This window comes from Trematomus bernacchii, unplaced genomic scaffold (genome assembly GCF_902827165.1).
Source record: "Trematomus bernacchii unplaced genomic scaffold, fTreBer1.1, whole genome shotgun sequence".
Taxonomy (NCBI): domain Eukaryota; kingdom Metazoa; phylum Chordata; class Actinopteri; order Perciformes; family Nototheniidae; genus Trematomus; species Trematomus bernacchii.
Window position 1 is genome coordinate 3,755,726 of NW_022987828.1, and position 144,179 is coordinate 3,899,904.

The following is a 144,179-nucleotide window of genomic DNA, read 5'->3' on the forward strand; positions in this document are numbered from 1 at the left end:
TCTACCCTACTTTTATAATTTTTGAATCATAAATCTATCGATTAGATTTATGATAGACTTTTGAAACTACAAGAAGATAAGGAGGACTTTTACAAATAAGTAATATAATTTTTTGTCCAGAAGGATAGGCAAATGGACTTCATCTTCAAGTCAAGGTAAGACCGCAATTGTATTGAAAATGGGATCTTACTAAGAGAGAACAATTATTTAAATGATCAAATTACATTTTTTGGGTATCCTTTTGTTTTGGTTATATTTTGGTTTAGGTCAAAATATAATATTTGTAAACCTGAAGAGTCAGTGCCAGTACCTCACCAGCCATGAACCTCACTGCACGTCACTGCAGAAGCTTATATATAGACATCTAAGTTTTTTGTGCCCCACCACTTTTGTACATATAAAAACGCCACTGGATACCTTGTTTATCAAACGAAAAGGCACCAACGGATTAATGTGAGATTTGTAATTTAATAGTATTTAGAAGATTTAACACAGAAAGAGCAATACTTAAGAATAGATCTAGGAATGGAATGGAGCATTAAAGGATTCTTAGGGATTGGAAATAAACAACTGCAGCTGCAAAGGGCTTTATTTAAATATTTTAAAAATACAGGTTTAATATCCAGAATATAGTTTTATTTATTTTGTATGTGAGAAAATATGCTCATGATGCTACACACTCCGTTTCATTAGATGGCGGCATTCATCTTAAACGTTGGTTTGTAGCCCGCCATAAAACTAATAGAAGAAGAACCTAACTTTGTTGACGTCAACATTTTTGTGATGATCCTGGCGCGTCTTCAGTCTGCCAAACAGGTAGCTATGTTAAAGTAATTGTAAACAGATGTATTGATGTTTTAAACAATAACCCGCTCTGAGTTTACTTTCAGTGGGACCTTTGTTTGTAAATTACGTATGACGTTTAGCTTCGTTGCTAACACAACTGATTGTACTAGCTAACATCGGCTAATGTTTCCTCAGATCAAAGATGCACAAGATGGTAAACCGTTCAGAACTTCCTTGTTAGTGTTAGCCGCCGATCTGGGAGAAGTTTGCTTCTGGTTTGCATGATAGCCTATCAGAGTTTGGGTTTTTAAACACATTTCAGCATATTTTGTATGTTTGTTAACCACACTGTACTTGATATATAACACAAATGCAATGCTTAGTTAGTGTTTAATACAAAGTTAAGTAGATACTTCTGTCCTTATGCAGAAGCCAACGTTAGCTATGGTTCGTTTCCTTCTAGCATGTATACAGTAAGACACTGGTAAGTTGACTGCACTATATTAATGATGTTGTGTTGACCGACTTATATTTAATATGACACTAGCAACATTTTCATTGTACTATCTTGTAAAGTAGCTAGAGTGGCTGGTTTCTATCTCGTCTTTCCAAACGTCTTTGGCTAAACTTCCAGATTCAAAATCAGATTGTCGTAACGGTTGTTGTCGTCACAAGGTAATTTATTAGTTATAACATTTACAAGCAGAGAGGTAGCCTACTTTGTTTATATTGATCATGTTTTGCGTTTCTCCTCACTAAACAGCTCTTCCACTAAGTGACGCATCATGAAACGTGCCGGTGATGGTGAGGAAGCTCCCGGGCAGAATGCCTCTGCAGGCCAGAGGAAATCTGACCAAAGTGACGGGGACAACAGTGGTTGTGACCTCGGCCAAGCTGACATGCAAGATGAAGACAATAACCCGGGAATCCGGAGGGAAATACGGAGCAAGTACAGAGAACTCATCCAGTCAGTGCAACGTGAGTAAACAGAGGGTCTGGCAAGGCAGTATAGGTAGGATTCTGTTGGCATGTCATTAATGTATTTCGTTATTGTGTCCCCCCTCCAGAGAATAGGGAAGACATGCTGAGTCCCTCCAACAACAAGCTCACAGAAGTTTTAGAAGAGGCAAACAAACTTTTTAAAGATGGTAGGTGTGACACAACCACAATTTATTGCACACCTGTTGCATGACTGGACTGCAGAAAAATGCATTCCAAAAACATTTTTCTCCATCAGAGCAACATCTTTAAACCAGCATCTGCATTGAAATAAAACATGCACGTGAAACACATGTACTGTGATGTTATATTTTAAACAATTGACCCTATATTTGTGCATGTTCCCTGGCAGTGCGGCAGCCGAGAGAAGCTGCTCTGGATGCTCAGCTCCTCGTTGTGACCACAGACCTCGGCAAGGAGAAAGCCAGCCAACTTGCCGCGGAGGGCGCTGCTTTTGATCCCACTGCTTTCACTGAACACCTTGTGAGTTTATTATTTATACACCTTATTACTGCCAAAGTTCAGTTCAGTAGGTTCGGTGATCACAATGGCAGCTGAGGAAAAGCTGTTACTGTACCTTCATACATTGTTGATAGTTTCTTTCTTTGGTTATAGAAAACGTACATCATTGCTCTTATAATATCTATAAAACTGAGAAGTAGGTTTGTTTTCAGATCTTTCAATAAAGCACAGTCAAATACATATATAAGACCATGTGACATAAACAGAAAGATAACATTGCAGCTACATTGTTATAACAACATTCACAGGTGGTATGTTTCAAATCTTGATGTGTCAATGTTATGCGACTCTCTGCTCTAACTAGGACACTTGTGTTATAGACAAATCTCACTTTAAAGTAAATCTGAACGTGTCTTTGTCTGAAACAAGACAGGATGTCATAATTTATTGAAATGGTTTTACTGTACAACAAACAGAGACTTAGCAAAAGAAAGATTCAAGAAAAAAAGGAGGACATAGAAATCAACATGAAAAAAAACAACTATAAAAAATGTCGAAAGTCATAGGGCTGCCCCCAAATAGTCGACTAAACGTTACTCGGCTAACATAAAAATGTTTTCATTAGTCTATTAGTTGAAGTAAAAAAATAAAATAAAACTCCATCTGTGCGCTGTGTGTGCTTTGATGCGTTAGCCCCTCACTCTTCACCCAGAGCCTGGTCATTAAGTAAATTAACTGAAACAATTTTGGGAGAAAAATAAATAAATAGTATTTATAATCATAACATATATTATATACGTGCAACGATTAGTCGACTAATCGCCTGAATAAATCTTTAGTTCAGGGCAGCCATAGAAGGTCAATATGTTTGTAATGTGAGTACCAAGACTGAAAACGTTGCAGTGGTCATGTGGAGATCTTTTTCCCTCTTCTCTGACAGCTGTCCTACATGGGTCTGAACCGACTGAACGACGGGGAGGACGAGCAGCCGATCGGAGCAGCTATTGGCTACCTGCCTCCGGATGCTTGGCACAAAGTGGCCCAGAGAGCAGAGAGCTGTTTCAGGGCAGCCCCCTCCTTCCACTACATGTGAGTGCCTCAGCAGGCTATATGTCAATAACAATTATTAGAAATAACAAAGGGATCACAAAATGTTCGTAAAATTGAAAGCTGCTAATTTGAAGTCTGCGTTGAATGAACATCAAACATTTTCAGAAGATAACCCGATCTCTTTCAGTTTTCAAAAACTCAATACTTGGTTACCTCACTCGTGTTGTTCCACTACCTTTTGTTTAGTAGCCTTTAGGCAAATTGCTCTTAAGTAAGCAGAGATGCAGTGTTTATGTCTAAACAACATTTTTAAAGCAGAGCTCATACAGAACTAATATAGACAATGGTGATGTAACCATTACTTCATCCAAAAGTTGTCTATTGCCACTTTAAAGATGTTTATTATTACTATAATTGTTTATAACTCAAGTATTGCGTCTTTGCTGGGTTTTTATTGTTCCTAGTTCTACTTTCTGTCCCTAAATCTTTCATCATTGTGGATCATTTCATCAGGATGGGCTCGTTCCATGCAGAGCCGCCTCCTCCAAAGCAAAGGATGGAGCGGCAGAGGAAGCCCCCCAGCAAAGAAGTCAAAAGGATAATGCCTACTCAGGTACACACTCCCATGGATTTATTTTGGATAATGATACATCTTTAAAATAGGGCTGTCAAGTTAACGCGTTAATAACGCGTTAACGCAAAAAAAAATTAACGCCACTAATTATTTTAACGCGATTAACGCATGTGTATTTTTTGTCCTCGGCCGCCGTAGTTTCAGAGCGCATCGAGTTTAAAATACCATCTACAAGCTGATGCTGACAGCCCCGCTCCTGCTGCCCGCTTGTGGCAGACCACACTTCCACGCTCACCGGCAGGCCCGGACTGGCCATCGGGAGGACCGGGAGGGTGTGTGTATGTGTGGCGCGAGCGAAGCACACCTTACGTGTTGTTGTTAGCATCTGGTGCTAGCTAGCTGAGCTAACGGATATAAGGAGCTGTTTCAATGAAAACAGAGGAGCGACATTTCGCCGACAGCTGCGCCGAGCACTTGACTTTATGCAGGTAGCCAGACAGCACACTCAGCACGGATAGTGCCGCAACACAGCTCATACACACAGGCATATATGCCTTGAGCTGCACATAGCTCCAACAATCCATCACAGTGTCTCCACATTCATTCATACACACACACACACACACACACACACACACACACACACACACACACACACACACACACACACACAGTATTGTATTATTGTATGAGAGAGGTTCTAGGTTGAATTGAGGCGAATATTTGTAATGTTCAGAGGTTGTTGTGTTTAATATTCATGAGAATATTTGTCATTGTTCAAATGATAATAAACAAACATATAAAGCATATGTGTCCACTCATATGTTGATAAGAGTATTAAAAACTTGAAAAATATCCCTCTAAGGTACATTTAGAACAGATAAAAAATGTGCGATTAATTTGCGATTAATCGCGATTAACTATGGACAATCATGCGATTAATCGCGATTAAATATTTTAATCGACTGACAGCCCTACTTTAAAAGTAACATTTTCAGTCAATAATCTTTCAAAACACAGCGTTTTTGATTGTCATGTTAATGTTGTCTGTCAGCTGAAGAAAATGGAAGGCTCCCATCAAGAAGCGACAGAGAAAGAGGTGGAGAGGATCCTGGGATACCTGAAGACGTATTACCAAGATGATCGTGAGTTTAAAGCCGACCTATATGATATTTCTTCATCGTGTGATTATTATTCGCTCACGTGTCTCTGCTTCTGTCACAGCAACATCACCAATATCCTATTACGAGTTTGTCATCGACCCCAAGTCGTTTTCCCGGACAGTTGAGAACATTTTCCACACGTCCTTTCTCGTCAGGGTGAGCTTCCTTAGCTGATGTTTGGATAAACGGAACTTCTCTGCCCTCTAGTGACCGTTACCAAGTGTGAAAATGTTGTTTGTGTTTCAGGATGGGCTGGCTAGGATGTATTTCGATAATTACAAATTACCTTGTATAGGTAAGAAGATGTCATATTTTGATGTATTATTCTGACCAATACAAATGTCTTTAGGTAAATTATTTAACCAGGGTTCTTTGTCTTTGTTTCTCAGCTCCAGTGGAGGAGGGAGAGGTGGAAGCTGGAGGATCAAGCATCCGTAAACAGTGCATTGTCTCCATCAGCCCAAAACTATGGAAGGTTAGCAAGTTTTAGCCTGAAAACTGAGAATATACATGGCTAAAATAAATGTTAACTCTTTTTGTTATGTCATAATCATGATTTTCATTTTGTCAACTGTTATGTTGTTTTACCCAGGAACTTATAGAGGCCTACGACATCAGGAACACATTGATCCAGCCTTCAAACGCGCAGCCTGAGTGATGGACCCTGCCGCCTTTTTTGTTTGTTGAATTGTTAGAAATTTGCGGCCAAGATCACTCTTGTAAATACACACAGCAGTGACTTATTACTGTTGCACATATCGATTTCATCTGGGCTTTTTACTGTTGTTAAAGTTTGAATAATAAAAGGAAAAAAAGGAGAAAGCTGGTACTGTTTTAATTAATTAATTGGAATATGACCTATATTGCTGTCATTTGAATGGCTTTCAATGAGGGTTGGGAAAACCTGGGTTAAACCTTGTGCATTTAAATATTTGAAATTGTTGTGCACTAGAACAAAGAGGCATGTATGAGCATTTAAAGACCATGACCCACAGACGTGCAACTAGTGATTCACATGTAGAGATTGCTTTATTTTAAGGTCCCACAAGGTTTGAAAAGGCAGGGAACAAGTGGCTTACAGTAACATGAAGCACAACGGTTGGTTGTCCCGATATCTGTGTTAAAACAAAACTACATATTAACTACCGACTTAATGCTTTTCAACCAACCAACATCATCCTTCCAGGTTCAGGTGTTCTCGTACAAGGTTCATCTATTGTCATTGTACAACACAGGTATGTAATAAAATGCAGTTGCAGTCCTTTTATGCTACATACAAAAACAAAACAAGCAAAACTTTTGTGTGGAGGATGAATGCTTCCGCTGGAGGAAGAAGCTGCGCTGTAGTCAGGTGGTACAGTAGCAGGTACTTCCTGTTCTTGACCGATGGCAGCAGGGGAACAGGTTGTGGCTTGGGTGTTTTTATTTATTATCTTATGGATTCTTCTTGGGCATGTTGTGCGGTAGATGGCCACCTATGATGTCCTATGCACATCCTTTGCCAGTTGATGATGTTTTCAAATGTGCGATGATCATGCAAGGTTGTTTGTGATGCTGATTCCCAGGAACTTATTATTTTTTTTAAATAAAAAAAGGATCTCCTTGGCTTTGCGTTAAGCAGTTGGTTGTTATCTGAGCACCACTCTGCTAGACTTGGTCTTTCTCTAAACATTCTCATGGTTGTTATCGTGTACTCTTATGTGCAGACATATTTTATTTCTCTGAACAATAATGATTGCAATTAATTGATACCCTTTTTAATAAAGTCTTTATTCTCTTATTGTTTTATTTAAAAGAAAACCCCATGTGGAACGTTGGGAAAATATCTTGTCAGGATTCATGTTTCTGCTGTCATATGTAGCGGAACCCAAAACGTGGATCAAAACATAAAAAACCCTGCATAAAATATGTTTTCAGTCTCCCCTTGCTCTATTCTGACTGAGTTAACATCACTATGATTCCATTCAGCTAGATGAGCACACTGATATCATTGTGTGTTCTCATCATGATGATGTACGAACATCATCCTTGCATCTCCTGGCACTTAAAGAGACAGGCACTCTTTCTGCTGCCTCCCATCTCTTCCTCTCTCCCTCTGAGCATGTTTTCCCTCCAAAGCAGTGCTTCAGTCACACCCGTGCAGTGATGTGAGGCTAAGCTGCGTATGAGGCAGAGAAGAGCAGCTCCCTTCTTCACACTCCTAATTAGGCTTCTTATGTAATGACGTTTTTTTTTTGTTGCTTTTTTAATATAACAATGACTTGAACATATATGTCACAGGCTCACCAGGGGCAATGCAGTGCAGAGCGTGTATTAGTCACTGAGGCACACACTCGTACAGCCACAGAGGCGTGCACACGCTCACTCCACTGCTCCAGCAGAGACCTGCCAGCCCCGGCGATGCTCAGGCTGAAATAACGATGCAGTTCTGCAGAAAGGTGCTCTGCAAGCCGTGTAGTGCCAGAGTCACTTCACCAGAGGAGGACATGGAATACAAGATGGGGAGCTGCATTGGAATCTCACGCAGACAGGTAAACAGAAGAGGGAGGATGCTGAGCAGAGGCTGCCTGCAGTGCAGCATCCATGCCTGAGAGTGGATGAGGAGAGGGAACAGGCTTTACCAGTCTGGAGTCTTTACTCAGGCAAAGGCAGATAGAGAGAAGGAGCTCTCTAGTGTTGGAGGAGGGGCTGTGGAGAGGCTGAGGAAAGGAGCAGCTGAGTGTAGATGCTGAGAGGAAGATGGAAGGCATGTTGACATGATCATGTACATGTGTACGGTTCATTTACACCAGGGCCTGGATGACAGTTGAGATAGGAGGAACCTCCAAGGGAAGTGTATTTGGAAAGTATGCTGTGATTTAAGAAACTAGAGGCAGTGTTATTTATAGGGATGACAATAAGTCTTGGCACTCTGCTGAAGATGGCCTGTGATGATGGGAGATAAAACAGGATCCAAAATACACTTCAAACCCTCTGTAGTCCAAATATAAATGTGTCTCTTGCTTGCATGTTGCTCTGGCCGGTGGTGGTTATGTCAGAGTGGGTTTGTGATGTTTGACTATGGTCTACAATCACTGCTAAATGTACGGAAGTGAGGTGTTGACAGAGCATCACACTGAGGTTTAAAGGATGAATACATGTGAAAAGGTTTGGAGTTATTTTGAATATTATCATCAGGGAGCTAGGACTCCTCATTCTCCTGTCCATACACTGAAAAAACTGAAATGTTGACTTTATTTAAATGTATTACAGAAACAGATTTCATATAACTGTATTAGGTCAGTTGAAAGCAATACTATTAAGTTGAACCTAATATGTTTTATTTAAACGTATTATTGCTTTCAACTAACCCAGTTATATGACATCTGTTGACATAATACATTTAATTAAAGTAAACGTTTCAGTTTTTTCAGTGTAGCGTGCCTGTTTGTTTACAGTGTGGCCTCAGATCTAGCGTTCCCTCCAGCTGACTGACGGGCCCCCCACCCACACACACAGATACCTCTACCACCCTAAGCAGACATGGCTTCCCCAGCTCCAGTTCGGTCTCCTCCCCTAGGGCCTGTCTCCTCTCCTGTCCCTGTCCTGTGTCCCCCCTCCGTCCTCTCCTCCCACTCTGCGTGTGATATTAAAAATAGCTTCAGAGAGACCGGGGCTCCTCAGAGGAGAGCACAGAAACAAACATTGGCCTTGAGTCTGACAGTAAACAAAGATTGGATTTGGGTTGATAAAAAGCTTGACACTGTGAGGAAAAGTCTGCAGTGGTGAGTAGTTTGTGAGTTGCATCAATGACGCAGATTTTGGATTATTTGTGTGGTTTGCAGTGAAAAATATAAAAAATTGAGGAAAAAGGGTTAAACTTGACAATTTTTAAAGCTGCGATGGAATTTTTGTGACTTTGGTTAACTTTTGTATTGTCATGTTTAATGCCATATGAGATTTAAATGTGTTAAGTAGAGTTGCCTTGCCCCGGTGGCTTCTCTGTCTCTTACCTAGCTGAATTATAATATGTGTATCTATGAAATTCAATATCGGATTGTAATTTTTTTTAAAACAGCATTGTATTTAGCCTTGTTGTGTTCCTGGTAGTTTTACTCTGCCAGTGAGTGGAGGGGTCAGGTGTGGGGCAGGAAGCAGTAACCTGATACTGTAGGTGTCTAAAGGAAGACATACTGCTCATCTAAACCCTAGAGCTTAAACGATGGCGCATGTTGAGTGACTGACAGGCCAAGATGAGGTGAGAAGAGACCTTGCAAATGTCTAATCATATGATTTGTCCCAGTGCTGTCTGTGCTTCCGAAAAGCTCTGAAACACTGCCGCCTGCTAAAGTGCACACACGTCCACGGCTGAAATTACACCCCATTCACACAAATAGCAAGCAGGCAGCGATGGGAAGTGTCGCCACACCAACAAATAATCAGAATTAAGACGTTCAGTAAGGGGAAATCCAGATATTAAATTCCCTGATTGGATAATCATAGGAAATATGTACAACAAAAATGTATTATTTGTATACTTGAGTAGAATATACAGCCTTTGTGATAATAGTTTGGAAATAAAGTGTGCATGACTAATTGTGCACAAGCCTGGAATAAAGTGGATAGGCCAGAACTCTATTTATAAAGTCTTGCATATTCAGGTCAGTGGTTTCTGACTACAGAGCCGTATATTCCCTGCAGTCATATATGAGGAATGCACAAACGCCACGCACGAGTGTTTACTGCGCAGCTGCAATACATACATCAAAGAAGAGGGGAAATAAAGGTGGATGTCATCGGACTATTTGATAAGGTTATGAAAGCGATTTCTTCTGTATTTGATATACAATCAAACCATGGCTTTGATGTGCTTTTCTTCAAATAATTGAAATATCTTTGCAGTTTTTTTCAAATATATGTATGTTTCTGGATGATTTCATTAGCTTTGACTCATGTTCCTTAACAGACTGAACACTGCTGGAAGCCAACAAACACCCCAATCTGTTATGAGGATTACCTAACTGAGCCTAAGTCACTGTGTCATTATGAGACAGTCACTCTGTGTTACACAATGCATGTAAAGAGATGTTGTATTCTTAGAGACAATGCTATTTGTTTAAGGTCATTCAAACCAGAGAAGGGGCTGCTGTTCATAATTTGTCCAATATACTCTTAAAGTATGCTCTAGAATAAACTTTTATGATTACAAGATGCTTGTTAGGGGATCTGTTTCTGCCTCAGCGGAGGGAAAGCCTGCCCTTTGGTCTGAGAAGGAGGTCTTGCTTCAAGTCCATAATCTCCTAAACAACACACACTTAACCATTCTCCCTCCCTGGTACCACAACCTCATGCCAGAGAGCTGTAATGCTGCAGACTCTGTGACTGCTGATCACACTGTGTGTCTCTCTGTGGAATAGTCCTACGCTGATGGTCCCTCTGTGCCATTGTCTTTCAGCCAGCTGATGTGAGAGGCTGTTGGTTTGGGCAGTTGTGGCCCCGCAGCTGGCTGAGCCATGGGAAACGAGAGCAGCACAACTGAGGCGTTGGTAAGGGTAAGCTCGCTGGCATTAGATGGCTAAGATTGCTTTATGATGCTCAATCTCTGACAAAACTAACACTGGCTCGCACGATTACTAACTGTTGGCTTCAGTAAAACACTTGGGATGTAAATGGTGCTTTGTGTACCTTCTCATGCTTAATTCAATCTTTTCTAATAAGCATTTAGATAACATGCATTTTCTCTATTTTGTGGCTTAAAGCATAGGTTAAGATACATGTTAGATGCTTATATGGCTCTAAAAATGTGCTGTATTCTGATTGCTGCACCCTGATGCTTCCAAGCTTGATTTCTTGCAGCTTATAAAATCCATCACGATGTTTTAACACAGTCACATGTGACTGTATCCAGCAGTGGAATTCAGGATTATCTTAATAGGATTAACATACACATTTGTCTCATGAGTTATAGTCTCATGTAGTGGACCTCATTAGATGTGATTGGAGAGTGAGGCTTAACATTGTTGCTTTTGCCTTAAAAAACATGTGATTTGTTTTCAGTGCCTTGGTGCATACCACTGCTGCTTTGCACTATAGTGGCTGTTCCCTTTAAACGACTCTGGTTGAACACTTTCATTTCCTGTTACAGCCAGAAGAGGGCGCTGCGGAAAATGTTGTTCTGTTTCAACCTCAGGAAAATCAAAATGACTCCCGACAGGTACAAAATGTGTGGGTGTATGTGTGTGAGCGAGAGTGTGAAATCCAGAGGGAATATTAACTGATAGGTGAGACATTTTAATGCATCCTTTCACAGTAAACATTAAACATTAAAATGACTCTTTCTGGTTTTGTTATTAAGTGCTTTACAGTGTGCCAAAAATGCAAATGTCGTGCTTGATTGCTGTTGATATTAAGCTAAACAAAAACAGAAAGAGTGTCATTAACCTTATTTTTACAAGATATCCAACAAAGTGTAACTCTGCCTGTTGATTATTAATAATGAATAGCAGGGAAATCATATTTGAGTCCTTACTCTTAAAGTGCCATTTTGTGAATTTGAGCAATTTCAATCATTTTATTTACACTGCCATTTTATTCAATATCTTTTTATAAATGAATACGTATTTGAAAAAAAATAATTATGGTATGATATCTGTAAAATAACCACACACCCCACCCTCATGTGCATATAAAAGATAGGACATTCCATTCAAATCACTGAAATAAATTGAAATTTAAAACATTATTTAAAAATTAAAATATATTTAAAGACTCATTCATGTTTTAATATATAGTTATTGTCACAATTTGTTCTGGCAGTGGCTCAGTCAGTAGGGGCTTGGACTGGGAGCTGTTGGGTCGCCGGTTCAAGTCCCCGACCAGACCTAAAATATGGAGTGTGGACTGCTACTTGGAGAGGTCCCAGTTCACCTCCTGCCCTGCCGTGGTGCCCTTGAGCAAGGCACCGGACACCCCCCCCTTCCCCCCTCACTCCCATTTCTCCCCGGGCACTGTACAATAGCTGCCCACTGCTTCTAGTACTAGACTCCTGGTACTAGGATGGGTTAAAAGCAGAGAACACATTTCACTGTGTGTGCTGTGTGCTCTGCATGTGTGACCATTAAAGAGGGTTTCATCCCTCCCAATTCTAATTCTATTCCATAGGCATATCTATTTATTTTGTAGGAGTATTTTTTTTATTTCATAGGAGTATTTCTTTCTTTATATATTTATTTTAAATTGACTTAAAGGTGGGGTAGGTAAGTTTGAGAAACCGGCTCGAGATACACTTTTTGTTATATTCCATGGAATGCTCTTAACATCCCGATAGCAATGAATATCTGAAGTGCTTTGACAAAAAATCCATAAAAAAATGTCATCTGTGGAAGCCGTAGTACTGTAAAAAGCACGACCAATCATTTTAGCCGGCCCGGCTAAAATAACTGGATGGCCTACCTGCCTGTCAGCCTTCCATCTGTGCACTAACTTATCTCGTGCCCTCATTGGTCATGTGCGCGTTCGTGTGTGTTGGAGGAGGGGCTCTGTAAGGAAGTGGCAGATTTTTTCTCGAGCTGGTTTCTCCAAAATGACCTACCCCACCTTTAAATGGCATTACATACTTATATAATCTTTCATACTTATTTGTCGGTTTGATCTGGTTTATTTGTATTATTTTTGCCATCGTAGCATTGCTTTGGAAAAAGCATCCTCCAGAATGCAACCCTCTTTACCACCCTTGTTTGGTGTCATGATGGTTGTGTATTTTACATATGTTTATGATGATGTATCAGGAAGAGAGAAATAAGAAAGATTCCAAACCTACACCAAAGCTAACACGTGTGATCCCCTTTAATATCCAGTGAAAATTAGCCTGGGAGATGTACTTTATAATGACAGCTGAAAACCTTCAGTGTACTGACAGATGTTATGTTCCTACCCGAGGACCAGAGTGTGTTTTAATGGCCAGAGGGAGAGTGTATTAAGCATCGAGGAGAAGGTGCTGTCATCCTCTGATGATGTCACACCTTAGCAACACTCACAGGTCAGAGTTGGATGAAGGAGGAGCTTTTCTAATGCAGCAGGATGTTGTGTGCCTCTGTGTACATGTGCCCAATGTGCTATGTAACCAAAGCTTCTTGGAATGTAACCTGATCCCCTCTCAGGGGGTCACTGCAGGCCCGACCCTTGGCCTAATTCCCAGCATTCACCTGCAGAGGCACTGTCACTCTGTCAGTAGGCAGCCAGAAGACACAGCAGCAGGGAGAGAAAGGGGAGGAGGCTGGAAGCAGAGGTGGATATAGGGCAGGAAGAAGAAGAGAGGGAAGGAGGAGGGAAAAGAAAAGAGCTGTGTACAGTAGAGGGGGAGGAGAATGCTCAGCACTTCCCTGTGGCCAGCTCAGTCAAGTCTCAGCAGCAAACACTGTGTGTGTCATTGCGTAGTAGTGTCTCTCCACAAACACAATCCTGAGGAGGCGCATGGAAATGTAACAGGGGAGTGTCAGCAGCAGCAGAGAGGACAGGACAGGACTGTGAGGAGAGGAGGAGCTGAGTCAGTACCAGAGAGGAGAGTGTGAGCGTCAGCAGCAGAATGTGTTGCAGCATGTTTGCCCCCTTCTTCAAAACACACAGCCCTGCAGAGAGAAAGGTAGAAGGGTAGCAGAGGAGTCACCTTCAGCAGCACAGAGGAGCAAACACTGCTGGGTAAGTGCAACTCAGGGGATGTAAAGAAGGGTTGTGTTAGAGCTGTGTAATGTCTAGTGAGGGCTTGGCTCTGCTTCAGCCTCCTCCCTGTTTACAACAGTCATGTGTTAGGCATTACAGTTGTGTTAGCACATGGGCACTGACAGATTGAGTTAACAGTAAGTGGGATATAATGAGTGTTGGACAAGTAGTAGTTTCTAGGCAACCTAAGTGTGCTTTCTGTTTTGTTCCTGCTGGTTAATGGATAACAGACAGTGCTTTCTGCGTGGGGGTCACACTAACTGTAACAAGGGCCATGCTTTTCCACCTCACTGAGCTTCCACTTCTTCATACAATGGCCATTAATGTGGGGATGAAGTGTTGGTTGTAAACTCCTGGGGCTGTTTATTGTTACTCTGTTGTAGCTGCTCTGAGTTTGTTTCCACTGTGACATTATCAGGTGAGAAAGTTCAGGCAGGAAACAGGAAGCCAAAGACACGTCAACATACAGACTTTTATCATAAAGCTATGTTCATTTCTGCATGTAGAACTATTAAGGTGTGAATTGTTTGTTAAAAATCCTATGATGATACAGCGAATGACAGTAGTATGGAGATCACAGGCATTCAGAGTGACACCTGCAGCACACTCTTTTAGGTTTACTCTTTCATGTCTTACGTTCTCTAATGTTTTTTTCTGCAGCCTAGCAGGAGTAGTCTAAAATAAACATTTCAAAATAACTCAATCTGGCTTGGAAACACAGATGTGAAGAGAGAGGCTACAATTGGCCAACATTCCTCTAAAGTGAGTTTTAAAGGCGTAGTGCAGTGGAGATTTGATCTTTTTTGTTCTTGTGATCGCGTGAGCAACATCCTCCATGTCAGGCTCTTTGTTGTGGTGACACAGGTGAGGCCAGTGACTCAAGAGCCTCTTAACTACACAAACAGCTTTACTTGTTAGCCTGTCTCTAATATCTGCAAAAGGCACCACTGACATGTGAGGTGACATTTTGTAGTTCATCTTAAAGCAGGACTACATTTTTGATTGTTGCATTTTAAAATCAATGAATGTAAAGCAAATTTGCTACATTACCTTTAAAATAACCTAAATAAGTGAAAATAACAGTGCAAGCAGCTAAAACTAGACTCCTAAAATCATGATTTCTGTTTATTGGTCATGATACGCACCTCCTTTTGTGTGCAGCCATGCTGTCTACTTGTTCATACATAATGAATGAATGGATTCAATTCTGAATCTCAGCTAATCCTTGATGGTTGGCATTAGAACACTGGTTTTTAATCTTTCTGTACTCACATTTATAAATATAATCACATTGTAGTTTGCTAAAATCAGCATCCTCTTTGTAAGAAACAGTTCAAATCGTCCCGACATACGGACTGTTAAAGAGCTGTTTGCACATGTTTATGTGTCTGTGCTTACGTTCACATTTGTTTGCACCTGCACTGAAACAATGGAAACGTTCCCCTATGTAAACTGAGGCGGCCTATGTGGGAGAAATTCCATCATATAGAGCAGTGGTTCTCAACTGGTTAGGCCTCGGGACCCACTTTTTACTTGGTCAATAAATCGCGACCCAACATTTTGAAGCACTCAAATCTATTCAACAAAATATCGTGCTGTAATATACGCTTTTCAGAATACAATATTAATAAAAGTGAAGTACAGTGCATATATCCCTTCACAGAACTAAAGTATGCTTTTAAAAAAGGTTTAATGAGATGATGGAATCAAAGCTGAACTATATAAAAAGGCACACATGCTGAAAACCCAACCCCAGCAGGGGGGTCTGGGGGGATTCTCCCCCAGGAGATTTTTTGAAATACTAACATAAACTACGCATTCTGGTACACTCTGAGAAGAAAATAAATAAATCATACATATTAATAATATTTTATGCCATTGTTTGTTTTTCACTTAGTTCTGACAGCTTGCTGAGAGAAGAGTAAAGAGGAGATAGTCTGTGTGACTTACTTTAAATTGTGGGTAAGGGTAGATAGCTCCCATTGTTCTGTGACCTGTCAATCATCAAACCGGGGGTCATATTTCATTATGTGTTCATTTCTATCTGAAGTTGTACCCATGGATGTATAAAGAATAGTTCTACCGCTAAGTTATCCCCCGTGGGGACTTCCGGCAACAATCTTGATTCTGATTGGCCAGAAGACTCGAAAAAACATCAGCAGAGATGTTTTATTGAGAAGATGATCACTACGTGACAGAAGTTTTCAAAACCGTTTATGGTCTCCGGTACTTCCAGTCCAACGCCTACTGCATGCACAGCGTTAGAAAATCGGTTCTTCAAAATAAAAGTTTGCCTTTTTTCCCAAAAAAAAAAAAAAAAAATTCCAATTTTTTTTTTTCTATTTTTTTTTCTTCACTCACACATCCGCGACCCACTTGAAACGGGTCCGCGACCCACTTTTGGGTCGCGACCCACCAGTTGAGAACCACTGATATAGAGGGTCCACAGTGAAGTGTTGTGTTGTTGCTGCAATATGATGCCACCACAGCCGAGTGTTGTGGTGTGTGCTGTGGTTGGATTCTGTCTGTCTGTCAGTCAACGAGTAGGAAAAACAGCTATGTACTATAAGAGCCCCATGTGTTGGTTTCAGGAGGTCACATTTTAATGCACTACTTACTTTTACGTCTTAATATTTTCTCATGATAAAAGGAAAGACTGAAAATGTCTTCAAAAAGATTATCTCTAGAAAATGTGTCCCATAACAGGTGAGACTGGTGCCCAACTGTGGAAGTGCCTCTTGGTATTAGAATAAAAACTCTGTATTTAAATAACTAAATATTTATTCTCTGTCTTTTAACTTGGAGTACACTTTTGTAGCCTTCATGTTTATGCTTAAAGGGGACCTATCATGCAAAATGCACTTTTGTACGTCTTTTATACATGAATATGTGTCCCCGGTGTTCCAGGGAACTCACCAAGTGTCAGAAAACACAACCCTCTCTATTTTCCTCCATACCCAAATCTCTAAAAAAGGGGCTGCAACGGATCTGATAAAAACTGATCCAGATTTGAATACTGTCCTGACGTCAGGACGGTGGCGCTACGGCTATTGGGCCAACTCCACCAATCAGGAGGAGACAACCACTGCATTGCCGTTCGAAAGCGCTGGAGACGCTGTAGTACATATGCCAGGCCTGTAGATGGTGCTGTTCTCACTGAATCAGCCCTTGCAAAAACAGGGGTAAAAAAGTGCAAATTGAGTGAAATGAGGCATGGCTAAAATGCATAATCTGTTTGGTATTTTGAAAAAAAAAAAGTATAAATATGCCTTATATAGGTATGGTCCTACACTATATTATTATAATATAGCATGATAGGTCCACTTTAAATTGTTGGTGTTTACATAATTTAATCTTGGGCTTTAATAAATCTATTATTCTTTGTCAATTATTTTCTAAGTGAGGCCCTTTATGATGAATGTTCATGTGAAGGTGCTTTATACAAAATAATTAAATCTGAGATGACTTGTTTAACCACATGTGTGATTCTGCCTGTCACATTCCAGCAGGACTGGTTTGTCTTTAATGATTACTCTTTCTGGCTGGCAAAATGTTTTATCATAGCAGACTTCCTTGTGAGGTGTTTCCAAGGTAGAGAACACCCGGCTGTAATGAAACATTTAATTAAACTAGTTCCCTTTTTTCTTTCACAATAATAGTTAGTTGCTGCTGAGAACTGCAGTGTAAGCAAAGCTGCAGAGATTAGCCTGGGGACACTGAGCCTGGGCATTAATTCTAGGCTATAACACTAGAAATAATCCTTTAATCGCAGTAATAGTATAAGAAATGCAAGTTGAGAGACAATGAAAGGAGCTCCAGTCAGTATGACCTACACATTGCCACACAAACAACACTTCACTTAATAGTTAAACATGGGTGGAGTTATTTCTCTGTGAGGTTTGGCTTTGAGTGTTGAATTTGTAGGTGTTCCCATGTTTGTTCACAACCAAGTCACCTATAAATATGGTGCAACATGCTCACACTTGTTTAACTTCACACTCTTATCATGTGCAGCAAAGACTTACTACCATTATATTTCCCTCTTCCACAGCCGGAAGCTAAGAGTTTGACCAAGAGAGAGGACAAAGGTCTTCTGACTGTATCCTCCAGCAGCCAGCAGAGTCTGCTATCCCTACCAGACGTCCCAGTGATCAGCGGGGTGGAGGAGAGCAGGAGTTCAGCTGAAGATGAGGACGAGCTGGAGTTTCCTCATGACCTGCTGCCCAGTCTAGACTTCAGCAGTGAGCTCAACATCTGGGAGTCCTCTCTGGGGTAAGTTAAGGATATAAACACATGCACATAAACACGCATACACACTTATGGAGGTAACTATCACTGTTTATATCATAATGTATTTTTCCCCTCCCTTGTGGGCGGGGCTCAGGAGGGAACATTTGACATCACAATGTTATTACACCACAATTTTAGCAATATTGGGATGATTCTTTGGCAATCTTAGCATCTTTCTATGGCATTCAAACGTCTTAAATGTACTTTGCTGAAACTTGGTGGTCCATCATACTTAATGTATAGACTTCCAAGGTTTTATCTGAAGGTAAAACAATATGTATATGTAAATATATGTTTTCACTTAAGGATGCAGGTTTATGATCAATAGTGTATCATATTATTATTGCATTCTTGTAAAATCATTTATTTGATATACATTTTGCTTGATTTATGGCTGTGATTTATGGAGCACATTTGTACCAACTATCAGGTCAAGGTGAAAGGAAAGCTGATATTGATTTGTTGTGAATGTGTGTCTACATGTGTGTACATGTGGTGTGGGTTTGTTTACGCAGAGCTCAGACTAGCTCAGCAGAGGGGAAATGTGAGCAGGTGAACCCCCTGCTGGTGGGCCTGCAGCAGCACCACGAAGTCAGTCTAGATAAAAGGTACAATGTAGAATCAGCATGATGGGGGATAGGTGGGAGTGTGCTCAGCAGGGATGATCCAAAGTAAAACAGGGAGCATGGAGTGTGCCCAAAGGATGATAGGGTCATTGAACATTTCTCATTTAGGCTGGAGTGTGCTGGACATCTTCTTTCTAAGCAGACTGAGGTGTGTTTGTTTTTAATGCTTGGGTGAATTACCTGCAGACTAACTTTATGCTCTGTGTCTACAGTTGCCTGGTTTTCTTAAGGGTAATTGTACTAATTTGTCTGAGGCATTAAGGTGCTCTGAAAAAGTGACTCATAGCAGAAGTATGTGAATGTAATAACTATGAATTTAAAAATAACAGGAACACACAAATTAGGTAAAAACTGTCAGATGATCATGAAGTTATGAAGGGTGACTTCTTAGTAACTCCTAAGTATGATGTATCACTTTACTGAAGGGTGCACAGAAAGTGTAATTATTAAATAAGCAATAAATGAATTATTACTGGTTTTTGCTGCTGTAGTTAATTCTTAGATAACCTGGAATAAAGAAGGTTATCGTCAATAAGACTCATTCGTGAAGTAATCATTACCAAAAAATCCAAATGTATAAAGGACTGATTAACAATTCATTACTGACCAGAATCTATTAGCAACTACACACTTTTTCATGTACCATAATGTATTCATCCAAAAAAGGTTATTTACAAACATTTACCGGATAGATAAAAGTACTCGAACTGCAAAAATTCAAATGAAGAACGTTGGAGTTCCTGCCTTTTAAGCTAAACACTGCAGGGCAAAGGACATAGGTGGTCTTAAAAACGGCAAGAACCACCTGGTTTATTTAAGCTCAGGTACACATTGCAGGCAACAGCTTGTTGAATAGCAAAACTTTCCATCTACGCCCACTAGTAGGGAGTGCCAACTGAATTAGATGAGGGTCAGTGAGGTGAGTAATAACAAGTTGTCAGGGTAGAGATTGTATTTACAAGGAAATGACAGGGCTTTTTTATAGTGCATTAACCACACACAGGACACTTAGTTACATTAGTTCTTACTTAATTTATTTATATCTGCACAAAGATTCAAGATACCTGATACCAGATATGAATAGGAGTGTAGCTGATCTTATAATTAAAAAATGATGATGGATCTTTCCTCTCAGTTAGGCCTAAAGATAAGATGGCCCCTTAACCTTTTGCTGCAATGCTGGCAAATGACTTAGCAGTGACTCAGCAATTACAACTGAATGGCACAAAGCTAGCCTTAGTGTTACAGGCATTATATTGTAAGAAGTCTAACATTGTGATGCTAGCTGTGTACTTCAGGGAATGCTTTGCAGGGCAATAACACTGCTTTGATAAATGGTTATATATAAATATCATGAGGCAGGAATTGTTTTGGTGCATAAGCATGAGCATGAGGTTGTTTATCTTGTGACTTGATTTATTACCATCCCTCAAGGGAATGCTAATAAGGCTGTAATGTAGCATATAGCATATTCACTTGCAGTTTAATAATCACTATCTTTTACATTAAAAAAACGTTTTTTAGAATAAACATATTAATAATAGTGATCAGCATGATGTGGCAGACAGTATTGATTGTTAGTATATAACCAGAGTACACAAAATCCTGACTATAATACAATCTTTTCATAATACTATTAGGTAGTACTATTGTATAGTATATGGATGCTATTACAATACTCAATCATTTATTGTAACATCATTCTGCTAGTACTTGGTTCTTGCTTTACACAACACCATTACTCATACAAAACGACTTTTTATTCTTAAGCTTTTGTGACATTTTGAAAAATCAGGCAGTCACTTTGAAAAACGGAAATTATATTTAAAGGCTGTTTTTTGTTGTTGTTTTTTTTAAGTTGAAAGCGTATGAACAGACCTGCATGTTCATTAACAACCATAAACATAGAAACAGCTGATATTATTACGATCATCTCAGAACAGGCATCCTGAGTGCAGTTGTGTGTTGTGTGTGCACATGGTGGAGTGCAGTGTCTGAGCATGGCCTTCTGCTGTGGCAATAGCAGCGCTTTGTGGCATCGTGGAATGACCAGCTGTCTGCCTGCCAGACTCTTAACTGTGTCACCCCACCCTCGTCTCAGGCCTCATGACAGCGACCCAGTTCTCACAGATGTCCAGCCTTCACCTCGGCCCTCTGCCACACCTCACCCGGATGTCCGACCCCTGACCCCTCCCCTCTCCATGCTCCTTGATCGGGAACTCCAAGAGGCCTTCCAGGAATGTGAAGAACAAATGGCCTCACTGAGCACACTCAGTCCCTCAGGGCCCCCGGGCACCAAACCTGAGACTGTTCATAATGAAGGGAAGAAAACTGGAGAAGTGATGGTTAAAAAATCCAATGAGTCATCGTCACTGCCTCCACTCGTAGTCCAGCCAGGACATAGCAACGGGGGCCATGGAAACAAGAGTACACACGGAAACAGTGAGGCAGCAAACAGTCGGACGAATACAGTTGTGTTTAGTTTCAGGGATTACATACTGGGCAATGAGAAAAGTGCTGGGGCAGCAGAGACGGAGAGTGAAATAAAAACAACACAGAGACTGGAGAAGTGTTCAGATTTGAAGACAGAAACAGAGATAGATGAGCAAAAGGGAACACCCACGCATACACAATTAGAAACCACAGATTTATTGAAAGAAACCCAAAAAGATGTCACTGAGCAGAGAGGCGATTTTAGAGACAAACATGTTGATTCCAATGCAGCCGTTGAGAAAAAGAGCACTGTCGATTGTAGTATAGAAATAGGGGACAAATGCAAGGAGGCAATAACAGATATTGTAGACATTAAGAAAGAAAAGTGGAATGAATCCAGTATTAACGACACACCAGAGTGCAGTGATGTTCGTTTAAAAGATAAACACACATTATCAGAGAGGCAGCCAGAGACACAGACAGGAGCAACAAATCTAAGTCAGGAGGATCAGGAGTCAAAAACAGACAACTCTCCATGTGACAAACAGACCGAGCTGAACAAAAAGGCAAAGAAGAAAGAAAAAAAGAAACAAAGGAAAAAGAAAAAAATAGAAGAGAAGAACACAGAGACTGGCCAGAAAGCAAAGGCAGTAGAAAAACCTGAAAACAATTCAGAGCCTGTATCTCTCACAAATGTGGACACTCACACAGAATCAACAGAATCAATGTCCCAGGCAGACGCTCTGAGTTTGATTTGCGGGGAGCAGCCGGATTGTGGGTGTGACTTCAAGAGACAGCTGAGTCCTAGGGGAAAGCCCTGCCCCAGCCCCCCACCATCATCCTCTCATAGCAGCCACGATCATCTTTCTGACCTGGGGTGTTCACCTGCATCCAACCAGGCTCTTTCTCAGAGGCCTCTTCAATCAGAAAACCACAAACATGCAGACGCCCCATGTGATATTAATCACTGCTCAGTAGCAAGCCCACAGCGGATGCAACATGCAACCGGAGCCGTCATCGACAAACCAGATATACCCATGACACATGTCCGAACTACAGTTATCAATCCAGCTGCCGATAAGAGATCAGGTGCAGTTTCCTCAGAGGCAGGGATACTCGCATACGAGAATCAGAGTCCATTCTCCAACAGGCAATTTTGTGTGGGAGAGAGCAGTGTGGAGAGTGCCCTTGAAGAGGCTTTAGTGGTGGTTGCTGCGTTGCCACTGGCAACACCCACGATGCCAGAAGTGATAGAAAGCAAGAGAGAGCGAGAACATGATTCACTGAAAAGAGTATCCACTGTAGCGATCGCAGAGAGTGAGAAGGCAGTGGGAGAGAAAGGTTTGGAAGACATAGAAAAGTGCTTCTTCCCTTCAGACGGAGAGGAAAAGGGACTCCCGGACAGCCTTGCATTAATCTGTTCACAGGGAAAAGGTTCCCTTGCATTCTCCGCCAAAGAGGGACAAGCTGTATCTGAGGAAAGCTGTAGCAGCAAAATGCCACACAACTCAGCTGAGGCTGAAACAAAGGGACAGAGAGAGACGGCTGTTCGCAGTGCAGACATCTCACCGGCTGAAGAGGGAGACATAGAAAAGGAGCATCACCATTTAGAAGCCTTTGTCATTACTTCTCCCTTGAGGATACTCAGTGGTCCGGATTGTCAGGCGCACAGAGCTGCAGGATTGGTGGGAGGAGGGGAGGAGGTGGGGGAGGAGGTGGGAGAGAAAGGAGGGCTGGCTATAGAGCACAGTTCATTCAGCCAGCCAGAGAGCTCTGCCGGTGGGGTGTCATCATCTGAGGCTGAGGCGTGTCCGCTCACCAATGTTGCCGAGTCACAGCTAAAGTCACACGGCTGGAGGGAGCCGATTGCTTCCATCTCTGAAGGCGTCTTCACCGAACAGGACCGTCTCCCTCCCCCCGGACACCAGCAGCAGGATGGTGCACTAATTTCATCTAACCGGCAACAAAGCAGCAATGAAAACAGAGGGGTAAGGGCTGATCTCACACAGGACTCATCCATCACAGAGACGGAGAGAAACTGCAGCCAATTCTTCCCGTCTTCCATCTCACCCCAGCCTCTGACTACTAAACATCAAATCACAGCCGAGCGACAAGCGAGCAACGATCAACAGGTCCAGCCTGAAAGTAGCACAGAAGAAACTTTCCAAGCACAGACCCCGAATAATATTAACGCTATGTCGGGAGTGCGTGTGTCCTTATGTGAAGGCAATAAAGGCAACAACAGAGTCCGCTTTGCAGACACTGTGAAACAAGAAGGCAGTTCCTCTGTGAATCTCAGGAGCATGGCTTTGTCGCCTATGGACTGCGCCTCTTTGCCCCCGCTGACTGTTCATGAGAGTTTGTACCATCCCGTGGTTGAGGCCAGCTACATCTTCCCAGAATTCCTGGTTTTGAAGAAGCCAGAAATTCCAACAAATGCAACTCCTGCCAAGGACGATCTTGCAAAAGTGAGCCCGTCCGACTTTCCAAAGCCACAGAAAGATGTACAGTCGGATAAAGGGCAGATGGGGATAAAAGTAAACAAGGAGACCATTAACAGCAACTTCGAGACAAACACAACGGATTCAAAGTCTGAGGCTTGCTCAAAACAACCTTTATGTCCGACCGAGAAGAATGGTGACCTTTCACATGCAGCAGAAAATGCCTTCCCTGAGGCCGATCATCATAAAGCTGAGCTGGTGTCAGCAAATGTGACAAAGCAATTAGAGGCGGAAACACGCAAGGGTGCCTTAAATCTGTGTTTATCAGCTGAGAAAGAAACAGACAAGCTACATGCTGAGTCTAAAAACTCAGTTACGACTGTCCCGCCTCAGGAGTCACCTTTACTAAGTGATGAAGGTAACCAACATCCTCTTATCTCATGTTCTGTGCGTCCAGCTGATGATGTCACCTCTGAGCTTCTTGTTGGGCAGCTCTCTGCAGACCCTGACCCCTATCTTCAGACACAGCCTAGTCACCTCAGTTATCAGCCTCCCATCCAATTAGATCAAACCCCTCCTCGTGGACTACTCACTACTGATCCCATTGAGGCCACTGAGGGGTCCATTATCCCCTCTGCTGTTCAGACAAAGACTGAATCAGCAGCTTCAGTAGTGACAGCCTCTGACCAGTCAATTCCTGTTATCGAGCAATGTGTCGGTAACTCTTTTGTGCTGCGGCCCCGTGGCCCTTTGTTGAGTCACTTGGAGTTAATTTCTGACTGTGATATCTCTCTTCCTGAGCAGACAGATAACAGCGGCGCTTACGGTGACAGCGCCAAAGTCTCTGGAGAGGAAGATGGCAACAAGAGCAGGGAAATAACTAAACTGTCTGTTGCAAAGGATCTGGAGCATAATGATGTCGGTGTTAAAGTAGACGGGGTTTGTCCGAAGCTGGAGGATAAAAATCACATTATGGAGTCTGCAATTATAAATGTAAATATTCCATTTTCACAAGAAAACAATGTGTCTCCTCTTCAGCCTCCTGGTGCAGTGGGTGTGCTGGCAAAGGATGGGTCTGATAATGTCATTTCTCAATCCCACACTGAGCCAATTGGCATTAAACCTGTTATTTGTGAAGCATCTATTAAGGATGACCTCATTTATGTCAGCTCTGACCTGCCTACCAACAAGGCTTGCGATAAAATTAAACAAGAAGACATGAAAGAGAAAATGGGAGATCAGACCTCCATGCTGTTTGCAGAGGAAAAGAAAAAAACTGAAGAGGCAACAATGGATAATCAAAAGGAAACAGCAGACAGGAGCACAGTGCAGATAGGAGAGAGAGGCACAGCACTGCAACAGGGTAATGGGCCAGATACAGAAGCTGTGGAAGAAATTCGAGACCTGCAGCCACCGCATAAACATAAAATACAAAAGACTGAATCGCTAATAGGGGATATAAAGGAGGAAGGAGAAGGGAAGAGCCAGACTTCCTCCTTATCTCCCAACAGACCTGTGGGGTCATCTGCAGACAGATTAAGTGCTGAGGTAGAGTTTGGTAGTGAACCTCAGACTGTTTATGAGCAGAGTTTGCTCCAAACTCCGACAGCAACACCGGAACACAGCTCTGACAGGGACAAGGCACCTGACCAATCGCAGTCCACACTGGAGCTAAACAGTTTTGCTCAGCAACAGCAGCGGCTTCTCGGATCCAGACATCCCACAGAGGATTTGTCAGGTAGCTGTCTAAAGGGGGGAGAACAGACTAACAGTAAGGCCAGGCAGACACTAGCGATGGCTCCCGGGGTGAGAGAGGGAGCAGAGGGAGGACACGGCTCTGTTGTGAGTTTGTGTCAGTCAGGAAGAGGGGATGAGTTGACAGAGGATGACAGCAGTGGCAATGAACGTGGGATAGGTTTGGAGAAAGGAAAGGGGGAGGGTGCAGTAGAGGTTGACAGCGTTTATGTGCCATCTCACCTAGCCAGTGATGTAAATGAGAGTGGAAAGGCTGCTCAGAGAAATGCGTTGACTGACACCACAGCTCTCTCTCATATAGGTGAGACGAGACAGGGGATGGATGAGAATAAAAGCCCTGCGTTAGAGGTACTTGGGTCGGGTACAGACACTGAGGTTGTGAGGGATCTTTATGGTGAAGGTCAGCAGAAAAGCAATCTATCAGCTGCCTGTCAAGACCAACATGAAAAACCAGAGACTTCAAAGGACAATGCTGTATCTGTTGAGTCTTCATCACAGGAACATGAGACTGCACCTTTCCAAATCTGTGTTCCATCAAAGGTCAGCACAGACAGTCAATGCATTCACACAACAGTTGTTCCCAGCGCGAGCAACGCTGAAGAAATTCATACAATAATATCCAGTACTATGGTTGTGCAACCAGAAAGTGTGGGAAATGATTTTAGCCCTGTCCTGGCTGTAAAAATCCACAGTAGTGAAACGGAGGAGTGTGAAATTCAGGATACTGTGTGCAAGCCTCTCGAGCTACAGAGTTCCATAAAAACATCAGCCATACAAAGCAGCTCGGTAGTACAAACAGGCCCTGATGTAGAGGAGATCACAAAGGAAGATGAAGCAGCTTTGGACGAAGAGAAAGTTAACAGCCAGGGAAAGGGACAAAGTGAGATCAAAGCGAGGAACAATGAGGCAGTGAAAGAACACGAGGTCATAAATCAAACTGGAATTGCTAAAGGCAGTGGCTCAATCGGTGTTTCTAAGACAACAGAAAAGGGTATAACAGATACAAATACTCCTGGAGATATCACAGCTTCATCTGTTGTTTCGTCAAAGAGCCCGGAAGCATCAACAGTCACCCAGTCAGAGAAGCCTCGTGATCAGGTGTCAAAGCCCGGAGATCATACTGCGGTAAACCCCATTGTTGCTGCTCCCCACTGTGAAGGAGAAACACTTGTTGAACTTGTGTGTTCGAGCGCAGAGGCTGCAGAGGTTTCAGAGAGACAACCAGAAACAAACTGGATACAAGCTCTAAAAGAAGCTGCATCCCATACTCAGAGTAAACAAGAGACCTTAAGGTAAATACAAGAGCATGTGTGTGTTTCAAAATATCATATGAGAAAAAATGCCGTAAGATTTGGAGGTTAGAAGAGTGTACACAAGACTATACTGATACAACTATGTTAATGGGAAATGAATACTGAGAACTACACATGTCTGAGAGGTCAGTGGGGGTCAACATGGAAAAAGAAGCATGTTAGCATGCCGTCACACGTATCATCTTACATCACAAAGAGAAAAGCACATGTGAAGTCACCAACCACAACTAAAAAAATACAGATTTATTTTGACATTCCCATGGGTAATAATTATTTGACGTCCAGTTGTTTAGAAATCATATATTGCATCAGTTTCTTTCTTTAACTTAGCATTCCATTAACACCATGTCCAGGGCTTGTTTAGAGTGATATTACAGAGAGCAGCTTGACAATGAATATGAATGAGGTGGTAAACACAGAGCTGCTTTCTGTTTTGACTCGAGGCCCGGGTCAGATGACTGTGCCTGTGGAAGTCTAATGGAAGAAATGCAGCCCTTTATATTCAAAGGATGACATCAGCTGGGACATCGTTCGTGCTCTCCAGAGCAAGAATGAGCCTTTTCTCACACTGCTAAACACAATGCAGCAACACAAACACACACATGTACCTACAGTTCTTCTGCGAACACGCACACAAAAAAACACACACACTTCTAGACGGATACAACCCCCTGTATAACCACACAGACACACACATTTGTCAATTGTCAGTCATTTATTGTGCATGTGCTGTAAACTAACAACAAATCCCCAACCCCCTCTTCTCTTGTGTTGTTTTTCCAGACCCTTCTCATCTCTGGAGTCTCCACAACTAGAGTTTCTAACACCAGCTGAAGAGATAGCTGCTCCTCCGAAAGAGGACGAGATCCCACCACCGGCTCAAGCTGTGGAGAAGACAACTGAGATCCCCCCTCTGAACCTTGAGAAGAAGCCAGTGGATCTTCCTGAACCTTTAAAGAAGCCAGTGGATCTTCCTGAACCTTTCAAGAAGCTAGTGGATCTTCCTGAACCTTTCAAGAAGCCAGTGGATCTTCCTGAACCTTTCAAGAAGCCAGTGGATCTTCCTGCACATTTAAAGAAGCCAGTGGATCTTCCTGCACCTTTAAAGAAGCCAGTGGATCTTCCTGAACCTTTAAAGAAGCCAGTGGATCTTCCTGAACCTTTCAAGAAGCCAGTGGATCTTCCTGAACCTTTAAAGAAGCCAGTGGATCTTCCTGCACCTTTAAAGAAGCCAGTGGATCTTCCTGAACCTTTAAAGAAGCCAGTGGATCTTCCTGAACCTTTAAAGAAGCCAGTGGATCTTCCTGAACCTTTAAAGAAGCCAGTGGATCGTCCTGAACCTTTAAAGAAGCCAGTGGATCTTCCTGAACCTTTCAAGAAGCCAGTGGATCTTCCTGCACCTTTAAAGAAGCCAGTGGATCTTCCTGAACCTTTAAAGAAGCTAGTGGATCTTCCTGAACCTTTCAAGAAGCCAGTGGATCTTCCTGAACCTTTAAAGAAGCCAGTGGATCTTCCTGAACCTTTAAAGAAGCCAGTGGATCGTCCTGAACCTTTAAAGAAGCCAGTGGATCTTCCTGAACCTTTCAAGAAGCCAGTGGATCTTCCTGAACCTTTAAAGAAGCCAGTGGATCTTCCCGAACCTTTAAAGAAGCCAGTGGATCTTCCCGAACCTTTCAAGAAGCCAGTGGATCTTCCCGAACCTTTCAAGAAGCCAGTAGAGCTCCCAGAACCAATACAGGGTACAAAAGTAGAGCTCCCAGAACCAATACAGGGTACAAAAGTAGAGGTCCCAGAACCAATACAGGGTACAAAAGTAGAGCTCCAACAAGATGCAAAGAAAGTAGAGCTCTCAGAAGAAACGAGGAAAGTAGAGCTCTCAGAAGAAACGAGGAAAGTAGAGCTCTCAGAACCAACCAAGAAAGAGGAAGAGCCTCCAAAAGAGCTCCCTGAGCCTAAAAGTGAGCCAGTTACTTCAGAAATAGCTAAGGAGCCAGCTGAACTTGAAGAACCAATAAAGCCCATAGAAGAGCTGCCAAAGCCAACGAAATATGAGGACCCAGAACCAACAAAGACTGCAACGGAGCCACCAAAACCAGAAGAGAAGCTGATCACTGAGCTGCCAGCAGAGGAGCTAGTGGAAGATCCGGCCGAGATCCTACCTGAGGAGCCAATAAAAGTGCCAGCTGAAGAAACAACAGCCACAGAGACCGTCCAGGATCCTGCTGAGGAGCCGCAGGACAGTGGGTAAGTGCTTTTGTTAATCATGGGATTAACACATAATGAATTACGATGAGTGTTTCCAAAAGTATTTTAACAGCAAACAAAAGCAACTTCCATTCATTGTCCCACTGCAGAGTTTTCAGTGTAAGCCTACTTTGTGGAGCAATGTTTCCCTACAAGGCTGCTGCCAAGGGACTGTTCTCTTTACTAACTCTGGATTTAAAAAACATGTCCTTGTAATCTTCAATCGACTGAAATCTAAGGATTAATCCCTTTACAACAACATGTTTAAGGGGAGACTGGTCATTTGTGGTTTACTGAGGTCATACAGGAATCCAGACATGAAAATGATTTATAAATGGCTTTTTAGACCCGATAGCTTTCCTAAAACGTATAATAACATTTCCATTACAGTGATTTATCCGAGGCATTTTATTGCAGCAAACCTACTGTATTTGTGAAAAGGAGGACTCTTAGGGGGCCATGTGCTTTACAGCTCAGCAGCTCTGCCTGTCACACATTAAAATGGATTTCCACGCGCTTTCAGAGTACCCTCGGTGGCTTTGTTTGGCTTTCATACACCTCGAGGGCGTCTGGTCGCTTGTTGCTGTCTGCAGCGATTTACCAGTGTCTGCTTGGATGAATGAGACGCAGTATCACTGATTTGTGTGAAAGCTCAGTAAACCCTTAACGTTATTCAAACTGATGACTAGGATAAATATACATACTTAACCAGTGTGGACCTTCATGTGGGCATTCAGTATTTATTCAAGCATTTTAAAAGCTCTGGGTAGACCATCTGAACAAATTGTGCAAGGATGTGTTGTGAAAGTGTTTTTCCACTGTTTTAACTATGTGAGGAATGTCTTTTGGGATACTCTATTGAAGTCAAATCATTGCTGCTGATTTATTTCCACTTGAGCTTCAGCCTTTCTTAGTTATCTGTCTTAATTGTCACTCTCTGTTGCTGTTTGTGGAATGACCAGGAGCCGTCACACATGCCAGAGTAGCACTTGCTGCCTGTCAGTCACAACACTTGCCCCATCACTGCTGTTGGAGACATGAGGCTTGTCCTAGGGAGGAGGAGTGACAGCGCTATTTCCATAGGTTTCATCAATATATAAAGTTACACTTGGTACCAGAGTTAGAATTGTGACTGCCTGGTCAATGATGTGTGTGTGTGAGTGTGTACGTGTGTGAGTGTGTACATATGGTTTTTCCCCGCCCCTAGAGGCTGTCCTAGCTGTCAGTCCTGCTCAGTCTGTGCGGCTTTGTGAACTGAAGCCTGTAGTGGGAGGAATTTCGGGCAGGCACTCAGCCCCACTGAAGTCATTTTCACAGACCAGACAGAGTGGAACAAAAGCCAGAGTAAAGAGAAACACTGGAGCATGTGCTGCGGCGTGAGTGTGTGTGACAGAGTCAGTCAGAAGCACAGGCAGAGGACAGAAGGACTGAGACGTACACCCTTTGGCTCTGCTGTTTCTGAGTTCAGAGAAGTCTTTTCCATCACTTACTTTTAAAACAGCCCTGAAGGCGTGTGTTGGATTCCTCAATGGCTGAACTCTGGGTAAGTTGACAAGAAGTAGGTGCCCTATTTTCTTTGGCGTTCTTGTGTAAGTCCCTCCAGGTGGATGCAACAGATGGTCTGTAGGTAACTAGTGCTAATTACGCTCTGTCTCTGCTGACCTCACCACATGAGAGGAGGGGAGAGAAACATAGAAAGACCAAGAGGCAGAAGGCAGGAAAAGAAGGAAAAAAGTTGCGAAATGTACCCTGTACTTTAAAAACAATGTAACCTGTTAGAGCATGTTGATGATTCACTGTTGGCGAGACATGCTAGTGTCGAGTACTTATCCTCTGTTAGACTACTGTGTGAGTGTTCAAAAAAGTTATCATAGACTTTTAATTTAAAGAGTACAATTATTATGGGCATTGCAGAAAAGGGAGACTGCTGTGTGACATGTTAATGCCCCATAATACTTTTTTTATAGATGTTGCACAACTAGTTCTAATAAAATCTTCTTTAAAGCCATTTTTTTCCATTGAATCACTTTGGGTATGACTGTGACTACTCAGCTTGGTATGTAGGATATTTCTCATCCATGTTTTTAAAGTAAAAGGAAGTAGGATGTGCTATGGCCCACACTGTACTGTAAATAGACTAGTTGCCATGGCAATTGTAGGCTCATGCGGTTCTCCTGCCATAAGTGAAGTAGTAAAATCTGTCATTCAACCACACTCAACTGACTTTATGTAATATTCAATCTATGTTGTGGAAGAAGATAATTTGTTTATTATTTAGGAAATACGCGTTTTTAATATATACAATGTGTTCTTGATTGTGCAGTGTGTGTGTGTGTTTGAGGGGACAGTATGAGTTATCAGATGGCTGCATGACAGAAATGGTCCTCATTGTTGCAGCGCTAGAAAAAGCTGGTTTTATTTACAGCTCTGTTTATACTCTGTTTACCATTAAACACCCTGCCTGGCCCTGGACTTATTGTCTCTTAGGTCCAGCTGTTTCCCGTAGATTTCACTAACTGGTGTGTGTTCAATACAGTACAATCAAAGTCCCTTTTGTTTACTCAATATGGTCATGAAAGATGAGGTTAGAGAACCAGGTTTGTTATCTGGACTGTGACAGAAAATGACGTCTATGTATCGCTGGACTGACCTTCTGAAGAACTGCTCATAAATCTGACTCACCAACAGTACAAAACCCTGTATTGGACAGCTTTCTGGTGTTTATGCCAACAAAACTGCACTGATGTGAAAAAGTGTGTTGCTGAAAACTGCACATGTGCTCCCCCTCACACACTGTTTCAGGAAGAATATAAGTTGGAAAGCTTCTGCTGTTAACCTCAGTGGATCAGCTGTCATTATCCCCACATACAACCCACTGAACCAGTAAATACTATACACTTGTGTCCAGGATAATCTTATTTTCTGCCAATTGTCTCTTCCCCTATGCGCTTGATTTATCTTTCTATGTGCTCCATAGCAGTTCGTGTCCATCTTTGGAGGCAGCAGCGAGTCTTATGACGGTTTGCTCAGACTGTGTTGTGACTTGGTTATTTCTATTTCCAGGGTGCATGTGCCAAGTTGGCCACAGATGCTGACATATGTATAGCTTTGGCCTGCTGGCGTAAGTCACCGACTGCGGATTCGTAATGAGAGGAATGGGACCAAATAAAAATTCATGTATGGATTTGTAGGACGTTTTCTTTTCATGCAACCATCCTGCAGCGTTTAGAAAATGATGTAGTTTTAAGTTGGGATGATGGGAAACAGACTTGTGTAAGATGTAAACTTTACCTTGCTACGCCCTTAAGAAAAGCACACACGCTCATTAAATGTTATTAAGTTCTGACTTTACTGGAGAGAGAGATGGAGGATAACAGAGCTCAATTTCAGTGTGAAATGAGCTGGAGAGACGTTTGGAAAATTGCAGCTCAGCGGCAGCAGCCGACCTGATGCCTCACTCCTGTAAATGTGTTTTAGTTGATGGAGGTTTTGTGAAGCTCTGCAGAAGAGGCTACTGGGGTATTTTTAGAGCTAAACAGGAGGCATGCCCCAAGTGGGGAACAGCTGCATGGGCGTCCATCGCATTGCCTGTCAGATTAGAGAGCCTACCACTCCTGATAAGACCAGCCTGGATCCGGGCCAAATCCACTCCACCAGGTGGCCGATGATGACAGAGGCAGACATCTCCATGCAGGCTACTTCACTGCAGGGCACGTACAGCAAGCAAGGGAAACATGGATTTCCATGTAAAGGGACTAATGACAGGGGTTACATGTCATTTAAACGACAAAGTGTTCTTAGGATGTTTGTGGAGAGCTTTTTATCTTTGAAGATACTTGTTGGGGAAATATTTTCCTAGGCCCATACCTTTGACCCAGTTGATCAGTTTGCACTGCCCTCACTGAGCACCTTCAACCTTGGGCTGCTGTGTTCTCAGCCTTTTGTCTCCCTATTCCTGCCTGTTGGCGTCAGCTGATAGAGGTGTTATAGTGCTTTATCTTGTTATGAACAATGTTGATTATTCTCTCAGAACTAGCTAAATACATGGGTCTGGGGTAGAGATCTTCAGAATTGGTTTGGCAACCGCTGTGTCACCTGGTGGCAGCAGCACATGTCTTGTCAGTTCTCCGGCCGTTACTCCAAATAAACCATCAGTGTTTGCCATCAAAGTTCCAGCTCTCCATGTGTCTCTCTGAGTTTTGTCTCCATTGCTTATGAAGTTTCCAACACATTACTACTAGCTTTAGGTGCATAGTGCTACATGTTTCTCTACTGTCTGCCTTGGTTAATTCCTCTAGAGGGATATGTAGTGTGTTGTCAGCGGGCTTTCCAAATCTCCATACTTGGCCCTCTTGTTTCGGCCTCTCTGTTGATGTTTTGCGTTCCCCTGCAGGTCCTCCCTCACTGAGCAGGCAGAGAGAGGTGACCGTGCCCCTGCGTCTCCCCAACCTCCTGCATCCGAAAACCACTTCCTGCCCGCCCTCCCTCGTCACCTCCAAGACACCACAGAGTTCCCCACTCCTCCTGCCACACCCCCGGAGAGACACTCACCTGAAGGAACCCCACCTGCTTCTCCCTGTTTTCCTCCCCCTCCTCCTCCAGCCCTTGCCTCCCCTCCTGTAGCTCCTGTTTCCCAGAGTGAGGACCCTTGCCCTGCCTCTGAACCCTGCCACCCTCCTTTAAGGTATGAACATGAACTCTGCTTGACTGTCAGCTGACTGCACTTTTCTGTGCTTAAAAATGTGTGTCCAATGTGTTTCTTTTATGACCCTGCTCTGCTTTGTTTGTAATGCCTCACATAAGATTTGTCCCGTGTTCATTATAGTCCCTTTAGCCTGTTTGACGAAAAGTAGCCATGTCCTTATCCTTTCAAGCCCAATTCAGGTCAAATTACAGCATTAAATGGACATCTGGCACACTGAATAACCTTTTTGATGTTCTCAGGGCTTCAGAACAGAGAGAGAGTTTACTGGAAATGCAATCACCCATCAGGTTCCCTTTTTTTTGTTTCTTAAAGAGATAGTTTGACATTCTAGGAGCTTATGTTTATTTTTTGCAGAGATGGTTGATATCATTCTCAAATTCTACATGGGAAATGCTAGGGCTTACAGGTGGTTAGCTTAGTTTAGCATTTGGACACTTTTCTGTGTGGATGATACAAACATGATTTACATTTAAGTGAGTTTAAGGTAGCTGGAAGGTGGATATAATCAGACAGAGCATTGCCATTCATGTCTACTTCAGGACATTTTCTATGTATGAACTCAGTGGTTGAAAACTCACATGTATAATTGTGGCGCGTTATTGGTATAGCAAAAGCATCAGGCTGAAATGTTTACATGTAGATGTTTTTAACATTACAGCATTAAGTATAGCGCACCCACAACCACACATTTTATGGAAGATTTATTGCCATTTAAGCTGCTTGTGTATTACACTAGTGACTCATAACACTGATGCTGATGACATTTAAATGTTCTTATTATTTTGCTATCCACACAGCTTCCCTTCTCATAATAATCAACATTCCGCGAAAATCACACCAGGCTTTGCGATTTATCTCAAATACCTACTTTTAAAGAGGGAATGACTCAGCCACTTTGACAGTGCTTGCACTGTCAGTTACAACCAGCAGAGGGTGTTCTCCCTTCAGAGTGCAGTGTTCATGTTGTACGGCCAGCCTGTGTCTGCACCCTGCTGTATGAATGCTGCAGGTATAAGAAAGCAACACAGGGACACACACCTGCTCTCATGTATCTCCCTTAGCATCAGTGTTGGATGGAAACAACTGTTTGGTTTCTGTGTAGATTATACATATTTTGCTTTTGACTTGATACGCTTTGGCTTTCTATTTGCCTCTGTTTCTAAGAGAACACCAGCATTTTGAGAAGGCAAGGCTAGCACATTTTTGTTATATTATTTATGATATCAGAGAGGACTGTAAGGTAGCGGTTAAAGGGGGGGGGGGGGGGGATGGGGGGGAGCTTTCTGACTGGATTTCACACATTACTCTTGTTGCCTGCAGACACACAGGACCAGCTATGCCAGAACATGTGCAGGTGTTAAGTAAGGTTTCACTCTTGTTTATTTGTTTTAGAACAAAGCTACATGCAAAACAAAGAGCAGTATAACATCACATTTTTACCATTAATAACGTAATGCATTTCCCGTGGAGCTCCTCGATGATTCATGGTATTAGATAATCTTCCTCAAGGGCACTTCAGCTGGGCAAATGCTTGCCAGCCTACGTCCTTGAATGAGTGATTCATTAAGAGTTGCATGAGTAAATTAAATCACTTTTATGAGATAAAAAACAACTCAAGGTTCTCCTCTGATGTTGATAATTATTCTTAATTATTCATCTATTAGTAACTCCCACACATTTTGAACTCATGCTTTCAGTCATGAACAAAGCTAACAATTGAGGAGCACATCAGATCTTTTTTGGCTAGATTCACCAAATCAGCTCAACCCATATCCTTAATTGTGATTATTTATACAGCAATCTCTGTCTTATATTTGACAGTACAGAGAAGGCCATATAAACCAATGCATTTTAAATATTTAACAAACTAACTCTCTTCACTTGTGCTTGTGACAAACATGTTCTCACTATTATCTCATCTACAACACATGTCAGTGATTAAGATAATTTGTTGATGGGTATCATAAGGTTTCCAATGTAAGTTCCCTGATTCCTCCATTGATAGCTATTATCATCGGCTTTGTAGATACAAAGAGAAACAATATCACATGATTTAAAAATGTATTATTAGGATGTACTTTGAATGCACACAGATAACGTTTAAGAGTGAATGTTTTTGAGAAACAGCCTCTGGGAATTCATCCCCTCTCAAATCAAATCAAAGTTTATTTATAAAGCACATTTAAAAACGATTTTTGGTCGGGCCAAAGTGCTGTACATGTAATAACTACAATCACATAAAAAAAACACATTTCTACAATCACAATAAAAGACAATAAATTACAACAGATGGGATTGCTTATGGGAGCGATGCAGCCTTTTCTTGGCAAACAAGGAACAACGCTCCAGGCTCTTACTCTGCCTGATCATCAGATATTCAGAACTGATCACGGCCCAGGGTGTTGTCATAGATATCTATAATACAAATATCTATAATACAGATAACTATAGAAATAACCAGGATTACTCAAAACATGTCTTTAAACAGTATGCAACTTGCAGAGCTTTGTTAACCACCCACAAAGACCTGTGGATAGATCTTGTGATTGCAGTAGCGTGCAATATTTGTCTTGCTTTTGTTGTTTAAATGATCTCGGATATTTGAGTTTAGCAGTGTCGAATTAAGGGGCATACTGTCTGTTTTCCTAGTTTAATTTGAGACTTTACCAGTGATTCAGACTCATCATTTAAATGTCTCGACTATCACCACTCAAGTTTTACTTTAACAGTACTGAATATTGAGGTTATATTATTTTGTCTACGGAAATGCTTTACTAAAGAATGTATTGCCAATCTTTCCACTAAGCTTCAATCCACACCCATTACACCACAAATGGTTCTGCCCCATCACATTCTGCTCAGTAGTATGCACTGTTATATTCAATCCCCCTTGCAGGCTACACATATTTTAAATCTAGTGATTCTGATTCCTTTGGAGCGCTGTTATGAATCTTTCAGAAAGAACTGCCACAGCCATCTCTTCCAGTGCCTGAGTTCGTTGAATTTTTTATTTCTTCCTTTTCTTCAGTCTGCAGTTGGAACAACAGTGCAAGGCCAGACTCTTAAAGTAGCGACACAGAGAGGATGTTATTGTCAGCCATACAATAGGGTAGGAATTTGTACTTCACACTTACATTCTTTGCTGCCCTAGATACATCTTTGGGTTGGTATGGGGGTGGGGATGGCAGAAGAAATCAATATTTTTAGGGGTGTATGTTGGGCGTTGTGAGTGGGCAGCTATTTACTTGTCCCCTTGGGCTGTAAAACATCGACCAACAGGCCCATCCGAGACTAGAACACATCGATATTCTTTGTGAACACAAGTTAATGGACTCCATGTTTACATGAAAACACTGCCCCTTTTTAAACGAGTTGTTAGTCTAGGCATGATCAGTGGGTTTAGTGTTCTACATGTTACAGTGGAAGTGGAGATTCTGTGTCTTTAGGCCACAGGCAGAGACACTTCACCTGAAACCTGTGTACAGCAAGTTTGTGCGACTTCAATTGCTCCAGGCTGGATCTGCTATTGTGGCGAGCCCTCATTCCCTCACTTTCCCATGAGTGTACAATGGATTAATTCTTCTCATATTTCCAATGCCTCTCTTTCCCATCGTTCCTTGACTTAGGATGGGACATTTGAAGAACCTGCTCTTATTTCCATCCCACAGGACGCCCCTGTCCCACACACACAGATGTCTAAATGAAAGGAAAAATTGCACAACATGTCTAGACAGCATATCATTATTGCTCTTCTGGTCTTTGATACAATTCATGGTTTGATGAGAGTGCCAGTAAATTAGATCACCAACCATGCATGCTGTCCAGGGATTTAATCCCAGAGACTGAATTCATTTAGAAATGTAGCATATATTCTTGTCTCTTAAATGCCACGAATGACACCTCTGAATTAAGCTTTTATGCTCAAATGTGTGCTTATGTCTAACATGTTGATGTGTTATCATAATTGTCCTTTAACATGTAATATAGGATTTTAAAGTTGGAGTTATTTTGGTCTAATATTGTCTGTTTTGTGAATGTAGGCTGGTAGAAAGACTTGAATGAAAGAGAACATAATAGGGTCAGATTTGAATAGTACACACCAATACTCGTTTCTCAGAGTCTATTGTTTACCTCAGGCTTCACTCTGGTTGGCCACGCCGAGTGCTGGAAGCTTCCATTGTGTGAAAAGGAGGCACACACATGACATTTTCACTGTGCAAGTCACTGGGTGAGAGATGGGGGAAGACAAGCAGGCTCGCCATGTACTGTTGCCATAGGAGGGTGTCAGAAGGGGGCCGACAACGTGAAAGAGAAAGCCCCTGTTCGTCAGTGGGGTTTTTGGGGGGTCTGCTATTGTTTGGCTCGTGGTAGCGGATGAGAAAAAAGCTGCTTGTCTTTTTAAAGGCACAGGAGGCTGGAGTCAGGGGAGAGAGTGGAGGGGGGAGGAGGCAGTGAGAGCAGCAGCACAGCTCAGCAATATTGGAAGCAAAACACAGAGGAGGTACCTCATGCAAGACGGCAAGAAAGCAGGATTGTTATTTCATCCTTTTTGTTTTGGATTATTCTCTTTTTGGCATTTTTGCTCTTAGGAATTGTATTCCTTCTGGTGTTGCATCATTTTACCACCAAATGAGGAATATTCCGGGAAGCAGCACCGGCTCAGGGATGCTGTGCAGACAGTGAGGAGCCTTTAATCATCCGCTGCTTTGCTCCTGATGCGAGCGGCTCATCCTCTGCACTGCAGCACAGCAACGCTCAGCCGCCCGCTCACCTCCACGGACGCAGGCTGCCTGCCTCCTCGGCAACAACAGCGACAGGAGAGGTTGTTTTGGAGGGAAGGGGGGAGGAGGGTGGATGTGGAGGGTGGCTGGAAAACAGGAGCAGGCAGGGGGGGCAGAGCTAGGTGAGAATGGGAGCCAACGAGTCCATGGATCAAGGAGAGACCCCCTCTCTCTCTCAAGAACACATGTGAGTGTGACTCCACCGTCTCAGTGTTCTGTCGGTAAACATGCAGAGGACAAACAAGAAAATCACTTTATTTAACAAAAGGTCAAAAGGCAGCTCCAAGTGCTTCCTCTTTTCTGTCATGTTTATTTAATCATGGCTTTAAATTGGCCGTCCATGCAACATATTTTTCATTGTGCATGCAGGGTGATTTCTTATGCAGAATGCAGTCACCTGTGAGTAAAAGTCTGCTCGCCATGTTGTTATATACTGTTGCAGGATGAAGCCTGACACACATCTCTTCTTCAGTGTTTAATGCATTTTTTGCGTCCCTATCTTTCCATGCAAACACCCATAAAATCCACTTCATTCCAATTTGACGTACTGAGCACGTCATTGTTGTTGTGTGCTTTTGTGATGTAAATACGGATGAGACAATGTGAGCACGTGCACAGACACATGTGCATGAGTGTGCCTCGGATACAGTACTGTGTGTGTTTGAGAAAGATGGTAGTGCTTCAGCAGAGCCTGTGGGAACCAGAATCAGGCGATGAGTGCAGGAGGTGCCGCTGGGAGGCAGGTGGGGAGATGTTTTGTTCTGTGTGATGGAGGACAGGACTATAGAAGCAAGACATAGTGACGGTGTTGAAATAGAACACGCTGTGTGGGGGGTGGAAGAAGATAACTCAGGAATAACTGCGGATCAGAGAAAGAGTTAGAGAGGGAGTGAGACCGAGCAAGAGTGCTCCACTTTGCTGTTTTATTTATATCTCAGACACACCACTGCACAGGGGAAGAAGAATCAGGGGAACCAGAGGAGAGGGATAAGCGGGAAAGAGGGACTGTATGTGTGTGTGTGCTGTATTGCAGAAATGAATGATTTATAGCATAATACATAAGTCATTTTTCTTCTCCAAGCTCTGATAAATTCAGAACTCAGAGGACGGAGTACTGGTTAAACTCCCTTAGTTGTGCAACAAAGGCAAAAGCAGTTATAGTATATAAAGCATTCACACATCAACATGTTAGGCACCAAATCAAAATAAATGAATACTTAAAGGTGGGGTAGGTAATTTTGGAGAAACCAGCTCGAGTGCGCTAGAATTTGAAAATACACAGCCGGAAAAAATCTGCCACTTCCTTACAGAGCCCCTCCTCCAACACACACGAATGCGCACATGACCAATGAGGGCACGAGATAAGTTTGTGCACAGATGGAAGGCTGACAGGCAGGTAGGCCATCCAGTTATTTTAGCCGGGCCGGCTAAAATGATTGGTCGTGCTTTTTACAGTATTACGGCTTCCACAGATGACATTTTTTAATGGATTTGTTGTCAAAGCACTTAAGATATTCATTGCTATCGGGATGTTAAGAGCATTCCATGGAATATAACAAAAAGTGTATCTCGAGCCGGTTTCTCAAACTTACCTACCCCACCTTTAAGCAAATTAATTTCCATTATATTCTGGAATCTTAAACTAGTGAGCACTTTGTTTGTGTCTGCATTGGTGAGGGTTGGGATATTACTGAATGAACCAAGCATCTGATCTCATCTTCAAAATGGATATTTTAACCCCCTCCTTGCTGGTGCTCTGTCTCACAGACCTGGCCTGTTGTTGGTTAGTGAGCCATCTGCTTGTGAAGTCTCAGATTAGGCTCACTGAGGTATTACACATGGACATAATCTTAGTCTGACACTATTTTCTCTCAGTTGCTTCTTTGTTTTGAGACTGATTGGATTTTAAAGGGACACCAGACTTGAGAGCTGACATCAGTCTGGGTGGAGCTGAGAGACACGTGGCTCTGTTTATATGACCTGCAGAAGGTGCAGAATGATTCTCCATAAGATTTCATTTCCTGAAGTTGAAGAACACAAGAGCCACTATGTGCTCTTTTTCCATTACAACGTTTTTCCCCTGCATGCTGGCTCACCACATCACATGTGTGGAGAAACTGGACAGGCTCTTGTAAAATTAAAATAGGTTGTTATGATGTTTAACTATGATGTCATGCTTTAGATTCAGACACTCCACGGGATTGAAGCACAGGAGCTCCCTCTGTTGGTGTCTTCAGTTCATACACTGTTTATGGTGTTATGAGGGACAGACTCTTGGTATAACTGCCTGTTATATATAATATGATTTTACTCTCTTCCTTATTTAAAAAAAGAATATATATATATACATTTACAGTTACATTTTTGGTGTAAAATGTTTACTTCCAGGTATTTTCATGTTTATACTGCAAAACAACGTTTCTTTCTAGGATAGAAAACTTGTATTTATACACTAAAATAGGGGTTAAAACTCCCACCTAAAACCCCTTAAATCAGCAGTTATTTTATAATTTCAACCCCAACAGTAGTAAAAGTGTTACTTTATTTATTAAGTGGAAATTATGTTGGTTAATTTATAAATCCTAGTTCAGTCAGTGACATACATGTATGATAAGGCTAAGCATGTGAACAATTAATAGTGCATTGAATTGCTTCATAGACCATTTTACTTAACTGCTTTTTCTTTTCCTTTTTGTCTGACAGACAATCAGTAGATCCTTTAATGCCCAAAATGATATCATAAGATCACAAATCAACATGATATAGAAAGCTCCCAAAAAATGAAGAGATATCATGTTGATTCTTGGATGATTGTAGAAATGGAACAAAAAAGAGGGTGCCAGGCAATTAAAGGGACAGTAGCATTGGAACGGAAAAAAAGATAGATGATTGGAGTGCAGATGGAGAGAGTTTTGATGAAGATGGTGCAGCTAATCCATTGAGGCTAATCACACAGCTGCTTAGAGCTAATCACATTTAGTCCCTCCTAAATTCTGTAATCAAATCTTTAAAAAGAGCAGATAAGTGCTTGCTTTGCATATCCAACACCTTATTTTTGGGAAGAATGTATATAGATATATCTATATATATATATATAGCAGGTGGTGTTAGGTTTTCTTGTCAGTGTAGCCCAGTTCCACCTCTTCCCCGGGGATGGCGCTGGCTCTCCCTCCAGCACAGTGAAAGCTGTTTAGACAGGCCGAGTTATATTTTAGACACGTCTGGCTGTCTGAAGTGCAGCGTCTCCCTGCCCCGCTCACGCTGCAGAGATCCTGTCTCCAGGCAGTCATCTCCGCCTGTGAGAGGATGCTACTCACTGCTGCTCTCTTTGTTTCTATTCGCCCCCATACCCTGACTCCTCACCCACTCAGCGCTGCTTTTCCTCTTTCTATTTATTGTCTGCATCCAGAACAGACAAAAGCTGCTGAAAAAACACAGGAGATATTCCAAGATTGATTTTATTCAACCTTTTTATTTATTTAATTACATCACTCATTTCATTGTATGATTTGTTTTGAATAAATACCAAATATCAAGCATTGTGAGAGGAACAAGAAAGGTAGAATAAACACATAATTATGTATTTTTTCTTGCTTTCACCAAAATGATTCATGAATAATGCTTATGCAGCAGCGACTTGCGTCATTTTCAATGTGCATTTATTTGTTTTCAATATCATATAACACGTCACTGTACCACGTGAGGCAAGCCTCAGTGTGTGTGTTAGACTGTGAGCCTCCAACGTGTTTCCTGCCAGCGTGGAACATATGGCGGCGGGAGCAACCTTCTGTTACCATAGCAACACAGTGTTGCAGTCACGTGAAAGATATCCTCTGCAAGGACATGGACGGAACGTTGAAATTAGACCCAATTTCCTTATTATATCACTGTATTAAGTTCTATTTACAATCATCCTATGACAAAATGATATATATATATTTAAATGTTAATGCCACACATTAAAACTAAATCTCCAGAGAGCTGAATTTCTTATAGCTCTTTTGATTCTCTGTAAGTGGGTCCTGTCCTTGGAGCTGTCTGTGTCACTGCCTGTCAGACCATGTGACACTATGGTCCTGGTTTCCAGTGAAGGATCCAGATGGATCTCCAGGCAGACCAGTCTGATCCTGCTGGGACACACTGGGCCCTCACAGAGATTACAGCTCTGGCTCCCTTCTTTACTATGTGCTCTAATTTCTGCATCACACTACCCAAAGTATTGCTAGTGCTTTTGCTTCATTTGGGTGAGGGATAGGGTTAGGGTTAGCTTATTGCACTTTGTATAGAAAAATGTAATTAACAGGCTTCTCATATCATTTAGACCCTGTTGGAGCTTGTGTAGTCTATATAATTTCACAGTAAATTACATTGGTGCTTAAGTAAACGTGTTACTCCTGCCATAGTGTTGACTTAGATACACCTCCATCTCTGCTGTGATATGACCCCAGGGAAAGTCGACATATTGACCATGACAGCAAAAGACAATTATTACAAGCCACCTCAATCAAATAAGTGGGTGAGACCGGAATTGTATTGCATCGGCAGAATTGATGGCGTGATGGTGTTATAGGCCCCCCATGTCTTTTGTACTACTGGCTTTTATTTGATCCATGTATGCGTGCACATGTTTGACAAATGACCCCCAAAGGATGCTGAATGGCTTCAACAATGCCTTGAGCTAAATCCCTATAGTTGAGCTAAATCAATATAGTGTGCAGACATAGAGGTGTCATTTAACCGTGGGGGTCCCTGTCTCTTCTACCATCTAGGCTCTTGTATTTGTGAAAGGATCCACAATAAGGACACAGTTTACTCTAGTCATGACATTTTCCTTACCATTTTATATGGACATTATGAAACACTCATTTAAATCCTACTGTCAAAGGATGTGTTGGTGAAGCCATCGCCTGCACATGCACACACTAATATCATTTCAGGATTCAGTATTATCAAAAGAAAGGAGGTTTCTTCAGTTTCAGTGTGTCTGTATGAATGACCCATTTGTACACAGTAATTTAAACGCATTAAACATTAAGGGACATGATATTCATTTGGTGAAGTACTGGTAAATGGTAAATGTATGGCTGGTGGGCAATAGGGTGCCTTGTCTTCTCGGTGGATACAGCCAAGTAGTTCAGGAGCAAGACATGTAGAGGGAGGGAGGAAACTGGAGGGAGAGCAAGAGAGAGAGCATGAGAGGAAGAGAGAGAAAGGGGGGAGAGAATATACAGTATGCAGGCAGTGGGCTTCTGCAGCCAGTCTCATTTAGATTGGGAGGCATCATTACCTACTGGTGAGGAGAGGAGACAGACTGATAGGGCTGCAATAGACAAAGAGCAGCATGAAAGAAATAAGATTGTAGATTGGAAACAAAGAGATATTAAAATACAGAGGAAACGAGGAAAAAAATAGGGAAGATTGGAACTGGTGGTCTTTTAGTCATCATCTGAAGAAGAGGCGGTGGGCGTCTACCTGTGTGTCAGGCAGCAGCATCGTTGTGCGGAGAGGAGTAGCCGGTCATGGCAGTGAGTACGTGGCAGGCTCTGTCTCCACTGCAGTGGGCTCGCTGGGGCTGGGACACACTGCTGGGTGGGGCATCAGACGGTGACAGCCCGGGCTCTGATCCCGGTCTGGGGCTCCTACGGAGTTTCTCCTGGAGCTCACAACATGACCGCAGGATCAGGGATGCTTTGGAGCCGATCAGACAGAGGTGAGACAGGCTGCAGGCTGAGGCGACATATTGCCAGATTATACATTGATCAGTGGAGCACCGACCTACGTAGTCCGGTTTTCTGGAGGGCTTTGCTTTGTGTGTATGTGTAATGCTGAGAATAATCAATACAGAATAACGGTGTGATTTCTTTTACAGCCTATCTTGCAGAAAATAGTAATTGCTCTGTTTTCCACTCGGTTTTCCCCTCAGTCCCTCCCTACTCTGTGTAACCTTTAGATGGACTTGTATGGGTGTTGCATGAGTGTGTTGAGGTGGGGTTATTCAGTGTCTCAGTTGTGTCATTATCTGTCATCTCACTGCAGATTCCGTGTTTTCATTTGTAGACATTACAGTTTACAAAAAAAGAAAACACTAACACATACTAGCACAGGGATTCTTTTCTTCACATACATGTAATTGCACCTGCCTCCAACCTGATACCGACAAAAAAATAAAAGTATCCTTCGTGATGTCCTGTTTCTGAAGGAGAGAAGTTATGATCACCCTCGCATGGCGTCAATGACTCCGAGTCATTACAGTTCAAGTGATATCAGTCTGATGTATGCTCATCTTCTATTATAGGAGTTCAGACTCTGATGGAGCATTTGAGACCCCTGAAGCCACAACTCCAGTGAAGACTGTTCATCCTATAGATCCCCAAACCCAGCAAACATCCAATGACAAAGGTAGAGTAAGAAAATGTTGCCATGATGTGTGCAAAGCTCTTCTACAGTATGATGCTCTGGTACACCGCCATAAATATGCAGGTGTAAGACAGGCTGTGTGCACCATCTAGTGGAATAAACCAGTATTCATTGGATGTGTTAAAAAAAGTCAGCTACAGCTTTTGTCTACACGAAGGCTTCCTGTTTCACGTCTCAATCTAACACATAAGCCAGTTCAAACATATCATTATACCAGTTTCACTCAATTTGGATGTTATGCTTTTTAGCAGCTAAAAGCTCTTTACGTTACGTCTCTCCATCTTTTGCAGTAGCAGACTCCTCAGTCAGTGATCCTGCCTCTGAGTTGCCCTCAGCTGATGCAACATGCCATTCCCCGTGTATTGTTTTTGATGAGGACCGGCCCATTGCAGCCAGTGGCCAATACAACATTGAGGTTTCTGCTCTTACCCGTTCACTCAGCCTCCAGGGAGGAGAACTAGACACTGCTGGTCTGTCGGACGGATCATCGGTGGAAGGTTTCCGTCTACATTCTGAATCCTTTAGCGTAGGTACCGAGAGCGCACCAGGGACGCTCCGCAGGCCCAAGAAAGTCCGTTCTGGGTCTTTGAAGAAGAAGCCTCTTCTCAGGCAGAACTCCAACCCAGAGAGTCCGAGGCCAGCCTCATCCAGCAGCACCCCGGAGATCAAGAACCGGGCAACACCTCGTACTGCCAGCCCTCTCCAGCCTCAGGAGGAAGCAGAGGGAGGGTCTGCAACCCCGAGCCCCGGAGGAACCCTCCGCAGAACCAGGAAGAACCGTGTGGAGACTCCACCTCCTCTGCCGGAGGAGACCAATCATACGAGCCAAGAGGAGAGCCTTATTATCCCTGCCTTACCTTTGTGCCAGGAGGAGACCCCTCTCCCGGGCAGTCCAGCAGGTAGAGACGAATCCCCCATCCCCCCTACTACCTCCTACAAATGGGATCCAGATAATTTTGAGAGCATTGACCCATTCAATACTGGAGGAAGTAAAGTTGCCAATTCCCCCGTTCTTGGTCGTAAAGGTCCTGTGTGTGCTCCTATAGCCCCCCCCCCCAGAGAGTCCCTCTGTGTCTGCTGTGGAGCCGTCCCCACCAGCTCCTCTTGAAAAGTCGATCACAAACCCTGAAGAGCAACCCATCGTCCCCAACCGTCAGTCAGTAAGGCTGGAGTTTGACTACTCTGAGGAGGGCTGTGAGGCGACCCCTCCCCCGCCTAAGAAATTGGGCAAGAAGCCTGGTGGGAAGATGCCTCTGAGGAAACCAAGGCTGGGGCTGAAGAAAGCCCCTCCGGTTAAGACGGAGCAGCTGGACAACGATCTTACAGCAACACACAATGGCAACGAGGAGGATATCCCTGTTCCTGCAGTCTCTTACAAGTTTGACTCTGACAAGTGGGAAGATCCCAACTTCAACCCATTTACTACTAAGAAAGGCATCCCCAACTCACCCAAACTATCAAGACCCTCCTTTGACTCCAATAACTTTGATGACTCTGTAGACCCTTTCAAATCGTCCAATAAGATGGCCGACTCCCCTCCTACGGCCTCCGCCTCCTTTGAACTGTCATCCAATGACTTTGACAATGAAATTGACAATGACAACATTGGGGAACTGGAGGACCAAAATCTGAACAAACCTGCCAAGAAGAAGAAAACTCCTATCAAATCGTAAGTTAACAGTTTATTACAAAAGGGCCGTACATGGGAGAGTCCACACGAAATGACAGAACAATGTATTTATGTGTGGGAACGTCTGCTTCTCTGTAGGTGAGGTTAGTCTGTGTTTGTACGTGGTTCTCTTGTCTATTATGTCTCTGTCTGCCTCTCTGTCACCTGTGTCTGTGTATTCTCATATGTCACAGGAAGTCCAGGGGTGTGTCTTCTCTATGTTGTTTGTTGTAAGTACAGGGACAACACAACCATCCATCCCTTTTTGACCCTCAATTCCATGTGACTTATTTAAAAGCAGCATGTTGCCCTGATGTTCCTCTTCATATTAACAGAGACATCATAATCCCTTGAGCCCATGATCAAACAATTCATTTAAACAGTTTTAATCCTGCCCATTTTTTTTTAACTGTGGGACACATGTATGGTAAAAACATCATTGTACAATTAGTACACACACACACACACACACACACACACACACACACACACACACACACACACACACACACACACACACACACACACACACACACACACACACACACACACACACACACACACACACACACACACACACACACACACACATTGCCATTTACAGTTAACAAAAGTCCAATGTTGTATTACAATGGGTGTGGTCAGCAGTGTTAAAGGCTTAAAATGCTTCTTCCAATAGAGGTCACTGCAACAGATTGCAATAATATGCTGTCGAAAGACAAACTTAAAAACACATGGCCTTTAAAGGTAGGGTAGGTAAGTTTGAGAAACCGGCTCGAGATCGCTAGAATTTGAAATAACACAACCGGAGAAAATCTGCCACTTCCTTATAGAGCCCCTCCTCCAACACACACGAACGCGCACATGACCAATGAGGGCACGAGATAAGTTTGTGCACAGATGGAAGGCTGACAGGCAGGTAGGCCATCCAGTTATTTTAGCCGGGCCGGCTAAAATGATTGGTCATGCTTTTTACAGTATTACGGCTTCCACAGATGACATTTTTTTATGGATTTTTTGTCACAGCACTTAAGATATTCATTGCTATCGGGGTGTTAAGAGCATTCCATGGAATATAACAAAAAGTGTATCTCGAGCCGGTTTCTCAAACTTACCTACCCTACCTTTAAGTTTTTTTCTGCCTTCATCGATCGGTTGTCAAAACATTTACACGGAATTCATGTTTTCTTTCAGAACGTACTCCAAAGTGTAGATATTGGAACAAATTCAGTTTTATGGAAAATTTTTTATTATTATCTTTTTCTCCTGAAGCCGACAACATACCTTGTATCTCTTTTTTATAGATCAGTGTGTACTGATATGCCACTGTGTCACATCCGCAAGTGTGTATCAGGAAGTGCTTGTGCTCCCTCTTGTGTTCATTGTCGGCTATTGTTGAGAAAAGCTTTACAATATAATAATGATAATACTTTAATAGACATATAACGTTTTTTAGGGTTATTGTCCCATTTATATTCAATCCTTATGAGTTCAGTTAGGAATGATATCCTTGATACAATGGGTAAACATTTTTTACTAGTGACACAGTGCTGCCCAGATATTCCAGATGTCTCATAGAGTCGTTGATGATAAACAGGATAATGAATCATGATGGTTGTGGTTAATTGCAATTGAAGAACTTCCACTTTTTTACAAATCCTCTGAGAATCCATGTTTCACAGGATCTGTACATTGAAAACTGAGGTAACAGAAAAAGTAAGAACCTACTAATCACATCTACAGTAATAGATTGTGTATGCATCAATGTCATCGCTAATTTGTGTGACAAGTAAACTCTTCATAACATAATATTCATTTCTCACTACTTCTGTGCACTCACTAAATATAGATTCATCCCTTGTCACAATATTTCACTGTTCTGTTCATTTCAGCCACACACAGTAAGTGGTACTATTTCACATTATGGTAATGCTGCTCTATGGAAATATCCTGTCATTCATGCAAAAGCAGAACCAGTTTGTCATATTAGGATTTGGAATTATACAATTTTTACAATACTTGGTGTTAGACAGTGACTGTTGGATCTGATTAAAAGTTGTGTACTGAAGGCCCGCAGGGACTCTGGATCTTGATGATTGAACTTTTTTTTCTCAGTAACACTTTCAGAGTGAAGAGGTCGCCAAAGAAATCCTCATCTGACCCATCCGAGGTGTGTACCTGATTCTTTATTTCTTTATGTACACTTGGCTCTCTCACTGTCTGGCTAAATGTTTTCCTTCTCCCATCTCACTGCTACCTCCTCTGTGTTGCAGGATCCTACACCAGATGAAACTCCCTCCCTCCACCCACAGGACGACCACGCCACAGATGAGGAGAAGCTGGCTTCCTCCACTAGTCATAAGTGGGCAGCCCTACACAACGTGGATGCAGATTTGAATTCTGAGCAGCAAGACTTCCCTCAGCCGAGCGACCTTTCGTCCTTTGTTAATGAAAACAGTCTTCCTGATCAGACTCCAGGTGAGGCTTAGCTGTCTGACTCTCTCGGATCTCTTTTTGTATCTCCAGCCACCTGCGTTCTGATAAATGCTGACATAGATCAAAGCAGACTGCAGATAGGTGGTGCTCAAAAGATATTAAAAGCTAAAACCATCATTTACAGTACAGCCATAGGCGGAGTTTGACATTTGCGCTTGGGGGGGCAAACCTTTTTTACTGACGACAGTACACAGTCCCAACTATTGCGTGGGGTGCTACGGATACAGTAGCAATAAAGCCAGCGTTCACCGCTCTGAGTATGACTTTTCCACATACGAACACAACTCGTCCCGTCATGCACGCCTCATGCCCGCCGTACACACACAGTCATATGGAAGGGGCGGTGTCTCTCCCCAATAACAGTGCATTACATAACTGTGCACATCTTATACTTATTTGATAACTACTATATCCCTTGGTTACTTGAACACGCTACAATATTATTAACCAGTGTCCTACCTTATTAAAATATTGATATACGAAATATTTGTATTGGAACAGTTTTAGACGCAGTAATGCTGTAACATATTTCAGCCACTAGGGGGGGCAATGCCCCGCTGCCCCCCGCAAAATCCGCCTATGAGTACAGCCACCAGCCACTTTCCTCTACATTCATTTAGCTACATTATTGATTTTTGTTCTGGCCGTGAAATAATATGGCCGAGTTCTCTACTGCCCTCTGTCCTCCAAAAGAGCCACCTCTTCCCTGAGGCTCTGTGGCGCAACCAATCTAGGTCAGAGAGGATATAATGAACAAACAGCCCTGCCTCAGCTTCTAAACCCATCAGTCCAGAGCTCAACACTGGCTAGATATGTCTCTCCATTTCTTCCTCTGACTCTAAGACTTATTTTTGTCTTTCTGCATCAGTGCAAGACTATGAGATTGAGTATATGGAGAAGCTTGGCTCCGCTTCGCCTGTGAGTATTCTGTGTTATTTAAATAATTGTATGAAATATTTGCTGCTTTCTTTCTTTATACTTGTACTTTCTTTCTAAGTTGTAAAATGTGTACCGATATTTAAAAAAGTGTCTGCTTTATTTGCTTGTGTTTCATGTAGCCACTGTCTGTGAAGAAGCCGTCTTTGTACCTGAAGTTAGACTCCGTTTCTGACAATTTACCCAAGAATAAGTGCGCAAATGGATCTGAACCCAGCTCCCCCTGCACTGGGTAAACACAACCTACTCATGTTTTATTTTTGTATTATGTGTTGTAATTTGGCGGAAATGTCTACATTGTATGTTCACTTTATAATGTAGGAAGTCTTACAGTGCAATGTTCAGTGCTTCACTTGTACAGTAGACTATGCATTGGGCTAACTAGAAACCAGAATGATTAAGATTGCATAATGCATACAGCTGCTTCAGCTCCGTTTTTCATTAACACTCTCATCCATCATATACAGTAAATCACATGCCATGTCTCTCCCCTCTGGTTCTCCCTATGAGCAGCAGTTTTGAGGAGATGGAGGCCCAGATAACAGCGGGTATGAAGACACCGGTGCTGAGCTCCCGGCCTGGTCCCGAGGGCTCTGCTGGGGAAAAGGGCAGAAAGAGAGAGAACAAGGCGCTCAGCCGAACACAAAGCACAGAGAGGGATGAGCAGGTGAGCCGATCACTATTGTAAATATTCAAAACTCAGCGATCAGTTATCACACATGTTGTCATTTCTATGTCTTGTCCTCATCATGTTGGGACAGTTATGATTTTGTCACATTTATACCATGTCAATGTTTAGTCACATGGGGCAGATTGCAATAGGCTGTATTTCAGGCCTTGAATTAGCCCTCCAACATCAGTCATAGTGATTCTCATTAAAGCCCTGTCACTGTTAATAACACATAGCCAGCTCCCCACACTACTGTAGCTTCCCAGCTTAAACTCAGTGACTCAGCTCCCAATGCTGCCACTCAAAAACTCAGCGCTTTGCTTTGCCATGCTGACCCCTACCCTCCTCCCCCACTCCTCCCGGTGCCCCTGTAGCCCCTTAGCCTGGGCCCTGTGGAGGCCCCTGCTCCTGTCCTGCCCATGCCCCTGTTAGACAGGCTGTCTGAGTGTGACGACCTCCTGCAGTACCTGGAGCCCGACCTGGCTGAAACCAACCCGACAGCATTCGCTCAAAAACTACAGGTGTGTTGACAGACCACAGATGACCCCTCTTTATGTTAATGGCTTGCCTCTGGTGGGCCCCCTCCACCCTGATTGTGTGTTTTTTTCACGTTACTCCCATTGTTTCATCTCACTACATCCAGCCTTTTCATTTCCCCATAGATTGATGGTGTGTGAAATGTAGACAGCAAGTGTGTGCACTCAACTCAAGTGTCTGTATGTTTTCCCTTTGCTCTCTCATCCTGGGGCCGCAACCCCCCTCCCTTACCCCCCAAAAAAATACCAATACCCCTCCCCCACCCCCCATGTCTGCGGCCCAGGAGGAACTGGTGCTTGCTGCCCTGAGGATAGAGGCTCTGCAGATAGCCAAAAACATCTCACAGTGCCCCTCCCTCTCCACTGTAAACCCCCAGGTACTGCGCTGAGTGCTGCACCTGATGTATGCAAAGGGTGTGTGTGTGTGTGTGTGTGAATGTGTGTGTAAAAGGAAAGAGCATCCTGAATGAGTTATTACGGACATGCAGGTGTGTGTGAGATGCACGTGTGCCTGGCTGTAGTGTGCGTGCATGAGTGTGTCTCAGCCTGCCTTTTCCCCTCCCCTTAAACACACCATGCTGAGTGTGAGTGTGATCCCATGGCCTTATCAACATTGTGGCTGCACAGCTACATATGCAGTCCTCTTCAATCCCCACATATGGAATCTCTAACATGGCTTTACGCATCCAGCTCCCCCCCCCCCCCCCCCGCCTAGCAGCGAGCTCCTCAACTGTGTCCTGTTAGGCAACTTGCATGTTGCCTGTTTTTAAAAGCCTTACAATGGCATGAATGTGACTGGGATTGTCTCCTGATGGACTTTATATCAGCAGCCGAGGAATTGTAGGGATGTAACTGTCTCAGATGTGTTTGTTGATGCTTTGCTATCATCCGCCTAAATCCCAGTCACATTCTTGTATTTTAAATTGGTCCTTTTTCCGGACTAACAGCACTAACAAACAGGTAGGTAGGTGTCAGTATTTAGGGTAGAGTGTGAGAACTTTGCTGGTTGGAGGGCTTATGCTGAAACAGCACATGCCTGGATATACGAATAGGGATTATTTTTTGCTTAGCTGATTTATGAACATTAAAAGAAAGTCAGTGTAAGAGCTGGAAGGAAGACGCTTCCTTCTCTGCTTTGTCTCATGCTGTGTCCCACACATTTCACAGTCTAGACTAAAGAAACCCAGCACTCGGCGATGGAATATCAACGGTTCACCCTTACTTAAAGTAAGAGTATCATTATACCCCTTGATCCGCCCCCGTCCTATAATCCAACTACAGTGCAGTCCAAGTATTTGGTCATTTCATGGTTTTTGGCTCACTGCACAAGCACAATGGATTTGAAATAACTACGAGGTTACAGTGCTCAGGGGGAATGAAGTCGAACACGTCTACATTAGCTAAGAGTGTAGGAATCACAACACTTCAAAACTTAGTCGTCTACTTCCAATTTTAGACTGCTCAGAAAATAATAGGGCTTCATTTCCCACACTGCTCAAATACCTTTAGACTGCACTGTAAACTAACTAAGTCTTAGACCTTTTATAAATTACTTTTTAGATTCCCTTAGTTGTACTTTGTACCTGTGAGCAAATGAGTCCAAGTTGTGTTATCTGCAGTTTTTAGTATCTCTTTTAGTCTTGAATAAATACATTTGCTGCTGGGTTGTTTTTGTGTTTGACTCGTCTATCTAGCCTATCCTTTTTTGTTCACATCAACTATTTTTTTTTCAAGTCGAAAGTTTACGTTTTTTGCCTATAAAACACTGAAGTCCAATTACACATGGTGCCCAAAAGTGGGTAAAAAGTTACTGATCCAGGCAAGCCAAACACTTCTATTCGCTTTTCTGCATATTAGTGGATCTCCTTGTACCCTGTAAGCCCCCATCATTTGATCAAATCCTCCAAAAACCAGACTCTCTCAGAATAAACCTACAGTTTTTAGGGGACCAAAAGTGTTGGTGAATTGTTGCAATGGTTACACAAACAGATGCATAAGACTTAGTTTTTAATTGTCTCTCAGTACACCTCAACATTTTATCCAAAGTCTTTCTGAAGATCAATCCTCTGGAATTTCTTGTTCCCTTCCCATCATAGTCTTTGCATTTTTTAAATAGTTGGCTAAATGCTGTAACAGGTTACACTTTGATTTCAGCCACAACAGGTAAGACCACAATGTTGTAATATGTTTTAACGGGAGAATAACATCTATTACCCATGCTGCCCAGTCCCCTTGCCCTATCCTCCCTCCCTCTGCTGTATCTGATGCAGTCCTTGCTGTATCAAATGCTGCCCTCCTTCTTGTGTGCCTTGCCTGGACCCAATCACATTCAAGCTTCTGCGATGAGCAGGTGATCATGACCGCTCAGCTGGGGGCAGCATCAGCCAAATCACTTGGCTAATACTGTAGAAATGAAGACTGTTTCATCCAATCATGTGGCAGCTGACCAAGTCTTCAGGAACATCACTAGTCTCCCTCATTTACATATTGTTTTTGCTGTGTGGTACATTTTGTTGTAGTTTGATGCTGCCTCGAAGATATTGTTCAGGAATGCGAGTGGGCCCAAGGGAGTACCATCTGTAGCTTAGTCTGGTTTATAACTGGTTATGTTTCCTTTCCTCTCCCGCATCTCCTTTGCTTCCTGGAAGCAGCACAGAGACATCTCGTCTGCGGTAGATAGCGGTGTGTCCAAGGACTCGCTGTACACCAGGACCAGCACCAACTACATCGAGGGGGAGAGTCCCCACCTCCCCAAAGAACTGGACCACTCGCTGGGAATTGCACGAGAAGAGGTGCCAAAAAAGTTTATTTTTGTCCTATGAGTAACACTGTATATATTTTTGATTCTACATCGCACACTTTACTTGACACTTTTGTTACTACCTCAGATTGTGACAAAGGAGAAAGAAGTGCTGGAGTGGCATAGAAAGTATGAAGACAGCCGACAGGAAGTGATGGAGATGAGGTAAGAAGTAGTATGTTGAGTTGTCATCCTTTACAACACAGTGAGGTCCCACACATACACTACACAACATAGATTTAACACCTCCCCGTGTTTATGCTAGATGGTACCGCGTCACCATGCTTAGTGTCTTCTACATAGACTCCACCCATCACTATCGCGTTAAGTGTAAAACACAGCCATGGTTAACTGCAGAGTGGAGAGCCATCTGAGTCCTGCTATTAGCATGAGAGTTAATGGTGGAGAAAAGAGGAACCAATGATGTTTGTATATGATATTTGACAACTTTTCATGACAAGATGTGTTAGTGGCTTTTGGTGTCCTTTGGATTATACACCACCAACAGTCTGAGAACATCTTAAAACTTGGATCAACGAACTAACTCATATTAACGTCCAGAGAGGATTAATCTACAGTATGTCTGACAATGTGGGTTCAAGGAAATACCATACTAAGACCTTGTTCCCTGTCAGCAGGTGGTGGGTGTGGGTCCAGCTGGCTATCGCTCAGTTAGTGTTGAGCTTACTTCATTTGACTGATTAGGTTGGGGATAAGGATGGGCTAAGATGCTAAGGGGGAGGCATGGCTAATCAATCCTCTTACCCTTTATCAACCTGCTTTTCCCAAAACATGACTTCCCATTGGGCCATGCTGCTACTGGGCTTGAAGTGTGGGGGAGCCTAAATCTGCAATGCTTAGATGAAAACTGTACACACAGTGCAGATAAATAAAAGATACAGAGCTACTGATAGTTTTAGATAATCCGATGATCATAAATGCCACTAAAAGATTCCCAGCATATTAAGGCAATATCACAACCAGGTTCGATCATGTGGTTTTTCTTGCTCGAACAGGCCGACAGACTGACATTTAAAAACATCTATACCCTGAGAAAATATGAGATACAGATTCAACCCCATCAATATATTGATGATCTGACATTTTTTCATCCATAGGAGGATTGTTGCTGAGTATGAGAAGACGATTGCACAGATGATAGGTGAGTTCAATTTTCTATACAGATTTTGGGTTGCTTACAAAACCAGAGGATTGGTTTCAGGATATTGAACCCTTTGTCTCTCCAAACTCTGCCCCTACTTTTTGCTGCCTTTGTTTGTTTTTTTTGCAATATACAAAATGTGTGCTTTACACTACATTGCAAATTATTCCAGAGAGATTTATTTTTTATAATCTGACACAAGCTATTTTTGCTATGTGCTTGCTTTTATGTTAGATTGATATGAAGTGAACCCTGATGTCATTAAGAGTGGGAGGTATTCACCTTTTGCCCACACATGTCCAACTGTATTAAATCTCGCAGCAGGGTTACTTTCCACATTATTCCTGCTCTCACCTACATCTTCTTCGCCACCTGAAGATTTGATTTCCGCTGCTGTCTAATTTAATTTTCTTCTATCATTAAAGCACTTCTCACAAAAGCCTCAATCTGTCGCCGCTCTTGTCTAACACTCGGCTCTCTCACGTGTCTTGCCCTCCCAGCTTGACTTAACACAGTCCATTTTTTTCTGTTCTGCTCTCATCTTTGCTTCCCTTTCTATTTGATAACCCTGACAGGCATGCCAGGTGAGTAATGCGGAATTGTCCTTCACTTGTTTGTGTCAGCTCACATCAGAAAAGGGAGCAGATGTGCTCACTTTCTTCATCTCGTCCAGTGACATTTGTTTGTCCATTTCTGTTGCATTTCATCCTGTATGTTGAGACACTGTTTTTATTTTACTTTAGGAATAATCATACAGTATGGTATTTACTTTATCTATTCCCTCAGTGGTTGATATTAAGTACATCATTACTTTGTTTTTTATATTATATGGTTGCAAAAGTCATTCTTCTCACGCTTGCGACAGGAAATGAAAGGGAAAGCTGGGTAGGTGGCTGAAATATTGTGTAAGGTTCATCATTTAATATTTAAGGGTATAGAAACGAGCTGCAAGGGTCAAGCTGCTAGCTCTGATTACAGTATATTGTTTACAGGTCTCTTTGTTTTTCCCATTGTTAACTGTTTTTGTTTGCATGCCACATATAGTTTAGTATTATATGCTATTAAATCATACTAACCCACACATTCATTTTGATATTCTGTCAAAAATAAAGTGTCTGTTTGTAAGTATTTGTGGGTATAACAAGTAACATGTAATGTATATGTGACCAGTACAGCTGGCTCTTCAGACAGATGATCTGATCTACAGTATGTTTGTGTGTGCCTGTCAGAGGATGACCAGAAAGAGAAATCTCTGTCCCACCACACCATCCAGCAGCTGATCATGGAGAAGGACCAGGCCTTGTCCGACCTCAACTCTGTGGAAAAGTCTCTTGCCGACCTCTTCAGACGTTACGAGAAAATGAAAGATGTACTGGAGGGCTTCCGCAAGGTGACACAAATGATTCACAACTAAAGAGAATTATTAGGATCTGGCTTTGTAAGACATTTAGATTAACAGTACATTTGGTCAGTATTTAAAAAATGTTGTCACTCTTTTCAGAATGAGGAGATTCTCAAGAAATGTGCTCAGGAGTATCTGTGCAGGGTCCGCAAGGAGGAGCAGCGCTATCAAGCCCTGAAGATTCATGCAGAGGAGAAACTAGACAGGTGAGTCCTAATATCTACAGTTTAATCCACCATGACCATGTTGTTTCCCCCAAAGAGAAAGCATCACAACACATTAACTACATACACTTAATCAATGACAAGAAGTAATATGTTTGGATATATATGCCAATTGAATTAGCTGTTGTTATAGAATATATATAAGCCATCTCCATTTTGAAAGATGTATTCTGCATTGGCTTTACAAACACGAGGTTGCAGTCTCATAGGACCTGAAGCTTTCTCATAGTTAACTGAATAATTAATGTCGTTCCTGAAGATTTGACAATGTGACACCTTTCCCTACTTTCAAGTCTACTTCCAGTGATCAGCACCTCATCACAACCTTTAGTGTGAGTTATTTTTCTCGCATTTTATTCACTCTCCTTGTATTACTTGTGTGGTTCCAGGGCGAATTCTGACATAGCTCATGTACGTGCCAAGGCCATGCAGGAGCAGGCTGCCCACCAGGCCAGTCTGAGGAAGGAGCAGATGAAGGTGGACTCCCTGGAGCGCACCTTGGAGCAAAAGGTCAGTCAGAACTTCTCAATCCTGGGGCTTGAAAGGATGATAAAAACCATGGGAAAATATTCATTAAAACAAGTATGTTAATGTTATTTTTTGACAATTGTTTTACAGAACAAAGAGATCGAGGAGTTAACAAAGATCTGCGATGAGCTGATCTCCAAGATGGGGAGGAGTTAGCGACCACATCGCCAAATCCCACAGAGAAGAAGAGCAGTTGTGGGAAATAAACGACTTGGAAAATGAAGCTGATCCGTTGTTTTTACAACTCTTACCAAGGACTGATGGACATTAAGGCTAAAACGGCCAAAAGGGTTCAGTTCCTACTGATGTTGTGTATACAGGATCCACAGGAATGGCGTTCTCCTTATCACTCTGTACATTTTGATGTGTCGGTGTATCGTTCTGTATCAGGGGTCTGGTTTCAAGAATATGTAACATATCACTTATGAGCGTGTCTGTGCGTGTGAGTGCGTGTATGATAATGAGAAAGAAAGATCATTGTTTGTGATTTAAATTATCTATAATGATGTTGCCATGACAGCCACTGAGGGAGAAGACTGTTTACCCATTCCTGTTGTTGTCTCCTCTTGATAAGAGAGAAAGATAGACTTTGAAAAACAGATTTAGATTCATTTATAAAATGTTGATACACCACCAAGAGAAAACAAACTATCCCAATAGCTTACTGCATGTGGGAGAGAACCTGTATTGTTATGTTTGTATATATTGTAGGAAATTCCAAATATAAAAAAAGATTCTTCTGCATTTTTGATAGTTATTCTGTCATCCTCGGCCCACTCTCCTCATGTCACCTTGTAGATATTTGTCATACTTGTAATAGCTTCCTTGACTATTTTTTGGGATTTTATTTTGATATAAAGCAAACTAATCGTGACCTTATTAAGTTGTGAGCAGGAGTCATTTAATTTTTTTATGGATATGTCCTAGTTCTGCTACGGTCGTTTTGTCACACTGAGGAGTAACTTCTGCACAGCTGCTGTACAGCATCTGCTTACAAAGTGCAATAAAAGATGGCAATACAGCACCCTGGGTCCACTGATGACATGTTTTCTATTAAATGTTGTTGACCTGGCATGACCAATGAAGAATTTGGTACAATACACCTATTTATCCACATATTGGTGTTTATGAGGAAAATGAATATGCAAATAGAATTACTATCATTCTAGTTTTCTTCCAAAGTTGCTATGATTGAGTTAAATGAGGTTGAAAAAGATACCTGAAACTAATGGGTGAATGATTCCCCATGATTCTGATTAGCTCCAGAAATGTATTTGGGTTTTTCCTTGGCCCTTACTAGACCCTTTCAACAAGTTTCATGAAATAGGATCCAATATATTTTCTGGAAACCTTCTGTCCAACAGCTAAACAAAAAACAAACCAAAACAAAGTTACAACCTAATTGGCGGAGGTGGAAATTAAGCATCTTTCTCTCAAAGTTGCAATAATTGAATGAAAAAACCCACAGAGCAAGCCTGAAAATCAACGACTTCAGAATCACACTTGAGTGAAAATAATAAAATATAAATAATAAATATGTTTATAAGCATTCAGTCAAAAAAACATTTGTAAGAACATATTTTGACAAGTAATTGACTTAATTTGACAAGGATATGCATTTTTCAATAAAGTAAAGTCAGTAAAACACATTTATTATAGCAATATTTTTGACACAGATGTCTAACCTGAATTGATTTACTGCAATTGGAACTGTAATATCAAATATCTTAACCATCTCTATAGAATTATGGAATTGTTGTTGAAAAAATCTCACACAGGCAGACGTACCTCTCAGGGCAACCAATGGCAAATGAACCTGGGAAACTAAATGGCCACCTGTAGGGCCAAGTTAAAGTTCACAGATCAGTTAGGTAGTGCAGCAGGGACTGGAGCAGGTGAGACAGGGACAAGAAAGGGCTGATCTTCACTCAGGAGGTGTGGCTATAGAACAGCATTGAGGTGAGAGGTACAGGATGAAGGAAGAAGCAACGATTGACCACAGAGCTGTGGTCCCAGCGGAGGGTCTGATAATCTCAGTCAGTGCAGGAGGGGATATTAGCTCATCTGATAGCTCAGATTTAGCTCCGGGGTCTTTAGGAACACACAATCTGCTTTGCATTGTGAGATCAGAACCACGAGAACCACCAGCGCCATGAGAGCTGTCCACTTCTGTCCACTGCTCCTGCTTCCTCTGGTCCTGCTAGCAACCTACAGTAAGGATTTTAGGTTTTTTATAGTTTTTTATATATACCCAGTCCTGTTCCCCTTTAGATCTCCCCTCTATTATTTTGGTATCTCCCTCCAGGTATCCTTCTCCCTTGCCACTCTTGAATTTCCAAGAACAGTTTGCATTTGTTGTTTTTCTGTATTTCAGTGTTTTCTGAGAGACAGGAAAATAACTTACCAAGTTATTCTCAGACATGTCAGGAAATGTTGAACATAACAACATTTCAGTTTTTCAGAAAATGCCTTGTATGTTTTAAAGGAGTTATACCTTCTAATGGCACTTTAAATCCTGTCAACTTTGCTAAGTTGCTGTTATAATTACTCTGGACATTTTCCACAGTTTTTCCTTCCTTCAGTTTGTAATCTTCCTCTGTAACTAGCATGCAATCCTAACAGTTAATCTCTTAATAGGCCTGAAGACTAATGCTTGTAGCATGTGTGTAGAGCGGCTGTGCTGCGGGGATAGATCGGGGTCAACTATGAACAGCGGGGGGGTTTATTTGTCATGTCAACAGGCACACACGAAGCAAAGCAATGAAACAAGTTTCTCAAATCCATATAATACAATTGTGCTTTTATCAGTTGAAGGGCTTCACAAATGAATAATTTAATTATTAGTCTCATGAGGTTGATTTGCTGATTTTAAGAGAAGATTTCACCTTTCTGGTCTATAGCCACATGAAGAGACATAACACGTGTGGGGCTGAACGACTTCCTGTCCTCCTACACATTATAACTGGCTGATAAAAGACAGTTTCAGTGATAAAGGATGTGATTCTGATGGCCAAGACAAAATATTTGTAGGGTCCAGCTCGATTTGGTCCTCTTAGGAAGAAACATGAAAGGCTGTTTCTGAAGGGACATTTAAGAATTTAGGATAAGGATGTAGGTTTTCAAAAGAAAGCTTTATAGTGATATTTTAAAGGTCAGTTAGTTCTCAAATAGGTGCTTATACTCCTCTCTAGAGCTTTAAACATACATTTTAGAGTTTTAAAGTGGGCCTCTGAAGCTTTAGCTAAAGGTTAGAAAGATTTATTTTTAAATCCCACTTGTTTCATTCTTTGCTTGATTTAATGAAGACTTGTGTGAAGGAAGTGATTCATTGGGGCTCTCCTCACTTCTATCTCAATGTGGGACAAAGTCATGCATCCGAGTCACTGCGATGTGAGGTGTCTGTTTGCACACTCATCCAGCACACTGTTCCTGCTGTGTTGATAAAGGGTAAAACACATTCAGTTAAGTCCCTGGTAAGCATTGAATGATCTTCACGAAAAGGCTACAATTCATGATTAATGGAAATTATTTAGTTTGAGTTTGCCACAATGTAACTCAGTGAAATTACTCTTTTGGAAATTAAATTGCTGTCTGATGAGTTAGCATGTTTGATGCTATCAACCCAGACCAAGATAAACTATGCTTTAGAGATCACTTAACTATTTTCTTTCAACACGCCATGAAGTTTTCATCGTCCTGCTTGAGTGTGTGCTGTAACAGTATTTCTTTTCTGCTTCCTTCAGGTGAGGCTCTGCAATGTTATAGCTGTATGGGCTCCAATAACGACGACTGCAACCGGCAAGGCTCCAAAACGTGTCCCAGCTACTCTGATGCCTGCGCTGTGGTGGTGGGCCATGAAAGTGAGTCCAACAGTGACAGATAGTAACCTTTCTTTTACAAGCTCTTTTCTTTCCACCCATATTAGAGATACAAAAAGCTGTTTTTGTATAGGTGAGGTTGTGTGTTTAAGTGAGGACAGGCTGCTGTCTGGAGGCACATCCCAGCAGGTGGTCCAAGGCGTTTAAGGAAATGAAGAGCTTTGCTGCACCTACCTGATCAATATCCTCAATTAGGACTCCATGTGTGCAAGGCAATAAAACTATTTTCTTTCACAAACTCAATTCAGTTTTTAAATGTTTTAATCATAAGAAAGGGGCAATAGGAGATGTCCTTAAATGACAGATATTAGATACTCTAGTTGCCCTACATTAATGTATACTGGACACACACAGACAAATATCGCTTTTAAATGTGCTTTATAAATAAAACTTGATTTGATTTGATTTGAAATAACAAAATAAAGAAGGAAAGGGGTTTGTTCATGTAAATCAGCTGCTTCACCAGTGTAACTGAATTCTATTTCTACCTGTTTTGTCAGGTGGGGTGATGAAGTCATGCTCCTACAAGTCTTTCTGTACTCAGGCCAACAGCCAGGGCTACAGAGCGCCAGGTGTCAGAGTTCACTGCTGCTACGGGGATGACTGCAATGTGACCAGTTTTGCCTACAGGCTGCCAGGACTCAACTATCTGCTGCTGATTCTGCCTCTGTTGTTCCACTGCGTTTTGCAGTAGACCGACTGCTCAACTTCACCATGCCAACAATATCCACCTGTAAGACAAATGCCAACTGGTGTTGTTCTTATTTACTCCAAAAATGCCAAATAACCCTGCCTAATTGTATGCGTCATGCTTAACTACCATTCCACTCTTCTTTGATATACCTCACGTATCTATATAAGCTTGAGGTGCTAAGTGTGACTGCATGGATTATATATACCATGTTGGATTGACTCCAAGCAGTACTGAAGTAGATTTACCTTTCAATGGATTTTACTAAGCTATTAACTAAAGGATTCTAAGGGAAGGGCTGTTATACGCATAGATAATTTATTATTAGCTTTCTATATTGATAAAGGAAGAGATGCTGTTCATCAGTTAGCTCAACCTGGTTAAATGCTCTGTACACAATGTGTGAAATGACTGTGAAAGGATTTTACACAACATGCATTTATGCCTGAGTATCTCAGAAGAGCTTTGTTGGAGTAGCAGATGTTCCAGAATCTAAACATGGCCCTTAAGAGTTCAATCATCTGGTATGTTGTTACATCATTAGCCTTCTATCTGACGATATCACTGTGCTGTGCGAGATATTTTGAGGGTGGTGAGAAAACACTTCTCACACACAGCAAATCAACGTAAGCCTTACACACCACAGGCAAGGTGTGTTACACCATTGAGGTTAATCCACTACGTTTGAAGATACTTAAATAATTACTGAGTATAAACAGTATCTGTGACTTCTCACTGGAAGATGGCCTATAATCTAATTAGCAGCTCTTGTATATATCGTGCAGAATATTAAATAAAAAAAGAATTATGTCCATTTTATGAAGAATACTGTTTATTGTGTATCTTTATTTTGCAATTATTTCTAGAGAACTAACATTAGGAAATGTTCCAACTTCAAAAATCATTAAATATAAAGAACCTTAAGATACTGTACATGTATTTTTGTTACTGCGTGTACACTTCAGTCTGTACAGTATGTCATAATTTCAGCCCTAAAAACAACACTGACATATAAAACAAATCATTTAAATATTTTACAGCTTTTTACTTTTTCCTTCAGTAGAAGCTGCAGTAGGCTATTATTCTTGTGCGGAGGTGGAAGAAGTACTCGTATCTTGTACTTGGGTAAAAGTTGAAGTACCAGAGTGTAGGAATACTCTTTTACAAGTAAAAGTCCGGCATTCAAAATGTAAAAGTAAAAGTACAAAAGTATTGTGGTGGGAATTTATTTATCAAATGTGCATAGAGAATCAAACCATTCAGCTGTCTTTGTCGTATTTTATTTCTTGCAAGAAAGTTCAGTCAGTCATACAGAGAGCATACAGTCTGCAGAGTGAAAGACGAAGAATAGAGTTTGGGTTTCATATTTAAACACAGAGAGAGGAGAAAGGGAGGGGTGAAGCTTGGTGATAACAATGGAGCATTCTGGAAGTTAGGGAGGCCGTATCAGGATGTTCTCAGTTCACCTGAGTTGAAGGTCATACTGTTGGTGCACATAGAGTGTAACTAACAACACTGCAACACATCTTCTTAATAAGGAATTTTCCCAAGCTTAGGAAAAAAATGAAAGTAGTAAATATAGATAAACATTAGCAAATAAAAATCACACAATGATATTATTAAAGTAAGTAAGTGAGTATAATATTTTTCTATTAAAAGTATGAGCATCAAAATATACACTAAAAGTAAAAGGACTCATTATGCAGATCGGTCCATTTCAGAATCATATTATATGTTTTGATTATTATTATTGATCATTAAAGTATTATCAAAGCAGGTTAAGGTGTAGCTATTTTTAATGACTTTGTATACTGCAGGGTAGCTTGTGAATTTACTCCAGGTGTTACTAAAGTGTTATTTAAGTGATGATTATATTTCACATCATTAATCCAAATCTGTAAAGTAACTAAAGTTATTTAGTGGAGTAAAAGTAGACGATTGACCTCTGAATTGTAGTGGGGTAGAACTACAAAGAAGCAAAACATTGAAAAACTCAAGTAAGTTACAAGTATCTCAAAATTGTACTTCAGTACAGCACTTGAGTAAATGTACAAGTTACTTCCCACCTCTGTGCTTGTGTGCATACATTCTACCAGAAACGTATATTATCTGTCCTGGGATTGTTACAGTGAATACAAATTATAATCCATAAAATATCTTAAAACTGATGAGATAGTAGTGTTTTGTGAGTTGTTTGTACATAGGTCTGTGATTCACTATAGGGTTTCAGGTGTTTTTTTATTTATTTAAAAACACTTTTGAAAAAAATAGAAGTTCTTAAAAATGGCCTGTCCCCAGCCAAATTGGAGCCAGGGGTTTACATTTTTTAATTAGCTAAAAACTTTTATTAAAAAAAAAAAAAGGTAATTAATAACACATTTAACTTGTTATCTTTTACCACAGTTCATTGAAAATATTACAGTTACATCATCTGACTGAGGAGGAGCTGACAATAAGTGGGTAAATTCTGTCCTTGAATTTTAAGATTTTAATCTTGTTTTTACACCTTTTATTTTTACGTGGACAAGCTAAACTAAGGATCAGGCGCTGTCACGTTCAAATATCCCAGAAAATGATTATATTGTTTTGTACGGTGGCCGGCAGGTGCAAACGCGGAACAACGGCCAAAAATATGGGATTCGTTTTGTTTCATAAAGATAAAGCAACACTTTCTCAGAATCAAGCAAAACTAAGAGTTTAAGAGAAAAAAAAACTGAGTCAAGCAAAATAAATTTAATTTCAAAAATAAAACTAGAAGTTGCAAACAAATCATTTGTGTAATCATGTAAACTATAAGTATTTTTTCTTTGTTTTAACATATCTTTTTGTTTGCAGTTCTCTTTGCTTCTTTCTCAATGATCAGACTTTTGCTCTCGCTGCAGCTCTTCTCGTTTGCGCTCCCTCATTTTTAGTTTTCGATTCTGACGCAAACGTCCCAGGTAGGCGGGACTTTCAGGGGTGCGTCCCCATTGGCTACTCCGTTTTTGAGTGACAGCCCAGTCCTCCAGTGATTGTACAGTGCAGCTGCGGGGCGGTAGCTGAGCGTGGACAGCACCCCCAGAAGAACCAACATTTCAATTATTATAATACTACAAGTTAAAATATATGTAAGTATTGATCATTTGTGTTGTTTGTGCTGTACTATACGGTCTGTTTCTTTATTGTGTTAAGTGAGAAGTAAAGAAAAGCTGTGCGTTGCTGTTATCACTTGCTCAGTGTCATTTCATTTGACCAAATGTCTTTACATATACATTTAATATATTTTATTATTATCCACCTTTTTGTTTTATGTCCTTTCATTTAAAACATTCTTTGAGACTTCATCTTCTGGTTAAAATAAATGTAATTTGTATAATCACTCTTTTGTCTTTATTCTACATGAAAATGTTAGAGATTCCATTCAAATCTATTCATATCTTCCTCAGGCTAGGAAAAAAAATAATAATAATTTGTAATGCTAAATGTATATAATTTTCTCACAGGATAGAATGAGACAACACAGTTTGTATCCATTGTGTATGGATGTTTCAGCTCTTCAGACCAACATAGTAAGATGTGAGCATGTTCCTAATTGTGTTGGTATGCAACCTAGGTCTGGTCTGTTTAATAAAGCAAATCTGCCACTTTTATATTGTAGAATTTGTTACATTGCATTACATGTCACTTGTTAGACACTTTTATCCAAAGCAACTTACATACATTCAGTACTGTGGACAATCCCCACAGGAGCAATTTGGGGTGAAGTGTCTTGCCCAGGGACACAACGACATGGGGGGGGGGCAGTGGGACTCGAACTTACTACCCCCTGATTCCAAGTCCATCACACTATCCACTGAGCCACAGCCTCCCTCATACATTAAAGCAGTCTTTAATTGTTTGTCCTAAACATAGCCATATATGCTTTTGAAATGTAACATGTCTTTGAAAAAATAATAGTATACAGTTTATATTGTGTATCACCTTTAGCTTGAAAATACATAGATGTGTTTTTTTTTATCTATAAAATAAATAAATAGATAGACACAGACACTTTATCGATCCCAAATTGGGAAATTATTTTACAGCAGCAGTGTGTTCAGGTATTAAAATATTTAAAGTTGGAATAAAGTATAAACTACACAACACAAGTATAATGCACAGCAATCCATAAGATAAGTCCGATATGTTCATGAAAACTCCAAGGAGGCACCAACACAAACGTGGCCGAGTGGACTCCGGAGTTTGCTGCATAAGTTGCACTATACGATCTGTGGTGTAGTGGGCTGTCACTCAAAAACGGAGTAGCCAATGGGGACGCACCCCTGAAAGTCCCGCCCACCTGGGACGTTTGTGTCAGAATCGTAAACAAAAAATGAGGGAGCGCAAACGAGAGAGCTGCAGCGAGAGCAAAAGTCTGATCATTGAGAAAGAACCAAAGAGAACTGCAAACAAAAAGATATGTTAAAACAAAGAAAAAAGACACAAATGATTTGTTTGCAACTTCTAGTTTTATTTTTGAAATTAAATTAATTTTGCTTGACTCAGTTTTCTTTTCTCTTAAACTCTTAGTTTTGCTTGATTCTGAGAAAGTGTTGCTTTATCTTTATGAAACAAAATTAATCCCATACAACACCTACATAAGCAGGACACAGCTGCAAATAATGAAATGAAAAACAAACAAACCCCGAAAACAAATGCAACAGAAAAACGCTGCAAATACAAAAACGATATGCAAAGTCTAAAACACATACAAATCCCAAAACACATACAAACCCAAAAACACAGAGTGCTCCAGGCCTCTAGGGGGCGCTTTACGTGGAACAGATTGATCTCTGACCAGACATAGAGAGAACGATAGAGAGTGATGGAAATTGAAGCCGGAGGAAACAAAGTTGATTGAAGTGGACAAAGTCGATATATAAGAAGGTACGTTTTGTACCATCCCCCCCCTCAGTGGAGGGCAACCTCCGATACTGGGGGTCCCCAAAGCATCTGCGGAGGGGAACTCCGCTGGGGCGGGTGACCTCCTACGTCACGGTGTTCAAGATGCATCCGTGACAGGATGGGGGGGGACCTGCCTAGAGAGAGCTATAGGTGGTGGCTGGCCTCTGACAGAAACTCGGCACATCAACCTTCTCGAGCTACGGGCAGTAGTACTGCTCCTACAGCACTGCAAACCCTTACTACAGGGCAAACGTGTGCTGGTGAAGAGCGGCAACCACACCACAGTGGCTTACATCAACAGGCAGGACGGAGTCAGCTCCGCCGCCTTGTTTAGCGCAGCGGAGAACCTGTGGTTGTGGGCCTCAGAGAATGTTTTTATCTCTGAAGGCCCCCCACATTCCGGGACTGGAGAACAGGGCGGCCGGCCTCATGTCAAGAGGCGGGCCCCTGCCAGACGAATGGTGGTTCTGGAGGACAATCCACCCTGGGGGGTGGACACGTTTGAACACGAGCCATGGCCAAGATAGCTGCTCTACGCCTTTCCACCGCAGGTGCAATAGGGGCGTTACCCACTCTGGGCCAACCTCTCCAGGCTTGGCTCCTGAGAGGGACAGGCTGAGACGGGAGGGACTGTCTGACAAAGTTATTCAGACTATCCAGGCAGCAAGAGCAGGATCCACCACAGCCTGTTACAGGACGAAGTGGTTGGGATTCCAGCGGTGGTGTGAAGAAAGGAGTCTAGAGCCTCTATCATGTACATTGGGCTCTATTCTGTATATACTGGTGGACAGGTGTATGCAGCAGCCATCTCGTCCTGCCATGAGGGATTTGGCGGCAGGTCAGCCTTTAGTCAACCGCTTATGGCGCGTTTTTTTGCAGGGGGTCAGGAGACAGCGCCCAGTGGTGCATGTCTCCACCCCACAATGGGATCTGCCGTTGGTGCTCGAGGCTCTGGTCACAGAACCATTTGAGCCTCTGGAGCTCTCCTCCCTGAAGGCACTATCATTGAAAACAGCTTTGCTGCTTGCCTTGACTTTGGCCAAGAGAGTGTGCGAGCTGACCGGTCTGTCGATGCACCCGAGTTGCCTTTTGATTCGGGGTGACCGTAGCGGGGCGACACTCAGACCAAACCCCTCCTTTGTTCCCAATAACCTTAGGAGTTCGTTCAGGTCGAGGGCTATACAGTTAGACGGCTTTAGTCGTCCACCCCATATTGGGGACAGGGAGGCTAAATTGCTAAATGCTGTGGGTCATTTAACTGGTGATAGAGTTGCTGCAGGGGGGTTGAGACGCACAGGCTGCAGTGGAGATGCTGTGCACAGCTGATCGACAGCTGGAACACAAACCACCAAATAAAAAAATAAACATTAATTGACTCCACTCCGCAGGGATCCCCCGATACTTTCTTACAGTTTCTCATCATGGGGGGGCCTACTGTCCCCGGCACAAACACACTGACACACTGCCTGGGGAAGGTTATGTGTATTTTGTCAATAACTTTTTTCGGACCACTTATTTATTTATTTTGGTGACGATCCGACCTCCATGCTGCTACTTTGGTTCAAACTGCATCCACCAAACAATGTGATTTGTCTCCACCTTCCCAAAATAACCAAAATCTGACACGGTGTGAAATGTCTTTTTTAGCTGTTCTGTCGTCATTTCCTGCGATCTTCTTCATGCAGTCAGTCAAAATGAATATTAATACAGGGCGTTTCTTTGACTATTTATAGGCAAATATGGGCGTTACGTGAAGCCCGCAAAAGCTGCGCCACATTTCAAGTTGATTGTGATTTATAAAGGAAAACCGGCCTAGGACGTGCTGCAGCAAGTCCTAGGCCGGTACGCAGTGTTTTATGAATCGGAAAATGTCTGTGCATATTTATTTGCTTTGTCCTACGTAAGCAACCTTCCCACGTGAATCCTACGCAAGGCTTTATAAATGAGGCCCCAGATCAGCTGCTGCTGACGGAGAACACGCAGCTCTTCCGGATCACAGCTCCGCCGCTGTAACGGACCGTTGAGCGAAGCAAAATACACTAAGGCTGCATCTCAAGTCGGTTATTTTCATTTCCTCACTCCTCGGTCCTCTGTATCACCGGAAGTTGATTTGTCAGCGCCATCTTGAGTAGCGTCCCATGGCGCTTATTTCTGCCGGAGGACCGAGGATCGAGGAGCGATAATGGAGGAGCGATAATGGAGGAACCACCAGACCATCCTCCGATTAAATCCTCAGATACTCGCCCCGCCCCCTTACTGTGTATCGCTCACTGATTGGACGATGCAGCGCATGCACTGATCTGATGCTTGACATGAGAGCAGTTTCCCAGTGGAGTGAAGAAATTGATATAAACAAACAACAAATAGCGTGTGCGTTCCATTTTCGCTCTACAACGAGAAGCTCATGGGGCTTTCCCGAACCTGTGTCGAGAGCTGGAGTTAAATTAAATCTCAGATTTGCCTTCTTAATAGTTTGCAAAGATGGGGTCGTTACTAAAAAAAAGTAATATATTACATATTACATATTACTTTAAAAAAAAGTAATATATTACACTACTTCGTTACTCTCTACATAAAGTAACTCGTTACTTTACTCGTTACTTTACTCGCAGGGCCGGCCAGCCCCTCCCTGCAGGCAGATCACGCAGACTGCTAAAGTTTCAAATGTTCTCTTTAGTTCAGTTTCCATTGTCGCATAAGACTGATCCAGATAGCTCTGACCATGGCTGTCCTCTGTCTCCTGCTATCTGTATTTTGCGCAGTATATCTCTGAACGATGCGATGGTGATTCCACTGTGCAAATGGGCAACATTACCTCTACTATGAAGGATGCTACAAGCCTGTCCATCTCTGCTTTGGTTACCGGTCCTCCAAATTCTAATTTGTGCTGCTTCGGAATCGGCGGCGGCGCACTCACAACATCCTCACTCTGGGTTTGGGGGTCCTTAGCTATTAGCTTCACCTTAGCATGTGTTCTTTGCAGGTGTTTGTTGAGGTTTGACGTGGTGTTTACAGCAGTGTATAACAGCTTCTGGCCTGGACACCGTTTGCACCTCACCGTTACATTCCTGTCTATTCTTCGGACGAACTCAAAATAATGGGCATACCTCCACCCCTCGAAAGTTATCGCTGACTCAGCCATGTTTATGGAGCACTGCACGCGGAGATGTGGACGTGCAAGTCGCGCAGATTACGTACATATAAACCTGCGGCGGAAACCCCTCTTGTCTGTCAGTGTGATTATGACTGATTTTATAAAAGTAACGAAGTAACGCGTGTCGGGGCAATGTTAGTAACTGTAGTGTGATTACTGAATTATAAAAGTAACTAGGGCTGTCAGTCGATTAAAATATTTAATCGCGATTAATCGCATGATTGTCCATAGTTAATCGCGATTAATCGCAAATTAATCGCACATTTTTTTATCTGTTCTAAATGTACCTTAGAGGGATATTTTTCAAGTTTTTAATACTCTTATCAACATATGAGTGGACAAATATGCTTTATATGTTTGTTTATTATCATTTGAACAATGACAAATATTCTCATGAATATTAAACACAACAACCTCTGAACATTACAAATATTCGCCTCAATTCAACCTGGAACCTCTCTCATACAATAATACAATACTGTGTGTGTGTGTGTGTGTGTGTGTGTGTGTGTGTGTGTGTGTGTGTGTGTGTGTGTGTGTGTGTGTGTGTGTGTGTGTGTGTGTGTGTGTGTTTTGGAGCTATGTGCAGCTCAAGGCATATATGCCTGTGTGTATGAGCTGTTGCGCGCACTATCCGTGCTGAGTGTGCTGTCTGGCTACCTGCATAAAGTCAAGTGCTCGGCGCAGTTGTCGGCGAAATGTCGCTCCTCTGTTTTCATTGAAACAGCTCCTTATATCCGTTAGCTCAGCTAGCTAGCACCAGATGCTAACAACAACACGTAAGGTGTGCTTCGCTCGCGCCACACATACACACTCCCTCCCGGTCCTCCCGATGGCCAGTCCGGGCCTGCCGGTGAGCGTGGAAGTGTGGTCTGCCACAAGCGGGCAGCAGGAGCGGGGCTGTCAGCATCAGCTTGTAGATGGTATTTTAAACTCGATACGCTCTGAAACTACGGCGGCCGAGGACAAAAAATACACATGCGTTAATCGCGTTAAAATAATTAGTGGCGTTAATTTTTTTTTGCGTTAACGCATTATTAACGCGTTAACTTGACAGCCCTAAAAGTAACGCGTTACACTACTCCGTTACTGACAAAAGTAATATTATTACTTTGTAACGCGTTACACCCAACTCTGATAGTTTGTTTGGGTCCCTCACTTCCGTTTCGCTTCTCATGCACTGATTCGCTAGCTGAACAGCCAATCAGAGTGATTTCTTTTGCCGACAGCCTTTGGCCGACTGCCCACCGATTCGACATGTTGAATCGGTGGGCAATATATATCACTCAGTATAACAGGCCTACATTACTCTCTTTATTTGTATGCTTTAGTTTAGTAGATATCTACAAACAAAGAGTCGATATTTTTCTAAAACCATTTAGTGCTTCACATAATAAAATACACAACGGCAGTATCCTGATATATATCATGGTGCAAACAGCGGTCGCGGTACTTTATGTTACGTTAGAATGCTAACTTTTGGTGAATTTAGGAGAAATCTACAGACGCAAATAGACAAACTATAGTAAAATAAACACTTAAATGTGTATTTTGTACGTTTTCCTTCCAAAAGCCTGAAAGAAAACATGTTATGGAATCAAAATAGCACAAAATCTCAAAATTGACCAGTGCAGGAAAAACAATGTTTTTGCCTGCCGTGTCTCGCCTTAAGATATTCATTGATATCGGGATGTTAAGAGCATTCCATGGAATATAACAAAAAGTGTATCTCGAGCCGGTTTCTCAAATGTACCTACCCCACCTTTAACATAAAAATAAATCTCACGTAGGCCTACCCCTTGCAGTACTCCAACGTACCCCTAGGGGCCCGCGTACCCCGATTTGAGAACCACTGGGTTAAGGTTAACATTATTGCACCTCAGCAAACAAAATAACACATCCAATCAAGGGTTGCCCCACCCAGCCAGCACGTTAAGTGATCCAAATCAAACACACCCGGGTGTGTTTGATTTGGATCACTGTTGGCCAACATGCCGGGCCTAGCTAACATGCTAAATGCTAAAACCACGGTAGATCCTGCAGCGATGGATTCTGCGTTTACTGAGGCACTTTCTCCTTCATTATGAGGTGTGTGAGGACTTTCTGGTGATGTCCTCACCATCACCAGATGAGAGGATTTTGCTTTGAGAATGAACCATCAGAGAAGTTGAACCTGAAGAAGACGGAGGAAGAATTCGTGGTGCACATGACTGCATTCTCACAGGTGAGTATACAGCTCTGTACTACTCACAATATTGTGTCTGCTACAAATTCATGCAGTTTATCCTCTGCTTTAATATGAGTGTTGTGGCTGCACTGCTGTAGCGTTTACATGGTCTTCTTTGTTGTTTTAGCCTGCTGTTGATTCTATAATAACTTGAATTTTAAATGTAATTTATGTGGCTTAATCTTGCTTGTTGCACCCGCTGTGGTGTTTATTGTGATGCTTTTTGTGTAATTTTCTGATTTGTATCTCTTTTCTGGTCGAGCCGTTTGTAGGCTATACTTTTTTGATAATCAATTGTGTGGAAATACTGCAAAGTAGCACAGGCTTTACAGAAGGACTATTGTTGGTTTGGACATAAGAGCTCCAGGTTGTGATCTGTATAAAGTGTTGTGCTCATTGTGATTTGTGGTCAAAATATCACATCCTTAATAATCCCCCACATACCCCGGGGGCAAAACCCAATTTTTTCGGAAATCAGACATGGAATGTTGTAAAAGGTTGTCCACCAGAAATGATATCTAGGACCTTCAAGGATCACAACCTGGGTGGACAACCCGGTCAACTAGCTACTGGAAAGCTACAGTGAGGGTCCAAACAATGCAACCCCTATATGAAAAAAAGTCAAAAATTCTGGCTGGATCAGATGCCATCATTCTCTTTCTGATTTAATATCTCTGTGACAGTTCATAGTAAAGACAAACTGAGCCAACCGATTGAAAGAGCAGAACATAAGCTTTCAGGTGATGCCTTGGTTAAGCATGTTCTCAATAAGGCCACTAGATGAAACTGCCTTTTTTGTCTCTCCAAAGCAAAATCCATTTCAAGCAATGCACTTGTGGTCCTCTGGATTATTTGCTGTGTTCAAAATGGGTAATAATTATAATAATAATAATACATTTGATTTATATAGCGCTTTTCCTGGTGCTCAAAGCGCTTAACAAGCAAGTAAAGAAGAAAAATAACAACAAAAGTAAAAGGTGCTAAACTAGGTGGAATAAGGGTGAGGGGTTAGTGGATTAGGAGTTGAAGGCAAGAGTGAAAAGGTGAGTTTTGAGGGATTGTTTGAATGATGTGAGAGTGTTGGCAGATTGGAGTAAATATACTTAAAAGATTATTTCTATATAACATATTGAAGGGTTTACGTTAATATACAGAAGGTTTACTGCCGATGCTAATTTGAATTGATTCAATGTTTACAGATTTTCCAGCAAGTGAGAGGATTTTAAGCTAGCTAGCTAGCTAGCCAGCACTGTTACTGTAAACTACAATTCTTTAATAATTTGTAAATCAGTTTTACAGTGTTAACATTTAACAACCTATTAATAATGCATACCCACTTAACGGGAAGAAACTCAGTTAACAGACCATAATAACAATTTTTACCTAAACGGAACACAATTCCAACACCAAGCGTCTAAATCATCTACAATGAAAACATGCTAACGCTACATTAGTGGCAAGATTTTTACTTCATGCTATTAACAAACGACGTGTCATATGAAAGCCGAGATTCCACATATTCCATTGGTATAAGTCTCATCACTGTACGACCAAAACTCACTGAGCTAGCAGCCAGGAAAGAGCAACAAACAACTTCACTTTAAGCTAGGTGGAATAAGGGTGAAATTTGAGGTTTCAAAAGTTGTGTTCAAGGGCATAACAACGCTGCTAAAGGTTAATGCAATGTCTCTGTGTCACTTTGAAATGAGGTGTATCATTGCTTTGATAACAAGATTATTCATATACCCCTTTTTGTTGTGAAAAATACTCATTCATTCTGGGCATGTCATTTTCGAGTCTGAGGCCTGAAAAATAGGCCCTGTGTTTAAGAGGTTAAGTAGCAAGAGGAAAGGATATAGTGAGTACTAAGTATTAAGACAGACTGTACTGCATATGCTTAAAATATTGTAATTTCTATAAACTTTCTATTGTAATCAGTCAATTGTATCCACTACTTAATTATTACAGTGGTATTGGCCTGTCAACAATAGTAATCTAAGCCTGTAGTAAGATTACAAGCCAGCCGAAGAAACGTGTGGCAGACATTGCTATGGCACTGAAGCATTAACCATGTAAGAAGAGCTGTGAAGACAAAACCTCTGACTACAAAAAGTGTCTTATATGTCAAGAACACTCTACGATAGACTGTATTAATCCATCAACAATTTCAAAGTTTATAAAAGCCATGAATGCTACACAAGACGAGGTCTTTCATAGACTGCACTATGCGTCTGCAGAAGAAAAATGGTTTGAAGACAGAACACCAAAGTTGCACCGGAAATGTCGAGGATTCCTTGTGAAATCATTGTGTGACCGGTACCGAGAAATTCTGAGGGAGCTTCGTATCAAAACGGCAGATCAGTACCGATCGACTACACTGAAATTGAAGCTGCAGCAACACTTTGCTGGACGTGTTTCAATCCTTGACCAGACCTGTGGTTCAGGCTTCATATGTGCATCAGCTGTACCCCTCGGTGATGTCCTTGAGAAGCTGAGGCGACTAGAAGCAGACCATAAGGAGGACGAGAAATACCATGCATTGCGGCAAGCTGCAAAGATTCTTCGAACAGACTGTGTGAATTGCAAGAGGCAAACTCATGAGAAGCATTCAACTGAGATATCCTTCGAATCTGCTAATGACATGGTTCCTGACTCACTCTTCAACTTCACAGCCATGCTGCTTAATGACAAGATAGTGGAACTCAATGATGATGGAAGAGTCATTGTTGATCAGCCAACAGCAGAGAAAGCCATCATTATGTCACAGCACGTCCTCCGGCATGTTTCTGGTGTATCAACACCTTTGGGCATAGCCACTACCTACCACTTATTCAACCAGACACGTAGTAAATCACTCACTATGATGAATAACAGATTGGGGCTTGGGATCAGTTATGAACGTATGCAGCGTCAGCTCACAGCACAAATTGAGAAGGTCATGCAGCAGGTTGAAACTGATGGTGTTTACGTCCCAGAGACCATGATGGAAAAACAGCGAGATCCCCCATGTGTTTGCCATGGACAATCTGGACTGGAAGATGAAGACACTGGGGGGTGGGAGTTTTAATGCCACCACTGCAATCATAATTGAAAACCAAAAGATTGTGCGGGTCCAGGATGGTGCCAGACTCCCCACTTCTACCTTGGACAGAAAGAAGACTCTCTCTGATGTTACTGACCTACCTGCTCCCATGTGTCACGTCTCCGCTAAAGACAGACAGAGGTCCAGGTCATTGAGCATATTGAGAAGCTAGAGAGTCTGGATACTTCCTCAGATGGCACAGCTGAAGACCCATTACTTATGTGGCGCCTAGCAAGAATGGTTACAACTTCAGAGTTGCTGGATGCTCCTCCAGATGCAGAAGCAGGACTGCCTGGCTGTTTGCAAGATCATCAGGGATGCAGGTGCAGAGGATATTCTTGTTGCAGCTGGTCTGTGTCAGGAAGGGACTGCCAAGAAGATGTTTGGTGAGAAGGCTGACTACTACCAAACCATGCATGTTCTCAGGATCCTCAGTGGGGCCATGTGGCGCTTGTACTGGCAAGCATTTGAGGCATGTGCAGCAGACAGAGAAACACAACACTGGCAGTCACAAGTAGAACATGTTGTGAAGATGTTGTTTGAGAAAGACACCACTGCTACTGAGAAGTTAGAGATCATCCAGATGTCACGTCCACAGATATCAATCCTACAAGAACAGGTGTTACTTTTCCAGGAATCTCTGAATGAGCACCCAACTGCAGTTTTCTGGTCAATCTTTCTGGAGATGTCAGACATTCTCCACAGGTTCATCTACTACCAGCGGGAAGGTAACTGGGCAGGACATTTCTGTGAATCAGCACGAATGCTACCTTACCTCACTGCAGCAGGACACTACAAATATGGGCAGCAGTCTTTGCCTCTATTTGGCTGAGATGAAGAAACTGCCAGAGACAGCCACATAGGCACATGAAGCACTGATGGCAGATGCATTTGTTGGAAGGAGAGCAGATGGAAACCACAATGGTGTCTCTCCTGACATGCTTCTGGAGCAGACATATAATGCAGATGCCAAGGAGGCAAGTGGTATGGATGGTATTACACTCAATCGTGCTGCCAGGATGAAGTGGGTCTACACAAAACCACTCACTGCAGCTATCTCTGCAGAGCTCAAGTCTATGCTGCACCTCCATTCCTCCAGCCCCCACCATGAATCTGGTTGGAGTCGTGTCAACAGGGATGCAGAGATGGTAGTCAAGGTCATGGCAGCAGTAGAGACCAACCCATTCACGACAGCCACACCATCCCTGATTAATATATCAACTGGTGAGTGTGCAGATCCCACAGTCAAAGACAACCTGACAAGTGTGAAAGCAGTTGGTTTGAAGGCATTGTCAGAGTCACTGTCCAGTGACCAGAAGAAGACAAGTGTTGTAAAGCTAAACACCTTCCATACACAAAACAGGATGAAACCAAAGAAGTCTGGCGGGAAAACCTCTGCACCTGGCAAGAGCAATGAAGTCACTGCCCTTCTGCGCATGACCCAGATCATTGTCAGTGGTGGAGAACTCAACATTGTTGACTTCATAAGCCGCGTTCACACCGGAGTACTTTTCACTGTACTTTTCGCGTTTAGTTCCGTTAGTACCCCTTATGTCGCGTTCACACCAAAAAGAGCACTTAATCTCGGGAACGTTTACCCCCATTTTTAGTGCCTTCTGAGAGATGGTACTTTCCTGGGGGAAAAAAGTGCCCCAGTTCTGATTGGCTGGGCGAATTGCAAACCACGCCCCGTACAACTCTGAAATGTTTTGTAGAGCCGCCATTTTATTATCCTGGCATTAGCATTATTAGCATTAGCATTCGCCCAGTGCACAAACGCAGAGAGACTAACTTATGGCAACACAAAATAAAACATGGGAGCGGTGGAGATGAGGAGGTGTCTGCGTTCTGGCGATTTACTCGGAAGGCTTCAGTAGAAGCTGCTGGGAGTCCCAGCAGCTTCTACTGAAGCCAGTCCCCAACTCCGGGGACTTCCGGCCGGGGACTCCGGGTGGCAGTATACGCCGTGAAGTTGTTTGCGGCCTGCCAGTAAACCCAAAGCAGAAGAAGAAGAAGTGACGTCAGCGGCTCATTTGCGTAATCTTCCCTCAGGGAAAAGTACTCCGGTGTGAACGCGATCTGTACTAAATGCCCTGGGGTAATAAGTGCCGGGGCACTGAGTGCCGGCACTAAATACGGCAAAGTACTTGGTGTGAACGCGCCTATAGGCAACCACGAGTGCAGTGACCTTCCCCCATCTGTTACGGTTTTGTATTTATGTTTTCATTTTCCACCTTTTGTTTTGAAATGTTTTCCTCCTTGTGTCTTCTCTGTTCCTTCTTCCTGTGTTTGCCTTCCTGTCATTAGTTTCCCTGGTGTGTCTGATTGTCTGATTGTGTTCACCTGTTGCCCTTGTGTTTCTGCCTCCCTTACCCCAGCTGTGTCTTGTCTTGTGATTACCCCTCTCTGTATTTAGTCTTGTCTTTCCCTGTGTGCCTTGTCGGTTCATTGTTGGTTTTTCCTGTCTTCCTCCATGTCAGTCACGGTTGTCTCTCCTGTCTCCCTCCATGTGGGTCACGGTCAGTTTTTTGTACAACCCATTTGTTTCATGCCTTGTTTTGATCAGCTTTTAAAATAAAGCTCGCTTTTTGTTACGAGACCTGTTACCTTTTTGATAGTCTGCATTTGGGTCCTACCCTTCCACGCCATCCTAACACCATCCCTCTTCCAGGAAGATGGCAGTATGAGAATAGGGACCAAGGCAAGCCTTGTGAAGATCTTGAAAGAGAAGACCAAAGTAAGCAGCATCCCTGATCTGCCCCAAGACTGTCTTTTTTTTCAAGACAGCAGTAGTCGTAGATGCCATGTCCACCATACGACACTGGTCTTTCCACACAGGTGAAGGATTTGGAGTGATCGCTGAGCGATACAGGCACCTGCTGCTGAATGATGTGCCTCCTGGCACTGACATCATACACTTCTGTTGTGACAGATACAGTACAACCAGCCTCAAGTCAGCTGAGCAGGAACAGAGATATGCCAGATCCAAACCAGCGAAAGTGTATGAAGTCAGTGAGCAGTACACAGCTCCGGATCCAAAGAAGTTTGTTGCAGTGTTTGCTAACAAAGCAAACCTGCTGAGCTTCATTTGTGAAAAGTGGTGTGAGGATGAACAACTTGAACCTGGTCTTGGCCCCACTCATCTCTACCTGGGTGGTGGATTCAAGGAAGAGATGATGAGTGTGGTGCTCACAGCAGGGTCTGTTATGGATGTTCCTGCTCTTGAATCAACACAGCAGGAGGCTGACACTAGGATCTTCCACCACACTCTCTACAGTGTCCAGAATGAGGAAGTTGACAGAGTTGTCATAGATGCCAATGACACCAACATCATTACCACATGCCTGTACTATGGTGCAACGCACCTCAGCGATCTAACAGAGCTGTGGGTGAGAACAGGCCAGAATGCATACCTGCCTATACATAAAATGGTTGTGGCGCTGGGACCTTCACAGTGTTGTGCCATGCCCTTCATCCACAGTCTGAGTGGTAGAGATACCACTAGTTATCCATATTTCACTGGCAAGAAGGCATGGTTCAAGAGCAGCATGAGTCTGGACATACCTGCACTTGAAGAGTTTGGTGAGAACCCTGCCGATGCCATAACAGATGACCTCCTCAATCAGGCACGAGACCTCACCATCACTGTGTATACATCCAAAGCTGATCACTTTGAGGGTTCTGATCTGGGCAAACTGAGAGCATACAAGTTCCTGAACAACAAATCAACGTTCCTAAAGCTACTAGGAGCTTGCATTTCTGCTGCACCTGAAAAGAGCTGCGGCAACCATCATTGACAAGAACGCACACATCGCCAAGCCAGAAATCCCCCCATGCACAGAATTTGGATGGTCTCTGGACAATGGACATGTAGTTCCGGTACCATCTACAAAGCCAGCTTGGCCTGTGTCAATGAACAAGACAATCTCATGTGGATGTCTCAAGGGCTGTCAGAAGAACTGTTCCTGTGCAAAGAATGCAGTTCCATGCTACATAGGGTGCCGCTGCAAAGGACTGGCAACCAAATGCAGAAGGATACACACTGCCACACTTGAGAGCAGTGACAGCAGCTGTGACTCAGAAAATGAATAGAAAGCAAAAAGCTTCTGGGACACTACCATGAATACCACCATGTGTACATTGAAAACATTTGTACTGTATATTCAGTGTATATTACTTTATCCCCCTTTCTTCTTAAAACATTCACATTTTTCTATTTCTGGGCCATGTGAATGATTATTTTGTGTTCAACTTCTGATTATTGTGTCATATCTGTTGATTTGTAGTTAATAACTAAGAAAAGAGTATGTAAAAGTGAAATAAATGTTTTGCCACCAGGAAATTTGTTTATTTCATGATCAAAATAGGATATTTTTCACAAAAACAAAGACATTGATTTGTACAAATAATAAAAGGGTATTGATTTGACATTAAGTTGAACTTAATGTCAACTTCCAGATACGATTAACTCAGTTTGCCTTGTCCTATAACATAGAAACCTTAAATTAAAGGGTTTTGCAAAGAAAGTGGCGGCCATTTTGAATTTCGCTGCCTGTAGCTTTCCAGTCTGTAAACTGAAAAATCTGTAAACATTGAATCAATTCAACTTAGCATCGGGAGCAAACCTTGTGTATATTAATGTAAACCCTTCAATATGTTATATATAAATAATCTTTTAAGTATATTTACCAATTTTGAACACAGCAAACAATCCAGAGGACCACAAATGCATTGCTTGAAATTGATTTTGCTTTGGAGAGACAAAAAAGGCACAGTTTCATCTAGTGGCCTTATTGAGAACAGGCTTAACCAAGGCATCACCTGAAAGCTTATTTTCTGCTCTTTCAATAGGTTGGCTCAGTTTGTCTTTACCATGAACTGTCACAGAGATATTCAATCAGAAAGAGAATGATGGCATCTGATCCAGCCAGGTTGCATTGTTTGGACCCTCACTGTAGCTTTCCAGTAGCTAGTTGACCGGGTTGTCCACCAAGGTTGTGATCCTTGAAGGTCCTAGATATCATTTCTGGTGGACAACCTTTTACAACATTCCATGTCTGTAAAATGACTTTGCCCCCTGGGTAACAAGCCTAATAACTGTTTGATGAATTGCCATCGAAATGGGTGTCCTCTTCCATGCTTTTCTTTATTGTGCAATCATCAGGTCAACAATGTGTTATTTTGGTTTATGACACCATACTTCGTACTAATTATAAACACTAAGAGTCTAAACTAATAGGAATGTATTTTTAAAGAAACTGATCAAATAAGGGATACTCCACTGGAGTCATTCAACCCCACTGGCAGAATGTATTTGTCAGACTTCAGCTTTTGTCATTCTTACTTACTAATTGGTGGCGCACATTAAATCGAATGTAGGATAAACCCATATTATACTATACAATGCTATAGATTGTTTTAATATGGTGTTTATGTTGGTTAGTTCCTTTGGTTAATTAAGGTACTTTAAAGTAGAGCTTCATTTATTTCCTTCTTATTAGGCCTGACAATAACATAAACATGACCAACTGAACAAAAAAGTAAAGTGGGCAACAGGATTTTATTGTAGGATGAACATTTGTATGTAAATCATGTAAAACAAAGGCAGAGCAATACATCTACATTCATCCAGTACAAAAATAATATGTATAACAGCTGGGATACAACAGCTGCCCTCAGAATGAACTATGTTAATATGACAATCATATTTAAATACAAGATTGACATTTATCCCACAGATGAAACATTAGTGAACTTGGTATAGTGTATAAGACTCATAAACTGTAATAAACATGAGTGGACTGAACAGACTAACAGGCTAACAACTTGTAAGACATTTTAAATAACAAATGTCATGTGTTTTCTACTAGATCTAAACACAATAAAGTAATAACTAATTAAGTACATTTTAAGAATTATTAAAGAATTATTTCAAATAAGAAAATATAAGATAAAGGATAAGTGTTCACAATTTCTTGCATTACATAATGCATTTATTTCTGTACAACAGTAGCGTCTTCCTCCCAGCACCTTTTCTCTTGTAGTTCACACAGCCTCCACCATGTGGCAGTCTTGCCACACTTTTAACTTCAGTAGATGCCGTCAAATCTACAAGACTGGGCAATCCATATTGACCAACCACGCCTCAAGGGTATTGCTGAGATTGGCGCAGTGTGTTAATAATTGCACAGTTGTATTGCTCTCTACTGGGGTTTGTACTTTATTTAAAAATGTGAAGACTCTCTCCCTGGGCTTTTTGCTTTGAAATGTTTTTTTCTTTCTGTTCTCTCTTTCTCCTGCCGCTCTCTCCTTTGACTGGCAGGTGTGAGAGTGTGAATGGACTGCCCTGGAGGGGGTTAGGCACTGACCCCAAACCGCGAGTCTCCAGGCCCGTTCAGCTGGAGCCTGTTCAGGGTGCTCACATCCCCAGACACCCGGGAGAACGGCCCCATGTCGGCCCTCATCAGCTTTATTTGAAAGGCTTCTTTCACCTTAATTAGGGTGGGAGGGAAAGGTTTGCTTAAAACCTGAAGGGGTGATGGTTGACGGGTCAAGGGACTGCTGAAATGTTGGTGGGGGTGTCTGAAGTTTATCTTTTGGGGCTCATAGTTCAATTCCGACTGTTCAACAGTATTACGGTCATGTTTCCCTTAAGTGGGACTGTTTGTGCTCTTTGCAATTTCCCTGTCTGCAATGATTGTTGGGTTAAATGTCACCTGCGCTTTTCATCGCTGCACATGTTGTAGGAAAAAAGTTTACAATTTGATAAAGGATTTGAAAGTGCAATCATGGCCAAAGCCCCTGCTGAATTGAAGCGTCTCTGAACAAGAACACCAGTCACTGTACACCCCATGTGTAAGCCATATGAGCTAAAACTGAAGGTCATCGCTATGGCAACTTTGCTGTTTAAATTGGAGTATGTTTAATCGCAATCCTCTGGCACCTGAAGACATTATCACCGCAAATCCCACTGTCAGTCATCTGAAGCATGAGCCTCCTGCCCTTTAAATGAGGCTGTACGAAAGCAACAAGGCTGTACAAAACTTGTGTTCACAGTGATTTCGAAAGTAAACCAGACACGTTTCGCTCCTTGTGAATGCCACTGAATGCTCAACACATGGACATATCTATGATTGTTGTGTGTTTGGCGATTGTTTATCAATTGTTGAGTGTGTCCCCTCGAAAGATCAACGTCTTTCTGTGAAATTCGCCAGCTTTCACGAACCGTCACGCTTCAACATCATCTGTGAGATTGTCTGTTAAGGCCTTGGTTGCAGTTTTGTTATCATATTTATTTGCCTGGTGTATTGATTGCATGACCTGTTCGTAATGACAGCCGGCTGCAGCAGAACTGATTAGACTGGTCAATACAATAAGTAAAACTGAAAAAACACTTGTAGGAACTTTAGGAAGGATGCTGTGTTTTTCCTTTCTGATCAATTTTTGGTTGTGCTTCAATCACCCCTGAGTAAATTAGGACGATGACATCAGGCCGATGGCTGTGGTTGGAGACTCCTTCCAAACAGGGAAATTAATTTATGAACCATCGGTGGAATCCGGGTCTGGCCCACATAAAGCAATCCAGTTAATCTAGAACAGCCCCCCCTCCCTGGAGAAATAGCAGTTTTCAGTTGTCCCAGGAAGGGCCAGGTTGTCTTGGCAACACTGAGCATTGAATGCAGTCCTTCAATAAACAAACATTTGAGAAAAAAAACAACCTTAATGAGTTGTGTGTCCAGGGCAATAATCTACCTTAAAGTCATTGATCAGCTGCTCCCGGCCAAGTGACAGTCAATATAACTGAGTCGGATGGACGTGATGACCAGTGGCTGCAAAACAAACAAACACATCTGAGCTCAAAGAACACACTCTGCTCAACATGAAATGCTTGTGCCATTGTGGGGAGGGAACAAAAGCGCTCGAGGGGAATGAGAGCGTGTGAGACGTTGGCTGTGTTTACAAGCACCCGGGTCCTGGCTGGTCGGCTCGGGTTCACCCAACGGTCACCAGTTCTGAGGTCTCAGGGTCTCAGGTCTTTTTGAAAAAGATCTGTGAAGCAGAATTAAAGTGATCTACCTCCGGACGGAGGACCATAAGGGCTTTTGGTCTTTGAAACGGGGAGGAGGAGAGACACAGAGCGAGAGCAGGGAGGACTAAAGAGGGATCCAGGGGGGAAAGAGGAGAAGAAGAATTATGTGTAATGAGTGTGTTCCCCTGCCTGAGCCACTTTGAAATGTGACTAAATGGCCCACCTTCTGTGAGGCCGGTCCCTGGCTTGAGGGCAAAGAGGAGCCCAGCGAGAAAACCAAAGCTGACCGAAGACTGAGTGCTTAAACTCCAAAAGGTGTACAGCATGTTTAGACGTTTGGATAATACTTCCTCAAATAATCCTTGTTGAGAAATGTAAAACGAAGTGCTTAGCATGGAAGTCATGTGCTTGAGATGAAAGACAAATTAAGCCTGTTTATTAATTTAATCCCTATACGTGAATATTTTGTTTCTCTATTTTCGTCTTCAATAATTAGTTCTAAAACTTAGTTCACGACTTGAACCATTGACTTTTATAGTGTCGAACATAGTGATAAGAACGATGTAAACAGTATCATTATTTTCAACCTTGCTTCTTAAGAATACCTCCTTAAAAATTATACAAATTCTAAGGAAAAATGTAACACAAAGAACATCATTCTGCAAACTGATTTTCCAGGCAATATGTGCAATTTTTCCCTATAGGCAACACATTTCAGAAGCTATTAATTAGTTGGTAACTTCCAAGTAAACATGCTTTTTGCCAATATACAGCATTTTCACGACTCAACCATATGTTCTCTGCAGTTTTCACCTTCTTCTCAGTTTTCTCTCTTGAGATGACAGTGTTTGCACCATTTCTGTTAACTGTACAGGATTTCTATTTTTGCTATCCCCCCAGGATGAACAAAAGAGCAGGATTATAAAGAGAGGGCTTCTGTTTGTAGTAATACACAGTTCTGCACAAGACGAACAAGATCTGCACCCATATGCACAGGCTCTTAGTTTTTAATGGGCAAAATGCAAGCATAAGTCTTAAAGATACAGTGGGTCAACAAATATCATGGAAAGTGAAGAGGCTGTACTGACATGGGAGTATTGCCTGTGTTGAATGAGTGCAGAGGGAAAGCAGGGTAACAAAGGAGAGGAGTGGAAAGCAGTCCTTGGAGCCAAAACCAAATCGCATCAGTAACTGCTGCGCCCCGGGGTGAGGGCAGGCTCAGTCAGCCGTGCCTTGCAACTAGGATAATTAGTTTTGGAAAGGAATATCAACTGATATAATTGAGCATTCTCCACTAATGAAGATCCTCTGTGTTGTCACTGGTGAGGCGCTAATTGACGGGAGAGGGATGGGGTGGGTGCAGGGAGGGGGGGCAGGGCTGTGAAGGATATAATGGTGGAAGTGCTGCCCGCACTGGCAAAGGAAAAAAAAAAAGTTTTGCAGGTTTGTTGATCACTATAGGACAGGTTTTATTTAGTAGTCATTGACTCACTGTCTTCTTTCGTTTTTACAAAGACCTGTAAATGTGTGTGCGTGTGACAGGCTCATTCCCCTCTGTTGCTGCGCTCCCTCTTAAGGTTTGCTATGAGATGAAAGAACTCACAGCAGCGTTTAGACAGATAAGAGTAGTACAGAGGAGGTCGGGGGGGCTAAAAAAAAAAAAAGTCACAGGAGTCCACAGGACGGGGGTGGAGGGATTTTAGGGGTTGCACAGGTCGTGTTGGGAGTTTCGATCGAGGGAAGCAGAGGGTCGAGGATTTGTGGAGGGAGGGCCGTGAGGAGGGGTCATGGCGGAATCAGTTGAGGGAATAATAGGAAAGCTAATTGGTTTTGACAAGTTTGGCGAGCTGGAAGTAATGCGGTCCTTTTTAAAGGGGAGATGAGGGAATATCCAGGAAAGCTATGAGATAATCAGGGGTACCATTCAGGAGCGGGGCAAGGGGAGGGACCTGAGACCTGGGACCTGAGCCAGAACACGGGGCCGGCTGGTGATCCTGAAGGGCCCGTGGAACAGGGGCAGCGCTCCTTTGCCGCCTACAGGGGGCGACAGGTTGAACATTGATCGAAAAGTGATTGCTGAGTTTAAGATTTGACAGTTGCGAGATCTTTATCACATGATACACATATGACCTTCGGGTGGAGTCTCAAATACCTGTACAAAGATGTATCAAAATGCTTTCATGATGAATAATGCTCTTTATGAAGACTTTACATACATCCTTGTTAACTTGAAGACTGACAGGCAGGCAGAGAGATGGAAATACAGAATACTAGACGCGCCTGTAACACAGACAGATTTTCAGACTGTCAGACAATACTGATCTACTATCCGCTGTCACACATCTCTGGAATCAGGCATGGTCCCTCCCGACAGCAGGGCTGCCTGCCAGATCAGCTCCACAGACGGCTCACAGCAGCCAGCATGGAGACAGACTGACGCAGAGCAACCAGCTAAGGTGTTTGAACACAAACAGAGGATTAACAGAGTTCTGGGCATGGAGGTGATGGTAAATAAAACACCATACAGGCCCACTCCACAGGACAGGAAAATGATTTTACACTGATTCCAAATTGATGTTGGAGGGTAATGGAGTCAATGTGCAGCTTTTTCCTGTCCAGTTTGCAGGAGCGCAAGAAGCAATGCGTCCTGTGAAGATTATGCTTTTGAAAAAGGAATATTCTACTTTCACCAGCAAAATATTGAGAGGCAAAGAAAGATCTTTTGTCAGGCTGACATTGAAAATTCCTGATGGTGTCAAAATGGAAGTAAACGGTTGAGTCAAATATTCTGCCCGCCGCCTGCTGACACCTGCATGGCTTGATCTCTGTTTTCAGATAACATCACATATATACAGCAAGGGAAACACACACACACACACACACACACACACACACACACACACACACACACACACACACACACACACACACACACCTGATGCAAGAATGCTGCCACAACCCCTCAACCCGTATGTGTCTGATTCAGAATGCAATTTGCTGTTGTTGTCAACCTTGACTATTTTTAAATGCAAAAAAACCCCAGAAACAAATGCAGACTTTAACATCCTGCTGTATCTTCTTTCTGATCTCAGTTGTCAAAAGTGTTTGTCTTAACCTGCATGGACCTCTAGATGTGTGAGGACTGCGGCGTACAGACGGATTAAAGTCAGAAACAAAGAACCAAATGGCTCAAAATGTATTTCATTCATTCATTTGGATAAGCTCCATCAGTTTACAAAGAAGATTTAGTAGAAATTATTATATGACATGGCTCGGCATATCATTTATCTACAAAAGGAACTACCAGTCAATTCTGTGAACCAAAATATAGTGAAAATGTATTTCTTTAGCTACACTGTATAGTTGGGATAAAGTAAAGAGCACTGATGGCTTTACTCGGCAGTCAGGAGATGTTTGCTCCTAACTTTCGGCGCACCAACCCCCTTGTCCGTGTTTTCCATGTGACTCCATATCCCTTCACATTAGTGCAGTTCGCTGCAAAGTAGCTGCAAGAAACAGCACGCGGTCAACTGTGGCAGGGGGAAAAGGAAGGGAAGAAAGAGAAAATATTTAAGGCCTTGCTCCCTCTGTCAGCTTTCACCTCCTTTCCCTCCTTGTTCTTGTTTTCACAGCCCTTAATCCTGGCGGCTCCAACGCGGAGCGGTCACAGGTTTTGACAGCAGACTGTAATGACCTAAGCTGTTCTCTGCGGGGGGGCGAGGAGGGGAGTCGGGGTGGTTGGTTGGGGAGGCATAGAGGAATGTTTAATGAGAGGTTACTTGGCACTTCTTTTAAGGTGATATGCAGTTCTTTCGCTTGACCACCAGGGGCTGGGCAGATACTTATTATGTACCAATGTTTGAATTCTTTTTTTTCCGTTTCTCAATAAATCCAACAACACACCAGAGATTAGAAACCTCATGTTAATTATGAATAATAAAAGGCCATATTGAGACACATTATTATACCCATGTTGACTGGCAGACTTTACCGTAGCCTATATTTTGGACAGAACACCAAAAAAGTCAAAACAAAAGGCTAAAAGTCGTAAAGGATAGAATCGTTGAGTGTTAATTCTAAGTAGGTCTGGCACCACGACCAACCAGTCTACACACAGAATGATTAAATGTTTTAGGTAGCCAGCCTACAGTGTCGGGTTGAAAGCAGAGAATAACATTAAAAACAACTTGATGTGTGTTTACATAATGATAACCTCGTCTTCTTAGAAACTGTCCTCTAATGCCGCATTTCCACTACACGGTCGGCCTCGGCCACGCTCGGTACGGCTCGGTACGGCTTGGCCGCGTTGGGCCTTAACAGGGCCGACTCACTTCATGCTGCGCTTCCATTACAGTTTAGGAACTGGGGTAGTTACTATAGTAACGCAGTGTAGGCGGAGCCGTGACGTCATCTTCAACGAGAACTCCAGAAAACACAACACAGCCGTTAGCTGTTAGCACTCAGAGCTCACAGCTCCTTATATATGTTCAGAAACTCGACAAAAGTTAAACAAGTACACACCACAGACTGCCTGTGTCATGGTGAATACAGTCGCTGCTTTATTTATGTCTGTATAGGCCGTTGTTGTGAGTGTGGACGGTCGGGGCATATACTGCGTTAGCTTAGCCAATCTCCATCTAGAAAAACACGAATTTTAAAAGGTTTTTCGCCTGCCGTCTGTCTGCAGACTTGACAAAGCATTAATTCATGGTTTTTACTAACCGGTATCAGTATGTTGTTACTTCGGCATCATTTTGAAACGTGTATTACAATTAAATCACGGTCAAATATGTCCATCTTGTTGTAGTTGGAGCCCTCTTGCCAGCGCTCCTCTCTCTAGTTTAGCATACTCAGCCCGACTCAGCCCTGTTTGTTGGCCCCGATAGAACCACAATTTTGTCGGGCCAGAAAACTAGGCCTAGTGGAAGCGCAACCAAAAACGGGTACGGCACGACACGGCACGCTTAAAGCGAGCTCCGCGCTGTAGTGGAACTGCGCCATAAACCAGGGGTGTCAAACTCAAGGCCCGGGGGTCAAATCCGGCCCGCGACTTCATTTTATGTGGCCCTGCAAGAGCTTGCAAAGAATATAATACGTTTATTATACGGTTACATGCCGCTTTACAGAAGCACGTTGCCAATAAACTACATGTCCCACAATGCATCTCTTTTTGTGAAATGCGCACTGAAGAGACTTGCAATTATTTGCCCTAGACTTTTGCCTCAGACGTAGTTGATTATGAAGTTATTACCCTATGCGATAATAATCCAATGCAGAGGCAATAATGTAATATAATACATTATTTTATATATGTTATATATTTATATAGTCTTAAAGTTACAACCGGCCCTTTGAGTGCAACCATAATGCTAATGTGGCCCGCGATGAAATTGAGTTTGACACCCCTGCTCTAAACCATTCAGTGGATACATGTTGTACTCCCATTGAATATTTATTCAGCCATGAATAAATCAAATAAAGTCAGCCTGACAAAATAAGCAACTTTATTATATAGATGTTTAAAAAAATCCTTGTTAACTCAGGCAGAAACAAAGATGAGCTTTGTTTATCGAACAATATTGCCAATTAACACTTTGACTTAATATGAATGTTAGTGAAATGCAACCAAGTATGGTAAATTAAAATGATCCGTGTTTCAAGTTTCATGAAACTGTGGCAAAACTGTGTGCATAAAAGTTAGGACATGAACCAAATGCAAACTGTACATGGACATGCCTCTTGCAAGTTAAAGCTGTGAAAACTTAGGATACTTTTTGCAAGGTACTTGATGGCCTAAAAAACAAATCAACATTAGGTATATTTGAAGACGGGGACCCAATTCACAAAAGTGTAAGAACATACAGTATAGTATAGTACACTGTTGATATATCATGTGTAATTTAGTATGATTAAAGGTAGGGTAGGTAAGTTTGAGAAACCGGCTCGACATCGCTAGAATTTGAAAATACACAACCGGAGAAAATCTGCCACTTCCTTATAGAGCCCCTCCTCCAACACACACGAACACGCACATGACCAATGAGGGCACGAGATAAGTTTGTGCACAGATGGAAGGCTGACAGGCAGGTAGGCCATCCAGTTATTTTAGCCGGGCCGGCTAAAATGATTGGTCGTGCTTTTTACAGTACTACGGCTTCCACAGATGACATTTTTTTATGGATTTTTTGTCAAAGCACTTAAGATATTCATTGCTATCGGGAATATAACAAAAAGTGTATCTTGAGCCGGTTTCTCAAACTTACCTACCCCACCTTTAAGAGTTCAGTTACAGAATTGATGGTTATGCAAAGGACTGGAAACACATTTTCCCCATACATTTTTAGAATTCTCAAATTTCGCTGCTGTTTTTTATGTTTTTGCATTCGACACACATTCAACTTTGCCAGTTTGTAAACTTCTCATTCTCAAGTAAGGTTTTAGACAGGCTGTGACCCATCTCTGTTGGTAGAGCGAAAACAAATTTGGCAAACTGGGGAGCAGCACTGTGTGCAGTCAAGTGACAGTCTGCATATGATTATAAACGGAGCCAAAAAATGGTGACACTTGATATCTTTTCATAGATGTTAAAGGTTCCAAATGCAAAAAAAGCATCACTCCCTTACTCCTGAGTGCTGAACAAATACTCCAATATTGAAATGTAGTGTTGTTCACCTTCAAAATATCTGCTCGTTCCTGCTGTTAATGTAATTGCTTTCTACCCCACTGAAATAAAATGTCCAAGGTAATACAATTTGCTTTGGTACCATAGTGTGCTGGTTCAGCCCCAGACGGAAGCATTTTTTTCATTAATTCATCCACTAGAGAAAAATCTTATCAGTCCTGTATTGCTCTGTTTTGTTTATCATTTTCATCCAACCTTCTGTTCCTCAGTTCCATCTTTATCCCTCCTCTGTTTTCACAAACCCCATCTCATTAGTTTCCATCCCTCCGCAGGACGCCTGGCTGTCTCACCTCCTTATTATTAAGACCCTATCTTACACGCCTATGCAAACTATAGCACTCAGTGGGCCTGATGTGGAAATTATAAAGACCTATTCCCTCTGGACTTATACCAGTTGAGTCCCAATATGAGATAGAGAATGGCAGACTTAACCCTGTCCCCTCTTATATACCAATCAAGTAGATAAATAATGATTTAATTAAGAAATGCTCCTCAACGGGGTTATGGGGCTTGAGGTTGGTCACTGAATGGGGGAGGGGGATATGAAAGGCACAAGAGGTAATAGCTTCAGGAGTATAGCACAATATAGGGACATTTATTAAATGTCTGAAAGCCCTGAGGCTATTGAACATCACAGACAACGTAGGCCATTCATGAAAAAAAACTCATTTAAAATAGAAAACCATTACAGCTTAGTCATTACAAAAAAAAATTAAATAATCAATTCAATTATTTTGCATTTTATCACCTCTCCCGAAGAGCAGGATTAATCTCATAGGTGAAGCATCAAGATTAATTGCTGTGGAAATTAATTTGTAGAGTAATTCTCGTCATAAACAAAATTACATTTTTGCTTTATCAGTCGGAGTCAGAGATGAAATGTTTGTTGTGCGGATGTCCTCTCTGTGGGCAGAGAGACAGAATCCAATCTGTTTTAAACTCGCTATTAATTTGGCTGTTTTGAAATGCCTGGATGAAAAATTCATCTCATTCACTCATAAGCATTTAATGAAAATTGCAGGAAAGTAAACAAACTGAAAGCCTTTTCTTAAATGTAGTAGTAGAAACAAGAATGTAGGTTTCACTAATCAGTCACAGACATGTTATACATGCTTAACATCCATGATGTTATCCAACTAAAGCTATATAAACAAACCACCAAACCACAAATGCAGTTAGGTTGAAGGGTTACATAAAGTGTTGCCTCTGCAGAGACACTTAGGACATGAAGAAAACCACCAGACACTACCTCTGCCAAACTTTAGAAACTTATATATGTAACATTATAACCACAGGCAACTTTTTTTCTCTGTGTCAAGGTTATGTGATTCAATTGACTTTTTCATCTACAAAGGGTTAGCATGGCAACCATGGTATCAAATCTTAATGGTAGCCCTCGCCAACATCTCTGCCATTTTACAGTACTTTCCATAAGTAGAGTCTTTCTGCTTTAATATGCTCTATGATTATACGGTGCCTGTGCAGTCGGGGAGATGAAGTTATTTTCTCCAGATTTAACTATCGACTACAGCTCTGAATTGCATAAGAAAGAAAGCAGTTCACTTTGCTGTGTATTTTTCTTTCAGGAAATATAAGAGACATGCATGTCAGAAGTCTGATCTGTTATGGATCTATGTATTCAAGGTGAAAAGAACTTCCTCTTGCATTATTACCGTCCAACCGTTCCGTGCCCTTATCCAATCTTGTAGCTATTGGAAAATATACCCCGAATGAATGAAGCCAAAGGTGAGAACACAAAGCAAGTGGATTCGTGTAGCCAGGCTTAAAGATGCGCTAATGCCTTACACACTGCCTGCCTGTGTGTGTGTGTGTGTGTGTGTGTTTGTGTCTGTGTGTGTTTGTGTGTCTCGTTCTCTCTCCCTCCACATTTCCAGCACAAACACACCACCATGCATTCAGTCACTGAAATGAGCATTGTGGTCAGATCCCACTGCTGTGTGTCACGCAGTTTATGAGCCTGCTAGCTTTTAAGTAGCCTTTTAAGATGTTCTGCTGAGCCATTAGTAGCACTTCACCATAAAACTACATCATTTAGTGAGCTGAATCGCTGAGTTGTGTCTGTGCTCTGGAAGATTGGGGTTACTACCAGGACTAAAAGTAGGTCTGTCCTTGCGGAAGTGAGTTTGTGCACACTCGTCTCTGCATGCTCTGTGGGTGTGTGCCTGCAAGTAATAGATACAGTGGGATATTTTTTATTTATATATTTTAAGAGTAGAGGAAGTGAACAAATGGCCCGGCCGGCCTTTGCCTGAGGTAACTATGGACCTCCATAGGTAGCATGGCCCATCTCCTAGCCCTCCGTCCCTGCATCATCTCCACCAGCGCTCCCTGGGGTCTAACTGACCCACCTCCATCCTGCATTCTCCATCCGTCCATCTCTGTCCGCAGCCACGCTAGGAGTAGCACACTCCTGCCCGGGGCGATGGCTGACTTTCTCTTTAGTTTTCCGTGATACAGCACGCGGCGCAGACGAGCCCTCTCCTGCTTCCCCTCAGAGAGGAGACTGTGCTAAGGTTGACCGATTTAACAGCTGCTGGGTAATACACAGAGAGTCATTTGTTAAAATCTAATTGATCGCTCCATTTCCACCTTTACACTCGGTGAATGTTCTATCCGCTGTATGAGCGCGGCTGAACAACAGATGCTGTCTGTGCTGTGCAGGCAGGAAAAGAGCACAGAGGTGGTGGAGATGAGATGAGGCACTGTGTGCATTGTAATCCTGTGTGGCTTCATAACATCCAGAGCCCACGAGTATGAACTTGTTTTTATGAATGCATGAATATAGCTGATGTTGAACAGTTTGCAACAAAAGGCTTGTAAAACTAAACAATATAAACTAAACAATAAAAAAAGCACATAACAATGATTGCATTACCTCTGAAGCTTGTTGTGTGATATTTCAATTCCAACACTTTAACATTTATCTAAGCCCCTTTCCCAAATCGAAAAAAAAAAACGAATTATGAAAATTGACATCTGGCATTTGCCTTGTATATAGAAACGTAACACAAAAAGTAAGGAAATTTGTGTTTTGTAGATTATTTCTTTGTTGTAATAATAAATCTGATACCGTTGGAAAGCCTTCTTACCTTTCCAATGGTGCCACATTTGTGAGGAACAAGCATTTGTGGGATGAGCAGCAGAGCTGAGTATGTGGGTTGCTTCCAGGCAAAATGTGACAAATCTCCAGTGCCAAACAGCAGCCAATCTCCGGTATCGTACGGCTGCCAGGAGGCCTGCCATGACTGCCCTTCACCGTCAGGCCCACTTGCACTGGAACCTCAACATGTGGAGGAACATTATGTTCAGCGATGATTCCAGATTCTGCCTACAGCACTTGGATCTTAGGGTCTCAGTGTGGAGTAGACACGGAGAACTTTGCTGATTGCTGCACCGATAGAGTAAGAGTGGAGAGGATGGAATGGCCTGCAGTCCTGACCTCTACCCCATTGAACACCTGTGGGATCAGCTTGGCCCTGCTGTCCATGCCAGAGTGACCAGCACAGTGTGTGACCAGGCTGGTGACCAGCATGAGGAGGAGAGGCTGTTGTGGCTGTGTTTGGTTCTTCCACACGCTACTGAGGCTGCTTGTTAAATGAATACATTGTTAATAAATAAATTGTTGCCAATATGTCTTGTTTCATCAGACTTCAATCATCCAATCCACAACACCAAATAAGAGTCAACAGAAAAAAGCTGTGGCATTGGCAGAGGAGATTTCTCACATTTTTCCTGGGCGCACCCCACATACTCGGCTCTGCTGCTCATCCCACAAATGCTTGTTCCTCACCAATGTGGCACCATTTGAAAGGTAAACAGGCTTTCCAACGGTATAAAATGTATTGCCAAATAGCATTATTACAACAAATAAATCATCTACCAAACGCGAATTTCCTTACTTTTTGTGTTAAGTTTATTAGGATAGACTTTCTTTCCCCTGGACAAATTACTGGTATATTTATCGGCACTGATGGAAATGTGGCATGGTGATGGACACCAAGCTTCACCCCTTTTTTGAGGAAAAGGCTATGACACATGCGTTACATAAAATCAACAGGAATTTGGACTTATGATAAATTATCAACATACAAAACTGAATTATTATGCTCTCCTACACACAAGATATAAAAAGGAAAAAAACACAGTAAAAATGACAGTTAACTAAGCCTGCTTCCGTTGCAAATCATCCCACTCGTGGCGTTAAAAGTGACACATAGTCTCAATACTTATTTTTAGCAGCAGGTTTTCCAATCTTAAAACTTGTTTTGTCAAAAAAAGGGAATCATTCATGTGTCCTATAGTCCTTTTGTTCTATTCACTGCCATTGAAAATTCATTTTTTTCTGGGACTTAAGAAGAGCCCTTGCTAACCCTTCCCAGAGGGACCTTTCTCCCTTTTTTTTTAATTTACACCTCCTTCCAAAGACCTTACTCTTTTATCTCGAGGCATTATCTGGAGATGCGACCTGCAGCTGAGTTCTCACTCCTACATAACACACATATGTACCAACAGCTACATCGGCTGTCTGGGCTCTTGGGGATCCGGGGGGGGGGGGGGGGGGGGGGGGTACAGCACTGGCTAACGGCAGCCTGACTGACCATGTGACAACGAGAGCGGGGCCATGCCTGTGGTCTGTCCACCTCCAGAGCCACGTGAAACGCAATCATTTCACATCAAAGCAATCAGCCACCAGCCCCAGGCACAATTCTCACCCACTGAGCGGCGAGACGACGAACCCGATCGCAACCCTCCCCGCCTCCGTCTCTCACCTCGCTCCAGCCTGTCACTGTGACCTCAGTACACATACACCTACATATTATCATCAGCGGTGGCTTGCACATGTTGAGTGCCTGCCAACCCTACACACTCAGAGGGAGGCTGTTGCTCCATGTACATTAGTGGCAGAGAGCAAGTAGCTAATTATAAAACCACTCTGGGTGCCTGGTTGTTCCTAGGCATTGCTGCTGTGCTGCTCCATGCAGAGTGGGGAAAATGAGCCTGTCAACCTAGTCCCAAGTTGCCGTGATGAGTGCAAATGAGGTAGGCCTTGGAAGCCTCTTGGGGAGCTCTATGTGAGGAGGTGGCGCTCGAGGGTGTGTAAAGTAAACACATACACACACAGGACATAGTCTGATGGCTCTGATTTGTAAGCTGTCACACAAAGTGGGTCAATATGTGACAAACAAGAGGGACTTTCAGATCCTGGTGCCAGCCCACACAGTTTGATGGACCACAGGCCTGTGGCACACTGGGGCTGGGTTCAGACGCCCACAAAACATCAGGGTAGTTTTTATATTCCCTATTCATATGAGGCCTCCGGAATGGCCCTTTGTGCTACATTTGTTGAAAAAGAGAAAAAGTCAACACTGTGAATTCCTGTGTTCACAGGGCTGTGTATTAGTGCTTTGGTGGAGCCATGGTCATTATTAAATCAGAAGTCACAACACCTCTGCTCAAGTACTGTAAACGGGTACAATTTGTTGATGTTTTGAAGCCATGGTCATTATTAAATCAGAAGTCACAACACCTCTGCTCAAGTACTGTAAACGGGTACAATTTGTTGATGCTTTGCTGTAGTATTTCCCCTTCACTACACATTACTATTTCAGAGGCAACTATTGCATTTTTAACTCTACTGCTAATTGCAATATTATTGATAATCTATTATAGATTAATCTAACCCTCCAGTGTATAAAGTAGTTAAAACGGACACCATCTTCAGCATTTTAATGATGTCCATATTAATATATTCCAATACTACATTATAGATCATTCTGCAACTGAGTACTTTCACTGATGGTACTTTAAGTATTTTTCTAATGCAACTACATTATACTTTTTAAATTTGAATGCAGGATTACTTCTATAATATTCACTACTTTTACTGAAGAGAAAGATCTGAGTACCTCTTCCATTGCCAGAGGAGAGACATTGGTGACAGCAGACAGCATCGAGCCTCTGATGATGAGGAGCGTCCTGGCATCGGAGCCCTTCTTGTCATTAACTCACGACAGTGTCTGAACTCATTTCACACAGACTGCCTGAACGCCTGCCATGATCACAGCTTCACATGTGCGCAGGCCAGCCGGCTTTGATTCCACACTGCTTTCATTTATGCTCTCTATACTTCCCTTTTCCCCTGTATCTTTTCATCTGCATTCCTCCACTCACTCCCTCTGGTGAGGTATTATTAGCGGACGCACACATTTCTTTTTTCCATACACTTTGGTGATTGACAGCCAAGGTGATACCATCCCCTCATTTGCATATTATGCCGTTTACTCTTTATACCTGCCACTAATGGCGGTGATTCCCAGACTGCCTCTCCTGAATTAGCATGCTCCAGCCTGGGAGTCAGGGCTGCTAATCAGAGGCTGTGTTGAGAGAAGGCCTGCTTCAAATTACATCCTTCACAGTCAACAGGAGGCGCACATGAAAGTGCGACGTCCCGCCGTTTTCCCCCAAGATGAGGAAGTTCGCAGATCGACAGTGACAGCACCCCGCTTACCTCTGAGACACCGACTAGAGCATCTCCAATTATAAGCCTCCTATGATTCCCTCTATTAATAATAAATGCTTTTGAGCTGGGCGGAAACTGCGAGGAGTTTTAATACATGTTCACATTAGTGTGAGCATTATATTTGCTCTGCATTGTGGTTACAACTGTGTGTACATTTTCCCCAGCAGAGCATCCATGTGCTGTCCCTTTTTCATGTACATTTACAGCGGCGTTAAGTTTCATGTGGTCTCCACCTCCTGTCTGGGGTGACTGTTACCTCATTATCACGACTGAAAAGCCATAACGTGCCTCTCCGGAAACTAAAGATGCCACATTGGATTTCAGCAGGATATCTGAAGAGGTGCCGCTCTTCTCACTGCTGAGGTAGATGACGGGAAGCCAGACACAGATTTCCTGGAAAGATGTGCTGCTACAAACACCCTGTCTGACCCCGTGACTTCTGCACAAACATTTGTCCGGTTCCAGGAACACCTGGAATGCCGCAGCTATTTATTAAAAATGACTTCGCTTTTTTTTTTCTTCGCTTCACCATGATTACAGATTATGGCTTCATAACCACCTCATACTTGGATAAAAAATTGCATCTATGGCTGCATCTCACTTTGGTTAAATTAAATCCTTGCGTCCCTCACTTGCGTCGTTTCCCTGCGACTAGTCCCTCCCACTAGGGAAGCATGGAGAGACGCAAGGAAACCACGAGAAGCAGGGAAATTAGTTTTAAGAGCAATGGGACGTCCTTTCCTCCGGAGCGTCACGTGAAGCGACGTCCGTTTGTGATGACGCCGCACAGCTGATCGTCTGACAGCAGCCAGCTCTGTCCCCGTTATTTTCACAAACACCCCCGTCACACATTTACCGACACAAACATTTGTATCATCTGTTGTAGACCCAAATAAATCAAATAAAATAAGAACTCATTCTCAAAAAATATAAACGCCATTCTTAAAATGTATAAACGAACAATAGTTTGATTAATTGATTAGAGTGCACAATAGAAATAAAATAATTCAGAGAAGAAAAAGAGATATGTTATCTATCAAAACCCAGTTCGATTAACATTCATTGGATTGCACACTTTGTTTGTGTGGATATGTAGCAAATTAACATTTTAAATAGCACTTAATGACTGACTGAATGGAAATGACAATAAATGAAAATGTAAAACGAAAAAAGCGATCATGAAAATGTTTCCAATAAATGAATACAATTATTTTTGACCACTTTGTTGTTCAGATATATCACATATTTGTAACTGAATGATGCATTAATTGAAACAAAACACAGTATAAACTGAGTTGTGACTCCCGTGAGTTTCATGTGTTTGCTTCACTCCGCTGGGAAACTGCTCTCATGTCAAGAAGCAACAGATCATTGCATGCGCTGCATCGTCCCATCAGTGAGCGATACACAGTAAGGGGGCGGGACGAGTGTCTGAGGATTTCACCGGAGGATGGTCTGGTGGTTCCTCGATTATCGCTCCTCCGTTATCGCTCCTCGCTCCTCGATCCTCCGGCACAAATAAGGCCACTGGGATGCTACTCAAGATGGCGCAGACAAATCAACTTCCGGTGATACCGAGACCGAGGAGCGAGGAAATGAAAAATAACGTGATAATAAGTGAGACGCAGCCATAGAGTAGTTGTTAGCAGGACGATAATCGCAGCTCATCATAATAACAATAATTGAAGAGACACTGACATTAAGTGGAGGGCAAGCCTGTTTTTAGGGTAATTTGAAAAAAGAGAGTTAATGGAGTGGATATAAACTTGCCCATAAATAAGTCTCTAAAATGTTTTCACAAAGGACAATGAGACCGTCTGCTGAGGGCATGACTTCACAATGACTCATCCACCTGGTTGCTCCGTTTCTCCTTTAACAAACGCAGTCGATCACAGTGTGTATTGTCGCTGCTCAGGCTGAAGCTAATGCAGTCTGATTGCTGGTTTATTTACATCCTCTATCACTCCAGCACAGCCCTTTGTATTCAAATGTCTTTAAATGTCTTTCACTCACTCCTGCAGCGTTCATTCCACCTCTCTATTCTGCAGATTCAACTGATTTCGCTAATGCCCCCAGGACCGAATCAATATGCATGACTTAAGGTGTCGGTTATCAACACACGAGTGGTTTTTCAGGAAACATCATCCTTCTCCGGCTGTCGCTTTGTACCTGAATAACATCGTCTATGTTTCAGTGGTGAGTGCATGTGGCGGGTAATCAACAGACATTCACTGTGGCATGTCATGTTAACGGAGAAAGTGGTCCCAGAGGCACGGGGGGCCGGAGCATGCTATAAGACATAGGGACCACTGTGGCCAACACTGGTGATGAATGGAGAGGGTACGACCTTGGAGGAGATCATTGCCCTTTTCCTTCTGACCTCCTATTTGACAACTCCCCCTTTTATTCTCTCTCCATTGGACACTTTTCTCTACACGGCTCGGTGCACACACAAACTTTTTTATCAAAACACTCTAAGAAAGAACAAAAAAAGACTTCCTTTTTGCCAACATCCCCTTTTTCTTTTTCTTAGAGATGCAGACATTTGACTTCCCAGACCTCAATTAAAGGAGGATGTTTCAAGAGGTGTAGATATAAGCAGAGAAGTAAAGAAATTGCATATCAAGCTATTGTTGCTTGTGTTTATTACCACAATGTGTGTATATTGACCTCGGACAGATATAATCCAGAGTGTCAACGCTGATCTGTGTTAACAGGAAAACACTCTTAGTTGTGTGATGCTGCAGACAGCTGGGTCCTTTGTCTGAGATGTACATGTACCAGGCTCCAGAAACTGCTGTATGTGGACATTAGACATATTGAATTGTGTTTGCACAAACAGAGAATACTGAAGCTGCACAGAAGAGATGTTGCTGTTTACTAGTTAAACATTCTTTAAACCTACAGATTATGTTTGCAGATAAAGATTAAAAAGTTTTGAAACTGACTATCTTGACGTGATCTGAATAAATCTTCATGGTTATGCATGACTTATATTTCTGATTAAGGCAGCATTATTCATTAATGTCACTTCTCAAAATCTCTTTTTTACTGATGACAAAATGTCCCGCTGCAGCTGACAATGACTTACTAATGACGGCATATTTAAATCATTAGCTATAAAGTGAGCTTGAATTCTTCATGGTTTTCTTATGGCAGCTATGGCGATGCAAAAACACAAGCATGCATTTCCAGTAATAACAGAGGGAGGGTGAGAGCACTATTGATTTAATTCACAAAACATTTATCTGAAGTGTTTGGCTCGAAATACCAAACAGATCATGCATTGTATCATGCCATAAACCTCTCTGTTTCAGACCTGTTTCAAAAGTGCTGATTCTGTGTCGGTAGCTTTAAATGCTAATGAGCTGCCACTCCCCACGCCCCTCTATGAAGAGTTTGGTTTTCAAAATTCAAACTGGTGCTCTAGGAGGAGATTCATGTGATAAGGTTGGCAAGTGGTACCTAGGTTGGTTATTGGCTACACAACCCATAACAACAGTGTGACATCACAAAGTGGCCAAAATCTGATCAGCTAATTAGAGAGAGTTTTCATATACATGTATCGGGACAAAAAGAGAGAGATAATCTTTTTTCCTGAAACTTTCCCAATCTCTTAAAACAGAGGGGACACATATGTATTAATAAAATATGTGAAAAATTTGATTTTACCTCACCCGGCAAGCAGATTCCTAAATTCTTGTAACAGAATGATTTTACTCTGTTCCTTTAGAGCTGTATACCTGTTAACTTCAAGCTTTGTGTAAAAGTGACTTTCTTAATAGCTTAGTGTTGTGCAGTGGAAAAACCATTTACATATACAATCGGAAAAAACATCACATTAAGATATTTTATAAAGACTGAATTCCAAAATTACAACACCGTGAGCCGGAGGTTAGCGACTGTGCCTGATAAAGGAACTGCAATTTTAAACTCATTTTCTACAATTATAAAGGGAGAAAAGGTCTATTGTACGGGAGGCAGAGATACATTTTGTGAGCTGAAAACTACAGGACATGAGTAAGGGCCACGGCTTTCACAGCTGCTCCTAACATGAAAAAGAAATCCTTTCCACCTGCAGTATACGTGCTGAATACTTCAGGTACACACTCTCTTGTCGGGGGAACAATGAATTGACTTTCTCTACCACTAGTTTTGAGGGGAAGAGAGCACTCCTTAGAAATAAATTAAAGCACTCAACATAAACTGTCTCCTGGAATGTAGTGAACTTGAGAAATTGATAACGGGGATACGAGGTCTACAGTAAGACAGACTTACCCTGAAAGGCTTTTATTTATTTATTTATTTGCCTCTTTATTGCACCAAACAAGATTTTCCAATTAAAAATGACAGCGCTGTATCCTTTTCTTCCTTCCCACACTAAAGAAAGAAGAAGCATCACTGACATGAGAACGCCGGAGGTCATTTGTCAGTGTTTTCAGCGTAAAACCACATAAATACACAGCCACAACTTCATTTGGTCGAGTTTTGATGATGCTGGGTTCTCAAAAGATGGATTAATTACATTCATTTAATTTCTTAATTAGCTCCATTTTTCTCCGTCCCATGATACAGTAAAATGTAAATGTCAGAAATGAAAGCGGCAGAACAATCTCATGCATATTTCCATCGTTTACTAAAATGTTTTGGACAAACACATTTTCATTATCACCATGATCATTTGTAAGATCATTATGTGTTCAATTATATCTTCTTTTTTTGTTCAGACTGGAATACATTTAACAGAGTAAGTTTTCACATCAATGTAATATCTATATTAAAGAGCGTATAATTGCTTTACAATAGTTCTAAGCAGCATATATAAACATTACACAATTAAACAAAGTAAATATTCAGATTCAAATATATTTCAAATTGTTTTGAGAGCCATAGAGTTCACTGGTATTGGTATCAAATATAACATTTATAGTATCTTGAAATTTTACTTTTTTTTGGCAAGGTACTAAAAAGAAAAAAAAACATTGCAGTTTGAATTGCGATTTAAGTTTTATAGTGAAAATAAACCCACATTTCCTCTTAAAAGTATCATTATGCCAAAGCACAAAAGAAAGAAATCCCCCCTAAATATACAAATTAACAAAAATAACGTAAAATGGGTTGTACTCAGGAACTCGTATTGCCTAGCCCTAAACAAGTTGTACCTTATCTTATAATTGACAGGTATTAAAAACATGTTCTTGATAATAGTTGACCTTTTAATAAAAATACTGGCAGACTTCCAGATTGGGGTGATTTACTGAACACAACACAGTAGTTCCGAACTACCTCCTGAGCTGTGTGACTTTAATCATTTCAGTGGCTATAGGACAAACCTTTTGTATCTGCAGGACTCAGTGTTGGGAGAGCTTGCTGTGAGTTTGGTATGACATCATGTAGTGTAATAAAAGTGTAAAAGAAAGTGCCCTTTGCCATCTTTTTGTCTGCAGGAGAGTAGTATGATGTGACCTTTTAATGGCTGGCAGGCCAGAGGAGAGCACAGGACTTATAAGAAATGGCAGATCTGCAGCTGACCTTTAAAAACCCTCATATTGCATTAAGACCCTTTGATCACTTGGATTATCTACTGCAGTCTGGGAGCTCACTGGATCATTTTTGACCAGCCAGCCTGTGACGAGGTGCTAAGAAAAAGTGTCAAACGTCATAAAAGGACACACTTTTGTCTATAAAGTTTTTAATCCATATTGGGTATGAAATGTTGGATTCTTAACAATATACTATTATTACTACTAAATTCTAAACATACATACTCTCGCAAACGACATCACTAATAAATGCATATTTGAGTCACATTTTCTAGCACCTTATATTATCTTGCTTTAAAATACCTTGTGATGTCCGGTTGGGCATTCTTTGACACTACATCATGTGAATATATAATATAAAACACTAACATGTGTTTTCGGGGGTGCTATTATGTTAATCTTTTGCTTACTATAATAGTCCCTTGAGTTGTTGGCAGATGTTCGCAGGTGCTACATCTACCATCTCATCCCAACCTGCTTACGCTGCCAAAGCTATCGCATCCAGCGCAGCCCCGAATCAGAGTCAGTCAGGTGTTCATAAGTATAGCCTTAAGGGACTTGAGATAGCTCGAGGAGACCCCTTTGATACAGCCCCTTCACTCTCAACCCGGCCCGTCTTTAATATCCGAATCACTGCTGCCCCATATGGACGATGTAATTGACTCGGTGATTTGAAGGCAACCTGACCACCTCAATTCTCTGCGTGCGTCTCCTAGATAAAACATAAAAGATTGTTCTGTTAATCTGTTCACCGACCTCTTCCCTCTCACCGCAGAAATCCGGCAACCCGTCAGCAATTCTAGATTACCTTAATGTGAAAATCTTCCCATCTGCCATAATTACCATGTTACAAAGGGCTGTCTTAAATTACAACGGGAATAATGGCTTTGTGCAGTGGGAGTTGGAGCCGGCTACCTGTCTATGTGCAAATGTGTGTGTTTCTGTGATCATAGACATATATGGGAGAGATGCTCAGAATGAAATACACAAAATAACCCACAAAAAATGCTAATAAGTTCATTTTTTTTTAAATACCACTTTCTATTAACTTGTCAAAGCCAGGATTTTTGTGATGGACAGAGAGGTCAGATTTTTACACTAGTTCCTTTTTATTATGGGTGGACAATAAGGTTTGTCAAATATGTGCAGGTTAAGTTAAAGGAGCCCTATTATGCTAATTTACAGGTTTCATTATTGTACTTTGTGGGGGGAGGGGGAGAGTGTGTGGGAGAGACACTCTCTCTGGTGTGAACGTTGGGATTTTAGCCTCTGCAGACCTTTTTTACATGAACAAAAACCATATAATACACTAAAGGGAAAGGGAAAAGCCAAAAACGCATAATAGGGCCCCTTTTATGAAAAACTTTCATAGCATTTATAACAAGGCTTTAGCCTTGACTGCTAAATAATGATATCTGTCACACAGGCCTGTCTAATTTCATTAAGCTGAATGCCTGTGATGAATGGCAGGAAAGTGTCCATGTTCGTATGTTGTCCTACTTCAATGATTTATGTGCTCCCTCGTTAATTGCAGGTTTGGAAATACCCATTGCTTGTGGCAAGTGGCATATTCTGACCTGAACAGAAATGATATCCATTCAAAAGCAATGAATTTCCTGACCGGCCTCTAGATCGGCTCTGTGTCAAACTGTTATCAGGCTCACAAACCTTAAAGGCATGTTTGTGCACACTGATATATATATATATATCTATCTATCTATCCATCCACATATCTATATATCCATCTATCTATCTATATATCTATCTATATATCCATCTACCTACCTACCTACCTACCTACCTACCTACCTACCTACCTACCTACCTACCTACCTACCTACCTACCTACCTACCTACCTACCTACCTACCTACCTACCTACCTACCTACCTACCTACCTACCTACCTACCTACAAATTAAGAGATCTATGGATACATCTCTCAACACCCATATGAAACAGAACTGTAAACAGATGTACTTTTTCTTTATGGATATTTTACTAATCACTCCCCTTATAAACTGTATTCTTGTTTTACTGTCATATAGTATTTCATACCTGTTTTTCATTTATTCTCTTATTGTTTTATAGAGTAGCCTAACTATAATGATCATATGAAGGTGTGCCTCGGAAATACTTGTTTAAATAAATGGTGATCAAACTGTTTTGAGACCCACTGAGATAACTTAGACTAAAGTTAACTCTAAACACTGAGAGAGTCCTTTACCTCACTGAGCTGACGTTATCTGACAGGAGAGGACTTTCCTTTCAAAACAATATTGCTCTCTCTCTCTCTCGCTCACTCGTGCGCTCGTGCCCCACACACACGGAGCCGAGCTTGAATGAAACACCCAGAAGTAGGCTACTTGTACTGTAGCATATCATTTTCGAATCAATCATTTTTCAAATTATGAATTTCACATATAAAAAAAACCCATAGGCCTACATTTCTTGGGGTTGCTTAGCAGTTGCTAGGCCAATTGTTGGTGTTGCTGTAGCAACTGCAAGCTACCGCCTGGCGCCGCCCCTAGATAGATAGATGGATAGATAGATAGATAGATACTTCATTCATCCCAAATTGGGAAATGTGTGGAAACAAGTATAAACATAATAACATTAAATACAAGCAATAGACAGGAATATATGCATATACAGTAGAAAGGACACAATGAATATTATAACATTTAATGTGGCCTTACTATGAAGGCTGACCTAAATACGGTGCTTTTCTACAGATTACCATACCACTGCACTGGTAAAGTAAAACTAGGCCGATTAATAAAATGTGAAGTGCTTTGTAACTTTGACCCGCTTGACTGAATACACAAAAAACAATGAAGAAAGTTGAACCAATAAACTAACTGTATCACTATAACATGATGATGATGGTGATAAAGAATGCATCTAACATTCATTTAAAAAAACAGTGCATTAAACAAACCATCATGCTCTTACTTTGAAAACCATGCGGAAATATCGTCATCAGCAGGCCATCACGTGGTTTCCGAAAATAACCGAGTGACACGAGTAGATTTTAGCCGAGACCGGCGGAAAGTTTGTCTCAAAACTCTGTGTGTGTAAAAAGACGATCCACAAGCAGAAATGTGAGATCCACAAGCGCATTTTTGGTCGACAAATACAAAATGGATTCACAAATGCCTGATCGAAAGTTGTAAATGTTAAAGAGATATTCAAAGATCTTTTTTTTATTTGTAAAAATATTTTGCTTATTTGCAGATCCGTTTTACATTTGCAAATGTATTTGTGAGTTTGCAAATCTTTTAAATGCATTTGTGGATGGTGTTTTACATTTACAAATCACATTTTTACACACCAATTATTTTTATGTTCACACAAATAATTATGAGACATATCTAAGCCCATACTCCAGGTTAAGTATGTTTGCATAATATGGCCTAATCCAATAGGGCTCACCCTTGACTCACATTGAAGTAGGAAGAACTAGCTTTGCTAAAGCCTTTTGGACCCCTTGAAAACGAGATTGTTTATCAAGGAGTTTTATCCTGATAAGTTCATATTAAACTGTCACTGTATCTTTGTATCCTTTTCTCTTTCCAGACTGATTGAACCATTGTCCAGTATTATGTTCGATCCATGTTCAAAAAGTGCCTATTCTTTACAAACCCTTTTATATACAAATAAAATCTATTTGTAAAGAGGACTTTCTCCAACCTAAAAGCCTGAATGACCATTCAGAAATACGTAGTCAGCCATCTCACTCTACCCAATCAAGTTGTGTGGCAGAGGATTCAAAACCTGAAGCAAAAATGAGGAAAAAGGCTGTATGGATTGAGGTCAAAGTTATAATTGATAAGATGTGCAATCTATGGCCTGTGTTGTCTCATTTTGACAAATTATCATTGTTGCTCTAATCACAAGTGGTTAGCCCTTAGTACCTGAGCTCAAACATGCTATTAGAATGAAGTGGATTATGGTATCTTCATTTGCTGGTATTAAATGATGACCGCACCAACAAGGTATGCTGGGTTTTTAATGAGTTATACTTTGCCCTTACTGCCCTAGTTTTATCGTTGGGGTCATTATTTTGTATGCATAGTCGTGCAGTACAAAATGTTGTAGCTAACTGCTGCGTACTAAGGTTTGAAAAAGAAATATTTGCTCCAGAAGGGAACCCTTAATTAAAAGGAGAACCTTGAATTTGACCTTTTAACTAAGAAGATAGAGATTCAGTAGGGAGCGTTGGTCATTTCCATGAGAAAATATAATCTTTGAGTATTTTCTAAGCATTCTATGTAGTAATTTTACAGAATGTTGCATATTTATATAACAAAGAATCCATAGCAACTGAGGTGATTCAAAGCTTTCCATCTTGCATCCACTCGGTGGGTGTCATGCCTTGGGATGAAAAGACAGTCTAGCAGCTTCTAACTTGTGTTGTTTATGCGGACCCCCCACCTACAGTATGAGATCCTGCCAAACACGACAGACTAAAGCCGGCCTTTAAGCTCCTAATTTATGTTCCTCCTGCTCACAGATCTGTCTGGAAAGGGTGACCCTCTGTGCACAGTGGGCAGTAAAGCCAGGAAGGAGTCTCCTCCTCGCCGGTTAATGACACTGCTTAGATAAATCCCTTATGGAGCTCTGCATTTTTCTTCTTCACTCTGATTCTATGTTCCCCTCTGTCTGTCTTCTCTTTCCCCCCCCCACCTATTCTGATTCCTTGTGCAATACACCACAGAAATGTGTTTAAACTAAAGATGTCCCGTTGACCTTTGCTGTCGTTTTTTGCCGTTTGCAGTTCTTTACAATTAAACTGGGTCTGTCTCCAGACAAATCGAATAGGCCAGCTTGTCCCTCTGACTGAGTGCGGTGCTGACCGATCGATGGGCATCACAGTTAATACCCTTTCTTGTTTTTGTCGAGTTGTGGAATGTTTGTCGCTGACGGACACGCCCATCTGCTGCTCTCTCCTTCGCCACATCGAGGCTGTGCTCCCCCGGGGACGGCTTGTCGATCCTTGGCTGTTCAAAGTGATCAAAGTCACTGTCCACAACATCGATAGGCTCCCCCTTTACTACTCCCTTACAACACTGTACAAAGTTTTCCTCTATGTCTTAATGGAAAGAACATTGGTATGATCAATAAATCAAATAATCAATGGGCTCAGGGGGGGAGGCTGGATAGAGTCCCAGGGAGTAACATGGGACACGAGGGTCAGGTTCTGTGTCTCGGAAGGCCTCGAACGGCAGGTCATTAGTAAAATCACAACCATTATTGGCAAACAGGATTGAAGAAAAAAAAGGATGTTTCACACGCAATGTAAATCCACTGACAAAGAAATAATAATCTAGCAATCGCCCAGTTATCTAACTGAGAAAAATAACAACATAAACAAACTAGAAGGGCCCTTGGGGAGTGCAGTTCTCTGCCAAGGCTATTTCCTAAAGTGAAAATAATGTGTCTATCCGCCCCTTGACGCGGATTCTTTCCAAAATGTAATGAGTTCTTCTTTGGTCCACACTTCCACCATTTTCTTCCTGGTAATCTTGCTGCCAAACAGACACAGAAACCAACCAACCAACAAACAAAGAAAAAAACAGATAGCTTATATAACAAAACACACACACAGATTGTTAAATGAGTGTGGACTTTTTCATACTCCAAAGACTGACGTAATCATTTTTTGGTTTAAACGACAGCACTAAATTGCGCAGCCCAGTTTCATATGTAAATTTGACGAATCATCTTTCCAGAATTTTAATTAATTTTTTGAAAGATAATCCATTAGTTTGTGAAATGTTGGAACGGGCCAACCAGCACGCACACCAACACACACACACAAACAAACATACACACACACACACACACACACACAAACATACACACACACACACAAACATACACACAAACATACACACACACACAAACATACACACACACACAAACATACACACAAACATACACACACACACACACACACACACACACACAAACATACACACAAACATACACACACACACACACATATGCAGTCATTTTTTTACCAGAGAGGCCGAGGCAGGGAGAAATATAATGCGCTGTATGAAAGTGATATCAAATGGAAATGGTCAGAGGTGGCGTGACCTCTCCTCTTCACTGTGGCCCGGCAACATGAGTTCAAACACTAAAAGCCCATTGCGCTGCAGTTAATCTCACTTTGTCCAATGCCTGGATCACTTGGAGAGGTATACAGAGATGATAGGTTAAGTTGTATTTTGGTATGTAACTGGATGAAAAGAGTATTTTGTTTAGCTTTGACTTCAAATATGGTAAAAAGCGTGCCAGCAGGAAATAACACATTTCTGAAGTCTCAATCGCTGTACTTGTTATGATTATAATAATAAAACATCATGAATAATGGGAATTTATTATATAATCAGTGTTTAAAGAAAAGTGAATATAAGAATGTGCTTTTTAAAAACCTGAAGTTCTATTGGAGTTGGCATCAAGTGCCTGTGGAAAACAACACTGTCTGTTTATTTTTAACAAACAGTATTAACTAGGTGAACTTTCCATTGTAACTGTCTTTAATAAAGCACTAATAAAGAGCCCCATTAGAGAACTGAAAGCCTCCAAATCAATAGGTCCACACATTTAGGTCTTTGGTGAAACGCTCAGTCGTCATCACGGGGGGCCAGGGACAGCTAAGCAGATAAAAGACAAGCTATTTTTACTCAGGAAAGAAAGTATTGTCTTACTAAGATGTATCTCTGAGCTCTGCGGCCTAGACTATCAAAATGTATCTGGAAACTGAGACAAACAAAGTCCAAAGCAACAACTACAGGCTTTTCACAACTCTTTGGAAAATGTGACCTTAGGATGGCCACAAAACGCATCATGTAATGATCAGATTTCAAAAGATTCCTTCCCTTGATATCTTCAATAACCTGAAGTTCTTTGGTGGAAATGTACCCAATTTACACACTGACACAACTAAATATCAAACATCACTTTGCTCTTCAGGCCTCGCTACTAGTGCGGTAAAAATATTTTGATATACTAGGAACAATCGTAAACCAAATACTCAGGATGTTGTCAGCTGAATGAGCCTCATTAGAGTGATCAATATCCAGGCCATTACCATACGCCATAAAAAAGTCTTTAAAATGTCACCCTTTCTACAGGCTCTGCTCACCGTCTGTCTCTGGCTGCAGTCCTTTTAAGCCAGTGTGCAGAATGAGGGAAAACTCTTCATTTGCACCTCTGGTCCTTTCTAGTGTGAATTTTGCCACACTTTTGTCTTCACTGAAATCTGCAAATGTGTCTGTGGCTTAATGTTTAAATTACTCTGCGATAGAAAGCATTTAAAGCGTTTAGCACGCTTTCTTTTGCACTTTACAGGTGTCATTTTGGATGAACATGCTATTTTGCTAATAATGTCCCCCAGTAGCTATACAGCCTAACAACGAGTTGAGATGACTTGATATAAGGAAGACAATTAGAATTGTTGTCATAAGCAGTACTGCCAGGCTTTGTTGAAATACGACATTTCTGTAAACATGTTACATTAGCTTAACATTTGTGTGTGTTTCATCAAGCAGAACAAAACTGATTATACAGGGTTCAGGTGTGAATTCCCTCCTCACAAAATGGTCAACAAAGCCGCAATTTTCAGATTTAAAGATCATCTTGCAGGATTAATCCGTGGTGCGAAATATGTTGAGAATATTTTTCCCATCCTCATTAGGCTCAGAACGCCATCCTATCCAAGTATTTAACATTTTCCGATCGGTTATTCTTCGTTGTGTGGGGAACCTTGGAGACAGCTAAATACTTATAACAACATGTCCTAATATACATGTATGGCGTCTCAGATTTAAAACATTATTAAGTAATACAAATAAAAAAACACCAATTCCACAGTACATGAAAGTGATACTTGTTTTTTGTAGCTTTCTGAACCAAACATAATTTGTAAATGCTAATTGAAACCTAACTGTACAAATTGTCTCACCTTTTGATTTTATTTATCATTATACGTGTAATGCAGTGTAAGTCTTCATTGAATACCTGGGAGTATGCACACCACTTATCTACTTACTTGTTTTGCAGTGTGTATAGCAGATTACATTAAGTTAATAGAGGTGATGTAGGGCTGGATTTAAAAAGTCTTTATAAATCCAAGAGGGTTGACAACAAAACAAGACCCCTATGTCCTTATTAGAATGAAGAAAAGGCCGCTAATGCATCAGATTAAAGAAACCATTGGAGCCTGGAAATGCTCGGGGATCTAGGGCACACACTGAACTTTACTCTGCAAAAAACACATTATACCAAAGAGCCAAACAACTTAATTCACACCAGTCCTTCCCAATGGATTTTATGTCGTAATTCTTTCATCTCTTTATTGGACTTACACATCCGAGCAACTTCATTTGCAGAGTAAAAAGGGAGTCTATCTATGGTGTTTTGAATGTTAAAAAGCAATATTGCTCATGCAGCTTACCTTTCCGCTACCCTTTTTCCACAATACAACATTACTCACGCCAAAAGCAGCTTAGAGAAATGGAAACACCATGTGTCCTGACAGCTCAATAGATTTGCGTCTCCACTTGGATACACAAGACGCGATTAATCCTCTGGTGTTTGGGCACAGCACAGAACAGTAAATCACAGTAATTACTATCATCTATGCCAATTTACACATGAAAATAGAGAAACTAAACAAGTCCCGTAATTACACAACAATCCCATCATGTACACAGCGCTTGTTTTGGTATTACATAAATAAGTGCATAGGCTTGTGTTTGAACCTTTTGGCCCTAGCGTCTATGGTATGTTAAGGTGTGTGTGCATGAGTGTTTCTTGTGTGTGTGTGGCCCTCCCTTGGTGACATTCTCAGTGTCAGTGTTGTAGTCATTCTGGCTACAAGCATCCTGTCGCTGCGGTGGATTTACTGGCAACATGCCCCCCCCTCCCGGGCCAGCTCTTTAATTACCCTGGCCTATTGATCCACCCAGGGACGCGGCACTCTGGAGCTGGAGCTGGGCCTGCACCAGTTAATGACTGATTATTCCTCCGTGGGCCCCTGGGAGCAGGCAGGCGGTGTGGAGGCGGGGGGGACAGACGGAGCCTGAGAGCACCGGGCCTCACTCGCACTTTACTCACCTGCTCACAGAACTAGCTCAAAATAGCATTTTCCTGCTCTGCTTCATTTACTTGTATATACTCTTCTTGCACTAGTTCTATTTTATTTGTATTTTCCTTTTTTGCACATCTCAAAACATTCTATTGTACTAGTTTCTGTTGTATTTGTTCTATGTCCTATATGTTGCACTGTTGGAGGAGCCTGCGACCTAAGTTTTTCATTGCAGTATCTACACTGTAGCTAATGTGCACATGACAATAAAGCCTTGAATTGAATTGAATTCAGGATCTTGCCAATGAGGATGATTGAGAATATTTAGACAGTCATATTTATTAATTTGTGATTTATTTGTTTAAAAAAACTTTTTTTTATTCCCCAGTTAAATAAACCATAATAGTCAACATGTATTGATACTCATCATAGTTATGCTAGAAAGTGAGTTAAAACATGGATAAAATAAGGGTGCTGATAACTTAAGACAACTTGTTGGTGTTAAGTGTCTTGCACATCTTAGTAGAAACAAACACTTGTATTTCTGTATGTGCAAACCTACAGGGAGACAAGTGAGGAAGAACAACACAGGAAACTGATGCTCACAGAAAGGATGTTAAAAGGAAGGAGAGACAAAAAGGGGGGGATGCAAATGTAGAGTCCTCGGAGGCCGTCATTTTAATTTATTTTCCTACATGTCCTCACAGACATGACACCTTCGTCATACTTGTCTCTCTGCTGAATGTACAGGCGCAGAGATGGCATTTCTAACCATATTTTCCATATTCAAGTACTGATTGAACGTCAACATCTTTTAATGCAAAGCCCTATTGAAGGCCGTCAATTTATGTCCACTTACTTACAGACTTTCTCCTCGACGAGTCGTTTCAGCTTGAGCTGAAGCGGTGAAATGACAGGATTGGAGAATCCCCGGTACACTTTAATAGGGGATGATGATGATGATAGTTGATGGGTCTCTCTGTCACTTTCTTAAGAGGAGACAATTGTTAGATGAAAGTGACGTTTAACCTTTGGCATCCGGAAAAGGAATGAAAGCATGACGTCAGACCCCTTTCTGTTCTTTTTTTCTTATTGGAGCTACAGCTGCGGGTTAATTAGGTAGTGTGACTTTACCCATCACTCCTCTGAGACTGAGTCATGAGTCAGATCTCAGAGGAAAAGCAGCAGAAAGCGACTTACCAGAGCTAGTCAGAAAGGAGTATGAGATGTCATCATGTCACAACCAAAAGATGAGTTATTATTACATTTTATTGATTTTATTATTTATTCAGCCCTTGTATTTGCATGCTATCTGTCCCTTAGCCTCTGTATGCACATTTTTACTTAGGTAAAACTAGTAACACTACAGTGTAATATTACTATAATAATAAGCTGGTAAAGGTGGAGGTATTTTGTACAATATATATTATTATAATGATTATCTTCCACTTTTCAAATGGAACACAAACATAAAAGCACTGCAGATCCCTCCGAATATTTAAATGGGGCAGACAGCTTAAATTGAAAATGGTGTAAAATATGTAGCTTTTAACTGTACTATCTGTCTTTCCTACTGTACTAATGGAAAGATCTGAGCACCTTTACCAGCAGAATGAATCAAGTTATTGATCAGGGCTCCTTGCTTGGAGGCAACAGTGCTGCCACATGTAAGAGGCATCCTAGGAGCTGCCATGATGGCCTCCTGGGCTTATGATACATGAAGACAGATTCCTCAATTCATCTCTCTTTGAGGCACTTCTGCTTCATTTCGGTGGTTTCCCCTGCTGGAAAATGATGCAAATCCTGTTGAAATGTGAGTGGGAACATTTGAACGTTTATTTGGCTTGCTTCTTGCTGACTTTGTACGATGCTGCCCTTGTTTCGTTGCACCGCTGCTTGGCTGTGACTAAGAAGCAAAAGTACAGCAGGCATCGCAGCCCGGCGGCACAAACAAAAGGAGAGCAGTTTGCAAACACATGCATATGATTAATGTTCCCACACATATCATCCATCCCTGCCTCCCGTTGCTGCATGCTATATCACCAGAAAACCAAGGCCTCACAAGATGGAGCATTCTGTAGAGTCGTACACTGAAGGAGTATTATAAGAGTAAAGAATTAACCAGCTTTAATAATGACTTAAACACATTCACAACTTTTTCATTTAGTCATAACGCATAGGTTATTGAGTGCATGTTCTTTTCATCATCCAGCACTTTGTTACCAGTGCAATGTGAATGATGTGATAAGCAAACGGTGGTTTGCTGTGCTGGTAATTGTTGATTACAAGATATTTACTGCTGTGTTAATGCAGTTTGTTTGCACCCATGTCTGAATTTGTAATTATTGTGCGCTATTGCTAATCATCATTAGTCACAAACAACAATAGAGATTAAATAATTGGCTGTCTAATCTTGCTTTTATTCTCTATCTCTTGTTTTATTCTCCTTCAATCTCTCACTTTCCTACTCACACACTCTTCTCTCTCACCTCCTGATTGAATAAAAATATTAATCAAAACCGTTCATCTACCATCAGCTCAGCCAGCTTATTTAGATGTTTCATTTAGCTGTAAGGGTAAAGTGAAAAAAAGGAATGGCTAAATTAAACAAGCTGCATATTAACTTACCATGACACATTGGCAAAGTCTAGTCGCAAGCACAGACGAAGTGTAATTCTGTTTAATGTCTAGACCATCTCCCAGAACCTGTAGACCATTTAACGGATACATAAACAAAGGAAAGAATACTTCATTGTGTATGTGTGTGCAGACGTAAGCAAATTAGATATGACAGTGATGTTCTGGACAACACAATTCATTAGAATCGAATCTAAAAATAAATCTGAAAGCAGACATAATCACTCATTGTCATCAGAGAAATAAACATGCAGGGAACATGCACCATGTTATAATTTGATCCTTAAAACTGCAGTAGTATGATTGTTAGGCTAGAAAGGTTGTGTAAACTAACATAAAGCCATGGAGCTCTATGTTGAGCCCTCACAAGAAGACACTACACAGTAGCATGTTCAGTTTTTACGTCTCTTTGAGTGCCACTCTCCTTCCACAATGACCCGAGGGGTGGAGCGATATAGACGGTGTGTGTGGAGATGGATGGACTTTTAACGATGCTATGTGTCTGCAGTCTGAGTGATGTGCAGCGTGACAGCGTGTGCAGACGACCTTCTGAGGCTAACTGCCCCACCAAAATATGTGTCAGTGCTCAGTGACAGCTGTCAACTTTCACTATTGTAACCAGGGAGGAAAGCAGAAAGAATGCGTTAATTATTATAGTAATTTTATCATTAAGTCTCATTTAAAGGGGACCTATCATGCAAAATGCACTTTTGTACGTCTTTTATACATGAATATGTGTCCCCGGTGTTCCAGGGAACTCACCAAGTGTCAGAAAACACAACCCTCTCTATTTTCCTCCATACCCAAATCTCTAAAAAAGGGGCTGCAACGGATCTGATAAAAACTGATCCAGATTTGAACACTGTCCTGACGTCAGGACGGTGGCGCTACGGCTATTGGGCCAACTCCACCAATCAGGAGGAGACAGCCACGGCCATTGCCGTTCGAAAGCGCTGGAGATGCTGTAGTACATATGCCAGGCCTGTAGATGGTGCTGTTCTCACAGAATCTGCCCTTGCAAAAACAGAGCTAAAAAATGTCAAATTGAGCAAAATGAGGCATGGCTAAAATGCATGATCTGTTTGGTATTTTGAAAAAAAAAAAGTATAAATATGCCTTATTATTCAAATATAGCATGATAGGTCCACTTTAAGTATATAACTTCCTTCTCTGGTTTGAATTCACATCTAGCTTCTGATTTTCACTTCCTTAGAACAGACAGAAGGCTGTCTCTTCGATCATTGTTAGGACTGATATTAGGTTTGTAATGACCATGTATGCACGTTTCAACCCATCTGGCCAACACTTCCTGTAATGTAAATTGCCTTGTTGAGATCTTCCCCTTTCCTTGCTTTTGAGTGTATAAAGTGCTTGTATTTTCTGTTGCATGTGGTCAGATCTAGTAATAATTTGCTTGTGCTAGATTCTGTCCTTTCAGCTGAAAAAGATTAAGTCTGTTAAATGCTTTGACTTTATTAAATAACAAAACGTTGCTTTAAACTTCTTTTATTTGTTCATTTCTAACAGGTTGTTTTTTTGTGGAATTTCCTCCTCAATTAATTAGTTAGTTTGTTGTTGATCTTTTTTACAACTGTACAATTTTCAGTTGTTAATCCAAATAAGAGAAGCAACCTGATTTGTTCACACACAAGGTTGTTATTATTAATATTATTATTCCTCATAGTACGGTGTGTGCTACACATTTCGTGCCTTGACTCATCTTTACCATGCTGCAAGAATCAAAAAGACGGCTACTATGACACATCACTGGATTCAAACTTTGTCTGACCCTGACTGAGCCGTACATATACTTTTCCAACTGTCGGAGTATCACCCTGATGGGGTTCATTTAGCAAAAAGGACTTTGCAAAAAAGATCCCGCTGCTTACACAACAGCTTACTAAAGAAATCAATGACTTGCTTCCCCTCTTCCTACTTCCTTACTTCTTACAGCCTTACTCGGACACATCCATCTTCCAACTCTGCCTTTATTTGGATCCTGACTACACAATTTAAAAGTGTTGTGACTGCGTCTTGCATGGTTGTAATGCTAAGGTGACAAAATCTGACCACAGACTGACAGACAGAAATCTGGAGGTGTAGAGCAGGTGTCTTTAGAAGCATATTTGCCATCATGACGCACACTCATAAATTGAAAAAAAATCCCCAATGCCTTTGCGGGTCTTAATAATTAGATTATAGACAGGGATACTGGACGGAACAATAGAAATAGCATATGTATAACTGAATAATAATTTTAAAGACAAGGGTGAGCCTTTTAACAGGAGGTCGAATGCCAATTAGTAGTACATGCCACTTCAAAAGAAGAATGAATTACTAGTATGATGACTAATGTGTTAATGAAAAAGACACTCCAATCGCCTAATTGCATGTGTCAAGGGAAAAGCATGCCAACATTATGCTAAATATGGTGGCACTGTGTCAGAAAACTGAAAAATGTGGACAAAGCTTAAAATTAGCAAGCACAACCATAATACAATAGTTACTAAACACTGCAGGCCCTATTATTCCCAGGGTATTTTAGAAACAGTAACAGTTTCTTGAAGCTGGTATATTAGGAAAGGTTACTGTTTGAAAGCAAACTGTATCCAAGGCCAACAAATAAAGGGTTACAACCTGCTGTAAACATGGACCCTGAGCAACAGCAAGAAGCAATAATATGTAATGAGTCATCTTTCAACACTAAATGCTTTCAACCCACAATGTCTGTTATACATGGCAGCAGAGCTGTAATAGTAGGGCTAGCCGTCTTCTGGGGACCATTAGGTGCGATGATTGCTCTGCATGATTGCATAACAGCCAAAGAATATGAGGCTATTTTACAGAAGCAAGTGCACCCTGTGGTGTGAATGCTGCTCCCCCTAGATATTCCCATATACCAAGATGATAACACCGCGATGCAAGCTGCTAAATAAATTATTAAGTGGTTTCATGAACACCATGTAGAAGTCACACATCTTTTCATTTACAGTACAGTAAGACATCTAAACATCATTGGACCCTTGGGGTTAATTTTAAGGAGAGGTGTTTGATTTTCACCTCCTTCAGCACTTTAAAAACTGGATCCTGTCGCTGTTGTTGAAGAATGGTCAAATAATTGCAACTTGCAGGGTGAAGGTCATAGTGTGATGGAACTTCAAGGATGTTCCTTGATGCTGAGGGCTAGCTGCCCTTTCTTTAGAGGTACTATACTTTCATCAAGTTGTTTTTTTCATTTTATAACTTAAGACCTTCTATCTGTCAGGGGCATGTTGTATGTTTCACTCTGTTATTGAGTGATGGCAGCTTATTCCACAAACTTCCTCTGCTTCCACGGTCTGCATCTGCCCCCAGAGTCTAAATATGAAGAGGTACCTGTCTACTATAGGTGCATGATTTATTACAGGGAAGTCTCATTTGTGCTCTCCATGCAGAACAGGTGCGCTTTGTTTGTAGCTCTACACTTCCCTGGACTTGTCTTTTGGCAGTTCTATTCTTTCCCTTATTTTCCATTAAGCTGCCATACTGCCTATGGAAAGCTTTAAGTCACCGAGCCGATTCATATATGTGTCTCTCTCAGGAAAGCTTGGGGTTATCATGAGAAATAACTCTGATTTATCTTCAACCTGCAAGTCTGCACTCCAAACCTCTTTATTTATACATTTTATATGCGTAACTGACTTGTTATTAACCATCTGTATTGATAAATGTTTATAAAAGATTAAAATAAGTGATCACATCTGCTATGCATGGAAACTGCAAGCGCTTTGCTCCTGCTGTTTCCATTTGAAAGTGACTTATAAGTAAAAACCAAACCAACGAATGCGGGGTATAGCACAATACTGCTAATATTTATCACTCCCAGCCAGAGATTTTTGAGGATCAAGCCATAGGAGGAACATAAGGTTGACCTTTAGTTGTCTGAGAAAATGTATACAGGTTATCTAATCATCTACATTTTGAGGGGTGAGAACCAGAGGGGCGTAAGTGACATTTGACCAACTTTACAGGAGAGCCAAAACAAAAAATGAACATACTTTGTCCTGACTTTGTTTATTAAATTCAATCTTTAATATGAAAACTTCATAAACATGTGGATGACAATATACTTAATTGAACAATATTTTGACATTCATTCAAAAAAATATTCTTCTATCTCTTTTTTTATTCGGAAGAAAGTCACATGCGCCTTTTTGGAACCAAGATTTTATCTCATATAAACTAAGAAAAAGGGCGTATCTGATCAAAATAGGAAAAAGGCTTTACATGTATGAGTTAAAAAGTAACAGTAATCAATTGTTATAATAACAATATCATATACAAATATCCTTATATCATATTAGTTCATTGAATGTAATTATTTAAAAAAATCATTAATAACCATTTTGCCAAATAGTTAATTGTTTAGCCATTTCCCCAAATAACCAATTGAAAATAGGCTACAGAGTCCATTGTGGTCATATAAAATATCAATATCACATTAGTTTACTGAATAACAATAAATTACATTAAACCTGGCCTAATAACTGTTTGGCAAATCAAAAAAGACTTTAGAACATTGGGAATGTCAAATATAGCAATATAATTATATACGACAACAGCATATTTCATGCAGATCATGTACGTTTCAGATTGATTTGAAACGACATACTAGCCTACTCTGCCTGAATGACTTGCAAAGACTGGTAGAAGTCCACATAGGAGTGAGGGATACTCCCATTTGTGCACAGTCTGAGTAAGTCTTTATTTTTCACAGCAGTGATCCCAGGTGGACCTGTGTGCATCTTCTTTGGTTCAATTGCATGAGCACCTCTGGTCTCCTGCTTTCCAACTTGCATCTTGGTCGGACAGCTCATATTTGTGTAGCGCAGCCATTTCATTTTCTGCCAACTAACTGTTTGTCCCTCTGTGTATTTGGTTCTGTTTCGGACCGTGTGTTGAAGGGCTGTGCAATTAATCGTATTTTAATCTCGATTACGATTTTGGCTTGCAACGATTACGAAAACAACGTAATCGAAATAAAAAAATTATTTTGCTGCGTGCGCTTTCGCCCCTCCCTAAAAGCCCCCTTGGCCAGGTTGGACAATAGTTGTGTGAGTTCAGCGCTGGCAGAACAAGAGCAACTCGTGACCAAGAAAGGTAAAACGAATTCCGCTGTTTGGAAATACTTTGGGTTTAAGGAGTCCGATGTGGAACAAAAGAAAGTACAGTGCAGAAGGGGCGGACTGGCCATCTGTGTGTTCTGGACAATCACAGACGGCCGGCTCGGCCCGCTTTTTTTAAACGTCATCATTTCAGTCGCGCTTTACAGTGCAACGGCCTACTCAACCAGCTCAATAATCGTATTTAATAATCGTGATATCAATATTGACCGAAATAATCGTGATTATGATTGTTGCCATAATCGAGCAGCCCTAGTGTGTTGTGAGAAGGACTTGAAATCCAGAAATTCACTGTGCCCAAGCTCAATCACCTTCTATGGCCTGTTCCTCCTTGCCATCCTCACAAGAGTGGAGTACCCCTCCGAACTGTACACAGACCCTTTTTTTCTGGCGGTCTCAATGGCTGCATGGACACTGTCACATTCCATCTGGCTGTGTCCAGACTCCATGAATGTATGGTCTATAATGGAGATGGGCAAGGTTTTGACTGCATGGAGACACATGGCACTAAAACCAGCATTCCTGTTCTGCCCACCACATGTGTCAGAGTACAGCACCACATGCTCAGTACCTGAAAGAGTTGACAGATACTGGAACATGCATGAGCTGATCTCGTATGAGTTGAATTCTCTGTTGAAGATGGATCTGTAAAAACTAAGTTTCCTTTGTCACTCAGCATTGACTTTGAATCCTGGATTATTTCATTCTCTTCATCAAGCTCTTCTGCATCTTGAAATAAGCTAAGTAACACTTCTTCAGCAGTGAAAAGCTTTCCTCTCATGGTTGACCTAGCTTGCCTACATGTGGTGTCAGCCATTTTGACTCAAGTGCTATCCAAAGGCTTTACCCATAATACATTTCTCAGGGCCAAAAGGACGTAAGTGCACTTACGTCCTTTTGGCCCCAAATAGTTCAGTGTGTTCTGTGTTAGGTGTTTTGGTTTTTGATTAATAACTCTTGATTGGTTTAGAATTCACATGCACCCTTTTGGCAGTAGAAAGAGCTCATCGAGAGCTTTCATTCGATATATATATAACTCATTTATATGACATTTTGACCAAAATGTCACTTGCACCCCTCTGGTTCTCACCCCTCGATTTGTGCTGTTGATATTTTCTAAACATCTCTTTTTAAAGGCTGGCTTTATCCTATATTTATATTATCATTGTCAAAAAACAACAACATGAAAAGACCAAAACAACAACACACCTCGTTTCATCGTGTTTCTGTTGCATACTGTATGCGAGTCAACCAAGTCTGTATCTATGATGTGTTTGCAAAGGTTTTTTCAGGTCCAAAATCAATTGAAATGTACTGTAGGCTAGCATAAACTGGGTTACTCAAAATGTAGACTTGCTGTTGTATTGGCAAATTAGCTAAGAGGCTATTTGAATACATTCAGATGTTTGACTTCAAATAAATTACATTTTGATTTTGCATAATGTTAAGCTAAAATATATGTTTAGCATACAGTAGCCTTAACAGCTTAATCGAAGTTAGATTTCATACATCCATAAAAAGATTTCCCTGCGATGAGCATGAGGAGAGGTTCCCTGTATTCTTAATATTACCCTGTCTGTCTGTCTGTAGCCTCATGTCCTTAGTTCCTACTGAAGACCTACATCTTATGAAATTAATGAATGTCAAATGTATCGCTTCATCTCTAATGTTTACTCATTTCCTAAAGATGAGTAAATGTTTCTCAAACTGCCGCAAATATTGCATTTAATGGGGAACACATCAAGTATTATCTGTGTAGTCACTGACCATTGTTGTTAATGTGATCAATTTGTAGTTCGTTTTGGTATTTTTTCATAAAACGTGTTGATAATAATAAATATTCTGTATTTTTCCCAGCCTTACTCTTTCACTAACTTGACCTAAATGTTTTTTCAAATTATTAAATTATTTTCATGTAATTTATGTGATTGCATGCCTGGAGCAGCCAGAGGTTAACTCCTACCACAGTGAACCTTGAATGTTGAGTCATACGTTTTATTTTCTGTCAGCAGCACTGTGGTAATTGTTATTAAACAGAGATTGCTATCACAACACCAGAGGCTGCTCTGAAATATGGTGCTTTTTTTTGGAGGTCTCTGATACTGCACATTGCGGGGGAGCGTGGACCCTACCATGGCAGCACGGCCTCCTAACAGGAACTTATCATGTTAAGACAAAGTGTTGCTGACAGGCAGTTCAGGGTTTAGCAGCAGCCTTGCTTTGCCCTGTCTTCCCTGGGGTATTTCATCAATGCCTCCCATAGAGACACCCAGCTCCACAGAGCCAGCACCATAGTCTAATGATAGCACACGCTGCTCTCTGATTGGCTGCAAGGAGGCTGAGGTGAGCTTGCCAAGGTCCAAGACTTAGCAGTGTGGGCGCAGTATATAGTTTGAAGGGGCGGGGGGTGATGTTGGGAGTGGGCATAATTAGACTGTTGGGAGCCATGGTGATAATGGCCGTGCTCAGAGCAAGGGAGCACAGGGAAAGCACTTTAATTGAGATATAAAAGACCTGGTTCCAAGGGCACTACACAGGAAAAGAGATGCCCGCTGCAAATGCTTGCTCAGTGTAAACACTAAACAATGACGCACACAGCCCCTTTGCTCTGTATTCAGAACACTGTTTACAAGACGGTTGGTAATTAATTCCTAATTGGTGTTAACGACAAATGTTGTTTGCATTAAGCTCATTTCCCCTCTTTCTAATCCAAATGTTCTTTGCAAATTGTGCATTAACACGCTCTCAAAACCTGCTCTGTATTTGACTGAGAAGCTCATAAATGTGTCTGGAGAATGAGCATGGCAACAATCAGTGGTAATATCAGTGTGTTTTCTTTTGTAGGTGTGTATCGTGGTGGCAGATTGGCTTCGCTGGGACAGCAGGACCGTGGATGAGGTGTGGCACTAAGAAAGATGCATGCATCCTATTTCTCTTCGTACAGACACACAGCTGCAGTCCATGACAATGAGCCATGGCGGAAACAAAGAAACCCGAGGCAGGTAAATCTGCTTACTCAGTTAATCTATAATTCAAAATACATCCAAATCAAATGAGTTTACTGAACACTAATGGCAAATATTTGGTTGTTTAGTTAAAGATTTTTGCATTTGTCTTTAGGCTGAGTGAAATAAATCATTATGATGTCCCTATTTAGCATTTTCCGCCAGTGCTGTTTTGTTTTTCTGCATTTGCATACAAATATTGTCTTGTCCTGCCTAGGCACAGTTCCTGGTAATCAAAACTTAATATTGCTTAATTCCTGAAATAAATGCGTGTAGTCTTGTATATATTCCAGCTGACTTGATTTGGATATACAAATGCAGCAGACAATTATCGTGTTAGCTGACAGGCATTTACCTAGAGTGCACATGTTGCTTGGATACAAACATGGGAGTTTGGTCTTTTTCCAAGCTCATATTACACCATCAAATCTCATCGGTCTGTTTCATTCTGTGCCTGACTTTCTTCCTCTCTTCTTGTACAGACACACAATCTGAACACCCCTGAAACACATGCCCTTTTAAACATGCATTAACACTTCCAATCACTAGCTCTCTCTCTCTTCCTCTCCGTCCCTCTCCCTCACACTCACACTTACCCTCACTATGCTCTGAGTCACTTTGGGTCAGGACTTTGTTGTTCAATTGATTGAACAAGGCCATCAATAGCTTTCAAATACAGCTACCTGTCTGAAGAGGAGCCATGGAGCATGAACAGCGGCACCTCAAAAGATTTCCTGCTAATACTCTTCTTCCCCGGGTACAGAAGGTGCTCTGCTATTATTTCCAGTCCTTTGCCTTTAGCGATTTCTCTCTGTTCTGAGGTGAAAGGGCTATATCGCCACGTGAAACACACAGCCACCAAGACAAAGTCAAGGTAGAAATGTTTCCATGGTACCCAGCTCAAGGTCACCTGGACAACAATATAAAATGAGCCCTCCTGGGACCGAACCTCCTGTGACACCTCCGCCTTCGAGTCCCGTTTTGCCACCAGTGCTCTTTCAGTTCTCTGTTCCACACACACAGGAGAATGGGGATGGATTTTCTCCGTGTGCTCCAGTGGGATCTGGCCGAGCAGAAGAGTTTGCCCCTGCAGGGGGAAGAGTAGAGCAGAGGGGGGTTGTGGTGGCTGACTTGGGCAGAGTAGTCTGAAGCTTGAAGGAGAGTGGAGCAGTTGGCAGTGGTGGAGGCACGAGTCTCTCAGGTTTGGTCTAATGGCCCCACTTGGCCCAACCTACTGCTGTTGGTCAGATGGCCCGCTTCACTACAAGGCGACAAGGCCAGGGGCACGCTTTCACTTCAGCATGTCTTTGTCAAAGACTCTCAATGACTTTCCAAAAAGAGGCAATTGGGAATTCAACAGAGGGGGAGCAGAGTGGGCAATAGAGGGAAAAAGGGTGAAATAAAAGCCAGTCTGAAGTGCAAAGGAGCAAAGGAGCAGCATATGTTGTTTTAATGCTCTCATTACAGAGCCTCTTTTTCTCTCCCTAATGCCCTCAGAAGGGTCCTTCAATTTACAAGCTCCAAAATGACAAAGAGGCTTGCTTTTTGTGGGGGCGGCAAAAGGGAGCATTTACTTACTTTCAACAGCAGCATCAGTGACCGGCGCTGTGGCCAAGGATACAGAATGAAACAAAAGGAGATAAGCAGCAGGCTAGTCTTTAACCAGTCGCATGAAACAAAATAGTCCACGCCTTGTCTCAAACTGTGCCTCCTGACAGTGCATTTGAGACATCTGATGTTTCGCCTGGCAGGCACTGTTTATCTCAATGTGGCAGACCGGTATTCTAGATGGAGACATTACCCTCACGGCAACCAATTTCTGGTTGTGCCCCTCCTCTGCCTCAGGACCCCCCCTATCCCCCATCGGTCCAACATCCCCCCATCGGTCCCACATCCCTGGAGTATAAAGCTAATGATTGTTATAATTCCCAGCAGGCGAAAATGGTGTTTTAATCTAGTGTGGGTGTAATCCTTGTGCCCTATCTGGTACCGAAAGGCCTTTACCACACCTGCAGGACCCCTTTCGTAAAGATCCGCAGGAGGGAGAAGGCTTTCAAGTAAGACAGGAGTGTAAATCCACTTTGCGTGCGAGTGAATTTGAGTGAGCAAACTAAAAGAAGATAGTAAAACAGGTTGATAAATGTAGTCATAACAGAAATAGTAGGCACTGGTGATATCCAGAATCAGTGGAAATGATGATACATATTTTGCCTGAGGATAAAGAAGATGGGATGTGACCTGTGTTAACTCCATGTTCCAGTCGGCTTGGAGCCAAGCCTCCTCAGGCTTTACCCTAAGGGCTGGATAAATGTTGGCTTTTGTGGGCTCAGTGGATACAATTATTTTTGATAACACCAGATAATGAATGAATTGCAAGAATAGCTGTACTTTTTCCTAATCTATGTCAAATATTCGGTAGTTTTTGTGTGCGGGTAGAAGTGCAGGGCCACACACTGTGTGGAGGAATTGACTGCTGGAAATCACACAGGCTTCACTTGGATACACATGCACACACAGTCACCTCAATCGGCATGTCTGTTTCCCTCTGCAGTCAAATTCAGTTAGCGTTAACAAGCATGGGGGAAAGCATCTCCTCTCAGCACAAGATATTCGATTTAAATGGGTTTTCACAGGCCACAATTTATTATCTATTACAACTTGTTTTTCTTGTTGACCTTCAAATCTCCTGTGGAGACCCTGCATCATCATTGTCAGTGTGAGCAGGCATTAGTTGGACTCTTTCCTGGATCCTGCTTTTCTAATGAGGGATATCAGCACTTTGGCACGGCTTACTGGCAGCATGCATAGAAATGGATGGGGACTGGGTACGGCCCGACAGAACTGTCCCACAGTCTTGGACCAAGAAAATGGTGCCCAGAAGGATTGGGTTGCATGATCACATTTTTTTAAATATGCCCATTATTTTTGCAGTTATATTTAATCCAAAAGCACCTTCGGGATACTGGTTATTTGTAGATAATAGGGGCCACATTGTTTGCAGAGAGGTATTTCTTTCCAATGTCACGGCATGCTGTACTGTAGGTATAATTTTCTGTTCATTTTCTTTCTGTGTAAGTCCGTACAAGCATATTCAGGAATATCCTCCTGGTTTTCTGCATCTAAAATAGAGGTGCCTTTGAATGGACATCTGGTCGCATACTTCACAGTGAATCTTAAGAAAGAACACAGTAACACTCCGGAGAAAAGACACAAAGGGGTAATACAGCCATGGGGGATATATTCAGGGGTGCTATAGACTCATTATCTTGTCAGGTATCGTAAAAAGAAGACTGCAAAGGCCGGCATGAGGGGGCCTCTGTGAGTGCGTCCATACTCCCCTGGCTCTTCCTCAGCCAGCCTCCCTCGCATAACGAGAGGGCTGCAGCCGCACACCTTGGTGAGCAGTATTGATTGTCTCCCGAGCACCTTCTGCTGAGAGGTCTCATTCTGTCTGTCACACTCCCACACAGGCGAGGTGCAAACACGCACACACACACTCACAGTCAAACACACACATGCATACACATAACTTCGACAACATATGCCACCCTGGAGGGCTCCGCTGTCTGACATCTCGCTCACTAGGCGCTCAATTAAAGTGCGATAGCTTGGCGTTAATGCCTTAAACACTAGATTCTGTCAGTGAAGCATCTCTCCACGAACCCCCACTCTCTCTCCTGCATGACTTTGTGACTTTCTCGCACGTCTTTCCGGTGCCCAATCTTTGTCAACACTGCGCTCGGAGGCAGTAAAACACCGTGACTTTACTGGTCTCTGCCACTCAGAGTAGAGCAAAAATATCCCCCCCGTTAAATAGGGAAGAATGGAAATGATGGAACGTTTTACCACCCTATTTCTCTCATTCTCATTTCATTGGTCATGGGTCTGTGCATATGCGTATGGGGGCTCTCAACTGATGACAAGTGAATCAGTTGGAATATATTTTTTTAATAAATCCTCATATGACCATTGAGCTTCGTTACAGCTTTCCGTCGGCAACAATGTAACCTCTCAATTAAGCGTTGACTGCTTTTGTGGCCTCATAATTCCTAAGTACGTCATGCCGAATAAGTATGAATTACACACCGCTCCCCTACTCTGAGGTACTAATATGTGCACTGACTTAATCATGCAGAAAGGAAGTAACACCTTTCGGAACCACTATATAAGGTACTAAGTAAACGTGTGCTTACAGATCCAAACACGTGTGGGGGAAAAGTGTTAATTGAGCAACCTGCCAGGCAATTATTGTCGGTTGACCTAATAACCAAAATGTGTTTCTGATTATCATGCTTCAGAGGGTCTGTTGTCAAGGAAGCCATGTTTTAAATTGTTTAGACAGCACCTTCCACAGTCCACAGGGGACTTGTTCTCAATCAGGCGAAAATGTAATCTAAGCTACAAACTAATGAAAAATGAAAACGAATATTTTTTATGCAATTTTTTCTTATTTGAATTTGATTATAGGATTCTAATTATATAAAGCTTAGGGAATGAAAAGATAATTTGCATGTAACCGAATCATCACAGCAGACCAAGGACCTCTCCGAAATATATCAGATCCAGATTCTCATGCAGAACATTTCCATAACTGTGAAGTGAATTTTTAACAAGTCTGCGTAAATGTCTAAACAAAGGCGTGTTAAAAGTGAATGAGATACGACTCAATCAGGAAATGAAACTGATGGCGCTGTTAGTGTTCTCTCAGAGATGGTTCAAACCCAGTGTGAAGGGTTTTGGGGCGTTGGCTCCACAGCATGAGCAGAATTGTCGGGGGGGCCAGACAGGCAGGGGTTGAGCTTTGTGAGATGAAGATAGCTCCTGCAAAGAAGGGGCGGGGGCGAGGTAACAGTGTGTTTGTCCAGGAGATTATTACCCACACACACATGCTTCCCAGGGATAAACACAGCCATGACAGCAATCTAATAATGTTTCACCTTTATCAGGTCACCCAAATGTGCACTTTGTGTCTGTTTGCTTCCCGAAGCAGAAGTCGTACCACAAACGAAGACAAACATCAAGTGGTGCAGTAAATTGGAAATTCTTTTTTGGCCGTATCTAAATCCTTTGAATTCTCCAGGTCCCCAAAGTAATTAGAGTCTCAGGCGAGTGGGGCTCATAGGGGTGCCCAGAGTCCCTCTACTCAAATAGAGGGAATGCCCTATGCCTGGCTATAAGAAAATGATGTCCCTGCCCTCCATCAATTACCCACTCAAATGTACCTCGCCGCAGTAGAAAATGAGCTGTCATGCTCTTGCCTACGGGCTTCCAAGCAGCGCGACAAAATGCATAGTTGTACATTTAACCGTCCACATCACTTTGGAGGTAGTACATATTTCCTATAAGCAAGATTAGCGATATGTGTGTACATGCTGGTGATAAGCACAATGCAGCTGTAGGTGATCTGTCCACAACCAGGATACCCACTGGGCGAGTGTTATCTGCTGGGCAGTCGGCGGGTGTTTAACAGGACCCTGATAGCCTGTCCTCACCTGGCCTGAGGCACAACGTCATGCTCGCTGTCAAAGGAAGATGCAGTAAACACAGGCAGTCGGGCTGGGGTTAATAGCTCTAAAAGTCAGGGTCAGGACTCCTATTATGGACTCCAGCCTTATCAAACTCAAAGCAGTCACCTGTCAATCACCTGACCTACCTGCAAGCCATCTGACGGAGACTTCAATTAAGAATGTCCTTTTTGTACAAAGGAACGCTATATCTTTGAAGTGCAGCTGTTCATTTTCCACTTTTTTCTTGTGACAATTATACAGATGCATCAGTGCAGAGCTGACAGATGAAAAGTACAAATGTCTATCAGGGACACATGTTTGAAATACCTTGTCTAAGATAAGGAGCTAACTTAAAAAATATCAGTAAAAATGTTATACCACAATTTTATATTTCTCAGAAGTCAGTGTTCTCTACTCATGCCAAAGCCACTTCACCCCTCTCATCGGCGCGTTATTTCTCCCTGTTATTAACTCATTGTTACTTCCTTTTGGTCTCTCACACCCCCACGACTCTCATTATCCCCAGCTGCTTTTCTTTCTATACGAAAAAGCTCAATGTACATTCAAGTGGAACACGAGCATATTTGCTTCATCCCTCCAATCTCTATACCCACCCCTCTTTTTTGCCTCTTTGTTCTTGTTTTCAATTCTTCCCTGGCCCCATCCCTCTTTTCCCGTTATTCCTGTCAATGGACTGATTTCTTTTTATCCAGGAGCACAGCAGATTAACAGATATTGTATCATGGCCAAGACAGGCAAAGCCCCTCTCTGTCCCTGACATCTAATTAATGGTAATCCTTTAATCTGCTGCTTGTAGTGCAGACCCCTTGGTCGCTGTCCCATTTGCAGCAACAGAGGCGAGTCTGAAGAAGGGACAGAGATAGAGTGGGCCGAGGGTGGGTTTGCTCACTCAGCAGGTCGAACTACAGTGCTTCTTTGGACAAAGACACATGAAACACAATGTGAGACAATGTCTTTTTTCACTTCTAGGGATTACACATATTTCATTAGTTCTGTATAACTCGGTGACTGTCTGCTCCCGCTAAAGAGAGACATCTGGCACTGTGTACCGTGCTCTGGTATGACATTTTGCACCATATATTTAGAATAGGTGACATTTTTATTTAAACCTGAGCTTGCACACACACATGCACACAAACATGCACACGCCTAATCTCTAGCACTGGCTGTGACATCTGTATTTACGGCATCAACCTTGCGCTGCAGACACAGATGTAATTAACAACAGGGGCGAAGGTAGCAAATCCTCCCATCTTAATTAACTTAATTAACAGATATAAATTATCACCTTCAGCTCATCTTCATTTGTTAAGCAATAAAACCGGGTATTAAAACCTCATATTGGTTCTGTCATAAACAATATGCAGCCTGTCTCTCTGATGGTGACACCACAGATGGTGTTTGGATGTGATCTAACAAATTTGTAGCGTAGTCTTAGCTCGCCAGCGCTGTTTTGGACTTCCAAAAAAAGCTGCTGCAGCTCCTAACAGCCAACTTCATGTAACAAACGTATTTATAACCAGACTGCAATGAGTAATCAGCTGCGGAGAAATATCTTACCAGTATAATTATACAACACTAGTACCAGCTGCATTGTTTTATTCATTTGCTGAGCAGACAAGACGAGCCTTTCTAAAATGGAAACCAGATTTTGCTAGTAGGTGTTCGCTCATCATCAGCCAGGTTTGATGAATCAATTAACACCTTAAGGTAATGATCAGTAAGAGAACAGCTTCTTGTATTGTTGCCAAGTCCCACCACAGTGTCTCTTACTGGCAGAGCCACAAAGGTGGTGGCCCATATCCAAGGGCAAACCCAGAACGGGCAAAGAGACCTTCTACAGAACTCACGATGCAATTTCCACAACTAACACACACACAAACACACACAGGCATTCAGACATAAAGACCTTTCTATTTGTATGCCCACATTCACACCCATAGGGGTGATTGCACACATACACACACAGGAACAGTGCGGGTACCAGAAGACGGAGGCTGTGATTAATGCATGAGGCGCGGGGCCCTGCTGTAAAAGGTGTCTGTGTCTTAATCACTCTCTCATTGTGTTTCATTAGCTCCTGATGCTCTCTGATGAATGGTCCTGCCCGGGGTGTGTCTCCGGCGATGCTGTCACCCAACAGGCTTCGGAGGTGCGATCGATCCCACCCCTCCCTAACCGCCCCTCCTCCCCGCCACAGATTGGCAGGTGTGTCTGTCAGGTTGTTAAAGATATGATGCTCACGAGCACAGCCTGCTCCTGAATTCATTAACCTACATTTGAAGGATAATTCAGGCAGCAGTCGCCGGCCATATGCGCTTTGATTGCTGGACTCTTTCCCAACTGATTTAGTGCAAGGCGATGGGCAGTTTAATAACACATGCAGATGGCCTCTGGTGTGTCTTACTACAGGTCTATATAACTTCGTCTCATCTGGGAATGCTGAACTTAAGTTGTACTCTTAATTTGCTGCGCTTGCTTTATGTGATTTACTGTAAATCCTTGCAGATAAAATAAAGCCATGCTTCCAATTATACAGCACGACTGAGATTCCTACACATTTCCTGCCCATTATGTTGTTATATAATAGAAGTAAAACCCGCTTGCTAATCTGCTTGATGTGCATAACGTGTAGAGATAATAGGGGGATATACACATATTTTGTCATATTTTATTCCAGCACAGAAAGCTGCTTCCTTGTGTAATGTCTCCTTCGCTTCTCCACTTGGTTGTTAACATGGCACCTGAGGACTGTAGAGGCTGCGTCAGCAGAAAAACACATATGGACCTGACGGCGATACTCTGTTGGATGCTTACCCGCCAAATGACTTGGGGTATTTTGAAATCTGGAAAAAGACAGAATGAGATGTCGATCTGTTGCCGTTTCATTTGCCTACATTATGTGAATAATTGCCACGTCAGGGTATGTTGTGGGCTATTACCTCCTGTTCTAAATGCTGTTGCAGGGATTGTTGCTGAGGCAGGCAGTGCCGAGCTGGGCTTGGCACTGGAACATGGGCAGCAAAGTTTGCCAACCGTTTCTCTCTTAAGGCTCTCTTAGAGCATCATGAGGATGTGAGCAGCCATAGTAGGGATAGAGGAGAAGGGGAAGCTGCCAGCTGGGGCTACAGAAGGCTGTCTGGACTCTGATGTTCCCAACATGTTTCAAATTAACCCTGCGCTGCTCTCACCGCCCTCATCCCTTCCAACCAGAAAAAAGAGCACGGCCACAAACACACTACTATTCTTCATCTATCTAGACTAGAACAACAGTCAGACAAATAGTATACCATCAACTGTACTGTGGTTATAAATAGGAGATATTTCCCCTGGATGGCATGAAGGATGGAGTAGATAGAGTTGTTCTTACAGGAAGTGAAGATGGAATTGGTGTGAAGATTTCTCACTTACGTTAAATGAGAAGCGAGACAAGCTAGCATCAGGAAGGCAGGATGTCTGATTTGGCCGTTCCAGAGTTTTAAGCATCTTAGTGGTCGTTATGGGGCCCAGTCACCCCTGGTCAGGTCAGCACACACCTGATTAATTGCTGTCCAATCCTCCTGACCTCTGGACGTCCTGGTCATTATCAAATCTATTGGAAACATTTATCAGCATTCCTTTTAAGACAGTAGTTACATGGATAGTATGGATGTTTTGATTTTTACGAGGTAGTTATGCATGTATTACCTATAGGCCTGGTATATGGTGGTTGGCACGCCCCCAGTTAGGTAAAACAGACAGGAGTAGGGCACAGGAGCAAACGATTAACTTCTGTGGACGGGGCCAGGAGCAAGGATAGTTCCCTCTCCTAAAGATAGGGAATTTTCTTTAGGACATGAATCTGACAGGAAGGTAAAGCTCTCTTGATTCATTGCCTCGTTCATTTTCCTAATGAGTTTTGGTCTCAATCACTGGTTTCACGTCTTCTTCAATACAGCAAGACGTTCATCGTGTAAATGATGGTCTTATTTAGAGTCAAATAGATGATGAAGCAGGGTTTGCTTTAGGGCGTGGCTAATTTGTGATTGGCGTTACGGTGTTGTCAGGTTTGGGTGTTGACTTTATTTTTGTTTAATGTCTTGCTCAGTGTTCGGTTGCATTTAGCTCCATTCCCGTGTCACTTCTGGTCCAAAAACAAACACAATTGCAATGTCCAAAAACCAAGATGGCGATTGCAATGATGACTACGTCCATTTTTCATAAACCCAGTCTAGTTGACACCAAACATGAGACAACATTTAAAGCACATTTTTGACCACTGCTAGTGCTATGGAGTAGTTAAAGTTTAATAGCTGGTCCCAGTTTTGTTTGTTTAATGCGCAAGGACACACCTGCATGGGCACGTACGTGGGTGAAACAATACAAAATCCTGTTAACGGTTTCATTATTCCACTGGTCAACCAGGGGCAATAATGCATCAAGATATTCTGCAATGTGCACAACGCACTGAAGAAGAAAAGGCTAGCCACCAAACAATGTTGATTTTTTAAAGGTTTTACAAGCAAGGAAACGCATAATTATAAGTTATTTTAAAGGGGACCTATCATCCAAAATGCACTTTGTGATGTCTTTTATACATAAATATGTGTCCCCGGTGCGTCGGGGAACTCACGCAGTGTCAGAAAATACAACCCTCTCTCTTTTCCTCCGTACCCAAATCTCTAAAAACGGGGCTACAACGGAGCTGATCCAGATTTCCATCCGCTGTGACGTCATGGACCCACAGAAAGTTGCTATCAGAAACAATGCCTGACGTGTTTTGGACATAATCTCGTCTTTGTTTACATTAGCAAGCCTCGCTAACACTCAGAGCTAACCTGTACTGTAGAGCACATGTGTTTAAAAAGCAGGAAATAAAAAAAGGAACTCACCTTGTGATAAACCCGCAAGAGAAAAAGCATTTGAGCTCCATACTGTTTCAGAAATAATCCTTGACGTGGTTTAAACAGGATGGCGTTTTATCACAGCAGAATTTAACTTTATCTCCGGTAGAATTCTGATCAGGCATTAGCTCCGCCTCCTCTTCTTTCTTTTTTTCAAGCCCAACATCTGAGTTTCTCTAACAGGGCTGCAAAAGAGGGGTTTGAGCAGTATGAGGCATGGCTACAATGGGTGAACTGTTTGGTATTTTGAAAAAAAAACTTCACATACATGTTTTATATAGGTATGGCCCTACAATATATTTTTCAAATATAGCATGATAGGTCCACTTTAAGTTAGACATCTAGGACACAGTTAATTATTGGGTGAGAAACAATGAATGCAAGAAAAAACCTTTTATCTCGACAGGCCACCCTCATAAGTCATTGCTGCTGTGCTAACGATCTCTAAAGTGCTACAATCATAATGTATGTTCTTAGTACCTAGCTATAAGGCTAAACATACCTGAAGTTGCCATGACAGCATCTAAGGAAAACACAATACAAGGTACACACACACACACACACACACACACACACACACACACACACACACACACACACACACACACACACACACACACACACACACACACACACACACACACACACACACACACACACACACACATATGGCAGGAATCAGGCTGGCAATTGTAGACACCTGATATTACTGAATCAGTTTATTTGTTTGTAGAAGAATGAGCCTTGAATTATTTTTGAAATGTTCAGAGACTGCACTCTTTCTTTGCTTTTTTGGTCACATATTCTGAATAAAATTGAAAAATCTGCAACTTACCGGTAAATACGTTTTTTAATTATAATGTCATAACACTGTTGAAAACAATTGCCATCAATGTCTTAAAGCATTTTTAAAAAAAAACACCAATAACCACTAAACATTAAAGGTGGGGTAGGTAATTCACTTCAGAAACACTTTTTGTTATATTCCATGGAATGCTCTTAACATCCCGATAGCAATAAATAAATGAAATGCTTTGACAATAAATATATACAAATATTTAATCTGTGGCCGTGGTGCTGTAAAAAGCAAGACCAATCATCTGAGCCGGCCCGGCTAAAATAACTGGATGGCCTACCTGCCTGTCAGCCTTCCATCTGTGCACAAACTTATCTCGTGCCCTCATTGGTCATGTGCGCGTTCGTGTGTGTTGGAGGAGGGGCTCTGTAAGGAAGTCTGAAGGAAGGGGCAGATTTTTTTCGGCTGCGTAGTTTCAAAATCTAGCGCACTCGAGCTGGTTTCTCCATTCTTACCCACCCTACCTTTAATCTTGTTTCTGAGCACTAACATGATATAACTATTGTATCTTAGAGCATAGCTATACATAGTAAGGGAGGATGGGGGTGACACAGAATAATGTAAAATGCTTCACCCCACCACCATTTGTCTCCATCTTCTCACCTCCGCCCATGCATTTCATGTTCTCCCCTGCTTTCTCAGCCTCATCCTCTTCGCTCATTTGTTTTCTCTCCCCCCCCCTCTCTGCTTCCTGCAGTCTCACCAAACAATGTGTTGTTTCACACCAGGCTGTGTAGGAAAGACTACAAATATATGTATTTGGTCCTGGCCGTCCCAAAAGGCAACTTCATAGAGAACAAAGGAGATAGCAGGGCGGCTCAAATAACTCACAGAGAGCGAGAGGAAGCTGCTCTCGGGGCTCTGTGGCCCCACTGAAGAACATTATTACTGGATTATTGATTTACAGCACAAAATGGATGGAACATAAGTAGCGTTAAGCTCATTAATCCCTCTCCCGCCTCTTTTATGAAAATGAACTTGTTATCAGTGATTATTCTAATGGATTGTTATGATCGAACACTTAGTGTGTAGCACGCCGTCTGCCTTAGAGAAAGCACAGGGACAACAGAGGTGAGGTTTAGGCATGTGCAGACAGGATGAAAGAGACAGAGGGCAGAGAACAGAGGTATCTGAGAAAATGAATGCATTCAAATAAAAGCTCCAAACACAGACGGTGGGATTGCTGACATTCCAGTGACATTTGGTGCGTCAGTGGCATTTCGCAAGACATACGAGCAGGTAGCTGTGTTCACATCCTTCCTAGCTCGAGATGGGACCGCTCAACCTCTGTGATATTCATGCTGCTACACAGGAGTGCTCATTAACATACCCAAAATAAATGTTCTACATCATGCATAGCCTACCGCCCGCACGGCAAAATGATCTTCATTATCCATTGTTTTGATATGACTTTTTTCTCTTAAGCTGAACGAGTAGTTTAATTTAGAGCAATGAAAACTGTAAGACATCCCGACCTCAATCTTTGTCTTCCCTACTCTCCCTTGCCTCCCTTCCTATCTCTCCCCTCTCCCGGGATGCATGTACATCCATCAGGGAGTGCTCCAATGGAGCGCAGCGGGCCCGACGATTGTCCTCATAAATTGTGTGTGTGTCAGGGTGCAGAGGGGCTAAGTGAGCAGTAAATAACAAAGGGTCCTGCCGCCATCCGCTCACCATCGGCACGTTTCCGGCCATGCAAGATTACCCAGGATGCCCCTGGAGGGGGTGTCCGCTTCCTCTGTGTGATGAGTGGACAGGAGGAAGGAGGAACACGCCTTCACCACACAGCGTCTGACAGAGAGAAGGTGAGATCCAGGAACCCCGCCGATTTAAATTGATGAGTGTCTTTATTCCGTTGTAAAAAAAAAGAAAGAAGCTGTTTGTCTCCCTCCTTCTGTAATAACAGATCGCTCGGCAGATATCTTTAACTGCCTCCATTCTTCACTGTCAGTCCTTTTTCTCTCTTTCCCACTCACTTTCTCTTGCTCTTCATTGCCCTTTTCGATTTTTCCTCCTGCCTATTCTCTGTCTCTCTATTGACTGTGCATTCATAACTGCTTCTGGTCCCTTTTTTCTAGTCTGCGTTTCTCTACTTTTCTCCACACCCAAACTATTTTCCATGTCTTTGCACCTGAGAGTTCAACTCACGTGTTTTCTTACTAGCCATTCATTGTTCATTGGATATATCTATTTGTTTCCACCTTGATGCAACCATCAAAAGTAATAACCGTTCAATCTGGTACACGTGTGACCCCCCGCCGACTTTTACCCGCACCTGATTCTTGACTTTTTGCCTCGCCTTGCATCTTTCTCTGCGCTCCTGCATGCTGTTCCTTTCACCTTGATACTGAATATCCCTCCATCCATTTATCTTTTTTTATCCCATTTGCCAGATTTACACATGGCAAACTAAAATCCCAAACCTCAACAACACCTGCTTTTGTCTTTAATTTCCCATTTCCCTACAAGTACAGATTGTGACAGGTTTATTATACATTCTGTGATGTTGTTGCAGCTGCTCATTTTAGATGAATGACGCGTGGCGTGTGAAAAAAAAAACAAGTGAATGTTTAGTTTTGAGATAGTTGGGTTTGATGAGAGAGATGCTCTTTGACTGTCTGCGTCTTTCAGCTGGAGGAGTTTTCTCTCCAAATGTTGACAGCCCTAAGAAAGAAAATGAATAGGTTCAGCCTGTTTTCTGAGATATTCTTAACTCAGCTTATGTAAGGGCTGAGTTATACGTAGCCCTATTAAATGTTCCCTTCCTTCTTTCTGTTTTGTATGAGAGGGAACATCATGTCAAACTGTGTGTCGGAAACGTTAAACTGTCAAATTCTGGCGTTGAGTTTGGCAGGATGTTCTCCAAAAAGAGAGAAAGCGGCAGCAGCCAAGGCATGTGGCCAACTGAATGAGAAATATTTGCCTCTCTCCCACACCTACTTTGTAATGTGATACTGTAAGAAATCAAAATTATGAGACTGTAATTATGAGAATACTTCTCTGCCAGTGGACAGGAATAACATATCTATAGATTTCTTTATAAGCTCTACATATCGCATTAGAATCAATAAAGTATTTTAATAGTTTGACGTGTAACCTTTTTAAGTATATTGATTTGTGCAGTGTTCTGCATGAGGGCTCAATTTGGAGTGTATTGACTGTGGTGTTGCTGTGATATGGTGAGGGAGGGCCTCGGGCTCCGAGCAGGCGCTCTCAACGCGGCAGTTATTGACCCTCTCTGACCTTCTACTTACAGAGACAATATAGGCATGTCTACAGAGGGCTCAGTATATTGTATCAGCACTGCAGTGATATAAACAGAACCAGTCGGTATACACTTATTAGAATCAAGAATTATTTCTATTCATAACCACACATAGTGTTCCTAATCTGTGTATTGAATGTCAATACTTTTTTGAATATTCTGTTCCTGTTGCAGCGAGTTTAAAAAACTGTCAAGTAATAAACATTTCACTAGATGCTTGGGCAGTTTCTTTTTCTTATTGTTTACATATTCTACAGCCTGATTTATGTGAGTCATTGCCTCAGTGTCTTAATTATATGATATTTTTCAGATGTTCAGACCCTGTACCCACTATGTACCAACCTTTCACAAGTACTACTTACCACTGCAGAAAAACAAAACAAAATAACAATAAAAAAGCCAATCCCCTTTTGCTGTTCTTCTTGCCCTGGGACGGTTAATCCTAGATTATTTCAGATAGCATTGTAACCTCTTTTTATTTTCTTCCAAGCGTTGCCGTTCAGGAGTTCAACTGCAGACGCTGACTCCTTTTCGGCACTGAAAAGTTTTTCTCACTCAGAATTGTCACTTTTCTTTCAAAGACTGATGAGTCTTACCTTGCGCTAGCCTTACTAGTTCTTGCTATGTCAGACATATATATGCACCATCACTAAATATCTAAATTATTGAAAGTATTGTTTGACATCTATTCTTTACATAATTGTTAAGATATGTCTATATAAAAAACACTTTAATCAAATCACTTTTTTCCTTTGGACAGTTGGAGAGTTACACTTTCATCATGGTGCACTACCAGGTCAAGCTTGCCTACTCTTTTTGGAAACACTGCTCTATTTTATTTAGTGCTTGTTGGCTCCAAAGGCACAGATTCATAATCCAAATGCAAACCAAAGGGATATTTTAAAAAAAAATCAAACATCCAAGCAGGTTAGAACTTGCTATCACTTCTACATTTGTATTCAATTATCACTCTCAAATCTTTTAAGACTGTGTCTTACATTGCAGAAAAAGTTGAATCTAAGATGTTTTCCCAAGTTGATGAATGGTTATGTAATTTCACTTTCTCGCAAAAAGTTAGAAGAGAAGATCTACACCACTCATGTTTGTCCGTGAAGTAACAAGCCAAAAGAACAGAGAAAATTAGCTTAGCTTAGCATAAGGACTGGAAGGGGGAGACTTACGATGAGCTGCTGCAACCGGCAAAGGTCACATGACAGGCAGGGTTAGCACAGTGTACATCTGCACACATCACATTCATTCATTAATATAATTTAGCTATTGGATCAGTGAATGTAAAATCTAATCCAACCATCGTCAGTTTTTGCACTTTCATTAAATAGCTATTCCATTCTAAATATGTAAATACACTTTGTGAAAGCAGTTCTTATTCAGATGTATAGCCTCTCTATTCCTTCCAGGATAATTAATGATTCATAAAATGACTGAGATGTCAAATAAACAAAGTATGTTCCTAATATAATTATTAAAATACCTTTTGAGAATCCTGATGTTTCGGATTTGTTATTAAAAAAAACACGACATGTTAAAACTGAAGAGACAATGAAGTAATTACGGACTACTTCTTATTTGAATGTGCTGCTTGACTTAAGGGAAAACAAAAAGGTTAAGTAATGGTAATACAATCATTCAATGAGGAACCCCTAAGTAGTGTGCGGTATCACAAACCGTGGCACAGAAGTAACTAATCAATTAGTCACCAGTAATTAATGACTGGTAACTAGTTTGTCCGATAAAGAGATAATCAGGAGCGACTCATGAAGAAATTGCTCAATATTCAGATTTACTTGTAGACTAAACATTAACATATTATTCATTAACATTTAATCTCCCTGTCTGTTTTCTAGTAAATGATCATTAAGAACAATATGGTCTTCAAATGAAGTTGCAAAGCTAATGTAATCTGGAATACTGCCACCTTGGCTGTTTAAGGGAGTGGCAAACCACTAACCTGGCCTAAAACTCACAAGACTGTCACATGGCTCGGCTTGTCTTGATTTGAGTCGATACACTTTTGGTACCAGGTCCTGTTCTTTATTTCATTTTCCACTGCAGATATTACCCCTCAGTGTAGGTGGGATCCTCAGCTGATAGACATAGCTGACGGCACAATAAACTGTCACATCCTCTCCAACGCGGCACTCGCTTGATCGTTTCCTCAGCATCCAGAGAAACCTCTGCACTCCATCAGTTGCACCGTGTAGATTCCAATGCCAACATTGTTTTTGTAAAATTAAAGAATTGTGGTTTATTTTTGACACTATTTTGGCAGTTTTGTATTCTGGGCTCATGCAGTATGTCCCGTGTCGGTCTGCAGTGATTTACCTCCACCTTCTAGAATCTGCTCAGCTGGACCAATATTACTTTTTTTTGTCCAGAGCTAAGCTGTTCTCTACCGCTTCCAGTCTTTATGGTAATTTAAACATTTGTGGTCTATTTATTTAAGCTTTATTACACGATTGTGCACATTGAGTGAAATATTCAGACCCGAGCTGACGTTTTTATGACTACACTAATATATAAAATGGAACATTTGTGATGTCTCATACAATATAACTGATACATTTCCCTGTTATTCACCCTGACAGATTTTATGTTTTTAGAGATGTCAAATATAATTTAAAGTAAACTTCTGTGGGGTTGAATAGTGCTTGTCTAATCAACATAATGTTGCAATAATGAAGCCACAGCATAGTCTTTCTGTTTAAAGAGACACGTTTCTATTTCTATTTTAGCTGCTGTACTACTGTGAAACCACATAACAATGACTTTTTAAGAGATGGACAGCTTGATAGGTGTGATGGGTGAGCAATATCGTATCTCTTCAACTGTATTATCCCCTTTTCTCCCATCTCTGTCCATGTCTGTCAGCCTCCCTGCTCTCCCTCCGCCCTTCTGCTGCTGACTTGGGCATCAGTGCAAAGGTAAAGCCTCCCTTGGATAGAGGTGACCCACAGGACCCTATTAACATCACACCATCTCACTGAGTGGCCAAAACACACTCCCTAAATGAACTCTCCTCTCCCCCTCAGCCACCATCGTTGCTGAAGCCCACCGCTGGGTGAATTAGATTGCAGGCTTTTTAATACGGCTCTTAATGGTTTATAAATTGCACGTAATGATTCCTCCTTTCCTCTCTCTTGCGGTGCTTTTTATGGCCCCTCTGCTCTCCAAGGGAGTGGGTGGGATTTAATATATGGTGGAGGAGGCAGAATGAGGAGGTGGAACTAGCCCTGCACAGCTTTCTGCCTGCCCTTAACGCTTCCCCTGGCTACTGAGAAGGGAGTCTTGGAAATAATGCTGGACACTGCTACTATCCGGCTGTAGCATATAACGGCTGGGACATGACAGTGCTGCATGACTGAAGGGTCACCAGAGAAGTGCAAATAACCAGGAGTTGTGTTTGGCGGAAGGCAGAGAGTGTGATGAAAGCTGCGATTTGTAGGAGAGGTCGCACCTGAGGGAAACACAAAAATCTGCACATGACAACCAGGTGCAGAACCAAAATATGGACATAAAGGAGCACACTCAGGATATCACCCCAGGGTAAATGTTCATGTATTTTTACACCTTGCCAGTGCAGTTCAGACATTGCTCAAGCCTGAATAAAGACCACCAGCGGTACAAAGTCATCTTGCTTGTCCTCAGTAATGTAACCATCAAACCTGAACTCCCCCTGATACAGAGACGGGACGTTGGACGCACCCCAACTTCCCCTTTTGTGGTTCGATATTTTTGTAATTAAGCATTTCAAAGGTCACTTTGTGCTGTTGGGGTTGCCATTCCTCAGGAATGAAACGTAAGGACACATGGAAAACTTACGAAAAAAACAGCAATGCAAAACACAGCTCACGTTAAAGGGCTATAGTGATCCAATTTTGTATGTTTTTAATTTGTTTATTAAAAAAGAAACGGCTTGTTCTAATTGTTTAATTCATCTCATTACTTATTTTCTTTGCTAGCCAAAACTGAGCCTTCCAACTGTCTAGAGACTGATAATTAGAGCAGTGAGGGAGGTTTTCATGTCCTAATGCACCACAATATGAACAGTGGCCAGCACAAACCCAGTGCCTAACTTGATAGTTTGTTGGCACTAAGTGAAATTCCAATTAACTGACCCAACTGTCTGCAGGGAATGTTTTTCTCAGATATGGTGAGAATGCACTTTTCTATCTTGTGCTTGGACGATATATGTGAAGTGACCAGCGGCATCTAGTAGTAGGTCAAAATGATGTAAAGGTGGCTTCACTTCTCCACTCCACTGCGGACGCGTAAAATGTGTCCCATGTTTTTTTCAATGGTTCACTGAACAGCAGAACTGAGGGAGCACAAGAGAGGAATCATTTACATTGTGTGCAGTGAGGCACTTAAAGTAGTCGGGCTCTGCCAGACTCCCTGTTACACAGCCATTGCCATTGTGAGTTGCAACGTTGGTAACAATGACTTCTAACCACCTAAGAGTCTCTTAGGAAACAAAGCGCCAAGGGTAGGGAAAAAACACCTTCTCTATCCAACTGAGAACAGGTGGAGAAGCAACGCTCTGCAACTGCCCCTCACTGTGCCACTAAAGAATGATTCAAACAATTTAGTTTGTCAAAGAGGGACTCCTGCCCTACTTTCCACAGCTTTCTGGGAATCTGCTGCTATTCTAGCCGTCTCCAGCCCTCTGGTGGGTTGAGAACGGCTCCAGAGACTGAAATGTGTCTATATAAATAAATACCTCTGTGTTTAAATACCCTGTTGGTAGGCTGATTAGATTCTCTGGTACTTACACTACTAATACTTCTTGTAAAGCCATGGCAGAAATGTGCAGAAAATGGAAAGGAAGAGGAGAAGGATGCAGCAGTGGCCAAAGGAGATGTTTCCTAAGGGCAAAGAAAAAAGGGAAGGTTAAGGAAAAGAAGAAAGATGTAAAGACACAGGTACAAACACGCAGAAATACAGAGACATAAGGAGTGGTGTAAAAAATGCTGATCCATAGTCCCTGTCTGGGAAGGCAAAAACAGAACATTGATTCAGCAAGATCCACAAATGAAAAATCCATGGGGGTAAGGAGCACTTCGGCCCTGTGGCAGAGACAGGGCACCAGCGGTCAGCGTCTCGTATCGCAACTGACACCGAGCTGGGGCCTCTCACTGGGTGGCAGTGGGCAGGGCTGGACCCCGGCCAAAACCAACCACACCAGCAGGACGCTGAGAACAGGGTAGGAAGGGGAACATTTATTTTCCGGCTTAGAAAAGAAATAAGAGACAGCTTGTCTGTTTGTCGGAGTGAAAAGATCACATTATACTGGGGATGTGTATCATTACTCGATACCATTAAGGTATCAACCAGAACAACCCAGTAAAAGTAGTATCAAATCTTCTCAAGTTAAATGATACCTGCATTCGATTTCTCTTTGTACTCAGATTGACAAAAAAAATTGCATTTGTATGGTTTTGCTGGAAGCAAATCACTGCACGTATTCTTAGATTTAATGCGACATGTGCTGAAACCTGAGACGAGCACAATGTATTTCAGAGTTGCCAGTTTATCAAAGGGAAACATTTGATCAAAATTGGTATTGGTACAACTTGTAAGGGTTTTGGTAATGGCACTGGTATTGTGATTTTCTAAAAAGAAACCCAGCACTACGTGATACCAGCAAAATACGACTAAAGCCACAAAGACAGTTTAAGCCTGTTATTTTCGTTTCCTGTTTGGGTTGCCTGGCAGTTTGATCGCATTAATCCCCAACTGTGCATCCGACCATTGTGCCTCAAATTGAGGAAACACGGTCACTCCCTCTACCTGTAAGGAGCAGATAAAGAGGCCTAGCGTCTCTATCTGTGGTTCCATTTGAACTCCCTCTGCTAAACCAGCGGATGGAATTCGGGCTGGGGGAAGGAGGTCCTTTTTTCTCATTACCACCCTCTGTCAGTACATGTACACACCACAGAAGCACTAATCTGCACCCCTGATATGCTAATCTCTCCTTCTCCCCCAACACTCTTTTTAGATGGCAGCCACACCTAAATGCAGAAAGGGGAAGGCGAGAGGAAGTCATTAAAGCGTGCCCTGCAGGAGCCTGCCTGGGCGGGACGGCGGCAGCACTTTGGGTGTGTATGCACTTGGGGGGAGAGAAAAAGGGTCTCCAGGGAGAGGTAGATCGGTTTAGTCGCCGGCTCTACTCTGCTTCCCCCTGGGGTAGACCCTGTCCCCAACAGACAGGATAGCAATCAGACATGCAGGGTGTAGCAGACATTTTTTTGTGGCTCCAGTGGTGTGGTGGGAGTATGTGTGTGTGTGTGTGTGTTTGTATTTGGGAGATTAAAGGTGACAGTCGTTGCTTTGCTTAGACCTGCTCACCTGCCACGATCTGTCAGTAACCAAAGCTGCTCGGCGAAGCGTACTACACCTGTCATCAGAGAGTGTTCGTAACGCTGTGTGCGTACTCACCTCACTCTTTCTGTCATTTCACCTACATTTGAATTGATGGATGTATATATCCTCAAAAGAGGTACCTGTGGTGCCCCTGTGCAGCTTTTGGAAGAACAATCCTCCGTCGGGTGTGCTTATTTTACGCATTACGACAACAAAAGTAATCAAGTGCGTTTGTGCGATCATTTCAATTGATGTTTTGTTTTGTGGCACTTCAAAACCTACAGATTAACATGCTTTTGAAAAACAGGCTGGTTTATGATTGTGTGTGTGAAACATTTGTATTCACATTTATATGGGAGAGAGAACAATTGCTGATATTGTTTGCAATGCTAAAACTTCAAAAGACTGCAGATTGACATAATTGAAAATATATCTATCTTGTGCTAGAGAGGAAAAAAGGAAGAGGACATAGATGGAGACGGACAGAAAGCATTTTTTCTGCCTGAAGCACCTTAACTGATCATATATGTCTCCTATTAAAAGCTATGAGCTGTTTAATAGTTTGAATATAACCTCTTCATTTGTCACAGGCAATAATCACATTGTAACTCAGATTTAATGGCTATGTGCAAAACCATAATGTGAAATCCTACTGATTACTATGTGTGCATGTGTGCGTGCATGTGTGCGTGGGTGGGTAGATTTCTGTGAGGCGAGGATCTCCACACATCCCTTACTGAAGTTGGATATTATGACAACTCCGTTTTTTGACACATATTAAATAGTGCATCTCATCTTTAAAGGCCCTCCGTGCTTTTTGCTATTTTTCCCTGAGACAAAGCAACTGTTTCTGACAATCTTAATCAAAGAGAGGATCCTGGGAGGTTAACAATTGCAGTCATGAAGACAAAAGAGTGAAAAAAGGTATAAAACTATGCAATACATCTTAATGAGCTAACGGGAGATGAGTGTTGCATTTATATTCCCACTGCATACAACGCCAGTGCCTCATAACTGCATTTGTTGTAAATAAATATGAGCAATCAGCTAAGAACGGCAATAAAGCGGCCATAAAAGGGAGAAGAAGAAGAGAAGGGAGGAAATTGCATTTTCAGACAGACAGACAGAGAGAAAAAGGCAGATAGACACACAAAAGGGAAGAGCTAACTCTTTTTCTTTGACTTCTATATCTAAAGACTCAGTTGAAGGTCAGGGAGAAAGTAAAGTTCATGGTATTTAGACCATTTGAGCTCAACCCAGGTAACAAAGAGAACAACAGGCAGTACTAGTGAGAAAAAAGGAAGTCAGAGAGAGGTTAAAAGGAAGTGTTGTATCCTCCGCTCTCTCAGCCCTGCGGCGTGGGGTCACCTCAGAGACTAGAGACAGAATTACCCAGCAGCCCCGGCCGCTCGCAGGATCAGGCGGACAAGGGGAGAGGACGACAGAAGTTAATGA

The 144,179-nt window shown here is 41.9% G+C and overlaps 3 protein-coding genes across 4 annotated transcripts; all 3 read left to right on the plus strand.

The window, feature by feature from the left end:
* The first annotated feature begins 703 nt into the window (after positions 1–703).
* Positions 704–5,856, plus strand: nsmce4a (NSE4 homolog A, SMC5-SMC6 complex component). Of its 2 annotated transcripts, none has more exons than XM_034152712.1 (11): positions 704–816; positions 1,550–1,764; positions 1,854–1,934; positions 2,138–2,268; positions 3,188–3,336; positions 3,811–3,910; positions 4,926–5,016; positions 5,096–5,190; positions 5,281–5,329; positions 5,424–5,509; positions 5,627–5,856. In XM_034152712.1, the coding sequence occupies exons 2-11, from the start codon at positions 1,572–1,574 to the stop codon at positions 5,690–5,692; spliced, it is 1,041 nt and encodes a 346-aa protein (XP_034008603.1). In that variant the 5' UTR covers positions 704–816; positions 1,550–1,571; the 3' UTR covers positions 5,693–5,856. The 2 variants fall into 2 exon arrangements, with proteins under 2 accessions (XP_034008603.1, XP_034008604.1); XM_034152713.1 differs by lacking the exon at positions 704–816 and adding an exon at positions 837–1,461.
* A 2,838-nt stretch (positions 5,857–8,694) lies between these two features.
* Positions 8,695–58,183, plus strand: tacc2 (transforming, acidic coiled-coil containing protein 2). Its single transcript, XM_034151971.1, is given in 24 exon segments — positions 8,695–8,798; positions 10,469–10,565; positions 11,159–11,227; positions 17,783–18,003; positions 18,537–18,629; positions 20,749–26,568; positions 27,373–28,833; positions 33,227–33,517; positions 44,615–44,718; positions 45,027–45,782; positions 45,784–46,405; positions 48,521–48,575; positions 48,679–48,883; positions 49,770–49,819; positions 49,960–50,069; positions 50,351–50,504; positions 50,882–51,028; positions 53,695–53,835; positions 53,932–54,008; positions 54,962–55,005; positions 56,235–56,395; positions 56,507–56,613; positions 57,021–57,141; positions 57,250–58,183. Coding segments are annotated over 23 exon segments (10,914 nt in total). The 5' UTR covers positions 8,695–8,798; positions 10,469–10,526; the 3' UTR covers positions 57,316–58,183.
* Positions 58,184–59,311: 1,128 nt separating this feature from the next.
* On the plus strand, positions 59,312–61,731 carry ly6pge (lymphocyte antigen 6 family member pge). Its single transcript, XM_034152297.1, has 3 exons — positions 59,312–59,372; positions 60,903–61,019; positions 61,538–61,731. The coding sequence occupies exons 1-3, from the start codon at positions 59,312–59,314 to the stop codon at positions 61,729–61,731; spliced, it is 372 nt and encodes a 123-aa protein (XP_034008188.1).
* The last annotated feature ends 82,448 nt before the right edge of the window (positions 61,732–144,179 follow it).

Coding starts and splice junctions, on each gene's coding strand:
- nsmce4a (XM_034152712.1), top strand. CDS start 1,572: ATGAAACGTGCCGGTGATGGTGAGGAAGCTCCCGGGCAGAATGCCTCT. Junction 1,765..1,853: donor ACTCATCCAGTCAGTGCAAC/GTGAGTAAACAG, acceptor TCCCCCCTCCAG/AGAATAGGGAAGACATGCTG. Junction 2,269..3,187: donor CTGCTTTCACTGAACACCTT/GTGAGTTTATTA, acceptor CTTCTCTGACAG/CTGTCCTACATGGGTCTGAA.
- ly6pge (XM_034152297.1), top strand. CDS start 59,312: ATGAGAGCTGTCCACTTCTGTCCACTGCTCCTGCTTCCTCTGGTCCTG. Junction 59,373..60,902: donor GGTCCTGCTAGCAACCTACA/GTAAGGATTTTA, acceptor TGCTTCCTTCAG/GTGAGGCTCTGCAATGTTAT. Junction 61,020..61,537: donor TGTGGTGGTGGGCCATGAAA/GTGAGTCCAACA, acceptor CTGTTTTGTCAG/GTGGGGTGATGAAGTCATGC.